The sequence below is a fragment of the Mobula birostris genome, chromosome 10 (genome assembly GCF_030028105.1).
Source record: "Mobula birostris isolate sMobBir1 chromosome 10, sMobBir1.hap1, whole genome shotgun sequence".
NCBI lineage: Eukaryota > Metazoa > Chordata > Chondrichthyes > Myliobatiformes > Myliobatidae > Mobula > Mobula birostris.
In genome coordinates, this window is record NC_092379.1 from 41,362,413 (window position 1) to 41,506,591 (window position 144,179).

The window sequence follows — 144,179 nt, forward strand, 5'->3', positions numbered from 1 at the left end:
GAGGTGGGATAGCTGCAATAGAGTAGCTCCTTAGCAGCTAGCCTGCTAGTTTAAATAACGTTAGTTATGATAATGAATGAATGACACCTGTTAAACTCACCTCAACATGTCTTTTACAGTCTTAACCCACCATGGGCAATAGAAAAGTCACTGTTGCAAGCAGTGCAGCAAGCAACACTGTCATTATTTTTGACACCTGTTAGGCAGGGGTACACTTTAGTGTAGTCTGGGGTGAAGTACGTTTTATATTTTCTTTTTGCTTTTTTTGGAACACTCTGCCATCCATCCATCCTCTCTCCCTGCGCCCCCTCTCCCCCCTCCCTACCCCTCCGACTCTCTCCCCCCTCCCCCATCTGTGTGTGTGTGTGTGTGTGTGTGTGTGTGAAAAAAAATCGATTTCCAGGATATTGTACATAATTTGCAGCCATCAGGGAGCCGCTGTCAATGTGCGGGTGACTCCTGCAACTTCCGGGAGAGGCGGGATGTCTGTGCATGTGAGCTCAATTTCAACATTTAAGAGAAGTTGGGATGGGTACCTGGGTGGCAGTGGTGTGGAGGGCTATTAACCCAGTGCAGGTTGCTGGGAGTAGGCAGCTTAAATGGTTTTCTATGAAATAGATCAGCCTGGGGCCTGTTCCTGTGTTGTATGACCTATGGAAGGCTATCTTAAGTATGAAAAAACAGTTCCAAGGGAAGCTAGAGACAGAATCGGATGCACCTTAGCTTTGGCAGAGTTTGCATGCTATTACTTCCTACAAGGTGAAACCTAACATCATAAATGGCTGAATTAAGATGAATGCCTTTTATGTACACTTTGAAAGGCAGAATAAAATAATACATGTGTAATTCCGTGCAGCATCTTATATCTGTCTCAGAGGCCGACATCTGAACAGCTTTCCAGAGGGTGAACCCTTACAAAGCTTCAGGCCCAATGGTACACCTGGCAAGGCACTGAAAACCTGTGCCACCCAACCGACCAGTTCTATAGGAAATGTATCTGATTGGCACTGAAAACCTGTGCCACACAACCAACCAGTTCTATAGGGAATGTATCTCATTGGTACTGAAAACCTGTGCCACACAACCAACCAGTTCTATAGGGAATGAATCTCATTGGTACTGAAAACCTGTGCCACCCAACCAACCAGTTCTATAGGAAATGTATCTGATTGGCACTGAAAACCTGTGCCACACAACCAACCAGTTCTATAGGGAATGAATCTCATTGGTACTGAAAACCTGTGCCACACAACCAACCAGTTCTATAGGGAATGAATCTCATTGGCACTGAAAACCTGTGCCACCCAACCAACCAGTTCTATAGGGAATGAATCTCATTGGCACTGCACTCACCCTTGCACCAGCTGGTCAACAACAATGCCTACGTCAGCCTACTGTTTATTGATTATAACTCAGTGTTCAACACCATCATTCCTTCATTACTGATCAACAAGCTTCAAAACCTGAGCTCCTGTACCTCCATCTGCAACTAGACCATCGACTTCCTGATCGGGAGATCAAAAATAACATCTCCTGCTCCAAGACAATCATCAAAGAATTATTGTAACTTATTTATTTTGTTTTCTGTATTGCAGCCACAAACAACAAATTTTTACAACATATGCCAGTGATAATAAACTTGATTCTGATTTTATAATGAAGGTCCACGAACAATGCATCATTATGCATTTTAAGCACTAGTTATTTTGAAATTTGTAGCAATTTACTGTCTTTGGGCTGTACTTTTGCAACTTTGCACTTTAAAATTGCTGCAAAGCAGCTAATTTCCTGTCATATGAGACAGCATTAATAGACCTGGTTATGGTGTCATTAGAGACTTTGCTCCAGGAGGTCATCATGCCCTTAACAATAAGTACTGTAGAACTGGTGAGTAAGGCAAACAGATTGAAATTACAAATGAGGCTAGTATGTGGATCCAGACAACACCAAGGAAACTCCAGTCCTTGTATCTATTCAAGAGACTGCAGAATGGATGAGCAAAATTACCATAGTACGATGGTAGAAAGAATACATTTTCCAAAATCCCACCTCTTTCTTCTTGAGGTTCCCCTCAACTGGAAGGAAGTAAACGTAACCCCACTACGTAACAAAGTTGGGAGAAGACAATTGCAGAGAAAATACTTAAAGTCTATCATTGAGTGAGTGGCAAGAGCACATTTGAAAAAGTAGGACTGATCAGAATTGGCGTGTAACTTGTTCAAGTTTGCTGAGAATTGATGAGGAAGACAGCTATGCTGCTCATTAGACTTTCAGAAGACCTTGAATAAAATGCCACAGAAGAAATCATAAAGCACATGGGATTGAAGGAAATATTCTTGTGTGGGTTGAGGATCAGTTAATAAACAGAAAATAATGACCAGGAATAAATAGGTCACTTTGAGATTGGGAGGTTGTTGACTAGTGTTGCAGGAGTTGATGTTGAGCTCTCATATTCAGTCAATACCAATGATCTTGTTGAGAGGGTTTACAGTAATATACAGTATCCATGTTTGCTAATGATACCAAGTTGGGGTCTGATGATGCAGAGAAGTTTTAAATGGATGTACACACAAAATGCTGAAGGGACTCAGCAGATCTATGGGAATAAATAAACAGCCGATGTTTTGGGCCAAGACCCTTTATCAGGGCTGGAGAGGAAGGGAAAGATGCCAGAATATGAAGGGAGGAGTAAGGGAAGGAAGACAAGTTTGAAGGTGATAGGTGTAGACAGGTGGGTGGAGGAGGGGTGAGGGAGAGAGGAAGTAACAAGCTTAGAGATGACAGGTGGAAAAGGTAAAGGACTGGAGAGTGGACCATGGGAGACAGGGAAGGAGGAAGGGCACCAGAGGGAGGTGATAAACAGGGAGGAGAGGTAGTAAGAGGCCAGAGTGGGGAATGGAAGGGGCAAAATTACCGGAAGTAATTCAAGTAAGAGAAATCAATGTTCATGCCATCAGCTTAAAGACTACTTAGTTGGAATACGAGGTGTTGCAGTGTGGGATAAGGGAACAATGAGGGTTGGTGGCAGTGGTTGGGAGATCTCCAGAGCCGGTGAGGTTGCTGGTGGTGTCAGAGACAATATCCTGATGGTCCCAAGTGAGGTCCTTTTCAAGGGGTCAGTAAGAGGAGGTGTCCAGAGAATTGACACCTGGTCCCAAGATTCACAAAGCTGAATGGTTGGGTAGGCCCATTGTTTCTGCCTGCTCTCGCATCCACATACCACAACTCCATTTTATCCCTCTTGTTTCAGTTGCGTCCCACCGACATCTGCAAGTCACCTTCCAGCTTCTTACATCATTCCCCCCTCCCCCATCCACTTGGCTTCACCTATCACCTTCAAGCTCGGTCTCCTTCTCCTCTCCCTACACTTTTATTCTGGCATCTTCTCCCTTCCTTACCAGTCCTGATGGAATGTCCCAGCCTGAAGCATCAACAGTTTATTCATTGTTGGAGCGTGGACGAAATCATCAGAGAGACAGAGTCACTGGTAGGTACAAAGCAGCCTCTGTATTCGACACAAGCTACAGCAGGCATCTTACGGACGGAGACACCTTCCGCAGAAAGGTCTGCTAGCCCAATGCGGGCTCAATATTTATATGCTAAACACAAAGGCAATCGCTACTTAAAAAGTTATAGACAATGCTTCCTTTTGAGGCTACATACAAAATATCACACCATCCTTTCCTTCCAACGCCAACATGTCTGGGTTGGTATCGACAGCCTTTAGGAATGTAAATTAAGTCTACGATACATTTATTTGGCATTTCCCATGCTAACATAGAAAACAATTAATATTTATAATGCATAGATAATACTGTCTTCAAAACTACAGCATCAGGTCAAACTACGGCGCCAGAAGCACAGCAAGTGCATTGTCAAGTAGAAGTCTGGTGGCCAAAGTCACTTAAATGTAAACAAATCATTACCCCCAAAAAATTCACTCTAACATTCATTTCCATAGATGATGCCTGACCTGCTGAGTTCCTCCAGCGTTTTGTGTGTGTTGTCCTGGATTTCCAGCATCTGCAGTATCTTTTGGGTTTTAAATGGATTCATGCAGGTTATGTGAATCTGCAAGGTCACAGCTGATGGAGTGTAATGTGGAAAAGTGCAAGAGGAAATTTGGTAGGGAAAATAGAAAAGTAGAGTAGTTAAATGATGAGAGACTGTAAGGAGTTGGTGCTCAGAGTGACCTGGGTACCAGTGTACGTGAATCACTGATGCCAAAATACAGCAAACAATTAGAAAGACAAATGGTTTGCTCGTCTTTATTGAAAGAAGAAGGAGTACAAGAATAATAACATTCAAGTACATTTATATAAATATCTGGTAAGATTGTGCCTGGAATATTGTAAAGAGATCTGGTCTCTCGAGCTAATAAAGGATATGAAAACAAACGAGACTGTAGATTCTGGGATCTGCCAGCAAAAACAAAACTCTGAAAGAACTTAGCTCATCAATTAGTATCTGCAGAGGAAGAATACAAGTTGATATTCCAGGCTGAGACCTTGCACCAGGAGTGGACTGGGTGTGAATAAATGATATACTGTACAGTGGATTCTGGTTAGTTATCCTATCAGTTAATCCAGACAGCCACTTATTTGGGACAACTCTAAATCAACATAAACTAATCAAAAAAATAGCCAGAATTTCCTCACTTATTTGGGACACTATGTCTCTTAACTGGAACGGGAGAGTATTGCCAAACAGTTTCTAACTAGTGTCAGTTGTGTGCACTTGTGTGTCATTAAATAGTACACCGTGCTTAGAGTGAACAGTTTTTAAATATCATCAGCTTGTGTTCAAAAAAGCAGTGGTTTATGTCAGGGATAGGTAGAGAGAAATAAGCAGTAAGACAATTCAGAACTGTTTTTCTCACTACAGTTTCAAGCAGTCAGGCTTGGAGATGCAAGAAATGGCTGGGAATGAAAATGAAACAATTTCACTGCTTCAACAAATTAGAAACCACGAAGAAAGTTAAGATATTGACAATCATCTTGAATGCTACAATGAAAATGAGGATTTGGAGAATGCAACAGTTTCTAACTAGCATCAGTTGTGTGCATGTGTCTGGCCATGTGACACTACAGCATGCTTAGAGCACATAGTTTTTAAATACCATCAATTGCGTATGCTTGTGCTATGGTATTCATTTGAGCCGACTGATGCCAAGTGACAAAGCAACAATTTTTGACATGACTTCAACACTGATTTTGTTCATTTACAGTCAATCAAAAAGAACAGAGCAGCGTACACTGTATGAACTCTGCTGTCGAGAACTATTAGGTGTTATCATAGTACTACAGTTATATTGGTAATATTCTAATTTGTTCTGTATTTATTTAAATACATAATTTGTTACTCAGTTGAACATAGTTAGCCTTTTTAAAACTATTTTCATGAAACTTTGGCTAATTGTGGCAGCCACTTCATTGGGCCAAAATGTACTGATCCTGATGTGTCCCCATTAACTGGAATCCACCATTCTGATAAATGGATGCAGGGTTAGTAAGGTAGAAGATCAGCCATGATTGCACTGATGGTAGGACATACATGAATAGGCAAAGTGACCTAATTCTGCTTCGATGTTTTTAATGATCTCAAAAGCACGGTCAAGATCAATGAGCCTACCTTCAAAAGTCATATTCCATTAACTGCACCAACAGCCTAATTGACTAGTAAATCACCAGTTTTGCATCAGACTATAAATCAGGCCTCATATGTAACATTAGAGTACATCACCTGTTCTATCCATGCACCAACATTTGACCCCCAAATCCAAATCTCACAGGTTACACAAACTGCTCGTTTCAACCAAGATAACCATGTCAACCAGGTGACACTTACCGACAAATTGTATTGCCCCTTGCAGAACAGGATGGTGTAGGGTCAGAAGCACTGGGTGCTTACTAAATGGGATAGGTGGACCACCACAGAATGAATGTATCATGACTGCATTTAGTATGCTGGGCACTGACCTACATGATTCACTGCCAATGGTCACGTCAACTGGATCTTGAGGAAATGCTATGACCTTCTAAAATATACCAGTGTTGCCTGCAAATTATGTGCATGCAGTAATTGTGCCCTGTACCCTAGTTCAGCTTGCAACTCCAGTGAAATTACTGCACATTCTCAGTAAATTTGAACAGTCTTAATATCTCTTACACAACAGAGGACAACTAACTGTGAGTTATTAAAAACAGCTCCAATCTGAGAGAAGCCAAATGCTAAAGAGTTGTCACCACATTAAAAGGCAATGCTGTTCTTTCCCTGTTGTTGTAATTGTAGCTGGTGATTTATTTCAGTGAGGACTTTGTGTAAGGCAACCTGCACCTCAACTAGGTATCTTACTGAAGTTCAGAGAGGAGAATGTTCCATAAAGATTCTGGGCGTAAACAAACTTCTGCAATGAGCCTTTCTCCACTTCCTCTCATGTCAGGATGAGTGGCTGTCCCAGCTCTGCTTGGCCCCTGTTATTAGTCACAGAATTGTACAACATAGGGACCTCGTACATTTGACCCATTGTGTCCGTTCTATCAAAGAGCTCATTTACACTAATCTGATTTCCTGTTATAATAATCAATTAACCTAGTAACTTGCACATCTTTTGAGTGTGCCTCAGTAGCAGCACAGCAAGTTCCTAATGGGAATGGATGCATCTGGTGGGATCTCAGAACGAATGTGTAGACTCCACAGACAACACTAGAGATCAGGAAGGAAGCTAATGTTTGTACCAGACCTCCAAGGTAATCAGTTTCTCTCTCTTTGATCCAATACCATTCCCTACTACCATAACACACATCAAAGTTGCTGGTGAACGCAGCAGGCCAGGCAGCATCTCTAGGAAGAGGTACAGTCGATGTTTCGGGCCAAGACCCTTCGTCAGGGTGAACTGAAAGAAGAGCTAGTAAGAGATTTGAAAGTGGGGAGATCCAGAGTGATTGGAGAAGACAGGAGGGGGAGGGATAGAGCCAAGAGCTGGACAGGTGATTGGCAAAAGGGATATGAGAGGATCAACTGTCCAGCTCTTGGCTCCATCCCTCCCCCTCCTGCCTTCTCCTATCATTTTGGATCTCCCCCTCCCCCTCTCAAATCTCTTACTAGCTCTTCTATCAGTTCATCCTGACGAAGGGCCTCGGCCCGATATGTCCAACTGATCAGTCCTATTTTTTTAAATGTGCTGTTGCCACTCACTCAATGATAGGCTTTAAGTATTTTCTCTGCAATTGTCTTCTCCCAACTTTGTTAAAGAGTGGGGTTACGTTTACTTCCTTCCAGTTGAGGGGAACCTCAAGAAGAAAGAGGTGGGATTTTGGAAAATGTATTCTTTATACCATCATACTATGGTAATTTTGCTCATCCATTCTGCAGTCTCTTGAATAGATACAAGGACTGGAGTTTTCTTGGTGCTGTCTGGATCCAGATACTAGCCTCATTTGTAATTTCAATCTGTTCGCCTTACTCACCAGTTCTACAGTACTTACTGTTAAGGGCATGATGACCTCCTGGAGCAAAGTCTCCAGTGAGACCATAACCAGGTCTATTAATACTGTCTCATATGACAGGAAATCAGCTGCTTTGCAGCAATTGTAAAGTGCAAAGTTGCAAAAGTACAGCCCAAAGACAGTAAATTGCTACAAGTTTCAAAATAAATAGTGTTTAAAATGCATAATGATGCGTTGTTCGTGGACCTTCATTATAAAATCAGAATCAAATTTATTATCACTGGCATATGTTGTGCAATTTGTTTTTTGTGGCTGCAATACAGAAAACAAAATAAATAAGTTACAATAAGCCTTTGATGATTGTCCTGGAGGAGGAGATGTTATTTTTGATCTCCCGATCAGGAAGTCGATGGTCTAGTTGCAGAGGGAGGTACAGGAGCTCAGGTTTTGAAGCTTGTTGATCAGTAATGAAGGAATGATGATGTTGAACACTGAGTTATAATCAATAAACAGTAGGCTGACGTAGGCATTGTTGTTGACCAGCTGGTGCAAGGGTGAGTGCAGTGCCAATGAGATACATTCCCTATAGAACTGGTTGGTTGGGTGGCACAGGTTTTCAGTGCCAATGAGATACATTCCCTGTAGAACTGGTTGGTTGGGTGGCACAGGTTTTCAGTGCCAATGAGATACATTCCCTGTAGAACTGGTTGGTTGGGTGGCACAGGTTTTCAGTGCCAATGAGATACATTCCCTATAGAACTGGTTGGTTGGGTGGCACAGGTTTTCAGTGCCAATCAGATACATTTCCTATAGAACTGGTTGGTTGGGTGGCACAGGTTTTCAGTACCAATGAGATACATTCCCTATAGAACTGGTTGGTTGGGTGGCACAGGTTTTCAGTACCAATGAGATTCATTCCCTATAGAACTGGTTGGTTGGGTGGCACAGGTTTTCAGTGCCAATGAGATTCATTCCCTATAGAACTGGTTGGTTGTGTGGCACAGGTTTTCAGTGCCAATCAGATACATTTCCTATAGAACTGGTTGGTTGGGTGGCACAGGTTTTCAGTGCCTTGCCAGGTGCACCATTGGGCCTGAAGCTTTGTAAGGGTTCACCCTCTGGAAAGCTGTTCAGATGTCGGCCTCTGAGACAGATATAAGATGCTGCACGGAATTACACATGTATTATTTTATTCTGCCTTTCAAAGTGTACATAAAAGGCATTCATCTTAATTCAGCCATTTATGATGTTAGGTTTCACCTTGTAGGAAGTAATAGCATGCAAACTCTGCCAAAGCTAAGGTGCATCCGATTCTGTCTCCAGCTTCCCTTGGAACTGTTTTTTCATACTTAAGATAGCCTTCCATAGGTCATACAACACAGGAACAGGCCCCAGGCTGATCTATTTCATAGAAAACCATTTAAGCTGCCTACTCCCAGCAACCTGCACTGGGTTAATAGCCCTCCACACCACTGCCACCCAGGTACCCATCCCAACTTCTCTTAAATGTTGAAATTGAGCTCACATGCACAGACATCCCGCCTCTCCCGGAAGTTGCAGGAGTCACCCGCACATTGACAGCGGCTCCCTGATGGCTGCAAATTATGTACAATATCCTGGAAATCGATTTTTTTTCACACACACACACACACACACACACACACAGATGGGGGAGGGGGGAGAGAGGCGGAGGGGTAGGGAGGGGGGAGAGGGGGCGCAGGGAGAGAGGATGGATGGATGGCAGAGTGTTCCAAAAAAAGAAAAAAGAAAATATAAAACGTACTTCACCCCAGACTACACTAAAGTGTACCCCTGCCTAACAGGTGTCAAAAATAATGACAGTGTTGCTCGCTGCACTGCTTGCAACAGTGACTTTTCTATTGCCCATGGTGGGTTAAGACTGTAAAAGACATGTTGAGGTGAGTTTAACAGGTGTCATTCATTCATTATCATAACTAACGTTATTTAAACTAGCCGGCTAGCTGCTAAGGAGCTACTCTATCGCAGCTATCCCACCTCTCCGGAAAGTTCCAGGAGTCTCTCGCAAATTGATGGTGCTACCTCCCTGAAATGAGTTTTTGCAGGGTGGGATGTCTGCGTGCACCACTTGCATTTGCAGCTCATTCCACACTCTCATGACCCTCTGAGTTTCCCCTCATGTTCCCCTTTAAGCTTTTCACCTTTCACCCTTAACCCATGACCTCTAGCTGTAGTCCCACCCAACCTCAGTGGAAAAAGTCTGCTTGCATTTCCCCATCTATAGTCCTGTGACCCGACTGGTGGTGTAGTGGCATCAGAGTCGGACTTGGGGACGAAAGGTCCCCAGTTCGAATCCAGCCGGCTCCCCTGCACACTGCTCCATGCTAGGTCACATACTTCTCCTTATTTAGTGTGTTTCCACTTCTCTCCAACAGCACTCCCTGCAAGAAAACACACCAATGAAGACCAGGATTCAGTGAGAACAACCTGATTACCCCACTGCTCTTAACTTGAGTGACCTTGAAACTGGAATCTTTCTTGTTGGAACAGCACAGGTCACACTAACACAGGACTTTGGCAGGTCAAGCACCATCTCTGGACAGGAATAAACAGACCCCTCATCAGGACAGACTGGAAAGGAAGGGGACAGAAGCTGGAATAAAGTGGTGCGGGGACAGGAAGGAGTACAAGCTGGAAGGTGATAGGCGAGACCAGGTGAGGGGGAAGGGGGAGGGGGGTGTGAGAGGCTGGAAGGTGATAGGTGGAAGAAGTAAAGGGCTGGAGAAGAGGTAATCTGATAGAGACCATGGAAGAAAGGGAAGGAGGAGGGGGGAACCAGAGGAAGTGAAGAGAAGGGTAAGAGGGGAGCCCGCATGAGGGCTGGAAACAGACAGAAGGAGGGAGTGGGGAAAGATTACTGGAAGTTGGAGAACTCGGTGTTTGTGCCATTAGGCTGGAGGCTACCCAGATCGAATATGAGATGTTGCTCCACCAATCTGAGTGTGGCCTCTTCAAGCAGTAGAGGAGACAACCAACACTCCAAAATGGGAATAGGAAGTTGAATTGAAATGGACAGCCACTGGGAGACCCTGCCTTTTGTGGCAGATAGAGTGAAGGTGCTCAAATATATGATACCCCAATCTACGCCGAATCTCACCAATGTAGAGGAGGCTGCACCAAGTTACAGCAGGTGACCCAGGCAGACCTGCTGGTGAACTATCGCCTCACACGGAAGGACAGTTTAAGGGTCTGAATAGTGGTGAGGGAGGTGGTCTAGGGGCAGTTCACAGGGATAAGTGGAGGAGGGAGATCAGTGGGGAGCGATGAGTGGACAAGCAGAAAGCGAGAGTGGGGGGGCAGGGAGAAGATGTGTTTAGTGGTAGGATCCCGTTGTAGATGGCAGAAGTTTTGGAGAGTGAAGTGCTGGACACAGAGGCTCGTGGGCTGGTAGGTAAGGACAAAGGGAACCCAGCATGCTGCAATGACAGTGTTTTCTCAAATGTTGCAAAGATGGACCAGTGGTAGTCATGGGATCCACATGCACAGGAGGAAATGCGATGCTACCAAGCCAACCAATCAGTTGTTGCTGTCTGCGTCACCGCAACGCGTGGTTACATTTTTGAGGAGATGCACGTCAGGCTACAGCGTAGGGTACGTGGTTACACCGTACCTGTGGCACTAATTCAATGCAGAAGTATAAATTGCCCTTAACTCCTTTCCCATGGCCTAAGGAACATTTAAGTGACACCCACCTGACATGGGAACACAAAAGAGGAAACTGACCAAAATAATTAAGAACCAGCAGGTAAAGATAGTAATATGCCTGAAGTCACTTTCAGATACGTTTTATAAAAACAAAACTGGTGTTTATAATGTAAAGAAACAATCTTTCACAAAGGTAAGGTCGAATTTGGAGTATTGTGTGCGGTTCTGTTTACCTACTTAAAGAAAAGATATCAGTAAGATTGAAAGAGCACACAGAAAATTTACAAGGATGTTGCCAGGACTTGGGGAACTGAGCTATAGGGAAAGGTTGAATAGGTTTGGACTTTATTCCCTGGTGTGTAGGGGAATGAGGGGAGATTTTATAGAGGTATCCAAGATTATGAGGGATGTAGATAGGATAAATGCAAGCAGGCTTTTCTCATGGTGGAAGGGTGAGACTAGAACTAGAGGTCATAGGTTAAAGGTGAAAGGTGAAATACTTAAGGGTGAACCTTCACTCAGAGGGTGGTGCAAATGTGGAATCAGCTGCCAGAGGAAGTGGTGGATAAGGGTTTGATTTCAACATTTGAGAGAAATTTGGATAAGTACATGGATAGGAGGGGTACAGAGGGCGAGGTTCAGGTGCAGGCAGCTGGGACTAAGTGGAATAATAGTTTGGTACGGACTGGACAGGACAAAGGACCTGATTCTGTGCTGTAGTGGCCGATGAGCCTAAAGGTTAATTATGACGGAACTGGAACTGACAGCTACACAGCAAAAGGTCCTGAGACACTCATAGCAGCAGCATCAAACACAATTTGACACCAGGCCGTGAAAGGAGATTTTCGAACAGGTGACCAGAGTTTGGTCGATGGGAAGTTTCATAGGAGCATCACAGAGGTGGGGAGAGAGGCAGAAAGGTTTTGGGAAGGGATTCCAGAGCTTGAGACACAGACAGATGAAGGCACAGTCATCAATAGCAGAGTGCTTAAAGTCATGGTTGAACAAGATGCTGGAATTGGAGGTGCAGAGATTGGGGGTGGGGTGATTTGTAGGTGTGGGAGAGGTTGCAGAAACAGACAGGATTGAAAGCAAGAGTCTTAAGATTGAAATGTTGTTTAACTAGGAGTTTAGGTCGTTTGGTGAGGACAGAAGAGATGGATGAAAGGTCTTGGTGCATGTTAGAACAAGGCAGCAGTGTTTTGGACGATTAAAAATTGTTAGTTGTTAAACAGGAGATTGGACAGGTGGTTTGACATTTTTTGGAAGGAGGTGCAGAGATAACAATGCAAGGTGGGAGTCTCAGAATGTGGGAACATCTGGAGAATTAGAATCCAGAGCTGGAACAGGGGAAGACAAGATTTGGGATACTTGGCCGGGAAAGGCTAAGTGGGCTAGGTGGGATGAAGCCATGGAAGGATTTGTAAATAAGTGCATGAATTTTGATATCAATTCCCTGTATTGCCAAGTCAATGGAAGTCAATGGGAGTAACTAAGGAGTATGGCATAGAAGCATTTGCAGCTCCTCAGTATGGCCATTTGCAAGGGTGCTACCAGACCTCTTCCTTAAAGCTGTGGATCAAAGTGCTCCCCTCTACCTTTTGGAAGAGGTAATGTGAGTACATCTCCTCCCACTTCATGGAATGGATTCTGAGTCGGAAGATGATCTTGGAGGGTTCTGAGACAAAGACTGAGGCCTGCTGGCTCTCCACTTCTCGGTGTTCCTCCCTAACATCCACACCCTTCACTGCAACAGGAGAAGATTCTGCAAGCATGTCAGAAGTTGACGCAAGTCCTGCTGACCCTGTCTTGGTTTCTGAATACCTTTTCATATGAAGGATCTCTTGATGATTTCAATGCATTTGTTCTATTATTCATCCAAATCAAACTGGCTTTATGCCAGGTAGATATATGCAGTTTAATTTGCGACATCCTTTCAATACTTTATACACAAAACATGCAGAAGAGGCTGTAGTCATTTCATTAGATGCGCAACATGCGTTTGACCAAGTGGAATGGCCATATATGATGTTTGCACTTAAGAAATTTGGATTTGGACCATCTTTCATTAAATGGATTGAGATAATTTATTCACACCCATCTGCTTCTATTATCACTAATCAGAATATTTCCTCCCCTTTTGCAATTCATCGTGGGACTCGTCAAGGCTGCCCCTTTCTCCATTTTTGTTTGCAGTTATCATTGAGCCACTGGCTGTTAGCATCCGACAGGACCCTTTGATAGCTCCTATTGATATGCATGGACATAAACATCACCTTTCGTTATACGCTGATGATGTCAAGCCAGCGAGCACTGTGAGGGTCATGGTTTTTGACTTCTCCAATGCGTTCAACACCATCCGCCCTGCTCTGCTGGGGGAGAAGCTGACAGCGATGCAGGTGGATGCTTCCCTGGTGTCATGGATTCTTGATTACCTGACTGGCAGACCACAGTACGTGTGCTTGCAACACTCTGTGTCCGACAGAGTGATCAGCAGCACTGGGGCTCCACAGGGGACTGTCTTGTCTCCCTTTCTCTTCACCATTTACACCTTGGACTTCAACTACTGCACAGAGTCTTGTCATCTTCTGAAGTTTTCTGATGACTCTGCCATAGTTGGATGCATCAGCAAGGGAGATGAGGCTGAGTACAGGGCTATGGTAGGAAACTTTGTCACATGGTGTGAGCAGAATTATCTGCAGCTTAATGTGAAAAGGACTAAGGAGCTGGTGGTAGACCTGAGGAGAGTTAAGGTAATGGTGACCCCTGTATCCATCCAGGGGGTCAATGTGGACATGGTGGAGGATTACAAATACCTGGGGATACGAATTGACAATAAACTGGACTGGTCAAAGAACACTGAAGCTGTCTACAAGAAGGGTCAGAGCCATCTCTATATCCTGAGGAGACTGAGGTCCTTGAACATCTGCCGGATGATGCTGAGGATGTTCTACGAGTCTGTGGTGGCCAGTGCTATCATATTTGCTGTTGTGTGCTGGGGCAGCAGGCTGAGGGTAGCAGACACCAACAGAATCAACAAATTCATCCGTAAGGTCAGTGATGTTGTGGGGACGGAACTGGACTCTCTCACAGTGGTGTCTGAAAGGAGGATGCTGTCTAAGTTGCATGCCATCTTGGACAATGTCTCCCATCCACTACATAATGTACTGGGTTTTCAGAGGAGTACATTCAGCCAGAGACTCATTCCACTGAGATCCAACACAGAGCGTCATAGGAAGTCATTCCTGCCTGTGGCCATCAAACTTCACAACTTCTCCCTTGGAGGTTCAGACACCCTGAGCCAAAAGGCTGGTCCTGGACTTATTTCATAATTTACTGGCATAATTCACATATTACTATTTAACTATTTATGGTTTTTTTACTATTTATTATTTATGGTGCAACTGTAACGAAAACCAATTTCCCCCGGGATCAATAAAGTATGACTATGACTATGAGTTTATCTCCAGCCCACAAACATCAATACCCGCCCTTCTGACTCTAATTAATCATTTTGGTAGTTTCTCAGGTTTCTCTATTAATTGGGATAAGCGTGAACTAATGCCAGTCACTGCAGTGGTTTAATACAGCATATTTACAGTCCATTCCCTTTAAAATAACTCATGATAATTTTTCCTATCTTGGTGTGACTAATACAAAAAACCCAGATGACCTTTTGCAAGTGAATTGGCGAAACAAAGGTGAGCAGGTTAAATGCAATATTGACTTTTGGAAAACCCTTCCGATTTCTTTGGTGGGGGGGGTTAATGCAATCAAGATAATTGTACTGTCACGATTTCTTCATCGTTTCCAGTCAATTCCATGATTTATTCCTCTGTCATATTTTAAGCAATTGGATTCAATTATTATACCCTTCATTTGGAATTATAAAGCCATTAGAATTACTAAAAAACACTTGTCAAAGCCCAGGGAAGCAGGTGGTTTTTCCCTACTGGACGTTAAAATGTATTACTGGGCTGCCCACCTATCCGTGCTTGCATGGTGGAAAAAAGGCCCACCCTCTACCTCAGCCTCGTGCCCAGCATGGTTACTCAGAGAGCGAGTGCTTTGTAAAAAGACTTCCTTACAAGCTCTCCTTATTTGCCCCACTGCAGTTAATAAGTCACATTTTAGTAACAGCTTCGTGGTTGGCAGCACTACAAGAATTTGGAAGCAGATTCAACTCCACGTTAAGGCCGCAAAAATTTATATTAACACTCCGATTTGTGACAATCATTCCTTTTTGCCTGGCCTGAATGATACTGTTTTTTTCTACCTGGAAACAGAGAGGCATCTGTAGTGTAGGTGACCTATATAGTAATGGAAGCTTTGCCTCATTTGCACAGTTACAAGCAGTTTATAATATCCCTGCATCTAGTTTTTTTTAGATATTTACAAATTCAGATTATGTTAGGAAATATATACCTAACTTCGAAGTTTTAGACAAACATGAGTCCCTGGAGGCAATAAATAAATTTGATCCTGTTACTCGTAGTGCGGTATCCTATCTTTGTCAGATTCTACAGAATGCAGCTCGGGTGAATACTGCAGGTCTTAAACAGGCATGGGTGGATGAACTGGGTATAGAACTGACAGAGGAGGTCTGGGATGAGTGTTTAAAGAGTATACATGATTGTTCGGTCAACGTCAGACACACACTTATACAGTTTAAAACAATACATAAACTTCATTGTTCCAAAGTAAAGTTGCACAGTTTCTACCCTGAAGTTTCACCAGTTTGTAATAGATGTAAATCTGTGAGCAGTAACTTGTCACGTTCATTCTGGTCATGTTGTAAGCTTTATGCATACTGGAAAAGTATTTTTCACTCTTTCTCTGCGGCTTATGGGAAGCGACGGGAACCAGACCCGCTCATAGCCATCCTTGGAGCAACAAGCTCCCTATCTTCAGCCAATAGGTATGAAAAAAAGGCTGTATTGTTTGACAGGGTGATTGCTAAGAAGTTAATCCTGCAAATGCTGAAAATGGACTCTGCGCCTACGTACGATCTGTGGCTGAGAGAACTGGCAAATACTGTACATTTGGAGAGACTGAGACTATGTAATGAGGACAGAGGGGACATCTTTGAAAGGATATGGGGCCCTGTATTGGACTTTCTCACGGGGTGAGGACTGAGGTTTTTTGGTGCGGTGCACCTCTGCTGTGTATGTTTACTTTAGCCTTCATATTTTTCTCCCTTTTGCTGCTCGATATTTAATTAGATTTTGTTAAGGTCGTGGTTTTTGTAGATGTGCTGTTTTTTGTACAATAAAAAAATTAAAAATAATATGAAAAAAAAGAATTTAAGAAATATGTTTTAGAACTTAAGGAAAATACTCAGATTTTAGGGTTGAAGCCCAGGGTGCAGAACTGCAACAACAAATAGAAGTACCCGACAAGAACAACTGTGAATTGGAAAGGAGATTGGGAAATGGAGGAAATTATTACAAGGATACAAAAAGAAAAGGAGTGTGTTACAAAGCGAATTATCTACATTTGGATTATAAAATGAAAACATGGAAGCAAATGAAGAAGAACTCCGAGGTCTCAGTAAACAACTGCAGGCTACGATCCAAGAAAAGGAAAACCTGAAAAAGCAGCAGACTTGGAAAAACAGCAATTTTAAAAGTATAACGTGCAATAATTACTATTCTTTAACAAGACGATTTTAGTCTTACAAGTGATGCAGATGAAATCAATGTAATTGAGGTAATGCAACTACATGAAAGCATGTGAGAAAATTAGGGAGGGATAGCAGTTTGTGGCATTATCTAATGAGCGCATTAAGCAGTCACCAGGAATTGCAACTACAGAGTGATGCTAATAGAGAACTGCAGGCTGAACTAGATTGTCTAAAGTAGAGAACTCCAGGACATATTTGGTTGGAACACCACGAGTCTAGCAGATGGCGGTAATGCACTGAAAAACTGGTTGCCAACTGCCATAAAACACAAAAGAAGAAGAAGTAGAGGTCCAACTACTGGTGAGTCAGTATCCTGGCAAAAACTACACCACGAAGACAAAAGAACACTCCAGGCAACTCCGCGAAAAGGTTATTGAAAAGCACAGGTCAGCAGATGGATACAAGAATATTTCTCAGTCGCAGAATATCCCTTGGAGTACAGTTAAGTCAATCATCAAGAAATGGAAAGGATATGGCACAGCTGTAAATCTGAAGGGAGTAGGCCGTTCTCGAAAACTGAGTGACCGTGCAAGAAGGGGAGTAGTGAGGGAGTACATGAAGAGACCTGTGACAACCCTGGAGAAGTTACAAGCTTCAGAGGCTGAGATGGGAAAGTCTGTGCATACAACGACTGTGCTTCAAAGTTGCAGTTTTATGGAAGAAGAAACGATGAATTATGAAAGGAATCTGGTGACTAACATCAAAGAAGACACTAAAAGCATTTTTAAGTATATAAAGGGCAAAAGAGAGTTAAGGGTAGCTATAGGACCAATAGAAAATGATGCTGGAGATATTGTAATGAGAGACGCAGAGATGGCAGAGTATTTTGCATCAGTTTTCACAGTGGAAGACATCTGCAGTATACCGGACACTCAAGTGTGTCAGGGAAGTGAAGTATGTGCAGTGAAAATTACGACTGAGAAGGTGTTCAGGAAGCTTAATGGTCTGAGGGTGGATAAATCTCCTGGACCTGATGGAATGCACCCTTGGTAGCTGGAGAGATTGCAGAGGCATTAGCAATGATTTTTCAAGAATCGATAGATTCTGGCATTGTACCGGATGACTGGAAAATTGCAAATGTTACTCTGCTATTTAAGAAGGGTCGGAGCAGCAGAAAGGAAACTACAGACCTGCTAGCCTGACATCAGTAGTTCGGAAGTTGTTGGAATCGATTGTTAGGGATGAGATTACGGAGTATCTGGAGGCACATGACAAGATAGGCCAGTGCCAGCATGGCTTCCTGAAAGGAAAATCCTGCCTGACAAATCTACCGCAAGATTTTGAGGAGATTACAAGCAGGGTAGACAAAGGAGATGCGGTAGACGTGGTGTATTTGGATTTCAAAAGGCCTTTGACAAAGTGCCCACAAGAGGCTGCTTAGCAAAATAAGCACCCATGGAATTACAGGGACGTTACTAGCATGGGTGGATCATTGGCTGATTGGCATAAAACAGAGTGGGAATAAAGGGATCCAATTCTGGCTGCCGCTTACCAGTGGAGTTCCACAGGGGTCGGTGTTGGGACTGCTGCTTTCTACGATGTATGTCAATAATTTGGACCATGGGATTAATGGATTTGTGGTTAATTTTGCCGATGATACCAAGATAAGTGAAGGAAATAGAGAGCCTGCAGAGAGACTTAGATAGTTCAGGAGAATGGGCAAAGAAATGGCAAGTGAAATACAATGTTGGAAAGTGTATGGTCGTGCACTTGGGTGGAAGAAATAAACAGGCAGACTATTACTTAGATAGGGAGATAATTCAAGATGCAGAGATGCAAAGGGACTTGGGAGTCCTTGAGCAGGATACCCTAAAGGTTAACCTCCAGGTTGAGTTGGTGGTTAAGGCAACGAATGCAATGTTGGTATTCATTTCTGGAGCTATAGAATATAAGAGCAGGGATGTGATGTTGAGGCTGTATAAGGCACTCGTGTGACCACACTTGGAGTATTGTGTGCAGCTTTGGGCTCCTTATTTTAGAAAGAATATACTGACATTGGAGAGGGTTGAGAGAAGAGTCACGAGAATGAGTCCAGGAATGAAAGGGTTACCGTATGAGGAACGTCTGGCAGCTCTTGGGCTGTATTCCCTGCAGTTCAGGAGAATGAGGGGAGGGGGATCTCATAGAAACATTCCAAATGTTAAGAGGCCTGAACAGATTAGATATGATAAAGTTATTTCCCACAGTCAGGGAGTCTAGGACAAGAGGGCACGAATTCAAGATTGAAGGACATCCATTTAGAACAGAGATGCAGAGAAATTTCTTTAGTCAGACGGTGGTAAATTTGTGGAATTTGTTGCCATGAGCGGCTGTGGAGGCCAAATCATTGGGTGTATTTAAGGCAGAGATCGATGGGTCCTTGATTAGCTAGGGTATGGGGAGGAGGCAAGGGGAATGGGAATGACCGGAAGAATTGGATGGCAGAGCAGACTCGATGGGCTGATGGGCCTACTTCTGCTCCTCCACCTTATGGTCTTATGATTAAGGGGAGGTTTCTCTGGTGAGGGGCACTAAGGTTGGGCTTGAGGCTTTTGTTAGGAAGAGATGAAGAGAGAAGACGCCAGAGAGAAGAGGTGAAGGGCCTGTTCCCCTGCTGTACTTGTCTCTCCACGTTGACTAAATCTTCAGTGACTAACTCTGATTTGTGTGCAAGACTTTGCTCTCTGAAACCAGGTGAACAGCACAGAAAGCTACCTCAAAAAGAAATTTAACAGAAGGAAAAAATGACAAGGAAATGAAACACATGACATGCTTTTTACGTGTTTCTGCTCTGCAAAAGTCTCAAGGAGGTAAATCCTGCACCTCTCTGGTGTGCAACACAAGGCAGCGTTTACCTTAATCCACACACATAAAAGTTGCTGGTGAACGCAGCACCTGCAGAATTCCTGTTGTTTGCATTTACCTTAATCCACTTTATTAGGGAAACCAGTCAAAACAACGATGTAATGTACAAATTAGGAGAAAGATGTCCACTGGTAACAGGTTAAACGTGCCTAACACAATCTCTAAAATCATTCAGAAAGCTAACAGACATTAAATTACATGATTTGCAATATTGAAATGGCATCCCAAATGTGACTAGACCACTGTAATGATACAATATTGTGTAGTTCTGGTCGGGAGGAGAAGCTCAGCTATTGAAAAATCTACTTTAACTAATACATACAGAAGCAATGGCTGCCTAACCAAACCATCAGGTAATCACAGCATCCACTGGCACTGCTGTTCAAGTCACTGGAATAATGAGGTCGGCATTGAAAGTCATTTCAATAACTGTCTGACGGGCACTCTTTCTTTTAATGTTAAAAATGATTTAAAGGGAAATGAAGGTAGGTCAAAACTTATAGCACATCATTCAGCAACCTGGGGACAATACAGTGCAAACATCCTTCCCCACATGAGGCCCCATTAAATGTGGGCCCCACCTTAGGACCCACCAATGTGGAACCCACCCCTTCACCAGGCCCCATCAAATGCAAAACCCTCTCCTACATCAGGGTCAGGACCCATCAACGTGGACCACTTCCCCAAGCCAAACCCATCCAACGTGGACCCCTCACTGGGCCCCTCCTCTGCCACCCCATCCGAGAACAGTTTCAGATTGGACAACATCTTCAGTTTTAATTTGAGCATTTGCCACTGGATGCTGGGAATACCAGGAAGGGGGGGAAGGGAGGGAAGGGGGGGAAGGGGGGGGGAGGAGGAGGAGGAGGAGGAGGAGGAGGAGGAGGAGGAGGAGGAGGAGGAGGAGGAGGAGGAGGAGATGATGATGATGATGGATACAAGTGACTGTCAAGAGAGCAGCAAAGCTAATAACCTCACATCGGGGTTCGGGTTCGGGTTCTAGTATGTCTTTTAAGTTTCTACCCCTTTTGAAGGCTGAGACTATGGTGTATTGTCCCAGTGTCCCTACCTTCCACTTTTAGTTCTTCAAAGTGTGTTTCAACTGTCTGTGAATATTCACTGCCATCCCACTGTATCTCGTTATCAAGGGTAGTTTCCGTGTTGTGTTGTCCTGTGTTGGGGGATTTGTGATACTTTTTAAAAAGTCAGATTTGATGTGTCTGAGTCTCTGTCTGCTGCAGCCCCTGTGTCTAAGTGCAGAGAAGAGGATAGTAGTGGCTTGGTGGAAGTCCTCTGCCCTGGTGCAGATGCGGTGAAACCGGGTGAGCTGTCCCTTGACAATGCCTCTGAAGGTGTGTTTGGGATGGTGGCTCCCTGTGTGTAGGAGGGTGTGTGTGTCTGTGGTTTTAAAGAATACTTTGGTGGCTAGTTTCTGGCTGCCATTTTCTGGTGCTAGTTTAAATACCGTAGTGTCCAGGAAGTCAACTTTCTCCCTATTTATTGTGGCCTTAACCTTAATCGATGGATGATGAGTGTTTAGGATTTGAATAAATTCCTCTAATTTTACCTCCGAGTGTGTCCACACTCCCCAGATGTCATCCAGGTATCTATAAAGACACATGGGTATCTTGGGGCACTTTGGATAAACTGTTTCCTCCCATTTTGCCATGTATATTTTGGCATAGGCTGGAGCAAACTTCTTTCCCATCGCTGTGCCCTTGACTTGTAAGTAGAATTCATTATTGAATTCAAAGTCATTTTTAGTTAGGCTGAGGTGAAGGAGTTCTATCAAGGCCTCGTCTGGTCTCTCTAGCTGAGGGTTCTCCCGAAGGGTATCGCTCACTGCCGGTATACCCCTGTCCGTTTCTATATTGGTGTACAGGCTTTCAATGTCCATGGTGAAGAGTACGGCCTCAGGGGACACTGACATGGAATTGACTATCCGGACAAAGTGGTACGTGTCCTTGATGTAGCTGGAGTGTTTCTGCGATAGTGGGTTAAGGAAGGCATCAATGTATTCTGCTATCCTGTATGACTCACTGCTGCAGTCCGACACGATGGGCCTGCCGGGTGGTATTTCTCCCGGAACAGTCCATGAGTCTGGGTTCCTGTGTATTTTGGGGAGGATATGGAACTTTCTTGCTCGTGGCTGTATCCCTGTCAGGTACTCCACCTGCTTCTTCCCCAGGTATCTAGTCCTTTCTAGTTCTCGCAGAATGTTCCTAATTTCTGTGTGTGTTTCCCAGTATATGGGTTCCTTTAGTTTAGTGCAGTGTTCGGTGTTGTTTAATTCTCTGTGTGCCTCAAATAGATATTGCTGTTTGTCCATGATAACTATGCTGCTCCCTTTATCTGCTGGTTTGATAACAATATCCATATTTTCCTTCAGCTCTTTCAGGGCTGTTCTCTCCTTCCTAGTTAAATTGGCCTTATCCTGTACTTCTCCCTCCCTCTCCATTATCTCATCCAGTGTGCTCTCGAATTGTAGGACCGCTTCTGACCTGTACCTCCTCTTGGGGCTCCAGTCTGAGCGAGGGGTGAAATGGGTCTTTCTACCTTCTGCCTCCGCAACAAAGTGGACGAGTACCAATCTCCTATCGAACTTATCCATGTCCTCCTCAATCTGCTCCTTATGGAGTTTTGCAGTTGGTACAAAAGTGAGGCCCCTGTTCAGAACTTTTTGCTGGGTTTCTGTAGGGATGAACGTACGGGAGAGGTTCACGATGGTCTCTCCCAGTCGTGGACCCTGCCTCTCTCGGCTTTGTCTCCACTCTAGTTTAAAGACTGCATCCACCTCTTGACTATGGTCAGGGCTGTGTTCTCTGTCCAATCGATGTGGTCTCTGTCTACCTTAAACTGCCTCGCCAGGACTGCAGGGATATAATTCTTAGTTCTAATAACCTCATTTAGTTGGCCCAGGGTTGCTTGTTCTGCCTCTGTCAAACAGTGGCTAAAGTTCAGTTCTGGCACCCAGATACTGGCATTGGGAAATTTAATATGGGCCATTCTTAATAGTTGCTGAAGCTGTTTAGTCGCTGTTGCTGGTTGATGTGATCTGTTGTTTATTCCAAAGGAAAGGATAACCTTCTTAGTTTCCAGTTGTGGCTTTAACTTTGTCAGGATAGCAGTGGCATGGGTGAATTTGGCTCCCGGAAAGCTGTCCAATTGAACATCCTTATTAGGGCATCTTTTGATCCTGGAAATGTTAGAGTCTCCTATAATTAGTATAGGTTTAAGGGGCCTTAGTTCCCAAGTTACATTTTTCTGTTTAGAGTGAGGATGCCTCCTTACTTGGCCCTCCTGGTTGTTGCAAATAGGGGTTACCTGTCCTCTTGTTTGTCCCACGTCCTCCGACTCTCGGGCTGTGTGGTTCCCTGGGGTGGAAGACTTGCTCGGTCCTCGTGTACTGGCTCCCCTTGTCGGTCTGCCCATCCACACTGGTGTGGGGTGGGGTGCTGATTCCCTGGAGTCTTGGGTCGGGGAGGCCGTGGGGGTGGCGGGCTGGGGTTCCCCTGCTCCTAGGTTGGATTGCGTCTTCTCCGAGGGGCTCATGGCTGGGGAGGGGCTCACCTGGCGTCTTCTCTGTTCCTGTGACTGGGGCAGTGGGGCCGCATCGGCGTCGAGTTAGTTAACTAGCTCCAGCGCCCTCCCGTGGACGATACCGGAACTCCCACTGCAGGCGTCGGCGCCGAGAGGGCTGACCAGCTCCAGCGCCCTCCCGTGGACGATACCGGAACTCCCACTGCAGGCGTCGGCGCCGAGAGGGCTGACCAGCTCCAGCGCCCTCCCGTGGACGATACCGGAACTCCCACTGCAGACGTCGGCGCCGAGAGGGCTGACCAGCTCCAGCGCCCTCCTGTGGACGGTGCCGGAACTCCCACTGCAGGCGTCGGCGCCGAGAGGGCTGACCAGCTCCAGCGCCCTCCCGTAGACGGTGCCGGAACTCCTACTGCAGGCGTCGGCGCCGAGAGGGCTGACCAGCTCCAGCGCCCTCCCGTGGACGATACCGGAACTCCCACTGCAGGCGTCGGCGCCGAGAGGGCTGACCAGCTCCAGCGCCCTCCCGTGGACGATACCGGAACTCCCACTGCAGGCGTCGGCGCCGAGAGGGCTGACCAGCTCCAGCGCCCTCCCGTGGACGGTGCCGGAACTCCCACTACATGCATCGTTCTCAGGACCTGTTGGCCTGAGACAGTCCCGCAGCGCAATTACCAGCCACAACTTCGTTTTACTCGGCGCCGACGGACGGGGTGCAGCGTGGGCGGTCTTTTTCCGGGGCTCGGGTGTGATACGAGTCCGGTCACGGCTGACCCAGAAGCCGTCCCTGAAGGTTCCCCTCTCCCCCTTGGAATGCGGTTTCCATTGTCCGTGGGGTCATTGTGGCCACGTCCGAATTGTGCGGCCCCTCGTGGGCCCGGTCTGCCGTTCTGGCACAGGTCTTGAGACCAGATCCCAAAAATATGCTTTTGGACAGCCTCCAATTTGATTTGAAAATTTCCTTTAAATTTCGTATGTTCCAGATTACGGTTTTGGTGATTGCTTCTGGTAAGCGATCAATCAGATCCGATTCAAGTTCCAATTCTTGCAGGCTACTTTGGTAGTGTCCAATTAAAATTTGTCGTGTTTCTTTAGCCCAAGCGTCCGCATTGGCAGCAATTTTATGAAGCGTTTCTTGGGAGGGGTTTGCCGGCTTTATGAATTTGGTCAGTCTATATGCCTGGGTAGTAATCCCCTTTGGTAGCCTGTTCATTTGTTCCAAAACTCTTAGGTGGTGCAGAGTCTGGATTATTTTATATATTAATCTAACCGTGGTGGAAAAGGAATCCCTGGGAAACCCGAGGTCTCTGCAGTTACCACGGTGGTCTGACGCGCCATGTGCTGACAAGCCCCCGGTCCTCTCTCTCCAATTTCTCCTCCACATCGTTAAAGTAAGACAATAATCACCAAACTTCCCATGAAGTCCGCTTAATTAATGTTCTTACCGCTTGCTCTGCGTCTCGGGTTCAGTGATTTCGACTCCAGCGAATTGCCTTTAATAAAGCGTGTTGCCTTTAATACTCTCCAATTTCTCCTCCACGTCATTAAAGTAAGATAATAATCAGAAAACCACAGATGAAGTCCAGTTAATTAATGTCCTTATCGCTTGCTTTTCATCTTGGGTTCAGTGATTTCGACTCCTGTGAATTGCCTTTAACAAAGCATATTGCCTTCAATAAAGCGTATTTCCCGACTGGGAGAGTCACCAATTTCGCCTCTTCTCTGTGGCTTCCTCATGGGGAATTCTGTAAAGACTGAGGTGGTCTCTCCTTTAAAATGTTCCACTCCACCCCCGGCCCCCTCCCACCTCTGTATTGTTTTACCAAACCTGTTTCTCCATTTCTGCTGCAGCCTCTGGCTGTTGCCCAGATCCCGGTCTGCCTTGTTTGTTAAGATTCTTAAAGGCAAACTATCCACTAATCGCGCTGCTCCTTTTTATTGTTCGACCCTCCCCATTCTTTTAGCTCCAAATTTTTCATTTCTATTCCTTTAATACCTAGTTAGAGTTGAGATTCGATTTCATCCTATTTCTCCTTTTAGGGTTACATTGTTTTATTGTGACTTTAGTGTTCAAACTGTGAGTTTACTGTTCTGTGGGTATAATGTGGTCGGAGCTTGTGGCTGATGTATGTTGGGGTTGGGGTTTAACCTCAGTCGTCTGTGCCAGTTTTCCCAGCTCCTTGGATTTACTTTGGCTTATGAGGACCAGGATGATGAGGGACGTGTCACTGCTGGTTAGGGTGCGAGTATGCGGGCAGTGGGCAAAATATCCCTCTAGTGTTTGTGGATCTCGTACTGGAGATGCAGTATCACTTTACCCTGCCACTTTGTTTTTAGCCCACGTTGTCATCATCTCGGTCCCCGACTGGGATCTTCCTCCTCTTTAACCTCCATTCTGGCGTTTAAGTTACAATGGAGTTATTGCCTATGGATAGTGTTTTGGATTTGGGGTTTTTTTATAGGGACTGGGTGCTGTGATCTGGGGGTTGTGCGGTAGCTAATTGAGGGGTGTGTGGGGAGGGACATGCCCGGGGGTAGAGTTAGGTAATGGGGGTTGAGGATTCATGGCGAAGGGAGGTGGGGTGGGATGGCAAATGGCATTGCGGGGGGGGGGGTCCCCTGCAGTAGGGGTGAGGGCTGAAATAGGATCCTAACTGCCGGTGATATTGGGTGAATTTGGCCCCCTGATGGGGTAAGGGCTTAGGTTTATGGGGGTGTGTAGCAGGGTTGGAGTTGTTAGGTTTAGGGGTAGGGTAAAGGACAGTTATATAAACCCTTTTATGTGGTGTGGTGTGGTTTGGGTTATTTGGGGTGCTGTCCAGTTTAGTTGGGGTGCAAGGTCCATTGGAAGTTATGGTTATGGTGAATGCTAGGGTTGGGGATGTTTGTGGGGTGGCATGGTTCTGGTGATGTGGGGGGAACCTGGCTCCCGGGTGAGGAGAGGGCTAGGGTTTATGGGGGTGTGCTGAAGGGTTGGAGGTGTTAGGCTGAGGTGTATGGCTGGGTAGTGAGGTCACGGGACTTTGCGGTGGTGGGAGGGTTAGGGTTAGAGCACCCAAACCGATGGTGTAGTCGGGTGAACTTGCCCCCCCCAGTGGAGAGGGGGCTCAGGTTTATGGGGGTGCGTAGGATGGGTGAAGTCATTATGTTTAGGGATACGGCCGAGGAATGTGTACGCAGGCCTACCCATGGGGGTGTGGGAAGAAGAGGAACATGGGGTCCATCGTTAAGTAGGCCCCTTTGTGGGGCTGTGGGCAGGGTCCACTTGGGCGCCGTCTGGTTTAGTTGGGGTGTGAGGCCCTTTTGGATGTTACGATCAGGTTGGGGGGTAGGGTTGAGGGGAAGTCCGCTGGGCGGTGGGAGGTATAACTGGTGGTGAAGGGTGAGTTTGGCCCCCTGGCGAGAAGAGGACCTGTGTTTATGGGGATGAAGATGTTAGGTTTCAGGGCAGGGCCATGTGCTGGGGATGCATTCTACCCCATGGGGGCAAGCTGGGAGGTTGGGGCAAGTGCTGTGTCTGGATCAAACTGGTCGTTACAAGTCTATTCTTCCTCATGGTTATCCCTGTAGAGTTATAATCTCTCACGTTATCCCTCTCTATTTGGGGAATTAGTTTCTGTTCTGGGGCCTAGTTTTTAGTCTCTATTTCCCAAGAAAGACGTACCTTTCCTATTTAATGGTCACCTGTCTTAATTTTGTTTCAGGGTGGGTGACTGAAGGGGCTCCTCCTCTTCCTCCCTCCCCTCATTTTCTCAATGTTTTTTTTATTATTAATTTTTTATTGCAACACCAACAAATTACATTCAATACAACCAGTTGCCAATTACATTTTGACTGTTAAACCCCGCCACCCCCCAACCTTCATCACCATCCCCCCTCCACCCCTCTCTCCCCTCCACCAATCAACTGAATAGTAGTACATACACAGACAAAGCATTCCTATTTTAACAAAAGATCTTTTAAGTTAGATATCAAATTTGTCCACATTAAGATTGTGTTTGGTCGTGCATCATTTACTCTTGCTGATGAAAGTTCCAGGTAAGAAATGTCCAAAAAGCTCCGAAGCCCGTGAGTATTTGAAATATCGTGGGGAGGTTTCCAACGCTGGACTACAATCTTCTTAGCTGCAGTCAGGCCTGCCAGCCAGATTTTGCGTGTTTTTTCCGTAAGGGAAAGGTGGGAGACATCATTTAGAAGATGTACAGCGGGGTCCATTGGTAATTGTACCCCCGTTAGTTCTGTAAGAGTACTGATAACCTTCCCCCACAAACCAAAATCCCCTGGACATTCCCATACAACATGTATAAAAGTGCCAATGGCTCCATGGGGCAAAATGAGCAATAAGAGTCAGGAACCAGTCCCATTTGATGTCTAATTCTCGGTGTTAAATATGCTCTATGACAAAAATTTCAAGTGTATATACCAATGATTTGGGTTTTTCGAAGCACCGGCAGCATTATCCCAAATCGCAACCCAGTCCAAGTCTTGTCCCAATTCAGATATGTCCCTATCCCAAGCTTTCATTCCCGATGTGGGCATATATTTCTGGGAGTTTAATTTATCATAGATATACAACACTATCTGTCCTGGAGGACTCTGTATCCAATTTAAAATGGGATGGTCCTTTAAATCTGACCCCCAGGGAACGCCGTAGGCTTTACAAGCTGATCTTACTTGAAAGTAGCAAAAAAGAGAATGTTTATCAATATTATATCGAGATACCAGTTCTTGAAAGCCAAGGATAGTACTTGCCCCATTAATATCTTGAAGAGTAGTAATACCTTTATCCACCCAAGTTCTGTTAGTGAATGGTTTCCCCCCAGATAGAAAACGATTATTGTTCCATAATGGAGATGATTTACACCATACACTTTTAAATTTTAGGAATTTTTCTGCTGCCCTAAACACTTGTAGCATATGGGTTAAAATTGGATCGTAATACAAATCACATTTTTTGGTAGACATACCTATAAGGAGAAAGTCCTTCAACCTTATTGGTGCTATTAGCTCCAGTTCTATATTTTTCCAGGACGAAACTTTATCCTCCTCCATCCAATAGCTAAGACTTTTTAATACAAATGCTCAGTGATGCAATTTAAAATTTGGACATGCCAATCCCCCATTCGACTTTTTGAATTGTAGAACTGACCATTTTATATTGGGTCGTTTACCATTCCAAACATAGCATCGTAGTAAGGAGTCCAGTTTTTGCCAATATCCTGCCGGAGGTGCAAGTGGGATCATTGAGCTGATAAAATTAATGCAGGGTAAGATGTTCATTTTAATGACCGAAATACGGGCCGGGACTGATGCTGGCAAGTGTCTCCATCTATTAATATCTTCCTCTTTTTTTTAGAATTAAAGAGTAATTTGTTTCAGCCACAGCTGATATGGAAATATTAACTTTAATACCCAAGTAGAGGACCTCATTTGTAACTTTAATCTGGGGAGGAAGAGACACCTTACTTTTATCCGTATTAATCAGCATCAGGTCTGATTTTAACAAATTAACTTTGTATCCTGAAAGAAATCCAAATTCCTCCAGTGTTTTTAAAACATAGGGGAGAGTTTGTCGAACATTCGCCATATAAACTAGCGTGTCATCCGCGTAAACTGATATTGAATGCAATGTTGTACCTATTGTAATAGGGGAGATCTGAGGAGAGTTTGTGCAAGCAGTTCAATAGATATATTAAAAATTAAAGGAGACAAAGGGTCCCCTTGTCGTGTGCCCCGTCCTATGTCAAATAATTCTGAGAAACCTCCTCCCACACATACCTGGGCTGAAGGATTAGCATACAGTGTTTGAATCATATTGATAAATTTATCGCCGAACTTAAATTCTTTTAGAACTCTCAAAAGGTATGGCCATTCAAGGCGATTGAACACTTTTTCAGCATCTAGAAATAGCAGGCCACAGGCAGCCGGGATTTTATGTGTTGCACTCAGTACGTGTAAGAGCCAGCGAATATTATCAGATGCGAGACACCCCCTGATAAAGCCCATTTGATTTGGGTTGATTATTTTCCCAACTACTGTCTCAAGTCTACTGGCTAAGACTTTGGAAAATATCTTGAGGTCGGCATTTATCAAGGAGATTGGACGGTAATTGGCACACTCCAAGGGGTCCTTACCGGGCTTAGGTATAACTGTGATCAGGGCTGTGTTTAATGCCGTTCCATCTCTTCCCGAGGGGCGTGTGGACTTTGCCCAGGGTCTTCTTCCATATCTCCCAGCACCGATGATTTCAGAACTCCTTTTGCTTCCTCTGCCGAGTTAAACGACATCTTCATGCCCTTGATAGTCACTTTCAAGATCGCTGGGTATATGAGGAACGAGTCGATCCCCTTCTGTCGAAGCTTAGCGCGGATCTCCTTGTATCCCTGCCGTTCCTGCATCGTGCCGGGGCTGTAGTCGGCGAAGAACTGTAGCTGGGTGCCATCAGGGAGAGTAGGTTTGGCTTTCCTCGCACCCTCCAGGATAGCCTGCCGGTCGGTGTACCCTAGAAGCCTAAAAACCATGGTCCGCGGTCTTGAGGAGTTGTTGGAAAAGATCCTATGTGCTCTATCGATCTCCAGTGGAGTGCTGTGGGAATTCTTGAGCGCTGGAATCCAATCAGGCAGCATCTTCTGGAGGTAACCTCTTGGATTGTTGCCCTCAGCGCCTGTCGGTAAGTCGACCGGCCGCACGTTGTTTCTCCTGGATCTGTCCTCCAAGTCGTTTAACTTCTTCCATATCTTAGACACCTCCGCAAAACTTCCTCTATTTTATTGAAGACCGTTAAATGTTTTAGCGTGAATGTCCGCTTGCTCCTTTAACGACCGGAGAATGTTGCCATTCTCTGCCATACGCTTCTGTATGAGGTCGTGAGCCTTTTCCAGCAACTCCCTTAGCACGTGGGCTACCATTTCTTGCAGCGACTCCATCTCCCTTACCATTGTTTGTTTAATTAGCATAACTATTTCTTCGGATGAATCGCTAGCTTGTTGTCGCCTGCTGGTATCTTGTTTCCTGGTTGAATTTGTATCTTTTTTTGAAGCCATGTCTTTAGTTAGATCTTTCTCCAACTCAGCCTTGTATTAAGACCGTCTATGAGCCCTGAAGAACTTGAAAAAGGAGGGTTGTATGTCAGCGCTCAGTGCCGTGCCGCCATCTTGCCTTGTGCCTCACTGGAAGTCAATGTTTTTAATTATTGGGTGCAGTGTTGGCCCTCCAGTGGGTATATTTTATATTGTGGGCTTAGCTTTTTAGGCCTCGTTTAGGCTGTTTGGGGAATACGTCTGTAGTCTTTCAATCCATATCCTCTCTGCTCTTTTTAAAATAATAAGAGGAATAGATAGAGTGGATAGCCAGTGCCTCTTTCCCAGGGCGCCACTGCTCAATACAAGAGGACATGGCTTTAAGGTAAGGGGTGGGAAGTTCAAGGGGGATATTAGAGGAAGGTTCTTTACTCAGAGAGTGGTTGGTGCGTGGAATGCACTGCCTGAGTCAGTGGTGGAGGCAGATACACTAGTGAAGTTTAAGAGACTACTAGACAGGTATATGGAGGAATCTAAGGTGGGGGCTTATATGGGAGGCAGGGTTTGAGGGTCAGCATAACATTGTGGGCCGAAGGGCCTGTACTGTGCTGTACTATTCTATGTTCTATGAACTTCTTTACTCAGAAAGTGGTAGCTGTGTGGAACGAGCTTCCAGCAGAAGTGTTTGAGTCAGGTTCAATGTTGTCGTTATTGGACAGCTATATGGACAGGAAAGGAATGGAGGGTTATGGGCTGAGTGCAGGTCGGTGGGACTAGGATTGGGGAAGAGTTCGGCATGGACTAGAAGGACCCAGATGGCCTGTTTCCGTGCTGTGATTGTTATATGGTTATATGGAAGGCATCAATGTATTCTGCTATCCTGTATGACTCACTGCTGCAGTCCGACACGATGGGCCTGCCGGGTGGTATTTCTCCAGGAACAGTCCATGAGTCTGGGTTCCTGTGTATTTTGGGGAGGATATAGAACTTTCTTGCTCGTGGCTGTATCCCTGTCAGGTACTCCACCTGCTTCTTCCTGAGGTATCTAGTCCTTCCTAGTTCTCGCAGAATGTTCCTAATTTCTGTGTGTTTCCCAGTATTTGGGTTCCTTTAGTTTAGTGTAGTGTTCGGTGTTGTTTAATTCTCTGTGTGCCTCAAATAGATATTGCTGTTTGTCCATGATAACTATGCTGCTCCCTTTATCTGCTGGTTTGATAACAATATCCATATTTTCCTTCAGCTCTTTCAGGGCTGTTCTCTCCTTCCTAGTTAAATCGGGCTTATCCTGTACTTCTCTCTCCCTCTCCATTATCTCATCCAGTGCGAGGGCGAGGGTGAGGGTGAGGGTTAGGGTATGCGGGCAGTGGGCAAAATATCCCTCTAGTGTTTGTGGATCTCATACTGGAGATGCAGTATCTCTTCACCCTGCCACTTTGAAAACGGAACACATGACATGCTTTTTACGTGTTTCTGCTCCGCAAAAGTCGCAAGGAGGTAAATCCTGCACCTCTCTGGTGTGCAACACGAAGCAGCGTTTACCTTAATCCACTTTATTAGGGAAAGCAGTCAAAACAACAAATTAGGAGAAAGACGTCCACTGGTAACAGGTTAAACGTGCCTAACACAATCTCTAAAATCATTCAAAAAACTAACAGACATTAAATTACGTGATTTGCAATATTGAAATGGCATCCCAAATGTGACTAGACCACTGGAATGATACAATATTGTGTAATTCTGGTCGGGAAGAGAAGCTTAGCTATTGAAAAATCTACTTTAACTAATACGTACAGAAGCAATGGCTGCCTAACCAAACCATCAGGTAATCACAGCATCCACTGGTACTGCTGTTCAAGTCACTGGAATAATGAGGTCGGCATTGAAAGTCATTTCAATAACTGTCTAACGGGCACTCTTTCTTTTAATGTTAAAAATGATTAAAATGGAAATTAAGGTAGGTCAAAACTTATAGCATATCATTCAGCAACCTGGGGACAATGCAGTGCAGACACATGAGGCCCCACCTTCGGACCCATCAATGTGGAACCCACCCCTTCACCAGGCCCCATCAAATGCGAAACCCTCTCCTACATCAGGGTCAGGACCCATTAATGTGGACCACTTCCCCAAGCCAAGGCCCATCCAACGTGGGCCCCTCACTGGGCCCCTCCTCTGCCACCCCATCCGAGAACAGTTTCAGATTGGACAACATCTTCAGTTTTAATTCGAGCATTTGCCACTGGATGCTGGGAATACAAGCGAAGGTGTTTTGGGAAAGGAGGAGGAGGCATACTGGATACAAGTGACTGTCGACAGAGCAGCAAAGCTAATAACCTCACATCCTTGTTAACAGTTAAACCCATCGGATACACAATGCCACTGGGTACACTACAGTCAATGAAAATAAATAGGGGGAGTAGACAGCTTGATATCTCAAGCTAAATTGAGACAGCAGAAAGACTGCAGAACTAGAATCTACAAGGCAGCTAAAATCCAGTGACACTACGTATGAGACGTTTACATTTCCAGGGGTAATTCTTTAAAGAGTGTTGTGTGTGTGGCCTGGCTGCACAACAATGCTATTAATAAAAATGCTGGAGACAGGAGCGAAGTTTCATGGTTCTTTACTAGTAGAAAATGATGCAGAACACACACATACGTATCAATGTGCGCCTAATAGCGCATGCAACGATGTGTTACTACAACATAAAGTAGTCCCCATATTATACAGTAGGCTGACCCGGCTGATGCTGTAGTGGCGTCACCCCGAGTTTGAATCCAGCCGGCTCCCATGCACGCTTTCCATCCATGCTGGGTTACGAGCTGGTGATCTCTTTGGAAACTCACCCGGCAGAAGGCAATGGCAAACCACTGCTGTAACTTGCCTCGTACGCGGTTCCCCACTCCGTCAGAGAGGCGTGGAGGGAAATCGTCCGGCAACTGGAGAAACTCCGGATGTGACGTAACTTTCCTTTTCCCTATACGGTACAAAGAGAGAGTGAAGAAGGTTTTCAAAGATGTCAGCGGCAGATCTCGTTGCAAGTCTGGAGGGCCGTTTCTTCACTCCTTTCTACGATAAGGCAAGCACTAGATAAGAAGGAAAACATGCAGATTAGATATTAAAAGGAGACAAAATGGGAACGTTTCTGAAGATAATCAGAACACGCATCTATCTGTAAGCTATGATGACAACTTGTGGGAATTCTAGCGATGGAGTATGTCATTTCTAAAATATTGCAAGTGAATTCATACAATTGCCAACTCTTAATTCCTGTTGCTTCAAGACCTATTCGGGGAGATGGGACTCGTCAGCTCATCTAGGAGAAGGAAAATTCTGATCTCAAACCTCTGCTGCCTTGCGGCTGTACCCACTCACAGGGAAGGCTTCGGGAGTAAACCCGGAGCTGGAGTCGCTAAGGCAGTCCTACGCTGAATGACAACTCCTGTGATGCTCCTGGTACCAAACTCAATCTGCCGTTCCTTTGGGTGCATGCAGACGGGGAGCTTGCTACATGGGGCAACAGCTTGCTCTCCATATCGTACTGCTACCTCCCTGAAATGAGTTTTTGCAGGGTGGGATGTCTGGCACTAGATTTTAACACCCGTTCCTAAACCCTAAAAATCACCTAATATAAACACAGAACTCTTTACTGAGGATTGTACTCAAAACTCTGGATTGGTTCTTAAAATATTCAGCTTACAGAAACAGGGAGGCAAGTAAGAGACAGAACTGAGAACTTCATGCTTGGCTCTATAACAAGGTTTATAATTCTGAACAATTAGTAAATCCCTTTAACTGGAAACAGTTCCAAATATCACAGCATTGTTCCAGCAGCTCGAATAACCCTCTTGCTGGTTCAGAGTTTTGAATCCATAATTTGTGTTTTATCCCCTTTAATGAACGTGCTGAGGACTGCATGTTTTTCCCCGACCCTCACTCGTTACACGTGCAGATTACAAAACACACATCTTTAGCTTAAAGAGCCTTTTCTACCATCAGTGCCCCCACAGCAGGAACCCAGCAGACACCCATCTTGTCTTGTGCTCATCTTCAGAGACCCAGTGACAGACTCTGGGACAATGCAGGCCACAACTGCTCGAAGGGAGAATGCTTATGCTCGTACCGAGCTGGGTCCAAAGCCACAACTTACCAGTCATGGCTTCCTGCGCAAAGTACTTTACGTCCATATCTTGGTCCTGACCCAATTTCTCCAGTATTGGTTTGAACTTGTTCTGTAAAGTGCTGTGATTTAAAAGCAATTTTTAGTACCTGTGACCTTCAAAAGAAGACAGCAGCACATTCACTTAAATCTAAAGCGATACTGGATATTACCCAGATTAAAATCTCCTCTTTCTGCCTCTCACGCAGGCTCCCACTACCACAACTGATCGTTTACTGGCCAGATAAGGGTCAGAGCTCAACTAGCAGACTATGGTCACAAACTGCAGCTGAGCTCATTTGGGTTAGTGGATGCAAAAGGAGAATAATTCGGATGCCGCATTTTTATGCCGTTGAAGAGAGGGGGCACTGAATGCATAAACTTCCTTTTAATGCAATCCGTCTGTTATTGCTTTCCACACAAATTCCAATCAAATCACAAACGCACAATTTCACAAAAATCGTTCACCGGACGGGTTGGCGGAGATACGTTGCTACCAAAGGAGGTGCAGGGTGCTCCTTCCCTCCGCAGACCTGCAGCTCACCCTTGGGCAAGGTGCAACACCTGCTTAAGACCCCCCACCTGATCAGGGTCACGCAATGCCGTGGGAGCAGATGGTGGACAGTCATGTGTGCAGCCGGTGCAGATCACAAGTCCTGGTTGTGCGACCACTGATGCCGGGCAGACAATCTCTGAAGAGCACTGATAATGGCTGGGGGGTGGGGGGGGGGGTCACCTCATCTTGTAAAAACACACACGGCCCAGAAGGCGTCAATGGCACAAACCAGTTCTGCAGGATAATTTGCCAAGAACAACCGTGGCCATGGAGAGACCACGATCGCCCACGTCACATGCTGATGAAGATGGTGGTGGCGTTAACTGAAATCTCACTGTGCGGTTTTCACTTCTAACCAGGATTTATCCATCAGTGGTTGAAGGAGAGAGGGAAAATGTATTAAAGAAGATTGGAGGAGCAAACTTTTCATGCAGGAGTTGGTAGCTGAGCTGCCAAAGGAGGTGGTGGTGGTGCAGGCCGGAACAAAAACCTGGACAGTCACTTGATAAACCTCTGGTTAGGTCACATTTGGAGTACTGAATTCAGCTCTGGTCTCCCCTCTAAAGGGCGTGGAAACTTTGAAGAAGGTACAGAAGATGTTTACAGGACGTTGCCTGTGATAAACCTCTGGTTAGGTCACATTTGGAGTACTGAATTCAGCTCTGGCCAGCTCTTTAAAGGGTGTGGAGACTTTGGAGAAGGTATAGAAGATGTTTACAGGACGTTGCCTGTGATAAATCTCTGCTTACGTCACATTTGGAGTACTGAATTCAGCTCTGGCCTCCCCTTTAAAGGGTGTGGATACTTTGGAGAAGGTACAGAAGATGTTTACAGGACGTTGCCTGTGATAAATCTCTGGTTAGGTCACATTTGGAGTACTGAATTCAGCTCTGGCCTCCCCTTTAAAGGATCTGAAAAAGGTACAGAAGACATGCTGGCTGGTACTGCAGATGTTACCGGAGAGGTTGCTTTCTCCAGGGTGATGGAGTCTGAGGGAGGGACGAGTTGACAGAAGTTTACAAAATTCTGAGGCAAAGGCAAACGGCTCACAGTTGAGATGTAAAAGCCAGAAGAGAACAGCTCAAAGATGTGCTGAGGATTTGAGTACCTGGAACACACCGACGGGTCTGGTGGAAGTGGATGCAGGTATGAAACAAGAACAAGTGTTTACGATCCAATGAAGGGTCACGGTCTGAAACAGCGACTGGTTATTCATTTCCATGGACGCTGCCTGATCTGCTGAGTTCCTCCAGCGTTTTGTGTGAGCATTGACGTATTTAAGACACTGTTAGACAGGCAAATGAACGTGCGGAGAATGGAGGATATCGGCCACGTGCGGGCAAAAGGACACGGTTCAATTAGGCGCTGCTTTATTTGTAAAGTCTGCAGGTGTTGGAAACCCAGAGCAACACACACAAAATGCTGGAGGACCTCAGCAGGTCAGGTAGCACCTATGGAAATGAATAAACAGGTGACGTTTCGGGCCCAGACCCTTTGTCCGGACTGAAAAGGAAGAATTAGTTTGGTACAACATTGTGGGCCAACGGGCCTGTTCTACAGGTTCAGTGAGCAAGACAGAGGGATGTGGAGTTAGTGTGGCTGAGTGGGTTTACAATAGCAAGGAGTGATTGTCAGTATAGATGCAATGGACAAGAGGTCATGCTTCTATACAGTACAACTGACTGTATCCAGAACCCAAAGGAATATTGCGCATTGCTTGGGAAAGCTGTAGTAAAATGAGGCCCTTGGAATACAAAGGCAGTGGAGAGACCTTAAACAGGTAATTTGGAGGGTAGAAACGGGCTACTAAATGTTCTTGGTGAGGATGTCCTTTCTTTAAAAAAAAGGGGAGAAGGCAGACGAGTGGGGTTGAGGGGAATAATAAATCAGCCATGATAGAATGGCCGTGCAGTATCGATGGGCCGAACGGCCTGGTTCTGCTCCTGTGTCTTATGGCCTTAACCTCTGGATAGAGAAGAAGATCGTTTAAGGGTACCAAAGGATCCAGGTCAAGCAGGAAAGTGAGGCAAACACCACAGGGGAGGGGGAGGCCCGAGGGTTAAGTTTATGCCCCTCCCCCATGCAGTACATGGAATGAGCTGCCAGAGGAACTGGTTGAGGCAGGCACATTAACAACTTCAATAAGCACAGGTACGCGGGCAGGAAAGGTTTAGAGCAAGGGTGCACAACTATTTTGGTGCCATGGATCATTACGCTAGGGGTCCATGAACCCCAGGTTGAGAACCTGGGACGATGGGACCGGCGGAGACGGTGGTCTTGGCCGGATTGGACCTGTGGGTACAAAAGACGGTGCGACTCCATCACTAAATGCCACCACAGTAGCGTCTCAATTTCCATTCCAAACTGGAGGTGAAACATTCTCCACAGGCCGGGTTATAAGCCCCAACTCAAATACTTACCTGGCATCTAAAACCGGTCCTATTTTCTGCAATGATTTAGCCACGTTGAAGCGAATGTTTGCCACCTGATCGCCTGCCATCTGGAGAACCGTCGGCAGCATGTGCTTTGCTGTGATTTCTTGGCCACAGGCTTCAGACAACACCTAAAAAAAAACAGCAGAAAATGCAAACGTTCATTCACAGCCCCGAACTTCACGAAGCAAGACTGAAGAAAAGATCATCGATCTGATTTGTGCGACGCTCAGAATGTATTTTGCCCCATGATAAAAAGGCATAGTCCACACTGGCACCAATGATCACCCGCAAGGAGAGAGATGAGGTCCTGCAACGGAGATTTACAGATCAATAGACAAGTTGTAAAGAAAAAGTGCTGGTATATTGTAATCGCTGGACTACCCCTTCTGCCATGTACGAGCGAGTTTAGAAACAGGAAGGCAGGACGGCTGAAATGTACAAAGTGTGGGTGCAGAGCAGACAGCATCACTGGGATCTCTTCCATGACAAGGTGACCCGAGCCAAGAGAGAACCAGGATTATAAGACGCAAGAGCGGAATTCGGCTACCGAGTCATATATGATGGCAGAATATAGCATTAGTGGTCAGACTCCTGGCACTGTGGAGGATCAGAGGAATCTTGTGGTCAGGGTCCATAGGACACTCAAAGCTGCTATGCGGTTGACTCTGCGGTTAAGGAGGCATACGGTGCATTGGCCTTCATCAATCGTGGGATTGAGTTTAAGACCCGAGAGGTAATGTTACAGCTATGTAGGGCCCTGGTCAGACCCCACTTGGAGTACTGTGCTCAATTCTAGTTGCCTCACTACAGGAATGACGTGGAAGCCATAGAAAGGGTGCAGAGGAGATTTACAAGGATGTTGCCTGGATTGTGGAGCATGCTTTATAAGAATAGGTTGAGTGAACTCGGCCTTTTCTCTTTGCAGCGTACGAGGATGAGAGGTGACCTGATAGAGGTGAACAAGATAATGAGAGGCATTGATTGTGTGGATTGTCAGAGGCTTTTTCCCAGGGCTGAAATGGCTAGAACGAGAGGGCATAGTTTTAAGGTGCTTGGGAGTGGGTACAGAGGAGATGTCAGTGGTTAATGAGGTGGAGGATAAATGCGTGGCTGACAGATTGGAGCAGGGGGCAGGGATTCAGATTTCTACATCATTGGGACCTCTCTTGGGGCAGGTGTGCCCTGTACAAAAAGGACGGGTTGCACTTCAATCTGAGGGGGACCAATATCCTGGCAGGGAGGTTTGCTAAGGCTGCTGGGGAGAGTTTAAACTAGAATGGTTGGGGGCTGGGAACCGAACTGAAGAGACTAGGGAAGAGGGGGTTGGCTCACAAACAGAGTAAGCTTGTAGACAGTGCGAGAGGGAGGATAGGCAGGTGATAGAGAAAGGATGCTCTCAGACCGAATGTTTGAGATACGTCTATTTTAACGCAAGGAGTGTTGTGAACAAAGCGGATGAGCTTAGAGCGTGGATCAGTACTTGGAGACATGATGTGGTGGCCATTAGAGACTAGGATGGCTCAGGGACAGGAATGGTTACTTCAACTGCTGGGTTTTAGATGTTTCAACAAGGACAGGGAGGGAGGCAAAAGAGGTGGGGGCGTGGCACTGTTGATCAGAGATAGTGTCACAGCTGCAGGAAAGGTGGACGCCATGGAGGGATTGTCTACGGAGTCTCTGTGGGTGGAGGTTAGGAACAGAAAGGGGTCAATAACTTTACTGGGTGTTTTTCATAGGCCGCCCAATAGTAACAGGGATATCGAGGAGCAGATAGGGAAACAGATCCTGGAAAGGTGTAATAATAACAGAGTTGTCATGATGGGAGGCTTTAATTTCCCAAATATCGATTGGTGGATCCCAAGAGCAAGGGGTTTAAGATGGGGTGGAATTTGTTAGGTGTGTTCAGGAAGGTTTCTTGACACAATATGTAGATAAGCCTATAAGAGAAGACGCTGTACTTGATCTGGTATTCGGAAATGAACCTGGTCAGGTGTCAGGTCTCTCAGTGGGAGAGCATTTTGGAGATAGTGATCATAATTCTATCTCCTTTACCACAGCACAAGGCTAATAGGAAGGAGCTTAAGAAGGAAATTAGGAGAGCCAGAAGAGGCCATGAGAAGGCCTTGGCAGGCAGGGTTAAGGAAAATCCCAAGGCATTCTACAAGTATGTGAAGAGCAAGAGGATAAGACGTGAAAGAATAGGACCTATCAAGTGTGACAGTGGGAAAGTATGTATGAAACCAGAGGAAATAGCAGAGGTACTTAATGAATACTTCCGTATTCACTATAGAAAAGGATCTTAGTGATTGTTGTGATGACTTGCAGCAGATTGAAAAGCTTGAGCATGTAGATATTAAGAAAGAGGATGTGCTGGAGCTTTTGGAAAGCATCAAGTTGGATAAATCGCTAGGACTGGATGAGATGTACCCCAGGCTACCGTGGGAGGCGAGGGAGGAGATTGTTGAGCCTCTGGTGATGATCTTTGAATCATCAATGGGGATGGGAGAGGTTCTAGAGGATTGGAGGGTTGCCGATATTGTTCCTTTATTCAAGAAAGGGAGTAGAGATAGCCCTGGAAGTTATAGACCAAAGAGTCCTACCTCAGTAAGTTGATGGAGAAGATCCTGAGAGGCAGGATTTATGAACATTTGGAGAGGTATAACATGATTAGGAATAGTCAGTATGGCTTTGTCAAGGGCAGGTCGTGCTTTACAAGCCTGATTTAATTTTTTGAGGATGTGACTAAACACAATGATGAAGGAAGAGCAGTAGACATAGTGTATATGGATTTCAGCAAGGCATTTAATAAGGTACCCCATGCAAGGCTTATTCAGAAAGTAAGGAGGCATGGAATCCAAGGGGACATTGTTTTGTGGATCAGAACTGGCTTGCCACAGAAGGCAAAGAGTGGTTGTAGGCAGGTCATATTCTGCATGGAGGTCGGCCTCAGTTATGTTCTGGGACCCTTACTCTTCGTGATTTTTATAAATGACCTGGATGAGGAAGTGGAAGTGGAGGGATGGCTTAGTAAGTTTGCTGAGACACAAAGGTTGGAGGTGTTGTGGGTAGTGTAGAGGGCTGTCAGAGGTTAGAGCGGGACATTGATAGAATGCAAAACTGGACTGAGAAGTGGCAGACGGAATTCAACCCAGATAAGTGTGAAGTGGTTCATTTTGGTAGGTCAAATATGATGGCAGAATATAGTATTAAAGGTAAAACTCTTGGCAGTGTGGAAGATTAGAGGGATCTTGGGGTCCGAGTCCATAGGACGCTCAAAGCTGCTGCGCAGGTTGACTCTGTGGTTAAGAAGGCATACGCTGTATTGGCCTTCATCAACCATGGAACTGAATTTAGAAGCCGAGAGGTAATGTTGCAGCTATATAGGACCCTGGTCAGACCCCACTTGTAGTACTGTGGTCGCCTCACTACAAGAAGAATGTGGAAGCCATAGACAGGGTGCAGAGGAGATTTACAAGGATGTTGCCTGGATTGGGGAGCATGACTTATGAGAATGGGTTGAGTGAACTCGGCCTTTTCTCCTTGGAACGATGGAGGATGAGAGGTTACCTGATACAGGTGTGTAAGATGATGAGAGGCATTGATCATGTGGATAGTCAGAGCCTTTTTCCCAGGTCTGAAATGGTTGCCACAAGAGGACACAGGTTTAAAGTGCTGGGGAGTAGGTACAGAGGAAATGTCAGGTGTATGTTTTTTACTCAGAGAGTGGTGAGTGTGTGGAATGGGCTACCGGCATCGGTGGTGGAGCCAGATATGATAGAGTCTTTTAAGAGACTTTTGGATAGGTACATGGAGCTTAGCAAAATAGGTGGCTACAGGTAAGCCGAGTAATTTCTAAGGTAGGGACATGTTCGGCACAACCTTGCGGGCTGAAGGGCCTGTATTGTGCTGTGGTTTTCTATGTTTCAATGCAAGTTTTTTTTATGCAGAGAGTGGTGAGTGTGTGGGATGGGCTGCCAGAGGCGGCGGTGGAGGCGGAAACGATCGGGTCTTTGAAGAGACACCTGAATGGATACATGGAGCTTAGAAAAATAGAGGGCTATAGGTAAGCGGAGTAATTTCTAAGGTAAGGACATGTTCGGCACAGCTTTGTGGGCCGAAGGGCCTGTATTGTGCTGTAGGTTTTCTTTGTTTCTATGAGTCTCCTCTGCCATTCCATCATGGCTGATTTATTTTTCCTCCCAACCCCATTCTTCTGCCTCCTCCCATATCTTTTCACGCCCTTAACAAATCAAGAATCTATCAACCTCCACTTTAGATATACTCAATGACTTGGCCTCCAAAGCCGTCTGTGACAATGAATTCCACCGATTCAGTACCCTCTGGCTAAAGAAATTCCTCCTCACTTCTGCTGTAAAGGGACGTCCTTCTATTCTGAGGCTGTGCCCTCTGGCCCCAGACTCTTGCGCTATTGGAAACCGCCTCTGTGCGTCCCTTTTATCCATATCTTTGCTCGAGCACTTTGGGAGGGTTCAAGCTGGTGAGGCAGCAGGGCTGGGACACAGGATACTAGTGTAGCAGGTGTTAACTCAGAATTCTATGTCAAACTCACTGAACAGGCAGGTCCGGTAAGCAGAGAAGGCAGAAATAAGTGGGAAAGCACGAGAGGGCTGGGAGGTTTAACCACATGTTTCCGAACATAGAAATTCACAGCACATTACAAGCCCTTCGGCCCACAATGTTGTGCCGACCAGGTAACCTACTCTAGAAACTGCTTAGAATTTCCCTAGCGCAGCAGTCCCCAACCACCGTGCTGCGGACCAGTACCAAGCCACAAAGCATGTGCTACCGGGCCGCGAGGAAACGACATGATTTGGCGATAGGAGTCGCTGCACCTTTCCTCATTCCCTCTCACCCACTGTTCAGCTTGAACACACGCGAGGTCATTACTCGCACATCATCCATGTCAGCACAGGAATAAGATCAGCTCGTCGAGCTTGCAAATGACGGCGGGCTGAAAAGTATGTTTGACATAACATCTCTGGCGACATTCTGGATCAAAGTCAAGGCTAAATATCCTGAGATAGCCATGAAAACACTGAAAACGGTGCTTCCATTTCCAACATATCTCTGCAATGAATGCAACGAAAACTAAATTGCGGAAAAGACTGGACATAAGGAACCCCCTTCGAGTATCGCTGACTCCCATCAGCCCGTGATAGGACCGTCTTGTTGCAGGGAAACAAGCCCAGGGCTCCCACTGAATCAGCGATATTGGTGTGTTGCAATGATTTTATATGCTCATGCGGGGAAAATACGTGCTGTGTGTTTAATATCCAAATGTTACTTAAAATGTTATGATGCTATTGATTTATAAGTGACTTGTAGAACCATACAACAATTACAGCACGGAAACAGGCCATCTCGGCCCTTCTAGTCCGTGCCGAACTCCACTCTCACCTAGTCCCACCGACCTGCACTCAGCCCATAACCCTCCATTCCTTTCCTGTCCATATACCTATCCAGTTTTTCTTTAAATATTTTCTTTTTCTTCCTTCTTGTCATAGGAAGCATGGAGAATATCTAGAGGGGACACAGGGGAGACTTGCCAGGAGGCTGCCTGCATTAGAGAGCGTGTCTTATGAGGAAAGGTTGAGTGAGTTGGGGCTTTTTCTGTTTGGGGTGAAGGAGGATGAGAAGTGTGGATAGAGTGGACAGCCAGAGACTTTTTCCCAAGGCAGAAATGGCCAATACCAGAGGCATAATTTTGAGATGATTGGAGGAAGGTACAGAGGTAAGATTTTTGTTTCACACACACAGAGTGGGTGGGTGTGTGGAATGCCCCGCCAGGCGTGATGGTAGAGGCAGATGCATTAGGGGCATTTGACAAATTCTTAGATAGGCACACAGATGATAGAAAAATGGAGGGCTATGTAGGAGGGAACGGTTAGATTGATCTCAGAGTAGGTTAAAAGATCAGCACAGCACTTTAACACAGTGCTTTAACGTTCTATGTTCTAGGTACAATTGCTCTGCCTAGTTTGCCAACTAACCAATTCACCATCATTAGCACTAACACTGCAAGACAAAGCTCACATTTTTATGTCATCTTCTAACCTTCTAGCCACATCCAAATCATTTGCAGGAGAGTTCCAGCACAGATTCCTGTGGTACGCCACGGGGTAATCACAAAAGCTGATCAGCAAATCAACTTTGAACCCAATTTGTGAAGTTACTTCGGATCCCTCGGTCTCTTGCTCATTTGGGGATTTTGTCAAAATATTTACCGAAGTCCCTGTAGACAACACCAACTGCATGAGAACACCCGTAACTCCAAGAAACTCAAACTGGCCGACAGAATCACCACTTGCACGCTGACCATTTCTGATGAAGCTCTGCCCAAGTGCAGCTGAATCCCGTCCCTCGAGACTTTTTACAACACCCTTTCTACCACTGATGTTAGATTCACAGCTCTGTAGTTACCAGTTGCTGCCTTCGTCGAAGAACGGCACCGTACTGCTGGGATCCAGTTACCTGGCACCTGTTCTGTGACAATTTAGGATTTTAAACAACCAGGATCCTTGAACACACACAAAATGCTGGAGGAACTCTGCAGGCCAGGCAGCATCGGTGGAAAAGAGTACAGTCGACATTTCCAGCCGAGACCTTTCGGCAGGAGTGGAGAAAAAAGATGAGTAGATTTAAAAGTTGTGGGGGGGGGGGTGGAACGTGAGTGGAGAAAGAAATACAAGGTGCTGGGTGAAACCAGGAGGGGGGAGGGATGAATTAAAGAGCTGAGCAGATATCACAGAGTGAGAGAAGGTTTCACTGACTCCCGTCGAAGGGAAGCAGAGATCACGGAGGGGGAGCAATGAGAGAGGGTTTCACTAAACTCTCAAAGAGACCTTGGGAGCTCAGCTCTTCCTTCCCATAACAGCCAAGGATACATTTCATCAGGCCTTGGAAACATATCCATATCCAACCCCACTAAAGACTCCTAATAACTCGGTTTCTTGCCCTGCTCGAGTTTTCCAGCCACATCCTTCTCTCACTCTGTTTCTCACGAAGTTTTCCTGGATCCCCCCTCCTTTGGGCCATTCCCTTTGAAATCGTTCGTGCTGATATCAGAGAAGTTGAGGTTCTGTACTGCTATAACCTGATAACTCGCACAACTGTGCTTTGCCTTTCTCCTTCGTATCCAGGACATCTTTGAGGAGCGATGCCTCAAAAAGGCGGCATCCATGGTGAAGGACCCCTGCCACCCAGGACATGCCCTCTTCTCACTGCTACCCTCAGGAAGGAGGCACAGAAGTCTGAAGGCACACACTCAGCGATTCCAGAACAGTCTCTTCCCCTCTGCCATTTCTGAATGGACACTGAACCCATGCTCTACTTCACTACTTTTTATTTCTGTTTCCGCACTATTATTTTATATATTTACTGTAATTCACAGTTTTCTCTATTATTATGTGTTGCACTGTGCTGCTGCCACAAAGACAGCAAATTTCACGACATTATGCCGGTGACGTTAAACCTGATTCTGATATCCTTGCTCCTGTACCTCATGCTGAATACTGGGAGAGCTGTCACATGTGACCACTCCTAGGGACTACCTGTACACTGTTACTTGAAGCTCTTTTTGCATATTCCTCCAAGGAATGTGTGGGCATCACAGGTTGAAGTGGTATTTAATTCCTTTGTGGTGGGCTGCAGCCCTTGAGGTGTGGGTGCACCCACAATGCAGTTAGGGTGGGTGATCCAGGATTCTGACCCAGTCAGAGTCAATGCCCTGGTTCAGATTTTTACTGCTATGCTGTAGGCATTTCATTTTAGCAGTTCTGTAAGAGCAATCTGTTCTGCTTTCAGCCTGTTTGGGTCTGAGCTCAGGAATGAGGTGTCATCCAATCAGGATGGTAGAATTGGGAGAAGGTGCTAGAGATTACTGGGCAGAGGGGTCTTTGTTTGGCCGGAGCTGGGAGAAGACAGGAGGAAAGATGGTGGACGATGAGGGTGCTTTCTGCAGATGAATGGCTTCAAGGAGGAAGGACCAATAATCCCGTGGGAAAGCCTCTTTGTTCAAGATGGATTTCCAGTGACCTTCGGAAGGTGCTGTGTGCTTTCACACAGACCGAGGGAGGGTCCAGCGCGCGATTTACAGAGAAGTTCAAGATTTGAGCTCCACTGTGCAGTTGTGACTTTTTAAGTAGAATGGGCCCTTTTTGCTTTTTTTCTCTTTCTTTCCTTTAATAACTCTTTGCTTAAGTTAACATTCTTAAATATACTCCTGAATAATTCTATGCAGTGTACAATCTGTTATTTTCTGCTGACAGGCGATTGCCAGGGGCAGTAAATCACACAGCATTCACACAAACCGGGGTTTGGGTAGGTGAGACATCCCAACCTCACGGATTTTGCGGGACAAAGTCACATACACCTTAGATGTACGAAGCCTGAAATTTCTCCCCGCAGAGTCCAGTGGCTGTTTGCGAGGGGCTAAAAGGCTGCATTTCCAGAGACGCCCAGTGAAAAGATGGTTTCAGAAGTAATGGCAATATATTTCCAAGTCCGGTTGGTGTGCAGCTTGCAGGTAATATTCCAATGTTTTGCTGTTCTTGGCTGTTTACATCAAGTTCAAGTTTAATTGTTATTCATAAATACCCATGAATACATCCAAACGAAACAGTGTTCTTTCAGGGTCAAGGTACAAAACACAGTACCAACAGTCATACACAGCACGTGGCACATATAGCAGTAAAATATAGTCACACAACAAATATAGTCCAAGTCCCTGAGTCCATGAATGTTGCAGCAGTCTGTAGTCGAACACATACATCCTGCCTTCTGCCAAGCAAACACTTTGGGGGAGAGGGACAGCACCAATGTTAGCTTAAACGCTGCGCTACACCACCTCCAGTGCCAGCTCTTGATGCCTCTCTCCTGGGTGGCTGCAAACAGGCTTGAGGCCACATCCGCTCACCCTGCAGGGGTGTCAGTCACCGCTGCTGCCAGCCCCTGTAGTCTGCAATAAATCAGAAGACCAGACTTGCAGCATTACACATTAACAATGCTCAACAGGGTTTTGCAATCACAAGAAAAGAGACTAAGACAATTGCTCGCTGCCAGTCTGCACGCCAACCACATTGCTGACTCTCTGACACAGGGAGCAGAACGATCTGCCCCAAGTCCAGCTTCTTCAGTTTCTACGCCGTTGGGGTAGGCCGCAGCACTCTTTAAGTGCTTAACTTCCAGCAGGGTCTTGAGATTGTAAAGAAATAAACAAAAGATAGTAACACGTTTGGCTGGCCCTGTAGAACCCGCTGCGCCCCAGCACACCGCCATCTTACCGGAAGTTCACCAGTAGAGGCTTGTGGATTAGTAAGGTGTGTCCCAGAATGTCCTCCTCCTCGATATTTCAGCAATAAATCAATATTACGGTGCCACGCCCACCACACCATTCACTGAGTGAATTGTTCAGCCATTCAACCCTCTCTATGACAGTAACAATATCACCCTCCTGTGAGCTCATTTGCTTTACTAGTAATGTTGCTTACACCTAAATAAATATAATCTTGCATTTCTTATCAGACTGAGGTTTGCTCTCCTTACTGGGCTTGCTTTGTTTCCCTTTGATATTTAACTCCACTGCCACCTCAACTGTAAATGTGGCCTGTGGCCCATCCCTATGAGTTTGAATCCCAGCGAGCACTCCCGCAGGCTGTTAGCCCTGTTTTGGTCCAGCCCGCGCAGGCATATCTTTCTGAGGTGTTCCTGCTGATCCAGAGGTCTAAATTTCAAAGTACATTGCTACCAAAGTATGAACTCCATATACAAGCAGGAGATTCGTCTTCTTGCAGGCAGCCATAAAACAAAGAAACACAAGAGAATCCATGGAAAAAGAAAGAATCCTACACAGCAAAGACCGTCAGACACGCAATGTGCCCAAAAAGAACAAATCGGGCAAACAAGAATAAAAAAATAGTAAACCAGTAAGAAACAGAACATGAACCGCAGGGTCGCCGAAATTAGGCCCACAGGCAGGGAGCCAGTTCAGATCAGTAGATGGCTGCAGGCCACAGCAAGGGAGTCAGTTCTGTGCTGAGAGAAGTGAAACCAGTCCAGGGGCCCAATGGTTGCAGTCCACAGCCAAGGAGCCAGTTCAGCATTTTATCTGAGCCAGGGTGTCAATGGTCGCAGGGCACAGCCAGCAAGTCAATTCAGTGCGGAGACAAGTGCTGACAGTGACAGTCGGTTCACTGCTGAGGTGTGTAAAGCCTCACAGAGAAGTTAGTCTTTCCCCCTGCGACTCTTTAAACTTTTTAACCTGGCTCGTTGTTGAAATCGACTGAACACCACTTCATTTTCCCCTCTCAGGCCACTCTCATCCAACCTGAAGTCCACTCCCAGCAATGGCCGCGGCCGCTGCACCTGCATTCTTGAGAGTCCAGCTTGCCAAATCCTTGAGGATACCGCAAAAACGCCAGGTCGTGCAGACCTCTCGACACCCTCCAGAACCTATCAAGCTCCACTTTAAATACACCCAATTACTTGGCCTCCCATCGCCGCCTGTGGCGATGAATTCTGTAGACTCACCACGCTTCGGCTAAAGAAATTCTTCATCTCCGTTCTAAAGGGATATCCCTCTGTTCCAAAGGCTGTGCCCTCCAGTCCGAGACTCACCCACTTTAGAAACATCCATTTTATCTGGGCATTTCAACTGAATCTCTCCATCACCTTGTCCAAACTCCAGCAAAGCCCAGGCCCATCAAATAAATCCAGGGAAAGAAGTTAATTCCGCAACTGGAATGACTGTGGGGGCCTTTAAGTACACTTGTAAATTGAAACTAGTTGCGTCAAAAAACTTACAATTCCCTCAGCCAGATAATGTATAATGTCCATTTCAAGGTACTCAGATCTCTAAGCAAAAGACAGAGCCATAGTCCACTACAGCACGGAAACAGAGCCTTGTGAAATAAAACTTGAAAGCTGTAAGCCATCTGGTGGGTCAACAGGTCATTAAATCAGTTGTCCTTCAGCTAACACCATCAGTCCATTTCCACAGGGACGGTTAGGAACTCTGCTCCATGAAATCATAAAAAGTCTCACCCTCAACTCAATTTTTACTCCAGACACCTTGAAGATTAAACACAAAACACCACTACACCTCAGCAAATAACGCAAGCACAGAAGCTCGTATCAAGCAGATGTCAATATTGGAAGGAGCAGCTTTGGCAAAGTGTTAATTGATTTTTTGCAGAATCTAAACATTCACAAAGAATATATTAAAAGAACATTTCAAACAAATCCATATTATTTTTGTTAAATTCTTTATTCTTTAGTGTGTGTTCTAACTGTACGTTTTATTCATGAAATATTTTAGCAGCTTGTGAAGTGTAATGGAAGTATTGTCAAAGTTATACTCACGTTATGCAGAACAGAGTGGTCATTCTGCAATGGTAGTCGGAGTCACTAGCCATGGGCAAATACATTGTCAAAGCTATACTCACGTTAATGCAGAAGAGGGTGGTCATTCTGTGAAGGTAGTTGGGGTCACTGGCCTTGGGCAAGTACATTGTCAAAGCTATCCTCACGTTAATGCAGAACAGGGTGGTCATTCTGTGATGGTAGTTGGGGTCACTGGCCATGGGCAAGTACATTGTCAAAGCTATACTCACGTTAATGCAGAACAGGGTGGTCATTCTGTGATGGTAGTTGGGGTCACTGGCCATGGGCAAGTACATTTTCAAAGCTATACTCACGTTAATGCAGAACAGGTTGGTCATTCTGTGAAGGTAGTTGGGGTCACTGGCCATGGGCAAGTACATTGTCAAAGCTATACTCACGTTAATGCAGAACAGGGTGGTCATTCTGTGATGGTAGTTAGGGTCACTGGCCATGGGCAAGTACATTGTCAAAGCTATATTCACGTTAATGCAGAACAGGGTGGTCATTCTGTGAAGGTAGTTGGGGTCACTGGCCATGGGCAAGTACATTGTCAAAGCTATACTCACGTTAATGCAGAAGAGGGTGGTCATTCTGTGATGGTAGTTGGGGTCACTGGCCATGGCAAGTACTTTCGGCACAATGGTGGATTCTGCCCAGTCTTTGCCAAACTTCTCCACCAACTTGGTCAAGTTGTTGGTCGCGGCCTCGCGAATGGCGTACACTGCAAGACAGCATTGACAGGTCAAGAAATGATCTGATCGCTGTTACTACTTGATTTTCAAATATGTACCTTGCTGATAAAATACAAAGTTCCGAAATGAAATGCTCGTACCACCTTCTTCAAAGTGTCAACCTGTTCCATACCAAGTTACACACAGTGGAGGAAATTATGCACTTGGAAAGTAGCATTTTAATATACTTATTTATCATTGATTATTTATTGAGATACAGCGTGGAACAGGCCCTTCTTGCCCTGCGAGCCACCCCCGATTAACCCTAGCCTAATTACAGGACAATTTACAATGTCCAGTTAACCTACCAACCAGTAGGTCTCTGGGAGGAAACAGGAGCACCCGGAGGAAACCCACGCAGTCAAGCTGAGAACGTATAAACTCCTCACAGGTGGCAGTGGGAATCGAACCCAATTGCAAAGTGTTGCGCTAACCAGACACCACTGTGTTGCCCCATTAGATACTTAAAAAATACTTCGAATAGATTACCATTATTTATTACTTAGTAGTCTGATTGGTCATTGTAAACTGTCCTGTGATGAGGCGAGGGTTAAATCGGCCGGTTGCTGGGCAGTGCGTCTTGTTGGGCCTGTTCCATGCTATTCTCGAATAATTAAATAAATAAATGTATCGGTCAAAGTCAAGTCTGTTTCTTGTTGCCATGTGTACAAGAGTACGACAAGATTGCTTGCAGCAGTAATAACTGGGGGGGAGGGGGGCGCCGGTGTTTGAACTATGATGGTATTGGACATTGGGCAGGAACCTGGGAGTAAAAACTGGGATGAACACACTCAGAAATACACAATTGAAATGTGGAAGTCATTTTGGGCTTCACTTGGATGAGGCTCTGCAGAGTTTTGTCCCACTGAGACAGGGAAAGAACAGAAGGGTGAAGGAGCCATGCTTGACAAGAGATGTGCAACAGCTAGTCTAGAAGCGTAGGATGCAAAGATCAGCCTGGGCTCCAGAGGGTTACAATGTGGCCAGGGAGGGAGTGAAGAATGGACTTCGGAGAACTAGGAGGGGCCACGAGAAGGACTTGGCGAGTTGGATTCAGAAGAACAAACTTGAAGAACAGGAGGATGGCCAGAGTGAGAGTCTGGGCCGGCCAGAGCTAAAAGAGGCAAAATGTTTGGAGTCAGTGGACTTTGGGGGAGATCCGCAATGAATACTTTTCTTTAGTAATCACCAGTGAGAGGGACCTTGATGCTTGCGAGAGCAGTGATATGCTGCAACATGTTGACATTGAGAAAGAGGATGTTCTGGAATTTTGAAAAGCCCTAGGATAGATAAGTCCCCGGGGCCAGATGTGATATACCCCAGGGTTACTACGAGAAGCAAGGGAAGAGATTGCTGCACCTTTAGTGACGATCTGGGCATCCTCACTGGCCAGTCCTCACCGGAGGAAGTACCAGATGATTGGAAGTTGGCAAATGTTATTTCCTTGTTCAGGAAAGAGAGTAGGGATGACCCTGGGAATTATAGACCAGTCAGTTTTACTTCACCAGTGGGCAAATTACAGGAGAAGATTCCTACAGACAGGATTTACAAGAAGCATAGTCTGATTCGGGAGAGTCAGCATGGCTTTGTGAGGGGCATGTCGTGTCTTGAGCCTGACCCAATCCTTTGAGGATGTGACAAAGCACGATGAAGGATTTTTGGTTAGGCACCTGGCAGGCTCACTCAGCATCATGGAAGCACCAGTAAGATGACATGGACAACTTTGAAGGGCTTTCGTTCAACAAAAGTAACGATTCATCAAGGCTATACTCACCGCGATCCACCAGCCACGTCATGCACAAGCAGTTCAACTTCTCATCAAAAAACTCCACTCCCTAAACAGGTTTTGACAGAAGAAAGAATGTTGATAAAATAACCCCTCGAATTTCTAGTAGAACATGCCAACTTGCCACATTTGCATTCTAGCCGTCTTCAACTTTCGCTACTTACCAGTACAGTTTGCTAACTCCTTTGAGCCAATGGTGAAGGGGTCACACAAGAAAGACTGGCAACATGCTCTAATAAACTGCACAAAACTAGATTGTGCCGTGGCAGAAGGCTACACAGAAGATACCCTATCTAAGGTACTTGCATCTAGTATTTTGACTATCCTTAATTAATTTCTTTGTGTCAATACCAGGACTATGATCCATGAAAAATAGGAAAAATCTTAAAAGTGTCCGATGGTTTAATGCAGACAGTAAGAACGTTACTAACCACTATCGGTGGCGTAGCAGTTGGCGTGACACTATTACAGCTTGGGAATTCTGATGTCACCTATAAGGAGCCAGTAAATTTTCCCTGCGGAACGTGCGGGTTTCCTCTCACAATCCAAAGACGCACCAGTTGGGAGGTTAATTCATCACTGTTACCTGTCCCTGTTTAGGCTAGGGTTGGATCAGAGATTGCTGGGCAGCACGGTTCAAAGGGCGGGAAGGGCCTTATTCCTCAGTGTACCTTTAAATAAATAACCCAGTGAATCCTATGCTACCACATCCACAGCAGGATGTTATTTCAACTTCACGATTTAAACGTAATTATGCATGTGCTGGATTATTTAGATTACAGATCCCACACTCCTGACCCGCACAGTATCTCTCTTCGACATGACAGTGCACCATTCTACATTCACGTCTCCCATGTGGTTAATACATTCCACTTTCTACATTCAGTCACTGAGAACAAGTTAGCCTTTGCATAATTCTCAGGTTACTTTGCTTCATATCCAGCACAGCTAATAATTCCCAGGGTAACCACGTGGCTGAGTCGTCCAACCACAAGCTCTGCCCGTGACTCTGACTCAGACCTTGACAACTCTTTACCATAGAAAGTACAGCACAGAAACAGGCCCTTTGGCCCTTCTTGGATGTGCCAAACCATTTTCTGCCTAGTCCCACTGACCTGCACAAGGACCATATCCCTCCATACACCTCCCATCCATGTATCTGTCCAATTTATTCTTAAATATTAAAAAAGAACCCATATTTACCACCTCGTCTGGCAGCTCATTCCATACTCTCACCACTGTCTGTGTGAAGAAGCCCCCACCAATGTTCCCTTTAAACATTACCCCCCCTCACCTTTAACCCATGTCCTCTGGTTTTTTTCTCCCCTTGCCTCAGTGGAAAAAGCCTGCTTGCATTCACTCTATCTATACCCATCATAATTTTATATACCTCTATCAAATCTCCCCTCGTTCTTCTACGCTCCAGGGAATAGTCCTAACCTATTCAACCTTTCTCTGTAACTGAGTTTCTCAAGTCCTGGCAACATCCTTGTAAACCTTCTCTGCACTCTTTCAACCTTATTTATATCCTTCCTGTAATTTGGTGACCAAAACTGAACACAATATTCCAGATTCGGCCGCACCAATGCCTTATACAACCTCATCATAACATTCCAGCTCTTAATAATTTGATTAATAAAGGCCAATGTACCAAAAGCTCTCTTTACGACCCTATCTACCTGTGACACTACTTTTAGGGAATTTTCTATCTGTATTCCCAGATCCCTCTGTTCCACTGCACTCCTCAGTGCCTTACTATTAACCCTGTATGTTCTACCTTGGTTTGTCCTTCCAACATGCAATACCTCACACTTGTCTGTATTAAACTCCATCTGCCATTTTTCAGCCCATTTTTCCAGCTGGTTCAAGTCCCTCTGCAGGCTCTGGAAACCTTCCTCACTGTCTACTACACCTCCAATCTTTGTGTCATCAGCAAATTTGCTGATCCAATTTACCACATTATCATCCAGATCATTGATATAGATGACAAATAACAATGGACCCAGCACTGATCCCTGTGGCACACCACTAGTCACAGGCCTCCACTCAGAGAAGTTATTCTCTACTACCACTCTTTGGCTTCTTCCATTGAGCCAATGTCTAATCCAATTTACCACCTCTCGATGTATACCTAGCAATTGAATTTTCCTAACTAACCTCCCATGCGGGACCTTGTCAAAGGCCTTACTGAAGAAAATCTACTTTGTGTTTGCACACCGAAACTGAGAGCGATTTGCTTCCTTAAAACCAAATACATACTAAATCCGGTATGATACAGGAGAGCTTAAGTAAGCTACAGAGAGTTATAAAATTAGTCAGCTCCATCGTGTGCTCCAGCCTCCATATTATCCAGGACATCTTCAAGGAGCGGTGCCTCAAAAAGACAGTGTCCATCATTAAGGGCCCCACCAGCCTCTTCTCATTGCTACTACCAGAAAGGAGGGACAATTTGTCTGAAGACACACACTCACTGATTCAGGAACAGCTTCCTCCCCTTTGCCATACGATTTTTGAGTGGACACCGAACCCATGAACACTACCTCACTACTCCTGCTAGTTACCGACACAGAGGAGGAATCTACAACAACCAGTTTACAACCAGCACGTCTTTGGGATGGAGGAGGAAATCGGAGCACCTGGCAGAAACAGAGATGAGGAGTGATTTCTTCAGCCAGAGGGTGGTGAATCTGTGGAATTTTTTTCCATGAACAACCGTGGAGGCCAAGATATTGGGTATAATTAAAATGGAGGCTGACAGGCTCTTCATTAATCAGGGTGTGAAAGGATATGTGGAGAAGGCAGGAGAATAGGGTTGAGAGGGATCACAAATCAGCCATGGTGGAATGTTGGAGCAGACTCAATGGGCTGAATGGACTAATTCTGCTCTCAAGGTCATTTGCTTCCAAACAATTGGTTTATTGATCATTACAGAATATCTCTCTGGTGCTTCCCTCTCCCTTCCCCTTTTCCCAATCAAAGATTCAAAGGTTCACTTATTTTTCTTCAAACATCTCTTTATTGCTTTTACAGAATGAAAAGTAAACACATTCGATCATCCATAGGTTTGAAAGTGCAACAAGGTTAAAGAAAAAGGGAAAAATAAAATACATCAGAAATAAAAGGAAAAACAACGCACAAAAAAAGCAAACACCCGGCCATTAAAAACAAGCTGTCAATTCAATTTGTTACTTTCATCATCCCAAATATTGTTCTCCAGAAACTTGTAGAAAATATCCCAAATTTCCCGACATTTGCCAAGTTTGTTTTTCTGTGATGTAGTTGATCTTTTCTAGAGCAAGATACGAAGTCACTCCTTTCAGCCATTGTGAAAGTCCACTGGTTGTGGGTTTCTTCCATGAATAGGCTATGCAACGTCTGGCTTTCAAAAAACAAATATTAAGCAGAGACCTTGCACTTTTGGAGGTTACAAAGTCCTTTGGATAAATGTTCAGAATACATAATTTAGGATCAAGGAGCACCTTTTTTCCAATAATCTGACTAATCAAATCCAGCACCTTCTTCCAGAAGCAGATTATCTGGGGGCACTCGCACATACAATGGAACAGAGACCCCTTTTAGTGATTACATTTAAAGCATGTGTCTGGAATGTTGGGGTTAAAGTGACGAAACCTGACTGGAGTAATGTACTGTCTGGTTATCCGCTTAGAATGAGTGTTCACTGACTGGGTTTGAACGAAGGAACAAGCTTCTGACCACTCTTTTTCTGACAGATTCTCATGCAAATCAGTTCTCCATGCTTGTAGCATGTTGTTTGATGACTCTTTGCATTTACTTGCAAACAATTTGTATGTAGCCCCCTGGTAAGCCTAGACTCGCTCAGCTCGCTTTCGTCTAGGGGGAGCAGCCTTCAGCCCCGCCAAACGGGGAGATCAGGTCTGTGTGGATGCTGTGTGATGTACCCCACACCGCCAATTAACAGACAGTACGCCATATGCGATTAAATGATTACACTTTATAAGTATTTCTTGGTGATGGGTTAGTAGAAACAAATAGAATAAAGGTGCCAAGTCAGTAACTATCAGTTCGGTGCACACTCGTTGGAGCTCTTACAGAACCGGGTCCCCCTTCCTCCAATCAACGTCCTCTGAACTCCGCCAACCCACGAATGGGACCACCCTCGGTGATCCACCAAACACTCCACACGAGTCTGTCCTCGCCTCCTATCCTCGCTGAAGACCCTGGGCCTCGGACTCCCGCTCGGGGTCCGTGCCGTTGCCCAGCTTACGGCATCTCTCTCCTCGCGTCTCCTCTCTCTGTCCCCATCACGCCTTCTGCCCAAAGCCCACGAGAAAGAATAGATTACAGACACACAAGAAAGAATACCATCTATCCCAATTGGTTAGCAAATGAATACAATTCCTGTATCAGTAATTATAACCCAAACAAGTTGCTATAGAGAACCACTGTCTCAGCAGTTAATAGTACAGAGAAGCCATTTTATTAGCCTTAGCAAGTAACATAAAAGAAGAAACCCTTACATGTATAATTCAGACACTTGTCCCCTAGCTTCAGATAATTTCAGAGTGATGTCTTCTAGGGTAAATAAAGGAGGGAGCTTCAAACTGTAACTTTGCCTGGACATAATAAAACTTTGCAACTAAAGGCATTTAAAAAAGTGTTTTGTTGGAATTCCATATGTGGCCTTGAGTTCTTCAAAAGACATAAATGAATTGCCATTATAAAGACCAGACACCTTAGCTATGCCTCGGGGCGGCCAAGTTTTAAAACTAGGATCCGCTCTGCCGGGCTGGAGCTATCATTACCAAAGATAGGAGTAAACTGGGATAACTGTGATGTCTCACCCATTTCCGCAAGAGCATCGTGCCAAATCATTATTGTATTTTTTAAGAAAGGGATTTTAGATTGTGTGACCAGGTTTTTCTTATTTGCTGAATACATATATAGTTCTAGAGGGATATTGATCAACTGGGATTCCATTGAGACCCAAGGAGGGGAGTGATCCTTAACAAAATAAAACATTCCTGCTCTAATTTGGGCCGCCCAGAAATACCATATAAGATTTGGTAGCTGTAAGCCACCTCTATCATACGGCAGATATAACAGGGAAAGCCTGAGTCTTGGACATCTATTATTCCAGATGAAATTAGAAAAACATTTCTTTAATAAATAAAAGAAAGAGTAAATAAGTACATAGGGATTGGATAATTATGTCTGCGGGCAGGAGCAAGCATGAACAAATTAGGATATAAACACCTGCAATGGTTGATACTTAGGCTTACATACAACATTTTGGACCAGTGGAAATGGTCCAGAAGGGTTATATGGAAACTATTATTACCATTTTTCTTAACAACTAATTCCATTACTTAGCCTAATTGGTTAGATTTACCACAGTACATAATTATCTATTTAAATGTTTATTTTCCTTTTATATCATCTCAATGTGTACTTAAGAATGTATAAATAATTGTAGTTTTATACATATAAAAAAATGGAAAAGGTTATATGTGTGAAAAAAGTACATGATATTTGTGAATTCCTTATCCAAATAAAAATAAAATTAAAAAAAAATAAATAAAAGAAAGATGATGGAGGAGAAAGTGGGATAGATTGGAAAAGGTACAGGAACTTCAGTAAAATTGACATTTTTAGAACGTTTATGCGTCCAATCAAATTTATGAGCAATTTCGTCCATCTGTTTGTAAGTTGAGTAACTGAGTCTGTGAGAGGGTTATAATTAGTTGGGATAATTTTACCAATAGTAGGAGTAATTTTAACACCCAAATAGGTAAACCCTGTTCTGACAAAATTACGTCATCCATGTACAGGGCTATGCGATGTTCTACATCTCCTATAGTTATTCCTGCTATGTTAGCCTGTTTTCAAATTGCCATAGCAAGTGGCGCAATGGCCAGGATAAACAGGAGGGGAGATCCCTGTCTTGTTCCCCGTTGGAGTTTAAAAGATGCCGAAAAAAGCAGGTTAGTTAAAACTTCAGCCTGTGGGTTAGAATACAGAAGCTGTATCTTAGAAATTTTCCCCCTATTCCACTCCACTCTGTCGAAGGCTTTCTCGGCATCCAATGACAGAATAGCGCTATCAGAGCTTCCAGATTTTTCATAAAGTATATTAAGCACTCTTTGAATGTTGTGGAAGCCCTGCCTTCCCTTACAAACCCATTTTGGTCAGGGTGGACCATTTTTGGCAAGAGTGGCTCCAGCCTCCTAACTAATCCCTTACAGAGAATTTTGAGATCATTGTTCAGATGTGAGATTGACCTATAAGATCCACAAAGGGATGGTGGTTTTCCAGGTTTTAACAGTAGTGTGATTGCTGCCATATTAAGAGAGGAGGGAAGGGATCCATTGTCAAATGACTCCTGATACATATCAAGCAGAGGTGGTATTAGTTTAGTCTTAAAGATTTTATATATTTCAATCGGAATTTCCATTGGGCCCAGGAGTTTTCCCTCCCTTCATGTTAGTTATAGCTGCAGACAATTCTTTAGCCTCTAAGTTAAACTCCAGTGAGGTCAAGGACGTTTCATCTCGGGGTATAAATTGTAACAAGTCGAGAAATTCCTTTTGTATTTGTGGAGCTGAATCTGAATATTCTGAGCTGTACAGATCTTGGTAAAATCTCAAAAAGATATTGTTTATTTCCTCTGCGACAACCGTTGTCACCCCCTCATCTGATTGTATGGAGTTTATTGCCCTTTCTGTTTGTGTCTGTTTGATGTGCAGGCCAAACGTTCACTTATTATCATGTACAACTCTGAGATTTGTCTTCCCCAGATAGCCATGAAACAAAGAAAAAACATGAAAGTCATTGAATGGCATCCTGATCATCAGCCCCCCCCCAAAACCACCCCTCCCTCCACACAGAAAATGGAACAGCAACAACCCCAGCCCACCCCCCACACAAAAACTAACAGAACATTTTATCCCGAAACACCCTCCCCTCGCACAACAAAATGAAAAGAAACAGACAATATAAAAACAGAATATAAAATCCCTAAGTCTGACAAAGTCCGCAGTCCTTAAACAGGGGTCTAAACCTGATTGTCTAAACCAGAGGTTTCCACCCCTACTTGGTTAATGGTCAATTAAAAAAAAGGTTGGGAGCCCCGAGTCTAAAGTAAGACTACCCATGTCAGTGGGCTACAAGTATAATTGTTACTATCGCACATTTGCTTCTGGTGCAAAAGGAAAGAAGATGTTCAAAGTTATTTCCGTCTTTAAACTAAAGTATCAATTTGATATGGGCAATCATTTCCATTCTGCAAATCATCCATATGGAAGCATTGCTAATAGACTATAAAAACATTTTAGAATAAACCACCCACCAGCAGCCCTGCAAGCAGAGGCATGTACTCGATTATCGCAAGGCGCACTCTCCATTTGGCATCTTCTGCTAATTCTACAATGGCTGGCAGGAGAGACTGTGCTAACTGGTGAATTCCAACAACTTCATTCACGCAGTCCAGATTGGAGATAATGTTCAAACGGACCTCAGGGCACTAGGAAGGAAAGGCAATTTTCTGAGTACAGCAAAGGTGAAAAACATTCATACTGCGAACGCTGTCTGACAAACACACTGGCGCTCCCCAGACTCTCTGCTTTCAAAGTATCATCTTGGACATTTATGAAATATTAATCCCACAAAAGAAATATGAATGCCACTTTCACACTTACAGTACTTAGGCACATGCACATCTAGCCAGGGTGCCAATGACTTTTGCACAGAACTGTACTTGCCAACGTGCAGTGGAGAGCAAGTTTGTAAATCTGGCGGGAGCACAGGATGTTGGGAATGGTGAGAGTGGAGCACCCACGGGAGGGGTATGAGAGAGGTGGCTGAGGTGGACTGCCAGGGGCAGGAGGTGTGGTGCGAGTGCAGACACACTCAGCCCTGAGAACACAAGCAAGGGCATTTGTTTCCAAACAATTGGTCTATTGGTCATTACAGAATGTCTCTCTGGTGCTTCCCGCTCCCTTCCCCCTTTTCCCAACCAAAGAGTCAAAGGTTTGTTTATGATCAAAGCACATATCCAAATACAACCCTGAAATTTGTCTTCTCCAGATAGCCACGAAGCAAAGAAAGAAGATGAAAGTCACTCAGAGAGAAGCATGAAACCTACACCTCCCCAGCCCTGGTACAAAAAATAATGGCATCCTGATCATCTGATCCCCAAAACTACCCCTCCCGCCACACACAAAATGGAATAGCAACAGCGACCCCCCCCAATCCATCCCCCGCACGAAAAACTAACAGAGCATTTTACCCCCAAACACCCTCCCCTCACACAACAAAACGAAAAGAATAAGGCGATGAAAAAAACAGAATATAAAAACCCTAAATCTGAAAAAGTCCACAGTCCATAAACACAAATGCAGAACCATGATATCATCCTACGCTATCACCGACATTCACCAAAAGAGGGGGACAGGGACACAACTCCCCTCTCCCTGCCCCCTTCCCACTCTCAGTCCACATCAGAGACCCATATCAGACATCTGCGAGGTTTATCATCACTCACAGATGTCAAGAAATTTGATTTTTTTTTGCGGCAGCAGCAGCACAGTGCAGTATATAAGAATTACTACAGGACCGTGCAAAACTCAGACACCCTAGCTATATACACCAGCCTAAGACTTTTGCACAGTACTATACATTATGGTCCAAGTTATGGTCACACGAGCAGTATGCCAGAAATTCGAGAGTCAGTTAGCAGAAGTGAGTGCAGTTGCTTTTATTAAGGAGAAGGTGCTTGGGAAGCTGAAAGTTTTGAAGGTAGTCAAGTCACCTGGACTAGATGGGCTACACCGCAGGGTTCTGAAAGAGGCAGCTGTAGAGATTGGGGAGGCATTAGTAATAATCTTTCAAGAGTCATTAGAATCTGGAATGGTTCCAGAGGACTGGAAATTTCCAAATGTCACTTCACTCTGAAGGGAGGGAGGCAAAAGACATGAAACTATAGGCCCTTCAGCCTGACTTCAGTGGTTGGCAAAATGTTGGGAGTCCATTATTAAGGACGAGGCTCCCAGTACTTGAAGGTGCATGGTTTCCTTAAGGGGAAATTACAGGCAGGATAGAGAAAGGAGGGTCAGTGGATGTTGTTTACTTGGAGTTTGACAAGATGCCGCACATGAGACTCCTTAACAAGTTAAGAGCCCATGGTATTACAGAAGATATCCTAGTAAAGATAGAAGATTGCCTGACTGACGGGAAGCAAAGAGTTGCAAATGAAAGGGGCCTTTTCTGGTTGACTGCAGGTGACCATTAGTGTTCCACAGGGGTCGGTATTGTGACCGTTTCTTTTCAAGCAGATGTCAATGATCTGGACAACGGAATTGATGGCTTGGTGGTCACATTTGTGGATGATACCAAGATAGGTGGAGGGGCAGAGAGTCTGTAGAAGGACTTGATAGATTGGGAGAATAGCAAGGCAGTGGCAGTTGGAATATACTGCACTGACCGAAAGTGTTTCTGGTAGGTAGGATTCCTCAGCCTTGGGCGGCAGCCCGCTTAGGAGAGGGAAAACCCTGATTTTAAACCTCCACTGCCTTGCAGTCATGCCCACCCATGGGAAAGGCTTTGGGGGTAAACCCCTAAGGCAGTTTGATGTTGTTTACAGCTTCACTCCGGCAACCTCTGCGATGACACTGGTGCCGAGCTGTATTGGCGCTTGCCCTTCCCTTCGACAACATGAGTGATGTGGAGAGGGGGAGCCTGCTGCATGGGAAGAGCCGGTCCTTCAAACCTTCCTGCCCAGGAGAGGACACAGTCCACCAGAGGCACAAACCCATCATCCCCGGGATCGAAGGGTGCCTACTACCAGAAACGTATGGCCATGCACTTTGGTAGAAGGAGTAAAGACGTGTACTATTTTCCAAATGGGCAGAAAATTCAGAAATCAGACGTGCAAAGGAAATTGGGAGACCTCGTGCAGGGTTCCCTAAACGTTATCTTGCAGGCTGAGTTGGTGGTACGGAAAGAAAATGGAATGTTGGCATTCATTTTGAGAGGACTAGAAAAGATATAAGGGTAATGCTGAAGCTTTATAAGGCATTGGTCAGAACGCAGTTGGGGGTATAGTGAGCAGCTTTGGGCCCTTTATCTAAGATGTGCTGATATTAGAGAGGGTTCACGAGTATGATCCTGGGAATGAAACATACAGGAGGAGTGCTTGACGGCTCCGGCTCTGTCCTCGATGGAGTTCAGACGGGAAGGAAGAGGGGTGAATCTCATTGAAACTTATGGAATATTAAGAGGCCTAGAACAGAGAGGAGGTTTCCTGTGACCAGAGGGCACAGCCTCAGAATAGAGGGACGTCCATTTAGAACAGAGCTGAGAGGAAATTTCTTCAGGAAAGGGCAGTGGATCTGTGGAATCCATCAACGCTGAAGGCTGTGGAGGACGAGTCATTGGGTATACCTAACGTGGAGGGTGACAGGTTCTTGATTAGTCAGGGTGTTAAAGGTTACGGGGGAGAAGGCAGGAGAATGGGGCCGAGAGGGTAATAAGCCAGCCATGATGGAATGGCTAAGCAGACACGATGGGCTGAGTGGCCTAATTCTGTTCCTGAGTCTTAATTTATTGTCCGTTCACTCTCCCTGAGTGCAGGCGAGCTCCTCGGGAGGGCCATGGGAGGAAACAACGGTCATTTTGTGAAAAGCTGCATTTCACAAAAGAAAAACACTTGAATTTCTGCGTTTGAGAAATCTTTCTGCACCTTTGGCATAAATAGATGCAAGATACTAATTACTATTAAATTATCCAACAGTTCAAATCATGATTCGGCAGGCTTTTTTCTTGATTTCATTTCAAACTAACAAATAATTCAAGGCTTGAATTAACAGCTGCCAATTTGAAGATGTACACTTTGAATCTGTCAGCTGTGCCTGGAAAATCGAGGCATTTCTGACATTTGGGGAATCTTTTCGGGTGTAGCACATGAAGGGAATCAAGTCTGCAGACATTGGAAATCCAGAGCAATTCACCCAAAACGCTGGAGGAACTCAGCAGCTCAGGCAGCATCTATGGGAATGAGTAAACAGTCGGTGTTTCAGGCCGAGGCCTTTTATCGGGACTGTAAAGGGAGGCAGAAGATGCTAGGATATAAAGGTGAGGAGAGGGGAAGGAGGCCAGCTGGAAGGTGTTAGGTGAAGACAGGTGGGTGGGAAAGGTCAATGGCTGGAGAAGAAAGAATCTGAGAGAGGAGAGGAGAAGAGAGTGGACCACAGGAGAGATGGAAGGAGGTGGGGACCCAGGGAGAAGTAATAGACAGGTGAGAAGTAAAAGCTCAGAGTGGGGAATTGAGGAAAGAGAGGAGAGGGGAGAGATTTTTTTTACATTTTTAAAAATAATCTTAATTCTGTAAAAATAATGAAAGAATGCAAATTTCCATATAAATTAAAAAATCCAGAATTTGCACATGCAACAGTTTTGTTTAAGTTCACGCCAAAATAAACAAGGAACTTGATGGATGGAGAAATAACAGCTCCATCACACCATTAACCGATTCATCTTTAATCCAATATGCACTCAGATTACAAACCAGCTCACATCACTGCTTCTAAAGAACGCACTGCACATTTGCTCTTATCTGAAGCTCTCAAACTAAAAGAACAGTTCGAGAGACTCCGGTGGAAGAAACAGTTGTTATTCCATTCATGATTCATAAAAGCATAAGAAATCGGAGCAGGAGTAGGCCATCCGGCCCATCAAGCCTGCCCCGCCATTCAGTAAGATCATGGCTGACCTGTCCATAAACTCAGCTTCATCTACCTGCCTTTTCCCCATAACCCTTAATTCCCCTACTATCTATCCTCTCCAGCCCTTTACCTTTCCCACCCATCACCTGCCTTCAACTCCCCTCCCCTACACACCAACCTTTCCCATCACCTGGTCTACCTATCACCTACCAGCTTGTACTCCCCCCATCCTCCCAACCTTCTTATTCTGGTGCCTTCCCCCTTCCTTTCCAGTCCTGACGAAGGGTGTCAGCCCAAGGGTTCATTCCCCTCCATAGATGCTGCCTGACCTGCTGAGTTCCTCCAGCATTGTGTGTGTGTGTATGTGTGTGTGCACGCGTGTGGCTGTGGATTGCCAGCATCTGCAGAATCTGTGATTATAACACTTTAGAATGCTGGACATCACCGCACAGCTTCAAGCAAACGGCAGTTACAATGTTTGTCAACAGGAAAGAAAGCAGATGAACATGGGCCAACTGCTGTCCCCTTCCAGGAATCGATATCAGTGAGAGTAAAAGCCTAGACACATCAGTCTGTGTTGCAACACGTCCCATTCTGGCACACTTATCCAGATACCTGTATCTTGTGGTGGAGCATGGACTGCTCGTCACCTTCAGCAGATGTACAAGTTCCAGAGACGACAACCAACTTTTTGATCGCCTGATGAACAATAAGCGACCTTTCCTCAGCACTCTGGACTTGACAACAGCTTCCAAACAGCACACAGAAGAAAGCTCTCCATTGGTGTTTGCCTGATTTCGGTAGGCTAATCAAATATTATCCACGATGGCCACCAGTCACGCAAGGGGTATGTTAAAGTTTGTACTTCATGATAAAATTACCTTATCTTTGAGCTGAGCCAAGACCAGGGGAAGCAGGTGCTCAACAGTGCTGTCCTTGCCCAGGATGGTGGACAAGCCCATAATAACAGAGGCCAGAGCTGACTTCACGTGTTGATTGGTGTCAGACACAAGTTCCTGGAAAAGAAACACAAAAAATGATCAAATGAAAACCCAGACAGGTATCTCAGTCAACACGCACAAAATGCTAGAGGAACTCAGCAGGCCAGGCAGCACCTACAGAAGCGTCGACTGTACTGTTCCCCATAGAAGCTGCCTGGCCTGCTGAGTCCCTTCAGCATTTTGTGTGTGTTGCTCGGATTTCCAGCATCTGCAGATTTTCTCTTGTTTGTCATTAGATATCTCAGTCATGATGCCATCCTGCTCCACGTTCTTATGATCCACCTGGTCAGTCATGGATCATTCTTAAATAATTTCTTTTACAGTTTGATATTCTAGCTTATATAAATCATGGAACAGAACCGGCCCCATAACCCACAATGTTATACTTAAATTCCTAATCAAGTGGGCAATCTAATCTACACGATGTCCATATTCTTCCGTTTTCCTCACATTCGTGTGCTTATCTAAACGTCATTAAAAGTCCCCGATATATCTGCCTCTACCATCACTCCATGCAGCCAACACCATGTTAAAAAACCAGCAACACACACAAGATGCTGGAGGAACTCAGCAGGCCAGGCAGCACCTATGGAGAAAAGGACAGTCGACATTTCAGTCCAAAACCCTTCGGCAGAACTCAGCCCTTTGGGAGAGGGGGAGGGAGCAGGAGAGGGGGATGGGGAGGGAGTGGGAGAGGGGGATGGGACAGGAGAGGAGAATGGGACGGGAGAGGGGGCAAGATGTGACTTGTGCTTGGACACTGAGCTTTTCCAGTTACAAGCAGTTCACACTGATAAATGGTGCCTGAATCCTCGTTTCAGACCCACCCAAAATACTGAGGGACTTTTTCCTGAAGTGAATGAGATGAGTTGCTACATTAATTTTAGATAGACTGTATAACCAGCCAAGAATTTGAGAAGGCATATTACCTTAACATACGGCAAGATGTGACATATTATGACAGTCTCCCTGCAATCTACTGGCAAGTTTTCACAGAAATCTGCAAGATAGAGTACTGCATGTTAGAGAGTTATTCTCAAACAAAACAATGGAGTCAGAGAAAAGTACAGCACAGAAATAGGCCCTTCAGCCCATCTATTCTGTGCCGATCCATTTAAATTGCCTACTCCCATCAACCTGCATCTGGACCATAGCCCTCAATACCACTACCATCTGCGTACCCATCCAAACTTCTCTTAAACGTTGAAATCGAGCTTGCACGCACCACTTGCGCTGGCAGCTCGTTCCACACTCTCACCACAATGATAAATCAATAAAGTTTAACAGATTAAGCAATTGCTGAAAAGCATCTGCCTTAATATTTGTATCTTCTCACAAGATAGTGGGAAGAGAAAACATACATTCTGAAGCACTATTTAAGTCGCACAAGGAAAAGCAAGGCCAGCACCTACAGTGTAAACATCAAGAGTCAGCACAGGTTCAATTTTGGTACATCTGTACATTTTCCCTGGAGTAAACCCCGAGGGAAAAATCCGGAGCCGGATTCTCCGAGGCAATCCTACGTTGAGTTCAACGCTGACTGGCAACTCCTGCGATGCCACTGGTACCAAACTGTATCGGTCTCTGCCGATCCTTTGGACTCATCAGATGCGTGGAGAGGGGGAGCCTGCTACATGGGCAACAGCTTACTCTCCATATCATACTGCCCTGGCTTACGTATCACGTAGACAGCTGCACGTAACATCCATGGTGGACCCTGACCAACGGAGGGCCTCGGGTTAGGCAGTCAGTGGTACAAACGTAAAGAACAGCATTCACTCTTTTTCACAATCTCACAACCTTTCAAGACTCTGCACAAGCAATGAAGTGCAATTTGTAAGGAGCAGCCACCATCGAAACATGAAGTCAAGTGGCACACAATTCCTTTCCATTTGCTGTCATCCAGTTCTGGGATCAGATCAGGATGCCAAAGGGGAGGCATGCTGGCATGCTGTTCTCACTTGGAGAAGTGTCACCTGGATATGTGGTACCACATTAAATAGAGTCATAGAAAAGCACAGCGCAGAAAAGGCCCTTTGGCCCCTCTCGTCCATTCTGAACAATTCAAACTGTCTACTCCCATCTGCTTGCACCAGGTCCATAACACCACCACCACCCCCATATTCCTACTATCCATGTACCTATTCAAACTTCTCTTAAATATTGAAATCAAAACTGCATGGACCACTTGTGCTGGCAGCTCGTTCCACTCTCATGACCCTCTGTGTGAAGAAGTTTCCCCTCATGTTCCCCTTAAGCTTGTCACCTTTCACCCTTAACCCATGACCTCTGGTTGTAGTCCAACCCAATTTCAGTGGAAAAAACCTGCTTGCATTTATCCCATCCATACGCCCCCATAATATTGTACCTCCATCAAATCTCCTCTCAGTCTTCTGCATTCTAAAGAATACAGTCCTAACCTATTCAATCTTTCCTTCCAAGTCAGGTCCTCCAGACCAGGAAACATCCTTGTAAATTTTCTCTGCATTCTTTCAACCTTGTTTACATCTTTCACAGGAGTTCAAAGTTCAGGGGTGTCCAGGGAAGGGGTCGCACCTCTGGTGAAGGGGCTTGTCGTGTCCATTCTGGGGCAGCTCACTCACCTTTGCTCCCCACCGGACACTCATCTCTCCCCTGTGGCTGCAAGCAGCCATTTGCACGTGACAGCAGTCTCATACTCCAGTGAGATTCGGACAAGCCAGTCCTAGCATGCAAAGTCAGCCTCAGCGGACTGGGCGGGTGCGATCTACAGTAAAGCCCAACGGCCAGGAAGGTGGCTCTGCATCGCACTGTGGAGAGCGAGGGGCATGAAAAGACACAGAAAGCGTCCTGGTCATCCACTGCAAACAAGAAGACCCCTGTTTCTTCTGGCGCTTGTTCATACCACTGGACCCGGACTTCTGAGGCCAAGAGAGTGGAACTGCCACAGTGCAAAGGCTTTTCCATTTTAAAAACTCTCCCGCACAGGTTTCCTGTCATTGTCAGACAAAATGTGCAACCACCATCCATACTATACACAACCTTGACATTTGTCTCCTAACAGGCAGCCACAAAGCAAAGGAACCCAACAGAACCCATTAAAGACAGAAAACCATCAATCACACAATGCGCAGGAAAAAAAGACAAATTGTGCAGACAAGAAAAGTAAGCAAATAATGTTCAGGACTGCACTGCAAAATGCCAGGTTGTACAGCTGGATCAAAGGCCTCGTCTCCACTAGGAAAGTTACAGGCACAGATTGCAGTGTCATTGCCCAGAACAAGAGTCTATTAATGAAGTAATTGATAGTTGTTTCTGCTGCCAGAAAGTTGTCACTGTGCTTCACCAACAACATCTTAAACCGGATGGAAAAGACAAGAATGAGAATTCCCAACCAACCTTTAACTTTGTTGGCCCCAGCTGCTCGCACTTCAGCCTCACAATCTTTCAACAGGTTTTGGAAAGCAGGAACCAGATCATTTTCCACAATTTCAGGACCCACGGTTTTCTGAAGCTTTAAAGGCAAGAGAAACCAAATGAGTAACAAAGATAGAGTGGGTTTCAATAGCAGCAATCTGTGCATTAACACGTGAACAGAGGAATCACAAAGACAACACCATCTTTCTTTTCCACGCTCGTGTCGCTGCTGCCATCAGGTAGAAGGTGCAGGAGCCTCAGGACCCTCACCACCAGGTTCAAGAACAGTTACTACCCCTCAATCATCAGGTAGAAGGTACAGGAGCCTCAGGACCCACACCTCCAGGTTCGAGAACAGCTATTACCCCTCAACTATCTGGTAGAAGCTGCAGGAGCCTCAGGACCCACACCACCAGGTTCAAGAACAGTTATTACCCCTCAACCATAAGGATCTTGAACTACAGGGGATCAGTACACTTAATCAATTGAGATGTTCCCACGAGCAATGATCTTACTTTAATTACTCTTTATCTTGTTATTTCATACTCTTGTTATTTATTGCTATTTATTTATATTTGCATTTGTACTTTATCTTTTATTGATCCTGTTTACAGTTACTATTCTATAGAAATTGCTGAGTATGTCCACAGGAAAATGAATCTCAGGGTTTTATGTGGTGACATGTATGTACTCTGAAAATATGAACTTCAAAATTAAAAATCTGAACTATACTTTAGCTACAGACTTCATTGCAAGATTAGTTTATACGTGATCTTGAGCATAGAAAGTGCCTTTTGTGATGGTCTGTCATTAGCAATGATAGCAGAACTTTATAAATACAATAAACTCTGTATCGTTCTAATGCAATTGTTTTCCAATAATGGGTTGGTGCCAATTTCACAAGTGCTCTGGCAACCTTTATCTTGTTCTGGCATATTTCCCCTTCCTTTCCAGTCCTGATGAAAGGTCTTGGCCCAAAACGTCAACTGTTTATTCACTTCCATAGATGCAGCCTGACCTGCTGAGTTCTTCCAGCATTTTTGTGTGTGTTACCTTATATGGAGCTTATTTTTGAACACGGGTTAGTTATCGTATAAAGACAGACAATATAACGTCTTTGCCTGTTCCAAGGGTAACAATCCTAAGATGACAAAATGGCTGTGTTTTCTGTGTGCTTTTGAACACTGGTCCATCTGTAATTTGCTTTAATTTTCGATCAGGTTTACAGTTTTTAATTATGTAATTTTATCATGGGTGGCAGGGTGGAAATACATCTCTACCAAGAGACCTGTAAGGCGTTCCTTCCCTCCGCTAGCCTGCAGGTCACCCTTGGGCAAGGTGTAGCACCTGCTTAGCCAACCCCACCCCCCCAATCAGGGTCACGTGAAGCCATGGGGTAAGAGGAAAGAAACCCAGAGAAATGTTGCCATTGTGTTCACATGTTTATCAATGAGTGGATACCCCATGCTCTGGTAAAGAAATAAATGAGTGGGGAGAAAAAGGGAATGGTCAGATAAATGGTGTCCATTTAGAAGCAGCATTCTTTAGTGTTACCCAGGTAAAACAGCTGTAATGATCTATCCTTGATAAAATATCCACAGATAAACCAGCTGCTTCAGTACAGATTTTACACTCATACAGAACAGAAAGATTTAATCTCAATGCTTTGGGGTGGGACCAGATTTTCCTGGCCTAAAGAGACGGAATTTTAAATTTTTAAAGAAAGGCAAAGTTGAGAAAATATTGTCGTTGATGGCTCTGAATCCGAAAGTATGGTACACAGACAACAACGTGAGCAATTGTAATCAGCTAATTTCTCAGGTCAAAAGAAACAACTAAATAATGTTATTTAATCATTAAATAATGCTTCTTAATTGTTAAATAATGTTAACCTGATTGTTAATGTTTGCAATTAACCTATGTAGGCAATGTGCCTTTATTTTGAGGACTTGTATTACATTGTGGTGAGAAAAGCACGGAGATTTCAGTTGATCCGAGTGTTTTCCCAGGCTGGGAAAGCCTAAGACTAAAGGGCATAGATTTAATTGGAGACACAGAACGCAACAAGCTGTTCCGGCCCTTCAAACTGCACCGCCAGTAACCCACCAACTTGTGCAACAATCTACAATGACTCTTTAACCTACTAACCGGAATGCTTTTGGACTGTGCGAGGAAACCGGAGCACCAGGAGGAAGCCTGAGGCAACAAGTTTTATACTGAGAACAAAGACCATCTGGTTCAAAAAACATAAACACACAGGAGATTCTGCAGATGCTGGAAACTTAACACAAAATACTGGAGGAACTCAGCAGGCCAGGCAGCATCTATGGAAATGAAATAAACAGTCGATGTTTCGGGCCAAGACTGCTCTTCAGGGCTATAAATCTGCCGATGACACAACTATTGTTGGCAGAATTTCAGATGGTGACAAGGGGCCGAAGAGGAGTGAGATAGATCAGCTGGTTGAGTGGTGTGGCAACAATCTGGCACTTTGTCAGTCAGACCAAGGAACTGATTGTGGACCACAGGAGGGTGAAGTTGAATCACCACCTCCCTACACCATACCTGGTTTGTGTGAAGTCAGCAGTGGGAAGGAACCAGCGAAGTCCAGTCCATCAAAATTTTAATTAAATTAATTAATTAATGCCCTACATCACAAAATTTACCACAATGACAGTAAAACCAATGATTGTGGACGTCAGGAAGGGGAAGTCAAGGGAACATACGTCAGTCCTAATCAAGGGGACTGTGGAAAGGGTGAGTAATTTCAAGTTCCTGAGTGTCAAAGTCTCTGAGGATCGTCCTGGCTTTTCAACCTTCCGGCTCATTTTTAAACAGAACTGAAGTTCCCCTTAACTTCCTCCAGTCAAAAGTGAAAAATATCAGTGTCATCAACCTGTGCACGTGCTGAATCCCCAGATCCCTGGCACTATGCCAACAAGTTTGTTTTAAACCCCTGTCACAGGATTATCCTTCAGATACACTGAAAAAGATCTGAGCTCAATTCAGACCAACTTTGTTCTATTTCAGGTCCATGTTTAAAAACAGGCTAATTAAATGAATCTGGAAAGAAATCTCAGCACCTTTTGGCATGTCAGTCAATTATATTAAAAATACGCAGGTGCTTGATTTAATGATTTTTTAAAACTATATTAGAGGAACTAATCGTGTTTTCATGACTTTTGACAGAATCAGAAGGGATTCCAACTGGAACAGAAAACTTAAAGACTAGTTTTAAAACATAAATGCACCATACCATCATACCAAAGAAATGCACTTTGTGCTTTAGCAATAACACGTACTTCAGAAAATTTGTCTGCCACCACATAGCGAACACGCCAGGATTCATCGTCCACTGCCTGCCGGAGGGTCGGCATCACCAACGCTTCCAGGTCTTCCTGGGGCAGCAGCTGGGCTATGCTCACACAAGCCTCAACTGCCAACAGCCTCACCGAATCCTGTGAAAAAGATGTTCAAACCGGGTTTGAGCTGGTTCTTCATTAAAAAACAAAATTAATTTCCTGAAGTTAACATTAGGAAGAACTAATCTCATCAAAAAAATCATAAAAATAAATACTGACAATATAACAATTGTTTCCCAGATGATATCCGTTCAGATCACCTAGAAAGTAGCAACAGGTTTCATTACTTTGCAATGTGTGCTGGAATCTTCCCAGGATACAAGTACTGGAATGGAAATTTGGAGTGTATCAACATGCAACCTTTGATGGAAGCATTCCTTGGATTAGTATATTAGCAAATGTCATGACAGTGCAAAAATTTATTGATAAATCAATTTTCTTTCTCCTGCTCTTGAAGCACCATTCTCTGCTGAGTGAATCTCCAAGCTAATCACCCAAGTGGTCACTTTTCACCGTAGGATGTAGGAGCTGAATTAGGCCATTTGGCACATCGAGTCTCCTCTGACATTTCATCATGGTTGATCCATTTCACCTTCAGCCCAATCTCCTGCCTTCTCCCCATATCTCTTCATCGAAACAGGGAAATCTACAGCACTTTACAGGCTATCCAGCCCCAAAGTTGTGCCGACCAAGTAACCTACTCGAGAAACTGCCTAGAATTTCCCTACCGCATAGCCCTCTATTTTCCGAAGCTCCATGTACCTATCTAAGAGTCTCTTAAAAAACCCTGTATCCATCTCTACCACCTTTGTTGTCAGTGCATTCCACACACCCACCACTCTCTAGGTGAGAAACTTACCTCTGATGTCCCCCTTATACCTACTTTCAAGCACCTTAAAACTATGCCCCCTCATGTTAGCCATTTCAGCCCTGGGAAAAAGTCTCCGGCTATCCACACGATTAATACCTCTTATCATCTTACACGCTTCAACCAGGTCACTTCTCATGCCCTGACTAATCAAGAATCTATCAACCTCTCTGCCCTGAATATACCCAATGACTTCTCCTCTGTGACAATGAATTCCACAGATTCTCTGGATAAGGAAATCCTTCCTCATCTCCATTCTAAATGGACAAACCTCTGCTCTGAGATTGCTTCCTCTGGTCTTAGGCTGTCCCACCATAAAAAACATCCTCCCCATATCCACTCTAGAGGCCTTTTAGTATTTGACAGGTTACAATGAGATCCCTCCCCCTCATTCTTCTGAATTCAAATGACTACAGGAACAGAGCCATCGAATGCTCCTTGAACGACAAGCCTTTCAATCCTGGACCTTTCAATCACTTTCGTGACCCTCCGTTGAACCCACTCCTGTCTTGGCAAACCCTTTGTTAGATAAGGGGCCCAAAACTACCTTCAATATTCCAAGTGAAGCCTTATAAAATGTGAACATTACATCCTTGTTTTGATACGCTAGCCATCATTGGTGGGGTCTGAACCTGGAGCAAGTGTGAACATCTCCTTGGCTACAGATGTGAAGGTTTATTTCCAGGAGTCACTGGACAGTAACCAGAAGAGAAGCTTACTCAACACCAAGGAGCACACGTCCAACCGTTAACCAGAAGCTAGGTGAGGGTCAAAGTGTCCATCCCAGCTCCCCTTCAGCGTACCATTTCTGTACGACTCTGGCTCCTTAGTACACGAGGATACTGCGGACTGCGTCAAGCCTTTTGCCCGGGATACTTTAGGTTGGAGGAATATGAAAGGACACACACTGATTAAACAGTTCGCTCTTCAGGCAAAAGCCTCAAGATAACCACCTTCTTGGAGGAGCATCTCCAGCTGGAGTACTGGAATGGTGTAATCATGCCAATAGATTGACAGGCACTGCTTCCATCTGCTGTGGACAAAGGAAGTTTATAAAGCAGGGGCTCCCAACCTGGGGCCCCTCGGTTGATGGTAGGGGGTCGATGGCGTAAAAGAGGGTTGTGAACCCCGGTTACAAAGGTGAACAGATGGTGCAGACTACAACAACAGAAACTTTGCAAGCAGGAAGTGGCATTAACAAGGCGTAGCATATTGAGTACATGGACGTATTAACCGGATGCAACTCAGTTCTTTGCCACGGACACACCATCCGTACTAATCTTTCCCACCTCCAGCTCATCCATACAGTAAAATGCAAGCGGTAATGTGGGGTGGGGGGGGGGGAATTGCTCCAGTGAGCGGAATGACAGACAGCCTGTTACCGGAACGAGCCAAGTGCTCTCCGTTATTTCACACACTGCCATGACGTGTGGGATACAGAGGCTCCTCAGTACAAGCAATTGATACACATGTGACATAAAGCCAAGGTGACAGCAGCAGCTTCAGCAAGATAAATCATGACAAGCCATGGGGAATAAGATCACCTTTCTTCACTATAATCCACGCTTCCCTCATCCACGTCACCTGCATTCCCACCCCACAAGCCTTTCCAGCGCAGCAGTGTCTGTAGCCCCCACCACCCACAATAGACTCCTAGACTAATCTCAATCCTCCGCTATCTGCAAGGGGCCTCTGCCACTAATCACACCCCACTTTCCCCACCCCACCCTTCAGGGTTCCACGCCACTCATTCATCCTTGTCGCTCTCCCCGAAAGCAAGACAAGGTCTACACTCGCCCATTTGCCTCCGTTCAGGGCTGCAAACAGTTCTTGCAGGCGAAGCGGTGCTTTCCTCTCGGGGCTATTCGCTGTATCTGGAGCTCCTGCCGTGGCCTCCTCGACATCGGAGGACCAACACAGATGGGGTTGGGGGGGCGGCTTCTTCAACGAGCACCTTCTCTGGTTCCGCTGCGACAGCCGGGGTATCCCAATGGCCACCCACTTCAATTCGACTTCCTGCTGCCACCCCAGTATCTGCTCTACAACTACATACCTGCTCATCAGAAGCCAGGGAAGTGAAGAGGGGTATAATGTCACTTTTCAAAAACTCCAGCTCCACAACCTTTGCAAATTCACCCAACTTTGATGCTGCTGCCTGGCGGACCACTGGTGTGTCATCTGAGCACAAGCTGTGGAAAAGTCTGCAGAAAAAATAAAATTAAAGGTCACATAGGAGTAGTCGCCCATTGATGCAGAACTTAACAATTCGCAAGCAGAAATACAAGCACTAAAAATTGACATTTTTGCAATTAATGTTTCTAAATCAGAAGCTACTAAAATATTTTGCTAAACCCATCATCATTATGTGCTGTGTCATATGCTATGGGTGGTCACGGTCTTTCCATGACCCTGATTGTTCTCCGTAAAGTTTTCTACAGAAGTGGTTTGTCATTTCCGCCTTCTGGGCAGTGTGTGTCTTTACAAGGTGGGTGACCCCCAGCCCATTATCAATGCACTTCAGAAACTGTCTACCTGGCGTCAGGTGTCGCATAACCGGGACTTGTGATCTGCACCGGCTGCTCATCCACCACCTGACCCCATGGCTTCACCTGACCCTGATCGGGGCGGGGGCGGTCGGGAGGGGTCGATGGTATCGAAGCAGGAGCTACACCTTGCCCAAGGGTGGCCTGCAGACCAGCAGAAGGAAGCCTTACACCTCCTTTGGTAGAGACGCATCTCCACCACACCACCCAAAAATCCAATATTTGTGGTATTCAGATTTTATCCTGAGAAATACTTCAAGATAGCAACAGAATATAGAAATTTACTGCACATTACAGACCCTTCAGCCCACAATGTTGTGCTGACCACGTAACCTACTCTAGAAGCTGCCTAGAATTTCCCCACCATACAGCCCTCTCTTTTTCTGAAACAACTGACTGTATCTGAAAGTTTACACAAATGACGCCACAAAAAATTTTAATTCAGGGAGTAAAGCGGCTGGAAGTGAACCCCAGATGTGGGACTCCTGCACTTGGAGCAGAACAGAGCCATTGGTTGTGGACTGCAGGGGCACACAGTTACCAAAGCAACCTTCTCGTCCGACAAAACTCAAACACCTCCGAACAAGTGAAATCCTCTGCGCGCCAGATTAATCAAAATGGCCCTGAAGCAGAGCAACAGGCTTGACAAGACACGGCTCTCAAAAAGAGCACGCCTTTGTAAATGACAAGGCCACTTCAACCCCACAGCCGAGAGTAAGCGATGAGCACCACTCGACTATGATGCACCTCGGCTTTTGCTCCTTCCTCACTAAAAACACACAAAAAACCTTCAGTTTATGTCATTAAAAACAAAAATGCCACACTTTCTGTGCTATTTTGGGGCTGATTATTCTCTAAACTAGAAACTTCTACCCACTCAGTTAAAACAAGGTCCCGTCCACCATGGTGGTAGCATGTTATCGCCAATAAAACCAAATTATACCGAAATTGGGTGGCAGGAAGGAAATACGTCCCTGCCAAAGGAGGTGTAAGGCACTCCTTCCCTCCACTAGCCTGCAGGTCACCCTAGGGCAAGGTGTAGCACCCGCTTAGCCTCCCCGATCAGGACTACGTGAAGCCGTGGGAGCAGGTGGTGGACGGTTGTATGAGCAGCAGGTGCAGATGTCAACTCCTGACACTGACACCAGGCAGACAGTCTCGGAAGCGTATTGATAATGGGCTGGGGGTCACCCGTCTTGTAAAGACACACGCTGCCCAGAAAGAAGGCAATGGCAAACCACTTGTGTAGAAAACTTCGCCAAGAACAATCCTGTCCACGGAAAGACCCACGATCGCCCACACCATACAACTCGGTACATAATGAGCGATACTACAGGATGTAGATTTTCTACAATAATACTGTAATATTCCTAGCCAACTTCAATCATGTTCATCTCCAGCATTCCAAGGGAGGAAAGTACTTACTGACGCAGCTCGGTCTTTACACAGCTGGATACCCGAGGGTAGCAGACACTGAAAAGGCTGCATGCCGAAGTCCTGGACGTGAACCAGTCACCACAAGTCAGGCGCTTGACCAGTGGCACAAAGTGGACTTCTAGGTCTGCAGGAGAGTGCTCGTGGGAGATGGCTCGCAGTGAATCGATGGCTTTATTTCGTACTACCGATTTTTCCACCGTTGCCAGGTTCTCCAAGGGAGGCTGATTAGTGGGAAAGAATTAAACTGAAACACATCTTCTTTTTACTCTACTTCTAAGAAACACAATATTTAGAAACAATCTTTAAGATAAATTCTTACATTGCTGAGAATTAGGAATTCTCATAAAGAAAATGAGACAGAGAAACATTTAAAGGCAGAAGAATATAGAGCCGTGCTGGAGGACAAAACACAAACTACCAAAAACTGTATAAATCAAAGGACATATTTTCTCAATCACAGAAATTCCCAAGGTTCCTAACCAGAAAACTCTGTACTAATATTAAATGGAAATTACACTGACACATTCCTAATTACCAGTAATTACTATTTCATCTTCAAATTAAGTACCAATAATTGTTCATCCTATGAGGTTTTAATATGCAAATAAACATGAAGCTGCCTGTCAGAATAATTTTGCCAAAGTTTGAGGGAAGTCCATGGTCATCCACTTTGTTAGAAGAAATAAAAGTGTAAACTACTTTCTAAATTGGGAGAAAATTCAAGAATCCGAGGTGCAAAGGGACTTGGGAGTCCTCGTGCAGCATTCACTAAAGGTTAACTTGCAGGCTGAGGAAGGCAAATGCAATGTTAGCAGTCATTTCGAGAGGACTAGAATATAAAAGCAGGGATGTAATGTTAAGGTTTTATAATGTATTGGTGAGGTATCATTTAGAGTATTATGAGGAGATTTGGGCCCCTCATCTAAGAAAGGAGGTGCTGACAGTGTGCAGAGTTTCAAGGAGATTCACAAAAATAATACTGGGAATGAAAGGCTTGTCACGTGAGGAGCCTTTGATGGCTCTGGGCCTGTACTCGCTGGAGTTCAGAAGAATGAGAAGAGACCTCATTGAAACCTATCAAATGTTGGAAGGTCTGAATAGAGTGGATGTGGAGAGGATGTTTCCTATGGCAGGGGAGTCTAAGGCTAGAGGGCACAGCCCCAGAATAGAGGGATATGCTTTTAGAATGAAAATGATGAGGAATTTCTTTAGCCAGAGGGTGGTGAGTATGTGGAATTCTGTGCCACAGGTGGCTGTGGAGATCAAGTCATTGGGTATATTTAAGGCAGAGATTGATAGGTTCTTGATAGGTTCATGGCATCAAAGGTTACTGGGAGAAGACTGGGGAGTGGGGCAGAGGAGGCGAAAAAAGGATCAGCCATGATTGAAAGACAAATTGATAAGACTCTTGATTAATCGCAGCATGGAAGGATACAGGGAGAAGGCAGGAGATTGGGGCTGAGAGGGGAAAATGGATCGATGGGCCAAATAGCCTAACTCTGCACCTATATCTTATATAACTATTCAAACAACAACTGTGCCCACGTTTCAGTTTAGAATTGCAGGCATCACAGGGGCTCCGAGAAAACGTTTCTGAATTGCTATTTTCTATAATACAAAGCCACGCCATCTCAGCGTTCTTCAAGAAACACTGCTAAAAGTTTGTGATATTTTATATACAGCCCCCACCCACACATGAGCAAATTGGATTCCTTACGTAAATGCTTTAAGAATTCTCTGCCTGTACTCGCAGGTAATTTTACACAAAAAGAAAACAGTTTTGAAAGGAGTATCAATACAAAAGAACGTACACACTCTATACGCAACATACTGACGCTGGAATGTCTAATTTGAAACCACTGCAATCAATAAAGTAAAACATGGAATAGTAAAGTACAGAAACAGGCCATTCGGCCCACAATGTTGTGCTGAACCAGCTAAAAAGAAAATCAAAAACCACCAAGAACTAATCCCTCCTACCTACACAATGTCCATCTCCCTCCATCTTTTTCATACCCATGCGCCTATCCAAAAGTCTCTGAAAAGTCTCTACCATCATACCAGTCAATGTATTCCAGGCATCCACCACTCTGATGGTAAAAAAAACTTACCCCTCACATCCCCCTTGAACCTACCTACCCACTCTCACCTTTAATGCATACCTCTGGTATTAGACATTTAAATCCTGGGAAACAGATACTCCTCTTTACTTAATCTATGCACATGCTCCTCATAATCTTACAAACCTCTAGCAGATCTCCCCTCGGCCTCCAGCGCTTCAGAGAAAACAACATAAGTTTATCCAGCTCTCATGATCACACGTCCTCTAAACCAGGCAACATTCTGGCGAACCTCTTCCGCATCGACCCCAAAGCCCCAACATCTTTCCTATAGTGGGACAATCAGAACTGCATGCAATACTCCAGACGTGGCCCACCCAGAGTCTGATAAAGTTGCAGCACTTCCTCTAAAGCAGGCAGCATCCTGGTTAAACCTCATTGATCGAGCTACTTTGGTGGTTTCATAAATTGATTTCATTGTTTTAATTCTGAATTGTCCTATGATGAACTGATCACTGAAAATCATTTCAATTTGATCTATGCCCTGTAATAGCCTGAGGCCCTCGTTATTTAATTTCAGAATCTTGTTCCCCATTACGGGTATTTAAAAACAATACAAGTATGTTATTTTAAATAAATATTTAATGCATAGGACCATTGCATCTGGGCATTAAAATCTGTGTTTTGTTTCCCCCAGTTGGGCTCATGTTGAACGTATATTTGGTCAATACAGAGCAGAGGTTTCAGTGTTCGGGGGACGGTATCAGTCCGTGTATGTTTTCCAACAGGCTGCGTGGGTGAACCTGGATCAGGGGTAGAGTAACTACACTTCACTGTAGCAATTCTCAATGATACACCCCTCCAATATTTCAACCAGGTCCTGAAGAAGGGTCTCGGCCAGAAACATCGACCGCTTACTCTTTTCCACAGACGCTGCCTGAGCTGCTGAGTTCCTCCAGCGTTTTGTGAGAGTTGATTTGGATTTCCAGCATCTGCAGACTTTCTCGTGCCTACAAATATGTTGGGGTGGCACAAAGCCTCATCTGCCTCAAAGATTTTATTGCAAACAATAAAAGCAGAGAGGGTTCTGTATGTGTCCGTTTACCCCTCATTCATGCAACCCATCATAACAAAGAAAGATTACAGGGCCATTGCCGGGTTTGGAGGACTTGAGTTATATGGAAAGATTGAATATGTTAGGACTTCTTTTTATCTTGGAACATAGAAGATTGCAAAGAGATATGACAGGAGGAGACAAGATTACGAGGGGTTTAGATAGGGTAAATGCAAGCAGTCATTGTCCACTGAGGTTGGATGAGACTGCAGCTAGAGGTCATGGGTTAAGGGTGAAAGGTGAAATGTTTAAGGGGAACATGTGCTGAACTTTTCTATGACTCATTATAAAGTCACTTACTTTATCATTGCCTGTGGAACCCTGCTGCTTTGAGAATCATCTTCTGGAAATTAACCTTTATTAAGACAGTAATACCACTTCAATGGCATTAACCGCGTGTCTGTCTTGTGCAGTGCTTTGTAAATGTACGACCGCTCTTACCAGCAAACAGTGAACATACTCCGGTCCGCCAACGAGCACCGTGAAGCTCCCTAGTTGCTCCGCTAATGCCAGCAGTGCCTCGTCTTCATCGAAAATGGTGTCTGCATCTAGACGAGAAATCAGTGGCAAGGTGACTCTGAGAGGCGATTGTTCAAACCGAAGCAGCCCAACCACACGCAGCTTTGTACCTACCAGTCAGAAGTGGGAGCAGCTCATTCCGGGTATGCTCTACCCCCAAGGCCAAGGCAATTGTGGACAGTTGCTTTATGTTGTTCAACCGTGACTGGGGAAAGGAAAGAAATGAAATTGATCAATGCCATCCAACCCGGAACAGAATTCTGGAAAAAAAAAGATATTACTGGCCACTCCACTGGGCACCGCACAACATTATTCTCGTCAGCACAAGTCCCAAGCCCAGTCATTAAATGGTTTCTCTTTCTACAGATGCCGAGCCTCTGCTTTGGTCATCCATTTCCATGAATACAGGACCATAATTCACTGAAAGTGGTGCCATGGGTAGATATGGTCATGAAGAAAGCTTCTGGCACCTTGGGCTTCATAAATCAAGGTAAGTTTGGATGTTATGTTGAAATTCTATAAGACAGTAGTAAGACCTAATTTGGAGTGTCATGTGCACTTTCAGCTGCCTACCCACAGGAAAGATGTCAGTAAAGTTGAAAGAGTACAGAGAAGGTTTAGAAGGATGGTGCCAGGACTGGAGGACCTAAGTTATGAGGGAAGATTGAATAGGTTAGGCCCTTATTGCTTGGAACATAGAAGATTGAGAGGAGATTTGACAGAGGTATGAAGGATCTAGGGTAAATGCAAGCAGATTTTTGCCACTTAGGTTGGGTGGGACTACAACCAGAGGCCATGGTTTAAGAGTGAAAGGTGAGAGGTTTAAGGGGAACATGAGGGGGGAATTTCTTCACTCAGAAGGTGGTGAGAGTGTGGAATGAGCTACATACTTTTCAAAAACTTGTGAACGTCAGAAGCAATATAGCAATGCAAAGGGCCTTAAGAATAAGTTGAGGGTGATATGAAGGATCTTCCAGCAATGGAACAGAAACAAAAAGAATAAAGCTAGATCAAGTCCTTTGAATAACCATATACTTAATTTCCTCAACAGTTTTCCAAATTAAACAATGAATATTGTGGATAGCAAATTGATTTTGGAGTAGTATATACAGACAACTTTCTTATTGCCCTAATCAAAGACTGGCAGGACAGTCAAGGTAAGAAGGTATAACAATAATCTTACCTCTAGTTTTTTACTGAGTCTGGCCTCCTGTGCCTTCAATCTCTCCTCCTGATACTTTTCATGCACTTCCTTCAATTTGTCTACACTAGATCTCTTGGCAGATGCTGTCCCTGTTAGGGATGCAATCAAATCAAAGTTATAATAGGTAGTAGCTTCCAATTCAACCAATTCTTTATCATTCAAAATATACACCTCAGCAGGGAGAAATCAACTAACAATTTTACTTAGTTTCTATTCATTTATCGCTACCTGAAGCTTAAGTTTCCAATTAAAATCTATCTGATTCAACGCAGTAATAGCTGCCAGAATTAATTGGAAACTCTCACATACCATTTTGTTTTGTTTATCACACATGTACTGAGAGCCCCAGTCTTAGAACACATACCAACTAACACATGTAGGGTTCTTGGTAATGTTAACTGCTAAGGCTAATGAAATGGCGTCTCTGTAATGCTAACTGCTGATGTAATAGTTTCTCTGTAGCTGCGATATTTGGGTTTTAACTACAGATAACAGGGAACTAACCAAATGAGAGACACATTATTCTATCTTGTTTGTCTGGGAACCGAGCTTTTGTGGTTTTTCGGTCGAGGCGAGTGAGGAGGTAGAACGAGTGCGGGGAGTGCTCGGTGATCACCGGACGGAGTCTACGGGAATTCAAGGGTCCAGCGGTTGGCAACGTTTCGGCGGAGGTCATTGAGGAGGAACACCGGAGGCGTGAGCTCCAAAGATTTTTGTGCACAAACTGTTAACTTTAACAAGAGTGGCGTCTTTGTCTTTTATATTTGGTTTCTCTACTAACCACACAACAAAATAAGGGTTATAAAGGCCATGTGTCAGTTTGCCATCACCGTGAAGGCCGACGAAAAGGAAAGGGCGGATTGAGCAGTGGATCATTTGGGGGCTTCTGATGATGCCCTACCTCCAGTTTACTGTAACCTGACTGCTCTGAAGAGCAAGCAGCTGCCGGAATTGAGTTCTGGAGGAGTGGCAGCTGCTCAGTGAGGTGATCCGGGCACTGGCACTATCTGGTATGTATTTGGAAAGGGGGATATGGCGCAGGCGGAGAAGACAAAACCAGCTTCAGTACCTCCATTACTGAGAGAATAGCCTCGTTTGAAGTTAAAGAACCAAATTTTATACCGGTCATGTCAGCCCCGGACCGACCTCGGCCTTGCCAGCTGGTTCTGCCTGAGAAGTATCGGAGCATTGCGTTGAGTTCACTTCATGATGATCCTGGACATTTGGGGGTGGACAAGACCTATGGTTTTTCTGGCCCTGAATGAAGTTGGAGGTTGAAGAGTACTGCAAGTCGTGCATTCGCTGCATACGCTGGAAGACACTGCCTGTGCAGGCAGCTCCTCTGTCATACCTGCAGAGTGCAGGGCTCCTGGACCTGGTGTGTATGGATTTCCTGTCTATAGAACCCGATGCCAGCAACACGGACCACTACACTGGATATGCTCAGGCTTTTCCTATCAAGGACCAGAAGGCGACTACGGTGGCAAAAGTGTTATGGGAGAAGTATTTCATGCATTATGGCCTTCCCCAGGCGGATACATAGTGACCAGGGATGGGACTTCGAGAGTAGACTCATCTACGAGTTACTGGGCATGCTGGGAGTTGAGAAATTGAGGACCATGCCCTATCACCTGCAGGGCAATCCCCAGCCTGAGAGGTTTAAGCTTGGGACCCTGGAGATCAGCAAGGAGAGCAGGTGGAGTTAACATATCGGGCATCTGGTTCACTGTACCCGAAATGAAGCTACTGCGTGCACGCCATATGCAGGAAGCCAAGGCGTTACTAGTGAAGGCTTGAAACATGGATTGTCCCATATAACTGCTGAAAAGGCATGTTTAATTGGGGCCCATGCAACTGTCCGAGGCTTCACCTTTAGTTTGGAGAAAGTGGGAGAAACCTAAGTCAAACTTGAGAGTAAGAACTAGTTCTACCAGGTGAGGAAAGATGGTGATGAAGGGGAACTGATGAGGTCTGTTGTCTAGAAAGAAGCAGAACATTAAGGACTTCCTGGAAGGGGATGAAAATGTATAAACACTAAACCCATAGTGAAAATAAAGTGATCTGGGCCAAGTAACTGAAAGTGATTGAAGTGATGGAGAGATTGCAGACCAGATAATGTTCTAAGTGTCGGTTGCCAGAAAAACATTGGCAAGAACTGGAGGAAGAACACTTCCTACTTCTTTTTAAAATTAGGACTACATTATCTGTTACATTGATAAAACCAGACAGGCTTCCGGTTACCATTGCATCTCTATTGGTAGAGTAATCCTTCAATACCGTACCATATGAATAGCCTGGATTGTGGGAGCCCAGGTCGGTCTTACAAGAGATAATGTTAAGCCTGGAAAATTGTAGCTATGGAGGAAAGATTGGATAAGCTTGGGTTGTTTTCTAGTCTTGAGATGTATAAAATTGGGAGGATCAAATGGCAGAAATGAGAAGGGCTTATTTCCTGAACAGGGGGATTAAAAAAAAACTGAGGTCCATCGTAACTGCTAGTAGTATTAAAAGTATTTTCACTCAGAGGATGGTAGAGGGATCTGAAATACTTCCCCTCATATTTAAAAAGTAAATGAATATCTGAAGCGCTGTGATCAACTGGGCTACAGAGCCTGAGGTAGGACGTGGAATTAGAATGGGTAGCTCTTTTCTTGACCATCACAGATGCAATTCCCAACATATTTATTTTTATGGTTCTATGAGCTTGGCTTAGGAAATAGGCAGGTAGGTTTTATTTTTAGAAACACAATTTAGTTGTTCAACTAATTTTTAAAAGTGTTTATACTTGTAAACTTTCAACTTAAAAAACTTTCTTTTATCAAGTGTTTTTGGAATGTGTCATCTCAGGTGTTTACAGAGAGAACATTTTGAGATGCAGACGTACCCTTTTTAACAAAGCAACTCAATGACACATTAGATCCTTCACCCTCAGGAAGCGATTTCCAGCTCTTTTCAGATTCAGCCCTGAAAACAAAAAGTAGAAAACTAATTTTGAGCTTAAGAGCTTGGCAGATAAATATCATATTGTCTTTGGAATTTTGCAGTGACGAAGGATCGCAGATCGACATTGCAGACTGCTTTTCTTTTCACAAATTCTGCCTGATTCCGTGCGTGTTACAGCAAGCCACTCACAACATTTCTGAGCCAAATCCCACAGACTCAGGAGCACAGCAAATATCATAGATTATCATTAAACTGCAGAATAGAATGAATTATGTCACTGGATGGAACAATCAGCTCTTGAAAGAAAACCTGCTAGAAATTTAGTAAACTTTTTGAAAACAGAAATCAAAATATCACAGATGCTGGAAATGTAAAGAGAATGACAAAATATTCAGCAGGTGAAGCAGTGTCTAAAAAGAGAGAAACAAAATTACTGAAATAATATTTCAAAAGTCACTGTCATTGTTTCATGCTCCACCTCCTCAGTAGAAAATACTGTACTACTCTTTAAAGAAGTCTGCTAAATAAATGAACAACAGTCACGTGCAACCTAATTTAAAAATAAGTACTTTCAATAGGGGAGAAGGCATCCCATTATGTTTAACTTATAAAACAGTGATACTACCAATATTCTGAGAAGTCCTTTTCCAACTAAGGCTGTATTGCCCAGTGACATTACCTTTGTAGAGAAAGTGGTTTAGCCTTGGGCTTCTCAGCAGCAATGGAGGAAGGGGTTTTGATTTGTGGTTTGGTGGAACTGGACACTTTGCTTAGTTTTGCTGGAGTCCTTTTAATCGATTCGTCACAGGACTGGTAATACAAGAGAAAGAAAACGGTGAAATGTTCAAAGGTTCATTTTATTGTCAAAGTATGCACGTACAACTCTGATACTTGTCTTCTCCAGATAGCCCTGAAATACAGAAAGACCATGAGAGTTGATGAAAGAAAAGACACCAACTCTCCCCACCATCAGTACGACAAAGAAAAGAAACAATAACAATCCCCGACCCCCTCGCCTGCAAAACAGACCAGTGACAGTAACATCGAAACCCCCAACCCCACCTTACACACAAAATATTTACAGCTCACCCACCCACCAACCAGCCACAATTAACAAAACACCAAAACCTGAAGGAAACCAATATGAAGTACAGTCCAAAATTCACATATGTCTCAGGATATTGGAAACAGCTTTCCATCGGCATACGAAGACAGTGGCTGCAAACTCAACAAATCAGCAAAAGCATTTTCAACTTAATCAATCCAATTTTAGTTGGTAAATTAATCAAGGCTGACAACTGAAAATATTCAGAGGATGGCAAATCAATTTGGCTAAATGCTGTAAAAAATAAATTGTAAAGACTGCAACAATCCAGATTTCCCCAAACTTTCAGAAAGCATTGCCTCCTGCTGCTTTAACATAGCAGATACAAAGCAGGAGAATAGCAGCAACTGGGGAAAGACAACCGAACGCACTATTGAATGCTGCATACTTTTCAAAGACTTTTGAAAGTCAGAAGCAATATAGCAATGCAAAGGGCCTTAAGAATGAGTTGAGGGTGATATAAAGGATTTTCCAGCAATGGAACAGAAACAAAAAGAATAAAGGTAGATCAAGTCCTTTGAATAATCATGCACTTAATTTCCTCAAACACCAGGAAATCTGCAGATGCTAGGATTTCAAGCAACACACATAAACATTCACCAGCAACTTTGATGTGTGTTACTGAATTTCCTCAACAATTTTCCAAATTAAAAAATGAATATTGTGGATAGCAAATTGATTTTGGGGTAGTATATACATACAACGTTCTTATTGCCCTAATCAAAGACTGGCAGGGCAGTCAAGGTGAGTACGACGACAATCTTACCCTTAGTTCGTTAATGAGACTGACCTCCTGTGCCTTCAATCTCTCCTTCCGAAGCTTCTGCCCTTTCTTCAATTTGTTTACAATAGGTTTATGTTTCCTCAGATCATCTTTAGGTGCATGAATCCTGCCCTCGATATCACTCTGCTCAGATGCTTTCTCTGTTCAGGATGCAATCAAATCAAAGTTATAATAGGTAATAGCTTCCAATTCAACCAATTATTTATCATTCAAAATACATACCTCAGCGGGGTGAAATCAACTAACAATTTTACTCAGTTTCTATTCATTTATTGCTACTTGAAGCTTAAATTTCGAATTAAAATCCACCTGATTCAATGCATTAATAGCTGCCAGAATTAAATGGAAACTCTCACATACGATTTTGTTTTGTTTATCACACATGTCCTGAGATCCCCAGTGGCAGGAAATGCATTTTGATTTTGACACTGTCCTCCTGGTACCATTCTCCCGTAAATATAATCAAAAGCTGTCACTGTACAGTGCAATCAGATCCATAACTCACTAAATGCACTCTTAAAGCTCAGAATACTACTAACACACAGCTGAGCAAGGCAATAGACTCTTAAATGTCTTCTTAATTGGCCCAGTAAGCCAATGGATGAAGGGCAAACAGGGAAGGAAAGAAATACTGATATCCCCCAAAATACCAATTACGCACATAAAGCCCCAACCTCGTCGGACACCGACCGGCCAGAGTCACGGCCTCGTTGGAGACGTGGCTCACACTCTCAACAGCAAATACAGTTGTGGACTCATTGAGATCATAAGCAGGGAAACATCAGGAAACAATTTAAATATAAAATCAGATTTTTAAAAAAATCGAAGCTAATGGTGAGCATTGCATCAATAGGCAGAGAAACACTTGCTGCAAAATAGATTACATGCAACATTTCACTAACCAAAGCTAGAACTCACTGACCACTGCTTTTAAACCTTTTCCTTTGTGTGGTACAAATCTTGCCAGTGTAGTTTTCATGTTGATTTCCAGAGTTCAATTTGATTCGGGCTATTTAATCCCACACCCTGTCAAATACAGCCTCATTAAAGGCAGTCACTCAAATCACCTGTAAATACTGCACTAACTCTGACCCTGGAAAGTCAAAATGGGCATGGGGGAACAGATTACTGAAGAGCAAATGTCCCTTAAGAGCACAGTTGGTGACACCTCCCATTACTTTTATGATTGGACAGTAATTAGCCAGATCGGATATACTCTGTTTTTGGTGGATAGAACGTAACTAGGGACATGTAGTTGCCACTGACAGACCTGTACTGGATATGCTTGGCTTGCTAGGCATTTAGTTCTGAAGTGCAACTTTAAGCACGACACATCGGAGGTTGTCCATTTTCATTATTATTGCTGTTCCTGCTACTCGCTCATTCTTTGATTTGGCTGAAAACTACCATTATAACAGTGAGGACTTTGGGAGGAAGCACAGATGCATCATTCACTCAGTTCTTCGAGTTGAATATAGTTTCACAAAGTTCATTCCAGGCTCTGGTTTAATTGAAGGTGGGGATCTTCACTGGAGAAGTGTCCTCATGTTAGCTAACCTATCACCATCACGACTGTGTGATCCAGGGTGGCAGAACTTTGATCAGATCCATTGGTTGGGGAACTGCTGAACTCTTCATTGAAGATGAGAAAATCTGCAGATATAGGAAATCCAAAGTAATACCCAGAAAATGCTGAAGGAACTCTGCAGGCTAGGCAACAGCTACGGAAGAGAGTTAACAGTCGTGGAACAGTCCATGTTTCGAACCTAAACGGGCATCACTCCACAACCCTTCCTACGCTACAAAGATAACTGCATTGGTCCTGCTTCCAGCACCCATGCTGAGCTCATCAATTTCCTCAACTTTCTCCAATTTCCACACTGCCCTCAACTGGCCCACTTCTGACACCTCTCACCCCTTTCTCGATCCCGTCTCCATCTTTGGAGACAGTTTATCTGCTGATACTCTTTACAAACCCACTGACTCTCACAGCTCTCTGGACAAGACATCTTCCCACCCTATCACTTGCAAAAATGCCATTCCCTGGCCTCAGTTCCTCCATTTCCACTGCATCTGCTCCCAGAATGAAGCTTTTCATTCCAGAACAACTGAGATATCCTCCTTCTTCAAAGAAAAGGGCTTCCTTTCCTCCACTATCAACGTAGCCCTCAACCACATTGCACAAATCACCCTGAACCCTTCCACCTGCCGCCACACGAAGGATAGGGTTCCTCTTGTCCTCACCTATCACCACACAAGCCTCTGCATCCCGCACGTAACTCTCTGCAACTTCTGCTATCTCCAAAGGGAGCCCACCACCAAGCACATCTTTCCGTAGGAATCACTCCTTACACGACTCCCTTGTCCACTCATCCCTCCCCACTGATTTCCCTCCTGGCACTTATCCTTGCAAGCAGAACAAGGGCCACACCTGCCCCTACACCTCCTTCCTCACTACCATTCAGGGCTTCAAACAGCCCTTCCACGCCAGGCGACACTTCACCCGTGAGTCTGTTGGGATCACCTATAGTATCTAGTGTTGCCTCCTATATATTGATCAGACCAGACTGGGAGACATTTGTCAAGCAGCTTCGCTCCATCTGCCACAAAAAGCGGGATTTTCCGGTGGCCAGCCATTCCAACTCTACTTTCCATTCCATTATGTCAGTCCATGGTCTCCTGTCACTGTGAGGCCACCCTCAGGTTGGAGCGGCAAAGAGCTTATTTTTTGTTTGGGTGATCTCCAACCTGATGGCACAAACGTCAATTTCTCAAACTTCCAGTAACTGCCTCCTCCTCCTCTCCATTCGTTTCCCTCTCTCACCTCATCTCCTTACCTGCCCATCACCTCCCACTGGGGCTCCTCCTCCTTCCCTTCTTCAATGGTCCTCTGTCCTCTCCTATCAAATACCCCCTACTCTAACCCTTTACCCCTTTCACCAATCAACTTCCCAGCTCTTTACTTTAACCGCTCCATCTCTCCCAGTATCACCTATCACCTGCCAACTTGTATCTCTTCCTTCCTTTCCCCCACCTTCTTTTTCTGACTCCTTCTTCCTTCCGTTCCAGTCGTGAAGGTTTTCGGCCTGAAACATCGATTGTTTACTCTTTTCCTTTAATGCTGTCTGGCCTGCTGAGTTCCTCCAGCATTGTGTGTGATGCATCTGTTTACTGCATGCTGCTTTTGCCATTTAACAAGCTGATGGTTCTGTGTAGCAGCTCTATTCAGTTCAGATCCACCCAATGCAACTTGTAAAACTTCTTTCTATACTCACCACTGAACTGGCATTGGTCCCTAGCTTGATAGTAATGGTCAAAAGGAGTGATAGACCAGGCCTCGAGATTACAGTTTGCAGCTGAATACAATTCTGCTGATATGGACAATTGCAACCCTTCATGAGCAACTAGATTTGCTGAGACTCTCCCATCAGTACTGAGCTGTAATGTTAGCTGTGCTTACATGGAATTCTGTGAGTACCTACCGAGTATAAATACTGAAAAGCTCACACATAGCTGTCAGAAACTTCATACCTGATTGTGTCATGGATACAGATTCGTCAGACGAGCTGCAGGATCCTTGGCATGACTGTAAACTAGGGCTGGTGTTAGTCTTTCTATCAGCTTCGTTTGATGAAGGGGCACTGTCTTCTGAGGAAGCAGACTGCACAAGGGCAAGAGAATGGAAATAGATTAGTTCCCGAGCTGTTAGTATTTTCTGATTTGATAAAATAAAGATTAGATGGGCAGGAAGCTTGCAAACATTTAACATCCAGCAACTTAAATTCTGTACATCCATCCACTGGATTGCCCCCTCCCTGCCCTTTCAATGCATCCCATTATATCCTTCCATATATTTCACTAACCTGCTGCAACCTATTAGCCCAAACCCTCAAAGTTTAATGTTCATCTCAAACATGTTACCCTTGAAAGAATCACACAAGAAATTCCCAGCCTTTTCTTTGTGCCCAGTGATCTCATTTAGACCCTGCCATAGTCTACTGGCATCCCTTTGGTTAACCTGGGCTTCCAACTCGGCTCGATATTGCCTCTTGGCGCCCCTAATGGCTTTCCGGAGTTCACGCCTGGATTCTGTGTAGCCACTGGTATCCCCGGACCTAAAAGCCGCAGCTCTAGCCTTTAAAAGGGATTTGACCTCATAATTCATCCATGGTTTCCGGTTAGGGAATACCCGGATCGTCTTGTGAGACACACAGTTCTCCGTGCATTTCCAAAGAAGTCTGTGACAGCTGAGGCATACTCATTGAGGTTAGCTGCCGAGTCCTTGAATACCTGGTCCATTTCCGAATCCTCCCTCCCCTTTCTAGACCTTTCTGTCTCTATCTCTAGAGACAGCTTATCTACTGATGCCTACTATAAGCCGACAGACTCTCACAGCTATCTGGTCTATTCCTCTTCTCACCCTGTCTCTTGAAAAAATACCATCCCCTTCTCGCAAGTCCTCCATCTCCGCCGCATCTGCTTTCAGGATGAGGCTTTTCATTCCAGGACGAAGGAGATGTCCTCCTTTTTTAAAGAAAGGAGCTTCCCTTCCTCCACCATCAACTCTGCTCTCAAACGCATCTCTGCCATTTCACGCACATCTGCTCTCACCCCGTCCTCCCACCACCCCACTAGGGATAGGGTTCCCCTTGTCTTCACCTACCACCCCACCAGCCTCCAGGTCCAACAAATAATTCTCTGTAACTTCCGCCAGCTCCAACGAGATCCCACCACTAAGCACATCTTTCCCTCCCCCTCCGCTTTCCACAGGGATGGCTCCCTACGCGACTCCCTTGTCCATTCGTCCCCACCATCCCACCCCACCGATCTCCCTCCTGGCACTTATCCTTGCAAGCGGAACAAGTGCTACACACGCCCTTACACTTCCTCCCTTACCACCATTCAGGGCCCCAGACAGTCCTTCCAGGTGAGGCGACACTTCACCTGTGAGTCGGCTGGGGTGGTATACTGCGTCTCGTGCTCCCAATGCAGCCTTCTATATATTGGTGAGACCCGACGCAGACTGGGAGATCGTTTCGCTGAACACCTACGCTCTGTCCACCAGAGAAAGCAGGATTTCCCAGTGGCCACACATTTTAATTCCACGTCCCATTCCCATTCCGATATGTCTATCCATGGCCTCCTCTACTGTAAAGATGAAGCCATACTCAGGTTGGAGGAGCAACACCTTATATTCCGACTGGGTAGCCTCCAACCTGATAGCATGAACAGTGACTTCCCTAACTTCCGTTAATGCTCCACCTCCCCCTCGTACCCCATCCATTATTGCCCATCCTCTGGGCTTCCCCCCTCCCCCTTTCTTTCTCCCTAGGCCTCCTGTCCCATGATCCTCTCATATCCCTTTTGCCAATCAGCTGTCCAGCTCTTGGCTCCATCCTTCCCCCTCCTGTCTTCTCCTATCATTTCGGATCTCCCCCTCCCCCTCCCACTTTCAAATCTCTTACTAGCTCTTCCTTCAGTTAGTCCTGACGAAGGGTCTCGGCCCAAAATGTCGACTGCACCTCTTCCTATAGATGCTGCCTGGCCTGCTGCGTACACCAGCAATTTTTATGTGTGTTAATTAATTAGGTGCTGATTGCATCGTCTCTGATCTGGGCCGACATTTACATGCCAGGCAGCACCTAATTAATTAGCTTGTTTATTTTGGCTTTTTTCTGGGTGCGTTCCGGCTATCGCTGCACCACTGCATGCTTCGCGGATCAGTAGCGGTCCGCGGCCCAGAGGTTGGGGACCACTGATGTACAGCGTAGTTTCACTTAGCAGAGTCAAGAAGACAGCCAGCACGCTGGAACATTCACACATCTTTCTATCAGACAGTTCTTTGTAAGCACTCAAAACATCCTGCAAACCTGCCCTGAACCTACGTGCCCTTTCAAAGTTAAAGTCATACTTTTCTGCAATCATTGCAGCATTGTCAATTGTAGCGAAAATCTCACGCAGTTCAAAGCTATGGCAGCTTAATGCTGAGATGCTGAGTGTAGTTCCCGGGGAAGAAGCTTGGCTTTTCGCCACTCTCGCAGCTCGGGGTGCGCGCTGCCTCTATAACGGCTCGCTTCACAACAAACGCTGAACGCTATTTCACTTTTCGCTGCTCAGGGTGCGCGCTGCCTCTATAACCGCTCGCTTCACAACAAACGCTGAACGCTATTTTCGCCACTCTCTCTGCTCGGGGTGCGCGCTGCCTCTATAACGGCTCGCTTCACAAGAAACGCTGAACCCTATTTTCACCACTCTCGCTGTTCAGGGTGCGCGCTGCCTCTATAACGGCTCGCTTCACAAGAAACGCTGAACGCTATTTTCACCACTCTCGCTGCTCGGGGTGCATGCTGCATTTTTTTGTAATAGTGAAAACACCTTCTTGTCAGCGAAAACCGGTAACTAATTTGGTCTTTCACAACAGCGAGGAGTCGTAAAGTGAACGTTCCAAAAAACGGGGGCCAGCTGGACACTGAACACTTGCTGACAAGTTTGGAATTACCTGAGATCTTTCCTCTTTATCCTGCCTGAGCAAGCATCTGGTCCATCTCAACCCCATTTTGTTCGGGAGTTATCACCTCTTTAGCTCTCTATTATTTCCTAGCTGAAGACTGAGACACAACAGTTTGTGCTTCTTATCTGATATCAAAATATTTCTCATGGTTTCTGATTTGGCCACTGTGATGTCATCAGCTATTGTGATGTCATCAGCCACTGATGACATCAGCCATTGTGATGTCATGACCCACTGTGATGACATCAGCCACTGCTTAAAACTAATTAAAACATGCTATCCCAAATATTTGAAGCACTTCATTATTTGAACCTTCCCATCATTGATTATAATCATTGGCCACAAATTTCAGTTGGGGTGGGTCTTGTGATTTATTGAATGAAACAGTTGTGTCTGACAGACTTTTTGTTCCAATGTACACAGAAAAGAAAACGACACAGAATTACATTCGTGATCCCAGTGCATTAATATTCACCTCTTTGGGCAAGTTAGGATTAAAAAAAAGAAATCACTCTAAATTGTTCTCCGAGGCAAAAGAATAATAAGGGGAAAGTTGACATTTGTCCATACAATTGGCTTTAATTGATTCCTAATCTAAATTACCTTCCCACCAATGGTTAGCCAAATAGCCTCACACCTCCTCCCTGCAGGAAGCAAAGAATCTTTAAAATATAGAAATGGTCTTTGAGGAAAACAAATCCTGGCACTTCTAGAAGAATTGCCAACTGAAGAAAACTCAATTCTACCATTGACTTGTTTCCAAAATGCATCAGGCTTGTTTAGATGTTCCTTTGCAAACTTCTGATGCTGAAATTTGTGGTAACGATGCAGGAAAAGTTTTCTTCTGATGACTCTTCCATGAAGGTCATATTTCTTCAGTATCGCTGCACAGTAGAACAGTGCACCACCACTCCAGAGTCTGCTAAATCTTCCTGAAGGTCTTTTGCAGTCAAACAGGGGTTTTCATTTGCCTTTCTGGCAATCCTATGAGTAGCTCTCTTGGAAAGTTTTCTTGGTCTTACAGACCTCAACTTGACCTCCACCGTTCCTGCTAACTGCCATTTCTTAATTACGTTACGAACTGAGGAAACGGCTATCTGAAAATGCTTTGCTATCATCTGATAGCCTTCTCCTGCTTTGTGGACATCATTTATTTTAATTTTCAGAGTGCTAGGCAGCTGCTTAGAGGAGCCCATGGCTGCTGTTTGTTGGGACAAGGTTTGAGGAGTCAGGGTATTTATAAAGCTTTAAAATTTGCATCACCTGGTCTTTCCTAATGATGACTGTGAACAAGCCATAACCCTAACAAGCTAATTAAGGTCTGGAACCTTGGTAAAAGTTATCTGAGAACTCAAATCTTTTGGGGTGCCTAAACTTTTCAATGGTGCTCCTTTCCTTTTTTTCACTCAAAAATTGTACAAAACCAAAATAATACACTAATCTTGCTCAATATGTTGAAAAGAATGTTTCATCTTCAACATTATGATTTTTGGAGATCAGTTCATCTTCTACTCACTTAACTATTCACAGTAACAGAAATTTTGACCGGGGTGCCCAAACGTTTTCCTGCCACTGTATGTCAATTTAGGCAGCTGCAGGTACCATGATGTTTACCTCTGCATAGACTGCAAGTCAACGTTATATTTTTTTTCAATATTACTGGTATTGTGAAAATGGTATTCTTCATCATCCACTTCAAGGTTCAACATGTGTGTTTAGAGATGCTCTTCTGCACACCACTGTTGTAACGTGAGGTGATTTGAGTTACTGTCACCTTCCTGTCAGCTTGTACCAGTCAGTTGTCGTTTTGGGCCAAGATGCTTCATCAGGACTAGAAAAAAAAAGATGAGATCAGAGTAAGAAGGTGGGGAAGACGTACAAGGTTGTGGGTGATAGGTGAAACCAGGAGATGGGGAGTGGTGAGGTAAAGAGCTGAGAAATTGGTGAAAGAGATAAAGTGCTGGAGAAGGGGGAATCTGATAGGAGAGGACAGAAGGCCATGGAAGAAAGGGAAGGGGGAAGAGCACCAGAGGGAGGTGATGGGCAGGTAAGGAGATAAGGTGAGGGAGCAAAATGTGAATGGAGAATGGTGAAGTGGGGGGGTCATTACCGGAAGCAGGAGAAATTGATGTTGACGCCATCAGGTTGGAGGCTACCCAGACGGAATAAGGAGTTGTTCCTCCAACCCGAGTGTGGCCTCATCGCAGCAGTAGAGGTGGCCATGGACCAACATGTTGGAATGGGAATGGGAGGTAGAATTAAAATTGGTGGCCACCAGGAGAAGTGCCACAGCTGCCCCTGGATCTCCTCCCTCACTACCATTCGGGGCCCAAACAGTCCTTCCAGGTGAGGCAACATTTCACCTGTGAGACCCGGCCCAGATTGGGAGACCACTTTGACGAGCACCTACAGTCCATTCAGCAGAAGAAACCAGGACCTCTTGGTGGCCACCAATTGACTTGGATGAGGAAGTGGAGGATTAGGTTAGTAAATTTGCTGATGACACAATGGTTGGCGGGGTTGTGGATAGTGTGGATAGCGGGACATTGATAGGATGCAAAACTGGGCTGAGAAGTGATAGATGAAGTTCAACACAAATAAGTGAGAGGTGGTTCATTTTGGTAGGTCAAATATGATGACAGAATATAGTATGAATGGTAAGGCTCTTAGCAATACGGTGACCTTTTATCCAATATTTTCATTTAATTATTTATTACTCTTTCAGTCTTTTTTTCAAAGTTTTAGATTTCATCAGAAAGTCTTTCTTTCTTTCTTGATCGTATCCTGAAAATGGACTGCCCAGTCCTCTTTTTTTTTGTTTCTTTAGTGTAGTGGGTTCTTTTTCCTTTTCATTTAAAACCCAATGTTTTTTCCTTTCTCTTCATAAACTGCTAAGACAATTGTTATTTTCATTTTTTATTATATATTTTATACTAGTTTAACAATATCTATGATTTTGACAATGTCTATCTTAATCTTGGATTATATTGTTACCGATATATATATTTGAATGAATTCTCCTCTTGATTTGTATTTAAGCTTTTTTTAAATCAATGAAAAGATTAATGAAGAAAAAGACTCTTGGCAGTGTGGGGGATCAGAGGGATCTTGGGGTCCGAGTCCATAGGATGCTCAAAGCTGCTGTGCAGGTTGGCTCTGTGGTTAAGAAAGCATACAGTGTATTGACCTTCATCAACCGTGGGATTGAGTTTAGAGCCGAGGGGTAATGTTGCAGCTATATAGGACCCTGGTCACACCCCACTTGGAGTACTCTGCTCAGTTCTGGTCGCCTCACTATAGGAAGGATGTGGAAAGCATAGAAAGGGTGCAGAGGAGATTTATAAGGATGTTCCCTGGACTGGAGAGCATGCCTTATGAGAATAGGTTAAGTGAACTCGGCCTTTTCTTCTTGGAGCGACGGAGGATGAGAGGTGACCTGACAGAGGTGTATAAGATGATGAGAGGCATTGATCGTTTGGATAGTCAGAAGCTTTTTCCCAGCTAGCATGAGAGGGCACAGTTTTAAGGTGCTTGGAAGTAGGTACAGAGGAGATGTCAGGGCTAAGCTTTTTATGCAGAGAGTGGTGAGTGCGTGGAATGAGCTGCTGGCGATGGTGGTGGAGGTGTTCTAAGAGTAAAGTTAAGAGTAAATTGCTAAGTTCTAAGAGTAAACCTAGCAATTATCAGCCTGTGAGTTTGACGTCAGTGGTGGGTAAGTTAATGGAAAATATTCTTAGAGATGGTATATATAATTATCTGGATAGACAGGGTAGCTGTTTAGGAACAGTCAACATGGATTTGTGCATGGAAGGTCATGTTTGACAGATCTTATTGAATTTTTTGAAGAGGTTACTTGAAAAGTTGACAAGGGTAAAGTGGTGGATGTTGTCTATATGGACTTCAGTAAGACCTTTGACAAAGTTCCACACGGAAGGTTAGTTAGGAAGGTTCAATCGTTAGGTATAATATTTAAGTAGAAAAATGGATTTAACAGTGGCTGGATTGGAGATGTCAGAGAGCAGTGGTGGATAACTGTTTGTCAGGTTGGAGGCCGGTGACTAGTGGTGTGCTTCAGGGATCTGTACTGGGTCCAATGTTGTTTGTCATATACATTAATGATCTGGATGATAGAGTGGTAAATTGGATTAGTAAGTATGCAGATGATACTAAGATAGTTGGCATTTTGGATAATGAAGTGGGTTTTCAAAGCTTGCAGACAATTTGGGCCAGTTAGAAGAGTGGGCTGAAAGATGGCAGATGGAGTTTAATGCTGATAAGTGTGAGGTGCTACATTTTGGTAGGACTAATCAAAATAGGACATACATGGTAAATGGTAAGGCATTGAAGAATGCAGTAGAACAGCGTGGTCTAGGAATAATAGTGCATAGTTCCCTGAAGGTGGAATCTCATGTGGATAGGATGGTGAAGAAAGCTTTTGGTATGCTGGCCTTTATAAATCAGAGCACTGAATATAGGAGATGGGATGTAATGTTGAAATTGTACAAGGCATTGGTGAGGCCAAATTTGGAGTCTTGTGTACAGTTGTGGTCACCAAATTATAGGAAGGATGTCAACAAAATAGAGAGAGTACAGAGGAGATTTACCAGAATGTCACCTGGGTTTCAGCACCTAAGTTACAGAGAAAGGTTGAACAAGTTAGGTCTTTATTGTTTGGAGCGTAGAAGTTTGACCGGGGACTTGATAGAGGCATTTAAAATTATGAGGGGGATAGATAGAGTTGACTTGGATAGGCTTTTTCCGTTGAGAGTAGGGGAGACTCAAACAAGAGGACATGAGTTGAGAGTTAAGGGGCAAAAGTTTAGGGGTAACAAGAGTGGGAACTTCTTTACTCAGGGAGTGGTAACTGTGTGGAATGAGCTTCCAGTAGAAGTGGTAGAGGCAGGTACAATTTTGTCATTAAAAAAAAGTTTGATAGGTATATGGACAGGAAAGGAATGAGGGTTATGGGCTAAGTGCAGGTAGATGGGACTAGGTGAGAGTAAGCATTCGGCACGGACTAGAAGGGCCACGATGGCCTGTTTCCGTGCTGTAATTGTTATATGGTTATATGGAAAGCAGGAGATTGCGGCTGAGAGGAAAAATGGATCACCCATGATGAAATGGCAGAGTAGACTTGATGGGCCAAGTGGCCTAATTCTGATCTGCATCTTATGCTCTTAACCACATTCTCTACTACCCCTTTATAATCCCTCCTCAATCCTATCGCCCTCTTTCTGATCCCACACCAGTTCCCCACTACCCACAACACAATTGTGTCGCGTTCTGGTTGCCTCAGGATTGGAAAGGTGCAGAGGAGGTTTGTAAACGTAACTTTGCTGGATCAAATAACAACAGTACAAAAAGATCGTTACTTATCTTTCCACCCGTTTAGTTCTTCGAGCTCAGCCGGTGAGTGAATTTGGACCTGACATCAGGGAGAGAACCTTTCTGATCTCCCCAGCAGTTCAACTAATTCACTGCCTGATGTCAGAATTGTCAGAGGTTATAAGGCCACCGATACAAAAGAACAATCAATTTGATAAGCATTCCAGCCAAGTCAATGGACTATGGATACAAAGAACAATCAGCTTGATAACCATTCCGGCCAAGTCAATGGACTATTGATACAAATGAACAATCAGTTTGATAACCATTCTCTTGGTTGACGTGCTAAGTCGTCTTAGGTGGGACGAATCATTTAATCTACGAGATGTAGATGATTTCAGCTGAGCTGACATCTTGTAGATGATTTACAGCTCAGCTCAAAGCAACCTCTCAGCTAAGTCAAGATTGGGAATTAAATATCCAAGGATATCAGGTTATACGGTATGATAGGCAGGAAGGTAAGGGAGGTGGGGTAGCGCTGTAAGGATGAGATCAGTGCGACAGTGAGAGACGATATAAGATCTAAGGAGCAGAACGTTGAGTCCATCTAGGTAGAGATTAGGAACAGTAATGGAAAAAAAATCCCTAGTGGGAGTTGTCGATCAGCCACCAAATAATCACATTACAGTGGCACAGGCAGTAAACAGAAATATCTCAGGCACGGGAGAATGGAACAGCAGTTATCATGGGAGACTAACTTGCACAGAGATTGGGTGAATCAAATTGGTCGAGACAGTCTTGTGGAGGACTTCATTGAACGCATAAATGATGGCTTTCTTGAACAGCGTGTTACTTAACCTGCAAGAGAATGTGTTATCTTAGATCTGGTCCTGTGCAATGAGAAAGGTAAGATTAGTGATCTTGTAGTTAGGGATCCTCTCGGAAAGAGTGATCACAGTATGACTGAGTTTCCCATACAAATGGAGGGTGCAAAAGTAGTCTGGGAACACAGGCTATATGGTGGGACTATTGAGGAGCAGTGGAAGACTTTCAAAGAGATTTTTCACGGTGCTCAACAAAAGTATATTCCAGTTAAAAGCACGGACAGTAAGGGTGGGGAGAGCCAGTCTTGGATAACTGAGGAAATTAAAGAAGGCGTCAAACTAAAAGCGTGTGAATAGAAAGCCTCCAAGAGTAGTGGGAAACTGGAAGACTGGGAAAATTTCAAACAGCAACAAAGACCCATCAAGCAATTAATAAAGAAAGGGAATAAGGAAAGAAAATAAACTAAAATTCTCTGGACTGTGGGCAGGTTCTGGTGGATTAGAAGACGGCGAATGTCACGCCACAGTTCAAAAAATGATGTAGGCTAATGCAGGTAACTACAGGTCAGTTAGTTTAACATCTGTAGTTGGAAAATGCTTGAAGCTATCATTAAAGAAGAAATAGCGAGGCATCTGGCAAGAAATGGATCCATCAGGCAGATGCAGCATGGATTCAGCAAGGGCAGATCCTGTTTGACAAACTTACTGGAGTTCTTTGAGGATATAACGAGCACAGTGGATAGAGGGGAACAGATGGACGTTATTTACTTGGATTTCTGGAAGGTGTTTGATAAGGTACTGCATAAAAGACTTATCCATAAGATAAGGATGCAAAGAGTTGGGGTGATGTATTAGCATGGATACAGGATTGGTTAACTGAAAGAAAGCAGAGTTCGGATGCATGGGTGTTACTCTGGTTGGCAATCAGTGGTGAGCAGTGGTGCCATATGGGTCGGTGCTGGGCCCGCAACTGTTCACAATATATATTAACCATCTCAAAGAGGGAACCAAGTGTAGTGTATCGCTTAAGTTTGCTGATGATACCAAATTGAGTGGAAAAGTAAATTGTGCAGAAGATACAGAGAGATACATATCGATAGGTTAAGTGAGTGGGCAAGGGTCTGGCAGATGGGGTACAATGTTGGTAAATGTGAGGTCATCCACTTTGTTAGGAAAAATAGAAGAGCAGATTATTATTTAAACGGTGAAAATTTCCAGCATACTGCTGTGCTGAGGGACTTGGGAGTACTTGTGCATGAATCACAAAAGGTTAGTTTGCAGGTGCAGCAGGCTATCACAAAAGCAAATGGAATACAGTATTGGCATTCATTACTAGAGGGACTGAATTGAAGAGCGGGGAAGTTATGCTGCAACTGTACAGGGTACTGGTGAGGCTGCACCTGGAGTACTGCATGCAGTTCGGGTCTCCATACTTGAGGAAGGATAGACTGGCTTTGGAGGCAGTTTGATGGTCAGGTTGGGATTGGTGCGGGGAGAGTAGAGGGCAGTGCATTCAGTGGAGGAGTGGAGGAGTGATGAATTCGATGTCCCGTCGGCAATTCGAGATGAGAAGATCCAGAGCAGGCAGAGAACCAGAGCGGGGAGTCCAAGGAGAGGAGGAGGTGAGTGAGGGTAATTTCAGAGATGTGAGAGCGGATCGTTTACACAGAGAGTGGTGGGTGCCTGCGGTGGTGGTAGAGATAGATGCATTAGAGATTTTTAAGAGACGTTTAGATAGGCACATGAATGTGAGGAAGATGGGAGGATATGGACATTGTGTAGGCAGGAGAGATGAGCTTAGTTAGCTATTTGATTACTAATTTAATTGTTCTGGCACAACATTGAGGGCCGAAGGGCCTGTTCCTGTACTATACTGTTGTATGTTCTATTAAAGGACTCCTGCCCTCAGCTGCAGGGATATCTTTGAAGGAACGTCGGAGGGTCACGCCAACGGGTCTTTTCACTGCTTTAGCCTTCAGCACAAGCAGGGCTTTGGTTCGGAGGTTGGGAACGTGAGCTGGATTTCAAGTTAACAACCAAACCTGTTGGCAGATGTTTGCCCTGGCCAGACAGCTTGGTGTCAGTGTGAGTGAGAGAGAGGATTCCAGTCTTTCTGCATGTAAGGATGTAATGCTGAGGCTTTATAAGGCAGTAGTGAGGCCTCACCTGGAGTCTTGTGTGCATTTTTGGGCCCCTTATCTCAGAAAGGATGGACTGACATTGGATGTTTGAATAGGCAGCTCAGGCAACGCATCACCAAATAATTAGATAGGGCGTCAAAGGTTAAAGGGAAAATGGGTTTGAGAGGGAAATGGATCAGCCATGATGAAACAGCGGAGCAGACTCGATAGTCTGAAAGGCCTAACTCTACTCCAATGTCTTCAGTTCTTCCGGTCTTTCATATGGAGGCTGTCCTCCAGTCCGCTGAAGGAGTCTGTTAATGAGCTAGGCCTGGAGGTTCTGCATTGGTCGGAATGGACCATGGATGTTGTGTCCTAGCTGTCTACATGATGTGAAAGCCAGGGAAGTACAACACGGAGAGCAAGTTGTTGCCCACACAGCAGGCTAGCTCTCTCCACGCAGCAGATGAATGCAAAGGAATGGCAGAGGTCGATAGTTTGGCATCAGCCCAAAGCAACTTGTTTTAAGGCGTCAGTAACCCACCTAGGTGCCTTCTCCTGTCAGTAGAAACGGTTCCACCAATCTTAGTAGCTCAGCCAGACGTGAAGGCCAGGAGCTGGACTTGGTTGTCAGAAGCCTGCCCTGCCGTGCGATGTAATCATGTCTGCTCTATGCTGACCACAATTCTTTTTTTCCTGTACTGGTTTACGTATTAATAAACAGCCAGTAGGTGGAGATTGTGTCTCTCTCAGTCCATCAGGGTCAAGCATATTTTGCTTCCAACCCACAACACACACACCAAGTGCTGGAGGAACTCAGCAGGTCAGGCAGCAACTCTGGTGAGGAATAATGAGTCGATGTTTCAAACCGAGACCCCCTCATCAGGACTGGAAAGGAACTGGGAAGAAGCCAGAATAAGACTGGGAGGTGTTGGGAGCATGGAGGGAAGGACTTCAAGCTGGCAGGTGATAGGTGAGACCAGGTATGGGGGAAGATGGATAAAGTTAGAAGCTGGAAGTGTTTAGGTCAGGGGTTCCCAATATCCTAAAACCACAAGATATGGGAGCAGAATTAGGCCATTAGTCTGCTCTGCATTTCATCATGGCTGATCCATTTTCCCTCTCAGCCCCAATCTCCTGCCTTCTCCCTTTATCCCTTCATGACCTGACCAACCTCTGCCTTAAATATACAAAAATACTCGGCCTTCACAGCTGACTGTGGCAATAAATGCCACAGATTCACCACTCTCTGGCTAAAGAACTTTCTTCTCATCTTCCTATTCATCTCTAAAAGGACACCTCACTATTATGAGGCTGTCCTCTGGTCTTAGACTCCCTACCATAAGAAACATCCTCTCCACATTCACTCTGAGACCCCTTGCTTAATTGTACTGGTCCATGGCAAGTAAAAGGTTGGGAACCCCTGGTAGAGGTGGAAGAGTTAAAGGGCTGAAGGAGGAGGAATCTGATGGGAGAGGAGAGTGGGCCATGGGAGAAGGGGCATTAGGAAGGGAAGAGGGTGAAGATGGGAAGGTCTTCATTGAGTTCACAACATCCAATCTGCTCTGGTACCACAGTATTTATGTGGGCTGTCCTGCTGAGACTCTGGACAATGTTGGCCCCTCCAGGACATTGACAGTTGGGTAATTCAGTGACGAAAGGGCTGACGAACACAGAGGTGTGTATTGGCGATGTAATACGGCTGTCTGAAGCCAGCTTGATAGTGAACCTTGGAAAAAATGAGTTCGGCCACACGAAGGTCACTTACCTGGGAATTGTGGTGACACAGGGGCAGCTGGCGGCGATGCAAGCTACGGTGCAGGCTATCGCTGACATCCCAACCCCGACAGACAAGAGGACCCTCAGAAGGCTCTTGGAGATGGTGGGGTACTGTAGGAAGTTTTGCAGTAACTCTGCGGTTACCACCCCTCCCCCTCCGACTAAGCCCTTGCGAGAGAAAACTAAGTCGGAATGGGACGACCCTTGTTATTGTGGTCCGGGACGAAACCCAATGAGAGGTACATTGATCGCAATTCATCAGTGTTTTTGGCCACTATGAAGTTTGCTAAGTTGGAGCCTGGTAAGAGGGATTATTAATAACACATATAAAAGGAACAGAAAATGTGATGGCTGACTGTCTGTCAGGTGTTGACAACTTCAAACTCGCTGTATTAGCCAAATAGCTGATAAAGATGTATATCTGTGTGTACCAAATAATGTATTCATGTTTGTAATTTTTACCCCCGGTAAAAATCCTTAAAGGGGGGAAGTGTGACAAGAATACACATAGATTAAGATGTAGCTGTCCTGTGCTGGCACCAGTGGGATCAGTAGTTGGTCTGCCACCTGTCTTCAGGAGAGAGAGAGATAAGGAAAACAATGGAGCAGCATTGGGAGATGTGTAATGAAGGGACGGGAGAGAGAGTAACAGAAGGAGAGAGCTGTCAAGATCGGCTCCCCCTTTGAACCCTGAACTGTTTGAAGTGATGGACAGGCGATACCCCAGCAGGGGGATAAAAAGGGACAGGTTCACTAAGGCAGCACACACACGACACCCGAGGTAACGAGACCCTGGAAGCGGTGCGTCTCTCACAAGTCGGTGGGAAGTTTTGGAAGGCCGGTTGCGGGACCAGGCCATAGACGCACAGGGTGGAAAGGCATGATCGGCGGGAACCTGGTGTGTGTCCACCCTTGCCTGGGTGCCGGGTTCACCGCAGAGAAACGATCGTATCTCGAAACGGAGGGGGTCACGGTCAGTGACCTCAGATGACATCACAAAGGGCTCGCCCGAAAGCTGACTGCGAAGGTCTGTGTGTGGAAGCCCTTTTGAATATTCATTCATTTTGCTCTCTCTCTCCTTCCCTCCACTGTCTGCGAACTGAACTGAACTAAACTGAACTGAACTTTGCGTCACTTTGAAACTGGGCATTTACCCCTAGACAACGATAGAGCTTGATTGATCCTGTTATCTTAATTCTGTGTACATGCATGTTTATCATTGCTGAACTGTTGCATTCATTATCCTTTTGATTAGAGTACTGTGTTGCTTGTTTCTTTAATAAAACTTTCTTAGTTCTAGTAATCCAGACTCCAACTGAGTGATCCATTTCTGCTGGTTTGGCAACCCAGTTACGGGGTACGTAACAAAGACCAGTGGTCCCCAATCACTGGGCTGTGGACCGGTACCGGGCCGCAAAGCATGTGCTACCGGGCCGCGAGGAAACGATATGATTTGGCGATATGAGTCAGCTTCACCTTTCCTCATCCCCCCTCACCCACTGCTGAGCTTGAACACACACGAGGTCATTACCCGCGCGTCATCCATGTCAGCACAGGAAGAAGATCAACTCCTCGAGCTTGCAAATGAAGGCGGACTTAAAAGTATGTTTGACATAACATCTCTGCCGGCATTCTGGATCAAAGTCAAGGCTAAATATCCTGAGATAGCCACAAAAGCACTGAAAACGGTGCTTCCATTTCTAACATATCTCTGCAATGAATGCAACAAAAACTAAATTGCAGAATAGACTGGACATAGGGAACCCACTTCGAGTATCGCTGTCTCCCATCACCCCTCGATATGACCGTGTTGTTGAAGGGAACAAGTTTTCAGCCCAGGGCTCCCACTGATTCAGCGATATTTGTGTGTTGCAATTAATTTATACGCGGGGAAATATGTGCTGTGTGTTTAATATCCAAATGTTACTTAAAATGTTATGATGCTATTGACTTATAAGTGACTTATATAACCATATAACAATTACAGCAAGGAAACAGACCATCTCTGCCCTTCTAATCTGTGCTGAACGCTACTCTCACCTAGTCCCACCGACCTGCACTCAGCCTATAACCCTCCATTCCTTTCCTGTCCATATACCTATCCAATTTAAGGTTAAATGATCATATCGAACCTGCCTCTACCACTTCCACTGGAAGTTCGTTCAATACTTACTTCAATCTCCCCTGTCCTCCCCTATAATTGACTTATTCATGCAAGGAAGATATGCGCTGTGTGCTTAATATTAAATTTGTTAGATAAACCCTTTTAGAAATGAAATTCAGTGTATTAGCCACTTATCACCTATATTCCGGTCGTGATTAACACCCCGCCCCCGTACAGAATCGCCAAAAACGATTTGTAGAAAAAAAATCGGCACGTACACGCATGCGCAAGTCACGCATGCGCACTGGTGCCCACGCAAGTCTTCATGGTCATTGTAGCCTATCTCGAGGTAAACACAACGTATTCGTTGGTAACCCTACACCCCACCCCTCCACCAGGTCGGCCAGTCCGCAAGAATATTGTCAATAAGAAACCGGTCCGCGTTGCAAACTAGGTTGGGGACCCCTGCTGTACAGTTGTGTTGTTAGCAGAACCGCAGATATTACATTTATTTTTCTGATCTTCGACATGAAAATATATTAAGAATGCATGGATTACTGATTCCTTCAGTATCTCTTCTGGCCACTGCCTGCCACTTGAAAACATACTTATTCTTACTCAAATCCTACAATTCCTAGCCGTTTGTCTACTTGCACATGCAGAGGAGTTGTTAGGCTGGAAGATAGACAAGTATGGAGAGGGAGGAGTTCAAATCAAGATTTTGTTTTTATAAGTTTTTAAAGAGTAAAGTCCTGTCAGAATATGTTAACCTGGGTCTCATTAATTCTGATCCATGTTTATGCCAATAAAATTAGAATTTGAACTTGGACATTGCACCTTCGGCTCTCTAAAATCTCACATGGTCGAATAAAGCAGTTGAAAGCAGCTATAAGTGTACGAAATGCAAACGAGACCAATCACTATTGTCAATTGTTTTAGCCTGCAAAGTCGATCACGTTCGAAAGGACTATCGGTTCCCTTTTCATGAAATGAAACATGGTCATAATGCTTTTGATGTGAGGTCAATTCATCTGAGAAGCCAGGTTAACCCTCAACACATTTCCCAATACCAAAAGTAATGGGTTCACAGTGAGGGATAAACTTGGACAACGATCTGAGATCTCTTAAGTTTGGAAGAAGGCAAATGTAAAAAGAAAATACAAACGCTTCGAAAATGTCAGCAGTCTTTCAGATAGAAATCACCTATGTAATTAGATTAGTTAGTGGGAAGTCAGAAGATTCGGCAGTTTCTGAGAAATAGCAGACGGCAGCTGAAAAGCCATAGGGAGAGAAAAGTTGAAATGTGAAGGAATCTACTCAATGACACAAAGAGGATGTCAACAGTATTTTGTTTTTGTCAGATATACAAAGATTACAAGGAAAGCGAGAGTAGATATCAAATTCCCGAAAATGACACTGGAACGGTAGTAATGAGGGACGAGAAAATGGCGGAAGAACTGATTAAGTACTTTGCAGTATCTTCACTGTAGAGGACACTAGCAGCACACCGTATGGTCGGAAGTGTCAGAGGGAATACGTGAACGTAGTTGCTATTATTAGGAAGAAGGTGCCCAGGAAGTTGTAAGGTCTGAAGGCAAGTAAGTTACCTGGACCAGATGGACTACACCCCAAGGTTCAGAGGAGGTACCTGAATAGTTTGTGGAGTAATAATAATCTTTCAAGAATCACTACATTCTGGTATAGTTGCAGAGAAATGCAGAATTGCAAATGTCACTGCACTCTTCAAGAAGTGAGCGAGGGGGAAGAGAGGAAATTATAGGCTAGTTACCTTGACCTCAGTGGTTGGGAAAACTTTGGAGTCGCTTGTTCAGGAAGAGGTTTCAGGGTACCAGAGGCATGGTAAAATAGACATGGGTTTCTTTATGGGAAATCTTGCCAGGCAAATCTTATGGAATTATTTGGCGAAATACCAAGTAGGACAGGCAAAGCAGAAACGGTGGATGTTGTGGATTTGATTTTCAGAAGGCCTTTGACAAGGTGCCGCACATGAGGCTGCTAAGCAATTAAGAACCCATGGTACTACAGAGAAGATTCTAGCATGGGTAGAACATTGGCAGATTGACAAGAGGCAAAGAGTGTGAATAAGCAAAACCTCTTCCGATTGGTTGCCGATGACTGGTGGTGTTGCACAGTGGTCAATGTTAGAACCACTTATTTTTACGTTCTACTTCAATGATTTGAAGTGATGGTTTTGTGGCCAATTTTGCAGATGACACAAAGATAAGTGGACGGGCAAGTAGTGTTGAGGAAGCAAAGGGGCTGCAGGAAGACTTAGACAAATTAGGAGAATAGGCAAAGAAGTGGCAGATGGAATACAGTGTCGGGAAGAACATGATCATGAACTGTGGTAAAAGGAATAAAAGCGTAGACTAAAAGGGGAGAAAATTCAAAAATCCGAGGTGAAAAGGGACTTGGAAGACCTCGTGCAGGACTCCCTAACGGTCTTGCTGGTTGAGTCTGTGATTAGGAATGTAAATACAATTTTAGCATTCATTCTGAGAGGACAAAAAGAGAAAAAAGAAACATATCACGCTGGGAATTTATAAGGGACTGGTGACACCACACTTGGGAGTCCCGTGAGCAGTCTTGGGGCCATTATCAAAGAAAGAATGTACTGCCGTTTGACTGGTTTCCAAGAAGGTTCAGGAAAACGCAAAAATGATTCCGGAAATGACAGGCTCGCCATATTAGTGCCGTTTGACGTCTCTGGTCATGTAGTCGCTGGAATTTCAAGGATTAGACGGGGGTGGTGTGGTTAGTGTAATTTCATTGAAAGCTATCGAATGTTGAAAGGCACAGATGGACTGGGATTGGAAAGGATGTTGCCTCTATCTGGGATAGTCTAGCACCGACGTGCACAGGTTCAGAATAGAGGGACGTGCATTTACAACGGAGATGAGGGGGTTTTCCTTTAGCCTCAGAGTTGTGAATATGTTGAATTCATTAGCACAACACAGGCGACTGTGGAGGCCAGGTCATTCGGTGTAGATAAGGCGGAAGTTGCTAGGTTCCTGTTCAGTCAAATGCTGAAAAGTTACAGGAGAGGGCAAGAGAATGGAATTGAGAAGAAAAGCGATAAGCAATGATCAAATGGCAGAGCAGTGGCCCAATTCAGCTCCTATGTCTTTTGCTTTTATGGTCTTAAGGTAACGAAAGAACAAAAAAAAAACAATTTCTACAGCTAAAAAATGCTGAGGAAGGATATCCCTAATAAAAAGAGATTACCTTTGGTATATTTAACAGGTCCGTTAATACCTGACGAGAGAGAAAGAGAGCTATCGCTTCATTCCGATGGTGTTTCATTAGAGCTGAGGGGGGAAGGCTGGCCAGAAACAGGGGGAATTATTGAAATCATGCATGGTTCTATCATAGAACATAGAACATTACATCCTTATATAAAGACCCTTCAGCCCACAATGTTGTGCTGAACTATTTAAACTGACAATCAAATGACTAACCGATCTGTTCTGCCTACAGAATGTGAATATCCTTCTATTTCCCTCACATTCATGTGCCTGTTGAAATGTTGCTTAAAAATCCCTAAGGTGTCGGACTGTACCATCAACCCAGAAAGCTCATTCCAGGCACCACCCAGTCTCCGTGTAAAATATTGCCCCTCACATCTCCTTTGAGATTACACTTCTATCCGAATGCAGGCCCTAGGAAAGAGATAGTCTGTCTACTCTATCTATGCATCCAATGATCTTATAACCTCCATTGCGCGTGCCTTCTGATCTAGATAGCATCTTGGTAAACTTCTTTTGCACCCTTTCCAAAGCCTCGACATCTTTTCCGTAATGGGGCAACCAGAAATGTATGGAATATCCAGATGTGGCCCGACAGTCGCAGCATAACCTCTTGACTTTTGAACTCAATGCCTCGACTAATAAAAGCAAGTGTTCCGTAAGCCTCCTGAACCACACTGTCAAGCTGTGTAGCTACTTTCCGGTATCTACGGACTTCGACCCCAAGATCCCTCTGCTCATCAAGATTGCTAAGATTGCCCTTGACAGTATTATCTCTTTCCATTTGGACTACCAAGGTACAGGATTTGTCCCGGTTAACCTCCATCTGCCATTTCTCCACCCATACGTACAATTGATCTATTACTCTCTGTATTTTTTTGCCAGTCAACTACACTATCCACAACAGCACCAATAAAGATAGAGAGGGAGATAAAAGGAGAGGTGTGTTGTCAAATCAGCGACAATGTCACAGTTGCTCTCAGTGAGGAAACATTAGAGGGTTTATCCACTCAGACTACTAGACTAGACATTAATGTTAACGAAGGTGCAAACACTCAGGTGGCTTTGTACTACCCGCTTCCTATTAGCGAACTAGAGTTTGAGCATATAGATACTGAGATATGCACAGGTAAATATGGGGAAGATCGAAAAGCAACACGTTTGTTGCTGTGGGTGACTTTAGCATCTCCAATATTAACTGCAACATCCTCAGTGCAAGGACTTCACGCTTGGCGGAATTCATTACGTACATCCACGAGGGTTGCATATATCAACATATCGACAGTCCATGAACCGGGTAGAGGGGAGGGGTGAGGTAGGATCTGCTGTAGGGAAATGAACCTAGCCAGGTGACTGTTAATTCAGTGGGAAAACATATAAGGATCTGGGAATCCTTAGTTTAAGCAATGCATTAAAATGCTGGAGTAACAGAGCGGGTGAGGCAGCATTAAAAGTGGGAAATGTACAGTCAAGGCTTAGGGCTGCGACGAATCTCGACTGTTAGTTTCCAGATGAAAACAGGCCTGGAACCAATCCCTAAGGAACTCCATTATGCATCGACCTCCAGTCTGAAACGTAAACTCACACCATTGTCCTCTGCTTCCTACCATCAATCTAATTTTGTATCCAACCAGCTGAATCTTCCTGGAAGCCTTTCGATCTACTTTTCCATAACAACTTTTACGGGCTTCACTATTTCAAAGGTATCACTAAATCACTGAAACTCACTTCTCTATAGGTCTGCTCTCCTCAAAAGCTGAAATCTCTGTTCAAAAAACAAAGTGGATTTCACAGATGACGAATCATATTTTACTAATCTGCACAATTATCTTTGCTCTATCTAGCTTGAAGGTTCAGTCATAGTCATACTTTATTGATCCCGAGGGAAATTGGTTTTCGTTACACTTGCACCATAAATGATTAAATAGTAGTAAAACCATAAATAATTAAATAGTAATATGTAAATTATGCCAGGAAATAAGTACAGGACTAGCCTATTGGCTCAGGGTGTCTGACCCTCCAAGGGAGGAGTCGTAAAGTTTGATGGCCACAGGCAGGAATGACTTCCTATGACGCTCAGTGTTGCATCTCGGTGGAATGAGTCTCTGGCTGAATGTACTCCTGTGCCCAGCCAGTCCATTATGTAGTGGATGGGAGATATTGTCCAAGATGGCATGCAAGTTGGACAGCATCCTCTTTTCAGACACCACCGTCAGAGAGTCCAGTTTCTTCCCCACAACATCACTGGCCTTATGAATGAGTTTGTTGATTTTGTTGGGTTTGTTGAGTTTGTTAACCTGTACATGCGATAGGTTTGTTGTTGTGCCCGAAGTGATTAGCTGTATCTCCGTAGATTAGTTGTCTGTTAATAAAGGACGATCAAAATGCTCTTATCTTTGTTCCGGCTTCCAGAGAATGGAGTGTTGGGGCAGAATTTCTCTTTGTTCCAACGAGGATATATAAAGATATTTTTCGAATGGAGAGGTTATATAATAATATGATTTTGTAAAAAAAAAGTACGTGATGTATTTCTGCCGATTTGTAAGGAGTTGTGAAACGCAGACATTGATGCATATTGCAGTAAATTAATACAGCCATTTCTTCTACCATAAAAAAATCAACCATATGCTTTATGGCATTTACTGCCTTTTATTCGCCTTGTAGCTCTTTCTCGCCTTGAACTATCATTCACGGCCTCTGTAGTACGAAATAGATCATCAGTTAGTCAAATGAAATATTTGTCCGACAAATATTAGGGATGGCTGCTGTCATTACATTATTAGAGAAATATATCCAACTTGGCCATTTCACAACAATTTCATTCTAATATTTTTATCCCTGTATTTGCAGAAGTGATTTTGTGATCGAAGATAAAAGTTTCTGGTTCACATTTAACACAAGACAAGTTATATTTAAAACAATGTTGCACATTCGTGGTTGAATTAGCTTCATCCATTATTTCATACATTTACCTATTATATTTACTAGATATTGTACCGTGGTTTTCAGCTGTTCCCTGAACTTTCTCTGAGTGACTGCAGAGATAAATGTGTTTGTGCAGCAACTTAATAGTTGGAGCATATTGACAGTTTCAATAAATATAGACTTGGGATCACTGTAACCGCTAACTTGATGGTCATTGGAAATTCTCTCATATAGGAACTGTAACAAATGTGTCATCCACAATAGTATGGAACTGCCTGAAACGGCGAAGAGTAACACAATAGACTTCCTCCTGCTCTCCATCCCTGCGTCAGTCTGATTGTTCCCACTGTTTTGGACTTGGAGTGTCTTCCGGGCTCTACTAGCTTCTAAAATGTGTCTGACAGTGAGGAGATTGAGCAAAAGGATCAAAAGGAATGGGAAACAAGGAGTGAAGAGGTGGTCGAACCAATCATAAACGCCCCACAATAGAGAAGTATAACGGACAGCTTTCAGTTTGCAATACCATGGTACATTGTTAATTATATAGCTGGGTTCATGAATGAAGTAGCATGGAATATTGATAAAACAACTAAGTAAACAAACAGTTGCTATGACCACAGATGCCGTTTTGTCGGTGCAATACTTCGCCTTCAGTTTCTGGCAACAAATGACGACAAAACGGTCAGAGGTGGAAGCGACGGTTAACCAAACAGAACTGACCCTGGCTGCATAGGTTATTGCAATAATGGCACTACACACTGGGGTGATGGAGAAGAAACTTCCTGGGAAATAAATGCCACAAATGCGGTTGATAATCACAGCGGTAATAATGAGGAGCAAATCCGTTACTGCCATGGAGACCAAATAGCGAGTGATGCATTTAGAGAGGCCACACTTCCCGCGGGACAGGATCAGAATCGCCACCAAATTAGCTTTAGGGAAAAGAAAGGGAGACACGGATGTTTATACCATAGACTGTCAACAGCAGCAGTACATAGACAAGAAAAATATACATTTTAGAACTCTGACACGTAAAACGCTCATGGTAATATGAAAATGGAAAAGTTTAAGTTAAATAAGTTAGGTTAGAGAACGCATATGCATGAACCGGCATTCTCATAGGAAAAGTCATAAATACGAGTCGCTTCAACACTCGAGCCCACTCAGTCGAAATCATTGCTTATTATCCACATTTTTGTCATTTTCCTGCTCGCCTCTATATTCGTAATACGCAGTAAAAACACCGGTGTGTGTTTCCGATGATTCAATGACTGAGCCTGCATGCTGCGCTGAATTAATTCAGCATATTTATTTCCATACTGGTTATAAATGACCTCATGATATTTGGAGATTATGTTCCTGGTTTCGAAACACCTCGCCCTTCCCGGCCCCGACTAATAGCATCTTACACTGCCAAAGTACACTTGCTTTTTTTTCCAGAGCTACTCATTTATTAGGTAGGGAAACCAAGACGATGAATAAAACTCCAGTTAAGGTCTGAGGGAGGCCTCGCATAATTTGAACAAATCAGAGTTCGTCCGGTACTAGAACTTTCTTGTAATGTCTGCTTATACAAGGATCGCCCTTCCCGATGACATGACTTGTGTTCCAGGACAACGAGGTTCCAATTAACTGAAAAAAGACCAATCTTTGGGAAACTAAAACAACATGTTTTGGAATTAGATCACTTCAAATTTATCTATATTATATTCTATCTTCTATTTACTTTTAGAATTATTCAGAGATGTAATTTACTGACACATTTACCTTGCAAGCTTTCCGAGAATTGATGTTGAGCAGTGAGGAATTCAATTGGGAATTACACAAATCTGAGATCTTACTATATATAGTTTTCCACAGAAATCTTACATCAGTTTAAAAAAATCCGGTTTTATTATATCCTACTGATGTATAGCCTCGTCGCTAGCACAGTTTAATAATAGGTCTTTAGTTTTCGTTGCTGTGTGAAAGTCCGAGACACCGAGTAACGCAGGCTTACCCGTTTTCCAGTAGCAAAATATGAAAATCCAGAAATTTTAGTCCTGGGAAAAAGCCCCTGATCATCCACACGATCAATGACACTCATCATCTTATACACCTCTATCAGTCCACCTCTCATCCTCCATCGCTCCCAGGAGAAAAGGCCAAGTTCACTCAACCTATTCTCATAAGGTACGCCTTCCAATCCAGGCAACATCCTTGGAAACCTCCTCTACATACCCTCTATAGTACCGACATCTTTCCTGCGGTGAGGTAACCAGAACTGAGCACAATACTCTAAGTGAGGTCTGATGAAGGTCTTACATACCTGTAGCATTATCTCACGTCTCTAACTCATTCCCACGGTTGATGAATGCCAACATACCACAGGCCTTCTTAACAATACTGTCAAAGTGAGCAGCAGCTTTGAGTGTCCTATGTGACCGCAAGATCTCTCAGATAGAAACATAGAAAATAGGTGCAGGAGTAGGCCATTCGGCCCTTCGAGCCTGCACCGCCATTTATTATGATCATGGCTGATCATCCAACTCAGAACCCTGCACCAGCCTTCCCTCCATACCTCCTGATCCCCGTAGCCACAAGGGCCATATCTAACTCCCTCTTAAATATAGCCGTTGAACTGGCCTCAACTGTTTCCTGTGGCAGAGAATTCCACAGATTCACCACTCTCTGTGTGAAGAAGTTTTTCCTAATCTCAGTCCTAAAAGGCTTCCCCTTTATCCTCAAACTGTGACCCCTCGTTCTGGACTTCCCCAACATCGGGAACAATCTTCCTGCATCTAGCCTGTCCAATCCCTTTAGGATTTTATAGGTTTCAATTAGATCCCCCCTCAATCTTCTAAATTCCAACGAGTACAAGCCTAGTTCATCCGGTCTTTCTTCATATGAAAGTCCTGCCATCCCAGGAGTCAATCTGGTGAACCTTCTTTGTACTCCCTCTATGGCAAGGATGTCTTTCCTCAGATTAGGGGACCAAAACTGCACACAATACTCCAGGTGTGGTCTCACCAAGGCCATGTACAACTGCAGTAGTACCTCCCTGCTCCTGTACTCAAACCCTCTCGCTATAAGTGCCAGCATACCATCTGCCTTTTTCACTGCCTGCTGTACCTGCATGCCCACTTTCAATGACTGGTGTATAATGACACCCAGGTCTCATTGCACCTCCCCTTTTCCTAATCAGCCACCATTCAGATAATAATCTGTTTTCCTATTTTTGCCACCAAAGTGGATAACTTCACATTTATCCACATTAAATTGCATCTGTCATGAATTTGCCCACTCACCCAACCTATCCAAGTCACCCTGCATCCCCTTAGCATCCTCCTCACAGCTAACACTGCCGCTCAGCTTCGTGTCATCCGCAAACTTGGAGATGCTGCATTTAATTCCCTCATCCAAGTCATTAATATATGTTGTAAACAACTGGGGTCCCAGCACTGAGCCTTGCAGTACCCCACTAGTCACTGCCTGCCATTCTGAAAAGGTCCCGTTTATTCCCACTCTTTGCTTCCTGTCTGCTAACTAATTCTCTATCCACATCAATACCTTACCCCCAATACCGTGTGCTTTAAGTTTGCACGCTAATCTCCTGTGTGGGACCTTGTCAAAAGCCTTTTGAAAATACAAATATACCACATCCACTGGTTCTCCCCTATCCACTCTACTAGTTACGTCCTCAAAAAATTCTATGAGATTCGTCAGACATGATTTTCCTTTCACAAATCCATGCTGACTTTGTCCGATGATTTCACCGCTTTCCAAATGTGCTGTTATCACATCTTTGATAACTGATTCCAGCAGTTTCCCCACCACCGATGTTAGGCTAACCAGTCTATAATTCCCCGGTTTCTCTCTCCCTCCTTTTTTAAAAAGTGGGGTTACATTAGCCACCCTTCAATCCTCAGGAACCAGTCCAGAATCTAATGAGTTTTGAAAAATTATCACTAATGCATCCACTATTTCTTGGCCTACTTCCTTAAGCACTCTGGGATGCAGACCATCTGGCCCTGGGGATTTATCTGCCTTTAATCCTTTCAATTTACCTAACACCACTTCCCTACTAACAGGTATTTCACTCAGTTCCTCCATCTTACTGGTCCCTCTGTCCCCTACTATTTCTGGAAGATTATTTAATAATCAACATTGCCAAGAGTCTTACCATTACTATTATATTCTGTCTTCAATTTTGGCCTACGAAAATGAACCACTTCACACATCTGGGTTGAAGTCCATCTGCCACTTCACAGCCCAGTTCTGCATCCTATCGATGTCCCGTTGTAACCATTGCCAATCCTCCTGACTATCGACAACACCCCCAACCTTCGTGTCATCAGCAAACCTACCAACCCACCTTTCTACTTCTTCATCGAAGTCATATATAAAAACCACAAAGAGGACACAAAAATCACAAATCTCAGGGCTTCATGACTGTCCGCTTTTCAATACGCCAAGGACACAGCCTGGAAGAATAGCGTGCCTTCAGGGTGCCGGAATTTCATAGCTCTGGAGGCAGGCAGATGTGAGGTCGGTGTCACCGCCTAATGTGCTGTGGAAGATCGAAAGCAGAGAGCTGGCTGCTGTCTATGTGACCAGAGACCAGACTTCCTTGGACACAGAACTCGGGGAAAAAATGACGCAAAACACCTTTAACACCATAAATCTGTGAGTCATTTTGTTATGTTTCCCCTCTCTCAGTGAAATTGGGACACCTGCTATTCCCTTATTAGGGAGAGACAGAGAGCCTGTGACTTCGCGAATTACAGGGCGAAGGAGAAGTCTTCGGGGGTACTGAAATTCTGTGTCTTTATTACTGCTTTGCTGCACGTTTGACTGCTCCGTGAAGGGAGCAGATGCTTTTTTTATGCTAGCGATTGCGTTGCTTTGCTGCTGCTTATGCGTGGGTGGGGGAAGTTCGGGGACTTTGAAGTTCTAACATTTAAATATCATTCACTCTTTGGGACAATGCTCTGTTTTCGTGCATGCTTGTGAAGAAAAAAATTTTCATGATGTACGTATATTGTATACATGTCATGGTCCGGTCCATGAAGGTCGCATTCCAGTTCACAGTCCGGTCCATGGTTCCTTATTCCAGGTTTTCCAGTTTTCCCTTGTCCTGTTGTGTGCCTCAATCCAGGCACATGATTCCCATTTTTGGTTGGCTACATAAACAGCTCCTGGGTTCAGCTTCAGTTGCTTGACTGTTCCTTCCCCATCCTTCTGTAGCCTCGCCTGCTACCTTCGCCTGCAACACCGTCATGTTCAACCGCCAGGGCAAGACTGGGGCCTTGCTGTGACTAGATAAAGAACTATCTTTCTTTGTTTGGAACTGTCTCTTTGTGTCCAAGCCTTCGCTAGGTAGGTCTGGCTGTTTGCCGCTACCTTGTGTTGGGAACCATCTCTTCGTGCTCTTGCCTCCGCTGGGTAGATCCAGCTGTTTGCCGCTGCCTTGTGTTGGGAACCATCTCTTCGTGCTCTCGCCTCCGCTGGGTAGATCCAGCCGTTTCCCACTACCTTGAGCTCTGCGTTCCTGTTCTCCCTCGACCAAGGCTGAGTTCTTGTTCTCCCTCGAACAAGGATCTGCATTCCTGTTCTCCCTCGAAAATAGCACCGAATGGCTGGCACACCATTCCTAAGTTGGAAAAAATAGCTCCTAATTTTAGCCAAATCCAAAACACTTCTTTATGAAGCTTGGATGTGGGCTATGTGCGGGATATATTACACGGGAGGGTATCTTTGTACAATTTCATTGCCAGGGAACTACACGAAAGATGCAGTGTTATCACTTTTAGTAGCAATAATTTAAAGGCAGGTTGTTAAATAAACAGCGAAAGATTATGTAATGAAAATGCAAACAGCCTTTGGTATCCTTGCGCACTGGGTTAAGAATGATATCGGCCAAATGTGGACAAATTTGCAAAGGTAAATAGGTATCTTGGTTGGTATGGTCCGGTTTGGCCAAAAGGCCCGTATCTCTGCTGTATAGCACTATGACTCTAGTCAGTGACAACGGATATACAGAACTAGAAGGCGAATAAGGATGAAAATGCTAAGTCCAAATGACGAGAAAATTTGAGTCCAGAAGTAGGGATAGAGGTTTTCATAAGTACACCATGATTACAGTGTTTACTGCAGGTCTCCCTGTCTGAGAAAAGTGTTCAAAATCGGGATTATAGCAAAGGTTCGCCAGGTTTATTCCTGGGCTGACAAGACTGATGTCCGTCAAGGGATTGATTCGATTCGATTCGATTCATATTCGCAAAAGAACGAGAGAGGGGTCTCGTGGAAATCTCGTTATATATAATCACGAAAGCGGGGCTTTTCACCCACCTCGTCAGAAAGTGATGACAATCTGTCCAGATAGCCTGCATTTCTTCTGCACAAGACTCACATTCCTGCATGTCTTTCCTGTAACCTGCCCATGAGCTTTCCAAATGTTCTACTTCGTTTCTTCATCCACCATAGTCTCTGCATTCTCGTTCGAGACAGCCATTACCGTCTATCAGGAAAACCCTGGTCATCGACTTTCAATTAAAATCCTCCTCCTCCCATCTGTAGCAACGAATACCGCAGATTCGCTGCCTCTAGGTTAAAGGAATTTCTCGTCTTTCCTGTTTTAAATGGATATTCCTCTGTTCTTTTCGAAGCACAGTAGCATAGCGGTTAGCGTAACTCTCTTACAGCAACAGCCACCGGGATTCTACCTTCTCCAGGAGGCCGTGTTTCCTTCCGATTATCTGGGATGCCCCGCCCGCCCCCCGCTTAACCAGGGGTACACAAAAACGATAGGAGGTTGGATCTGCACCCGGGTTCGGGGGACAGAAGGGAATGTTGTCTGACTCACGAGGGTCCCCCTTTCTACTGGTCAACCCTCCCTTTTGGCCGAAGGGAACAGGTAGCACGGAAGTGGCGGGACTGGCCGCAATAGAGACATTTCCCCGCTCTCAATTTCCGGAGTCGCTCTGTGAGAGAAAGGCGGTTCCGTCCCAGCTGCATGGGTTCCTCTCCTGGGTGGTGGAAACGGCTGGACTGGGAGCTATTCCAGGAGAGGGAGGGGAAGAGAGGCTAGGGCTGGTGGGAGACGGTAAAGAGTGTCGTGGAGTTGCTAAAGGGAGTGGACGACCAGTTCTCTCCCTATGGCGTTCTCGAAGACAATTGTCCAACCGGGTGGCTAGGGAGATCAAACAATCCAGGCTGTTGGTGTCATCCCTTGCCGCCAACTCGTCTTTCACCATGTCGCTGAGGCCTTTCTAAAATACCCCTTGGAGTGCCTCATCATTCCACCCCGAGTCAGCCACTAACATCCGGAAATCCACGGAATAGGCGGCAACACTGTGTGAGCGCTGACGGAGAGTGAGTAGTCGCTTAGCGGCATCTTTACCACGGACAGGGTGGTGAAAGCTCCTTCTCATTTCTGTGATAAAGGTGGGGAATGAAGAGCAGTTAGCCGGTTGATTATCCCAGATAGCTGTAGCCCACACTAAGGCACTTCCCCGCTACAACCCATATAACCCATCTTTGACTTGTCTGTGGAGTACTTGGATGACTGCTGTTCGAACACCAAGGAGCATTGCAGAAGGACGGCCCGGCACTTCCCCAAATCCGCAGCATAGTGTTCTGGTTCAGGTATGTGTGGCTCTCTTGGCGGTGGTGTTACCGACACGTAGGGGGTTGCCACTTCCAGCTGTCTGGGCTGGGCTGACAGAGTTCCAGGAGTGGATCGGGTAAGATGAACGGATACTCGGTCCACCTGGTCACTGATCTTCTTTACGTCAGCAGACAGGGAACGGAGGTTCTCCATGACATCCCAGAGAAGTTGATCGTGCAGATCCAGTTGGGAGCCCTGGCTGGCGAGGGCTTGTTGCAGGGTATTCGTGTCCGCTGGGTCCATAGTGGCCAGATGGTTCTGTTGCAAGGAGCGACTACGGCGAACCCAAGTGCAGGACACAGGCACGGAGATTAAGGTAGGATGCTTACACGGGCGTAAACGCCGAACAGCAAACAGCAGGGATCTTGACACGGAGCCCTGATATGGAGCCTTGACTCAGAGAGACGGAGTTTCATAGATAAACCTTGAAATTGCAGCTAACTTAGAACAAACAGTTCTAAGCGGTCGGGAAACGTTAGTTATCACACAGGAAAAAGACCACGATCTGGTAACTCGGTTTTGTAACGCCGGGGGGTTCTTATACTGCAGGTCCTGATGGAAACCAGGTGTGTCATCATGAAAGAAAATTAGAAGTAATTGGGAAATTAACGGTCAGAACCATGGCACAATTAAAGGAAATTAGAGGAAACTAGGGAATAAACAATCCGGACCGTGACAATATAACATTCCTCACGTTCATCTTCAATCACTGCATTTACTTGTTTCATTTTATTCCTATTTCTGCAACAGTGTGAAAAGTAGTATGATTACTCTTATTGCATGCATATTTTTCCGTACGCTGAACACTTTTTTGCCTGGTGCTGCTGTCCGCAGCAATCACAAGACGTCTTGCTCTCTGTCAGTTTCGTTGCCTTTTTAATATTTCTTCTAATATGTTCGCGCTTTTTTACAGTATCTACGCTGCAGCTTTCAATGAAAAGGTGTTCAGCCTGTGTCGTTACGGTTTCCGAAGCTTTGCAAAATATCAAAGCTTTTTCCAAATCCAGGTCTTGCTCTCTTAACAGCCTTTCTCTCAGACCATTATCCCGAATGCCACAAACAATTCTGTCTCCAATGAGAGAGTCTTCCAGTTCTGCAAACGCACATGATTTACTTCGGCGTTTCAACTTCGTAACATATCGATCTATTTTCTGCTTACACGTGAAAATCTTGAACACCTCATACGTCACATTACGCTTCGGTATACAAAATGCTTCCAATTTGTCCATTATCAACTTTAAATTGAAATTAATTTCATCTTCAGAAATAGAATGATTATATTTCAATTGCGTCGTCACCTATTACGTGGAGTAGAATCGCCGCTTTCATGTTTTCTGGTTTTCTATCGGCTCTGATCGCCGATAAATAGATTTCAAAATGTTGCTTATATTTCCTCCAGTTTTCAGCTGCATTCCTAGTCAGCTGAAGTGTCGGTGGGGATTGTAGATGTTCCATTTTTAAAGCTGTTAGCAAACCTCGAAAACAGTTCGTGCGGTTTTCTTTTGGATCATCTTCGACTCTCCCGTACTAGCGAACGTATTATTCTTCCAGACCGACTTCTGACACCATGTTGTGTTCTTTATACGCATCGTGGTTTAACAATAACAAAACATATTCTGGAAGAATAGAACTCGAACTTCTATTTACTACAGCAATTGCAACCACGTTTACCATAGAAGTTTCTCGATGATTTCTCCGAACACTGTTCAATCACGTTCTGACACGTGATATCACCACACGAGACACCGAGTGCTGCGAGCAGGGGAACTGGGTCACGCCATCCTGATCCCCGGCCAGGACACAGGAGAAAGGTCCATGGGATTCGGTGCAATCTGTGAGCTGAGCCGGGATCGGAGCCCATTATAATCTGCCCAGTGCAGGTGGAACTATGGTGGCTTTATGGCTGCAGGAGGTTCAGCAGGGTGACGAGCCCCACCACTCGTTTGGCGTTGAGGATGCCAAGCACCATCAGGCCAGCAATCAGCCGAGACTGCCGCCCATTTCTCCACTCCCAACACCTCCAGGGCCTGAGGGCGACGGCAGTGCCAACCTGCTGTTCGACGAACGCTTCCCTGTGCTGGCGACCAGCCGCCAGGAGAATTACAGCGAGGAAGTAGCAGCCGGTAGCCCCGGTATCGAGGACCTGCTCTCTCAGCTTCGGCAAAAGGATAACGATCTCATCCTGGCGGCTAAGCTCGGCAAAGCCTTGCTGGAGAAGAACCAAGAGCTTACCGATCAGTACGAGATAATGCAGAGAGAGGTCACTGACAAACTAGAGGAAAGATAATGTGGCAAATATAAGGGAATCCTTTCATCCTGCTCACCTCCCCTCTCCAAGCGTCTTTGACCCTGTTTCACATCGCATTCGTATTTCTGCCCAATTTGGTAGGGTCATTAACCATCGGCACCCCAACTTGTCATCCTTCCTATTCGTAACCACTACTATGTCATTGGACTCCACCGCTTCCCACACCATTGCATCCCATTTTTACGCTAATATATTGCGTCCACTACATTAACATCTCGCAGACTCGCCCTAACGCTGCGCTGACGCCTGAGTTCTGATGATCTGACGTCATTACATTGGCCGGGAACCGAATCCAAGACCCTCAAACACTGGTAATATATTTGGAAATGCGCTCGTGTCCACGCTTTAATGTTCCGTGATTAATCTCGAAAATGCTATTGAGACGTGTCGAATATATCAATTTAATAGCAATAATATTACATAGTAAGGATAAGAAAAGTAGTTCGCCCCCTTTCATCTTGAGGTACAGGGTCAGTCCTGGTTTCGGTGTGCATTGATCGTTGCAAGGGCTTTTAAAGGCGGTAACTCAGGAAAATGTTGTTGCCGTGGTTAGACTACGAATGTAGCGTTTGTCCTTGCTGTTCGGCGCCTTCCCGAGGTTGGCAATGTCTGTTCTGAAATAGTATCTGTCTACCTGTTGCAGATACCTGAAACTACATGAGGCCCCGCTCCATCTTCTCACTTTCAGTCAAACAAGCGAAGTGGGCATGTCTTACTCATTCAAGCTTGGTTCAACGCTCAAACCGAATCAGTGTGCGGGATGTGCGCTATTTATATACAGCATGGTGGGGAAATGATTAGCAGCAAAATATTTCTTGTATGCAAATTAATATTTTGTCTTAGGTTTTCTTAAAGAATTTTAAAGATAATGAAGGAGAGTCAAAGTAGACAAGTTGTGGCGAAGGCTGGAATGGTGGTTGGAAGGGAGGAGAATGGTATTATGGTAGTAGAGCAAACACGAGGAATTCTGCAGATGCTGGAAATTCAAGCAACACACATCAAAGTTGCTGGTGAACGCAGCAGGCTAGGCAGCATCTCTAGGAAGAGGTACAGTTGACATATCGGGCCGAGGCCCTTCGTCAGGATGAACTGATAGAAGAGCTAGTAAGAGATTTGAGAGGGGGAGGGGGAGATCCAAAATGATAGGAGAAGGCAGGAGGGGGAGGGATGGAGCCAAGAGCTGGACAGTTGATCTTCTCATATCCTTTTTGCCAATCAACTGTCCAGCTCTTGGCTCTATCCCAACCCCTCCTGTCTACTCCGATCATTTTGGATCTCCCCCTCCCACTCCCACTCCCCAACCCACTTTCAAATTTCTTACTAGCTCTCCTTTCAGTTCGTCCTGATGAAGGGTCTTGGCCCGAAACGTCGACTGTACCTCTTCCTAGAGATGCTGCCTGTCCTGCTGCGTTCACCAGCAACTTTGATGTGTGTTATGGTAGGAGGGAATGGTACAGGATCAAACAGAGAGAAACTGATTACCTTGGAGGTCTGGTACAAACATTAGCTTCCTTCCTGATCTCTAGTGTTGTCTGTGGAGGCTACACATTCATTCTGAGATCCCACCAGATGCATCCATTCCCATTAGGAACTTGCTGTGCTGCTACTGAGGCACACTCAAAAGATGTGTGAGTTACTAGGTTAATTGATTATTATAACAGGAAATCAGATTAGTGTAAATGAGCTCTTTGACAGAACGGACACAATGGGTCAAATGTACAAGGTCCCTATGTTGTACAATACTGTGACTAATAACAGGGACCAAGCAGAGCTGGGACAGCCACTCATCCTGACATGAGGGGAAGTGGAGAAAGGCTCATTGCAGAAGTTTGTTTACGCCCAGAATCTTTATGGAACATTCTCTTCTCTGAACTTCAGTAAGATACCAAGTTGAGGTGCAGGTTGCCTTACACAAAGTCCTCACTGAAATAAATCACCAGCTACAATTACAACAACAGGGAAAGAACAGCATTGCCTTTTAATGTGCTGACAAATCTTTAGCGTTTGGCTTCTCTCAGATTGGAGCTGTTTTTAATAACTCACAGTTAGTTGTCCTCTGCTGTGGAAGAGATATTAAGACTTTTCAAATTTACTGAGAATGTGCAGGAATTTCACTGGAGTTGCAAGCTGAACTAGGGTACAGGGCACAATTACTGCATGCACATAATTTGCAGGCAACACTGGTATATTTTAGAAGGTCATATCATTTCCTCAAGTTCCAGTTGACGTGACCATTGGCAGTGAATCATGTAGGTCAGTGCCCAGCATACTAAATGCAGTCATGATACTTTCATTCTGTGGTGGTCCACCTATCCCATTTAGTAAGCACCCAGTGCTTCTGACCCTGCACCATCCTGTTCTGCAAGGGGCAATACAATTTGTCGGTAAGTGTCACCCGGTTGACATGGCTATCTTGGTTGAAACGAGCAGTTTGTGTAACCTGTGAGATTTGGATTTGGGGGTCAATTGTTGGTGCATGGATAGAACAGGTGATGTACTCTAATGTTACATATGAGGCCTGATTTATAGTCTGATGCAAAACTGGTGATTTAATAGTCAATTAGGCTGTTGGTGCAGTTAATGGAATATGACTTTTGAAGGTAGGCTCATTGATCTTGACCGTGCTTTTGAGATCATTAAAAACATCGAAGCAGAAGTAGGTCACTTTGCCTCTTCATGTATGCCCTACCAATCAGTGCAATCATGGCTGATCTTCTACCTTACTAACCCTGCATCCATTTATCAGAATGGTGGATTCCAGTTAATGGGGACACATCAGGATCAGTACATTTTGGCCCAATTAAGTGGCTGCCACAATTAGCCAAATTTTCATGAAAATAGTTTTGAAAGGGCAAACTATGTTCAACTGAGCAACAAATTATGTATTTAAATAAATACAGAACAAATTAGAATATTACCAATATAACTGTAGTACTATGATAACACCTAATAGTTCTCGACAGCAGAGTTCATACAGTGTACGCTGCTCTGTTCTTTTTGATTGACTGTAAATGAACAAAATCAGTGTTGAAGTCGTGTCAAAAATTGTTGCTTTGTCATTTGGCATCAGTAGGCTCAAATGAATACCATAGCACAAGCATACGCAATTGATGCTATTTAAAAACTATTTGCTCTAAGCATGCTGTAGTGTCACATGGCCAGACACAAGCACACAACTGATGCTAGTTAGAAACTGTTGCATTCTCCAAATCCTCATTTTCATTGTAGCATTCAAGATGATTATCAATATCTTAACTTCCTTCGTGGTTTCTAATTTGTTGAAGCAGTGAAATTGTTTCATTTTCATTCCCAGCCATTTCTTGCATCTCCAAGCCTGACTGCTTGAAACTGCAGTGAGAAAAACAGTTCTGAATTGTCTTACTGCTTATTTCTCGCTACCTATCCCTGACATGATCCACTGCTTTTTTGAACACAAGCTGATGATATTTAAAAACTGTTCACTCTAAGCACGGTGGAGTATTTAATGGCACACAAGTGCACACAACTGACGCTAGTTAGAAACTGTTTGGCAATACTCTCCCGTCCCAGTTCAGAGGCATTGTGTCCCAAATAAGTGAGGAAATTCTGGCTATTTTTTTGATTAGTTTATGTTGATTTAGAGTTGTCCCAAATAAGTGGCTGTCTGGATTAACCGATAGAATAACTAACCAGAATCCACTGTACAGTATATCATTTATTCACACCCAGTCCACCCCTGGTGCAAGGTCTCAGCCTGGAATATCAACTTGTATTCTTCCTCTGCAGATACTAATTGATGAGCTAAGTTCTTTCAGAGTTTAGTTTTTGCTGGCAGATCCCAGAATCTACAGTCTCGTTTGTTTTCATATCCTTTATTAGCTCGAGAGACCAGATCTCTTTACAATATTCCAGGCACAATCTTACCAGATATTTATATAATTGCACTTGAATGTTATTATTCTTGTACTCCTTCTTCTTTCAATAAAGACGAGCAAACCATTTGTCTTTCTAATTGTTTGCTGTATTTTGGCATCAGTGATTCACGTACACTGGTACCCAGGTCACTCTGAGCACCAACTCCTTACAGTCTCTCATCATTTAACTACTCTACTTTTCTATTTTCTCTACCAAATTTCCTCTTGCACTTTTCCACATTACACTCTATCAGCTGTGACCTTGCAGATTCACATAACCTGCATGAATCCATTTGAAACACAAAAGATACTGCAGATGCTGGAAATCCAGGACAACTCACACAAAACGCTGGAGGAACTCAGCAGGTCAGGCATCATCTATGGAAATGAATGTTAAAGTGAATTTTTTGAGGGTAATGATTTGTTTACATTTAAGTGACTTTGGCCACCAGACTTCTACTTGACAATGCACTTCCTGTGCTTCTGGCGCCGTAGTTTGACCTGATGCTGTAGTTTTGAAGACAGTATTATCTATGCATTATAAATATTAATTGTCTTCTATGTTAGCATGGGAAATGCCAAATAAATGTATCGTAGACTTAATTTGCATTCCTAAAGGCTGTCGACATTTTGGCGTTGGAAGGAAAGGATGGTGTGATATTTTGCATGTAGCCTCAAAAGGAAGCATTGTCTTTAACTTTTTAAGTAGTGATTGCCTTTGTGTTTAGCATATAAATATTGAGCCCGCATTGGGCTAGCAGACCTTTCTGCGGAAGGTGTCTCCGTCCTTAAGATGCCTGCTGTAGCTTGTGTCGAAAAAAGAGGCTGCTTTGTACCTACCAGTGACTCTGTCTCTCTGGTGATTTCGTCCACGCTACAACAATGAATAAACTGTTGATGCTTCAGGCTGGGACATTCCATCAGGACTGGTAAGGAAGGGGGAAGATGCCAGAATAAAAGTGTAGGGAGAGGAGAAGGAGACCGAGCTTGAAGGTGATAGGTGAAGCCAAGTGGATGGGGGAGGGGGGAATGATGTAAGAAGCTGGAAGGTGACTTGCAGATGTAGGCGGGATGCAACTGAAACAAGAGGGATAAAATGGAGTTGTGGTATGTGGATGTGAGAGCAGGCAGAAACAATGGGCCTACCCAACCATTCAGCTTTGTGAATCTTGGGACCAAGTGTCAATTCTCTGGACACCTCCTCTTACTGACCCCTTGAAAAGGACCTCACTTGGGACCATCAGGATATTGTCTCTGACACCACCAGCAACCTCATGGACTCTGGAGATCTCCCATCCACTGCCACCAACCTCATTGTTCCCTTATCCCACACTGCAACACCTCGTATTCCAACTAAGTAGTCTTTAAGCTGATGGCATGAACATTGATTTCTCTTACTTGAATTACTTCTGGAAATTTTGCCCCTTCCATTCCCCACTCTGGCCTCTTACTACCTCTCCTCCCTGTTTATCACCTCCCTCTGGTGCCCTTCCTCCTTCCCTGTCTCCCATGGTCCACTCTCCAGTCCTTTACCTTTTCCACCTGTCATCTCTAAGCTTGTTACTTCCTCTCTCCCTCACCCCTCCCCCACCTGCCTGTCTACACCTATCACCTTCAAACTTGTCTTCCTTCCCTTACCCCTCCCTCCATATTCTGGCATCTTTCCCTTCCTCTCCAGCTCTGATAAAGGGTCTTGGCCCAAAACATCGGCTGATTATTTATTCCCATAGATCTGCTGAGTTCCTCCAGCATTTTGTGTGTACATCCCTTTAAAACTTCTCTGCATCATCATTACAAGCCATACAGACCCCAACTTGGTATCATTAGCAAACATGGATACTATATATTATTGTAAACCCTCTCAACAAGATCATTGATATTGACTGAATATTAGAGCTCAACATCAACTCCTGCAACACTAGTCAACAACCTCCCAATCTCAAAGTGACCTATTTATTCCTAGTCATTATTTTCTGTTTGTTAACTGATCCTCAACCCACACAAGAATATTTCCTTCAATCCCATGTGCTTTATGATTTCTTCTGTGGCACTTTATTCAAGGTCTGAAAGTCTAATGAGCAGCATAGCTGTCTTCCTCATCAATTCTCAGCAAACTTGAACAAGTTACACGCCAATTCTGATCAGTCCTACTTTTTCAAATGTGCTCTTGCCACTCACTCAATGATAGGCTTTAAGTATTTTCTCTGCAATTTTCTTCTCCCAACTTTGTTACGTAGTGGGGTTACGTTTACTTCCTTCCAGTTGAGGGGAACCTCAAGAAGAAAGAGGTGGGATTTTGGAAAATGTATTCTTTCTACCATCGTACTATGGTAATTTTGCTCATCCATTCTGCAGTCTCTTGAATAGATACAAGGACTGGAGTTTTCTTGGTGCTGTCTGGATCCAGATACTAGCCTCATTTGTAATTTCAATCTGTTCGCCTTACTCACCAGTTCTACAGTACTTATTGTTAAGGGCATGATGACCTCCTGGAGCAAAGTCTCCAGTGAGACCATAACCAGGTCTATTAATACTGTCTCATATGACAGGAAATTAGCTGCTTTGCAGCAATTGTAAAGTGCAAAGTTGCAAAAGTACAGCCCAAAGACAGTAAATTGCTACAAGTTTCAAAATAAATAGTGTTTAAAATGCATAATGATGCGTTGTTCGTGGACCTTCATTATAAAATCAGAATCAAATTTATTATCACTGGCATATGTTGTGCAATTTGTTTTTTGTGGCTGCAATACAGAAAACAAAATAACTAAGTTACAATAAGTCTTTGATGATTGTCTTGGAGGAGGAGATGTTATTTTTGATCTCCCGATCAGGAAGTCGATGGTCTAGTTGCACAGGGAGGTACAGGAGCTCAGGTTTTGAAGCTTGTTGATCAGTAATGAAGGAATGATGGTGTTGACCACTGAGTTATAATCAATAAACAGTAGGCTGACGTAGGCATTGTTGTTGACCAGCTGGTGCGAGGGTGAGTGCAGTGCCAATGAGATACATTCCCTATAGAACTGGTTGGTTGGGTGGCACAGGTTTTCAGTGCCAATGAGATACATTCCCTGTAGAACTGGTTGGTTTGGTGGCACAGGTTTTCAGTACCAATGAGATACATTCCCTATAGAACTGGTTGGTTGGGTGGCACAGGTTTTCAGTGCCAATCAGATACATTCCCTTTTGAACCGGTTGGTTGGGTGGCACAGGTTTTCAGTGCCTTGCCAGGTGCACCATTGGGCCTGAAGCTTTGTAAGAGTTCACCCTCTGGAAAGCTGTTCAGATGTCGGCCTCTGAGACAGATATAAGATGCTGCACGGAATTACACATGTATAATTTTATTCTGCGTTTCAAAGTGTACATAAAAGGCATTCATCTTAATTCAGCCATTTATGATGTTAGGTTTCACCTTGTATTTAGTAATAGCATGCAAACTCTGCCAAAGCTAAGGTGCATCCGATTCTGTCTCCAGCTTCCCTTGGATCTGTTTTTTCATACTTAAGATAGCCTTCCATAGGTCATACAACACAGGAACAGGCCCCAGGCTGATCTATTTCATAGAAAACCATTTAAGCTGCCTACTCCCAGCAACCTGCACTGGGTTAATAGCCCTCCACACCACTGCCACCCAGGTACCCATCCCAACTTCTCTTAAATGTTGAAATTGAGCTCACATGCACAGACATCCCGCCTCTCGCGGAAGTTGCAGGAGTCACCCGCACATTGACAGCGGCTCCCTGATGGCTGCAAATTATGTACAATATCCTGGAAATGGATTTTTTTCACACACACACACACACACACACACACAAATGGGGGAGGGAGGAGAGAGGCAGAGGGGTAGGGAGGGGGGAGAGGGGGCGCAGGGAGAGAGGATGGATGGATGGCAGAGTGTTCCAAAAAAAGAAAAAAGAAAATATAAAACGTACTTCACCCCAGACTACACTAAAGTGTACCCCTGCCTAACAGGTGTCAAAAATAATGACAGTGTTGCTCGCTGCACTGCTTGCAACAGTGACTTTTCTATTGCCCATGGTGGGTTAAGACTGTAAAAGACATGTTGAGGTGAGTTTAACAGGTGTCATTCATTCATTATCATAACTAACGTTATTTAAACTAGCCGGCTATCTGCTAAGGAGCTGCTCTATTGCAGCTATCCCACCTCTCCGGAAAGTTCCAGGAGTCTCTCGCAAATTGATGGTGCTACCTCCCTGAAATGAGTTTTTGCAGGGCGGGATGTCTGCGTGCACCACTTGCATTTGCAGCTCATTCCACACACTCATGACCCTCTGAGTTTCCCCTCATGTTCCCCTTTAAGCTTGTCACCTTTCACGCTTAACCCACGACCTCTAGTTGTAGTCCCACCCAACCTCAGTGGAAAAAGCCTGCTTGCATTTCCCCATCTATACTCCTTCTGTGACCCGACTGGTGGTGTAGTGGCATCAGAGTCGGACTTGGGGACGAAAGGTCCCCAGCTCGAATCCAGCCGGCTCCCCTGCACACTGCTCCATGCTAGGTCACATACTTCTCCTTATTTAGTGTGTTTCCACTTCTCTCCAACAGCACTCCCTGCAAGAAAACACACCAATGAAGACCAGGATTCAGTGAGAACAACCTGATTACCCCACTGCTCTTAACTTGAGTGACCTTGAAACTGGAATCTTTCTTGTTGGAACAGCACAGGTCACACTAACACAGGACTTTGGCAGGTCAAGCACCATCTCTGGACAGGAATAAACAGACCCCTCATCAGGACAGACTGGAAAGGAAGGGGACAGAAGCTGGAATAAAGTGGTGCGGCGAGAGGAAGGAGTACAAGCTGGAAAGATATAGGCGAGACCAGGTGAGGGGGAAGGGGGCGGGGGGTGTGAGAGGCTGGGAGGTGATAGGTGGAAGAAGTAAAGGGCTGGACAAGAAGTAATCTGATAGAGACCATGGAAGAAAGGGAAGGAGGAGGGGGGAACCAGAGGAAGTGAAGAGAAGGGTAAGAGGGGAGCCCGCATGAGGGCTGGAAACAGAGAGAAGGAGGGAGTGGGGAAAGATTACTGGAAGTTGGAGAACTCGGTGTTTGTGCCATTAGGCTGGAGGCTACCCAGATCGAATATGAGATGTTGCTCCACCAATCTGAGTGTGGCCTCTTCAAGCAGTAGAGGAGACAACCAACACTCCAAAATGGGAATAGGAAGTTGAATTGAAATGGACAGCCACTGGGAGACCCTGCCTTTTGTGGCAGATAGAGTGAAGGTGCTCAAATATATGATACCCCAATCTACGCCGAATCTCACCAATGTAGAGGAGGCTGCACCAAGTTACAGCAGGTGACCCAGGCAGACCTGCTGGTGAACTATCGCCTCACACGGAAGGACTGTTTAAGGGTCTGAATAGTGGTGAGGGAGGTGGTCTAGGGGCAGTTCACAGGGATAAGTGGAGGAGGGAGATCAGTGGGGAGCGATGAGTGGACAAGCAGAAAGCGAGAGTGGGGGGTGGGCAGGGAGAAGATGTGTTTAGTGGTAGGATCCCGTTGTAGATGGCAGAAGTTTTGGAGAGTGAAGTGCTGGACACAGAGGCTCGTGGGCTGGTAGGTAAGGACAAAGGGAACCCAGCATGCTGCAATGACAGTGTTTTCTCAAATGTTGCAAAGATGGACCAGTGGTAGTCATGGGATCCACTGCAAAGGCCCATGGATACAGCAGTAAATGCAAGAAACTTCAAACAAAAGACCGGAGATATTGGAGAAGCCATGGAATTTGTTTTCATAGTTCACAGTTGCAGCAGAAAGACTGGAGAGGTGCATGATGGAAACAAGTCTAAAGACAGATAGGAGCTGATTGGGTAAATATGATCAGTACTATTTTCTTGTATGGGGTGGGGGGCAAAACACTGAGACAGATTAGTTGAGCCAATTGGACTGTTTTGGAATTCAACTCCCATATAATACTATGGTACCAAAGACATTTCCACATCAACAAGTGCTAATAAGAACAATCTGTGCACTCAGCAGAGAGACAGGTGAATAGTTGCCACAAAGAAACAGCCGATCGAAGCCAGATGCAAGACGTCATCTGACTGACTTGGCCTCCACTTGTCCCTTCTCCACCCGCCCCACCGTTAAGGCTGATTTATGCTTCTGCGTCGGCTCTAACCTGTAGCCGATGCCGTAGCCTACGCAAGTGGTCTATGCCCTTGTGAGCATTTATACTTCTGCACTGGTGTGTCCGCGTCGCTCTGCAATTCACCGCCAAAATGCTAGTTGGCGATGGGGTTTCTATGCCACTGTGTTGAGTTTCTTCGTGTACTTCAAGCAGTGGCGACTGAAACTGAGCGCATCATGTTGCAGTTGGAGCTAATAAATGTTGAACAAGAGTTACTTTTATTGAAGTTACTGCAACGTAGAAAGGAGGGAAGACGCAGGAGGAGATGGTGTGTACGAGCATTGAATGGATTGAGGCAGAAGGAGGGTGAATTTTCTGTGCTTGTCCGGCCACTGAGAGACAAGAAGCAACCAGAAATGCACAGGAGGAAATGCGATGCTACCAAGCCAACCAATCAGTTGTTGCTGTCTGCGTCACCGCAACGCGTGGTTACATTTTTGGGGAGATGCACGTCAGGCTACAGCGTAGGGTACGTGGTTACGCCGTACCTATGGCACTAATTCAATGCAGAAGTATAAATTGCCCATAACTCCTTTCCCATGGCCTAGGGAACATTTAAGTGACACCCACCTGACTTGGGAACACAAAAGAGGAAACCGACCAAAATAATTAAGAACCAGCAGGTAAAGATAGTAATATGCCTGAAGTCATTTTCAGATACGTTTGATAAAAACAAAACTGGTGTTTATAATGTAAAGAAACAATCTTTCACAAAGGTAAGGTCGAATTTGGAGTATTGTGTGCGGTTCTGTTTACCTACTTAAAGAAAAGATATCAGTAAGATTGAAAGAGCACACAGAAAATTTACAAGTACGTTGCCAGGACTTGGGGAACTGAGCTATAGGGAAAGGTTGAATAGGTTTGGACTTTATTCCCTGGTGTGTAGGGGAATGAGGGGAGATTTTATAGAGGTATCCAAGATTATGAGGGATGTAGATAGGATAAATGCAAGCAGGCTTTTCTCATGGTGGAAGGGTGAGACTAGAACTAGAGGTCATAGGTTAAAGGTGAAAGGTGAAATACTTAAGGGTGAACCTTCACTCAGAGGGTGGTGCAAATGTGGAATCAGCTGCCAGAGGAAGTGGTGGATAAGGGTTTGATTTCAACATTTGAGAGAAATTTGGATAAGTACATGGATAGGAGGGGTACAGAGGGCGAGGTTCAGGTGCAGGCAGCTGGGACTAAGTGGAATAATAGTTTGGTACGGACTGGACAGGACAAAGGACCTGATTCTGTGCTGTAGTGGCCGATGAGCCTAAAGGTTAATTATGACGGAACTGGAACTGACAGCTACACAGCAAAAGGTCCTGAGACACTCATAGCAGCAGCATCAAACACAATTTGACACCAGGCCGTGAAAGGAGATTTTCGAACAGGTGACCAGCGTTTGGTCGATGGGAAGTTTCATAGGAGCATCACAGAGGTGGGGAGAGAGGCAGAAAGGTTTTGGGAAGGGATTCCAGAGCTTGAGACACAGACAGCTGAAGGCACAGTCATCAATAGCAGAGTGCTTAAAGTCATGGTTGAACAAGATGCTGGAATTGGAGGTGCAGAGATTGGGGGTGGGGTGATTTGTAGGTGTGGGAGAGGTTGCAGAAACAGACGGGATTGAAAGCAAGAGTCTTAAGATTGAAATGTTGTTTAACTAGGAGTTTAGGTTGTTTGGTGAGGACAGAAGAGATGGATGAAAGGTCTTGGTGCATGTTAGAACAAGGCAGCAGTGTTTTGGACGATTAAAAATTGTTAGTTGTTAAACAGGAGATTGGACAGGTGGTTTGACATTTTTTGGAAGGAGGTGCAGAGATAACAATGCAAGGTGGGAGTCTCAGAGTGTGGGAACATCTGGAGAATTAGAATCCAGAGCTGGAACAGGGGAAGACAAGATTTGGGATACTTGGCTGGGAAAGGCTAAGTGGGCTAGGTGGGATGAAGCCATGGAAGGATTTGTAAATAAGTGCATGAATTTTGATATCAATCCCCTGTATTGCCAAGTCAATGGAAGTCAATGGGAGTAACTAAGGAGTATGGCATAGAAGCATTTGCAGCTCCTCAGTATGGCCATTTGCAAGGGTGCTACCGGACCTCTTCCTTAAAGCTGTGGATCAAAGTGCTCCCCTCTACCTTTTGGAAGAGGTAATGTGAGTACATCTCATCCCACTTCATGGAATGGATTCTGAGTCGGAAGATGATCTTGGAGGGTTCTGAGACAAAGACTGAGGCCTGCTGGCTCTCCACTTCTCGGTGTTCCTCCCTAACATCCACACCCTTGACTGCAACAGGAGAAGATTCTGCAAGCATGTCAGAAGTTGACGCAAGTCCTGCTGACCCTGTCTTGGTTTCTGAATACCTTTTCATATGAAGGATCTCTTGATGATTTCAATGCATTTGTTCTATTATTCATCCAAATCAAACTGGCTTTATGCCAGGTAGATATATGCAGTTTAATTTGCGACATCCTTTCAATACTTTATACACAAAACATGCAGAAGAGGCTGTAGTCATTTCATTAGATGCGCAACATGCGTTTGACCAAGTGGAATGGCCATATATGATGTTTGCACTTAAGAAATTTGGATTTGGACCATCTTTCATTAAATGGATTGAGATAATTTATTCACACCCATCTGCTTCTATTATCACTAATCAGAATATTTCCTCCCCTTTTGCAATTCATCGTGGGACTCGTCAAGGCTGCCCCTTTCTCCATTTTTGTTTGCAGTTATCATTGAGCCACTGGCTGTTAGCATCCGACAGGACCCTTTGATAGCTCCTTTTGATATGCATGGACATAAACATCACCTTTCGTTATACGCTGATGATGTCAAGCCAGCGAGCACTGTGAGGGTCATGGTTTTTGACTTCTCCAATGCGTTCAACACCATCCGCCCTGCTCTGCTGGGGGAGAAGCTGACAGCGATGCAGGTGGATGCTTCCCTGGTGTCATGGATTCTTGATTACCTGACTGGCAGACCACAGTACGTGTGCTTGCAACACTGTGTGTCCGACAGAGTGATCAGCAGCACTGGGGCTCCACAGGGGACTGTCTTGTCTCCCTTTCTCTTCACCATTTACACCTCGGACTTCAACTACTGCACAGAGTCTTGTCATCTTCTGAAGTTTTCTGATGACTCTGCCATAGTTGGATGCATCAGCAAGGGAGATGAGGCTGAGTACAGGGCTATGGTAGGAAACTTTGTCACATGGTGTGCGCAGAATTATCTGCAGCTTAATGTGAAAAGGACTAAGGAGCTGGTGGTAGACCTGAGGAGAGTTAAGGTAATGGTGACCCCTGTATCCATCCAGGGGGTCAATGTGGACATGGTGGAGGATTACAAATACCTGGGGATACGAATTGACAATAAACTGGACTGGTCAAAGAACACTGAAGCTGTCTACAAGAAGGGTCAGAGCCATCTCTATATCCTGAGGAGACTGAGGTCCTTGAACATCTGCCGGATGATGCTGAGGATGTTCTACGAGTCTGTGGTGGCCAGTGCTATCATATTTGCTGTTGTGTGCTGGGGCAGCAGGCTGAGGGTAGCAGACACCAACAGAATCAACAAATTCATCCGTAAGGTCAGTGATGTTGTGGGGACGGAACTGGACTCTCTCACAGTGGTGTCTGAAAGGAGGATGCTGTCTAAGTTGCATGCCATCTTGGACAATGTCTCCCATCCACTACATAATGTACTGGGTTTTCAGAGGAGTACATTCAGCCAGAGACTCATTCCACTGAGATCCAACACAGAGCGTCATAGGAAGCCATTCCTGCCTGTGGCCATCAAACTTCACAACTTCTCCCTTGGAGGTTCAGACACCCTGAGCCAAAAGGCTGGTCCTGGACTTATTTCATAATTTACTGGCATAATTTACATATTACTATTTAACTATTTATGGTTTTTTTACTATTTATTATTTATGGTGCAACTGTAACGAAAACCATTTTCCCCCGGGATCAATAAAGTATGACTATGAGTATGAGTATATCTCCAGCCCACAAACATCAATACCCGCCCTTCTGACTCTAATTAATCATTTTGGTAGTTTCTCAGGTTTCTCTGTTAATTGGGATAAGCGTGAACTAATGCCAGTCACTGCAGTGGTTTAATACAGCATATTTACAGTCCATTCCCTTTAAAATAATTCATGATAATTTTTCCTATCTTGGTGTGACTAATACAAAAAACCCAGATGACCTTTTGCAAGTGAATTGGCGAAACAAAGGTGAGCAGGTTAAATGCAATATTGACTTTTGGAAAACCCTTCCGATTTCTTTGGTGGGGGGGGGGTTAATGCAATCAAGGTAATTGTACTGCCACGATTTCTTCATCGTTTCCAGTCAATTCCATGTTTTATTCCTCTGTCATATTTTAAGCAATTGGATTCAATTATTATACCCTTCATTTGGAATTATAAAGCTATTAGAATTACTAAAAAACACTTGTCAAAGCCCAGGGAAGCAGGTGGTTTTGCCCTGCTGGACGTTAAAATGTATTACTGGGCTGCCCACCTATCCATGCTTGCATGGTGGAAAAAAGGCCCACCCTCTACCTCAGACTCGTGCCCAGCATGGTTACTCAGAGAGCGAGTGCTTTGTAAAAAGACTTCCTTACAAGCTCTCCTTATTTGCCCCACTGCAGTTAATAAGTCACATTTTAGTAACAGCTTCGTGGTTGGCAGCACTACAAGAATTTGGAAGCAGGTTCAACTCCACGTTAAGGCCGCAAAAATTTATATTAACACTCTGATTTGTGACAATCATTCCTTTTTGCCTGGCCTGAATGATACTGTTTTTTTCTACCTGGAAACAGAGAGGCATCTGTAGTGTAGGTGACCTATATAGTAATGGAAGCTTTGCCTCATTTGCACAGTTACAAGCAGTTTATAATATCCCTGCATCTAGTTTTTTTTAGATATTTACAAATTCAGATTATGTTAGGAAATATATACCTAACTTCGAAGTTTTAGACAAACATGAGTCCCTGGAGGCAATAAATAAATTTGATCCTGTTACTCGTAGTGCGGTATCCTATCTTTGTCAGATTCTACAGAATGCAGCTCGGGTGAATACTGCAGGTCTTAAACAGGCATGGGTGGATGAACTGGGTACAGAACTGACAGAGGAGGTCTGGGATGAGTGTTTAAAGAGTATACATGATTGTTCGGTCAACGTCAGACACAGACTTATACAGTTTAAAACAATACATAAACTTCATTGTTCCAAAGTAAAGTTGCACAGTTTCTACCCTGAAGTTTCACCAGTTTGTAATAGATGTAAATCTGTGAGCAGTAACTTGTCACGTTCATTCTGGTCATGTTGTAAGCTTTATGCATACTGGAAAAGTATTTTTCACTCTTTCTCTGCGGCTTATGGGAAGCGACGGGAACCAGACCCGCTCATAGCCATCCTTGGAGCAACAAGCTCCCTATCTTCAGCCAATAGGTATGAAAAAAACGCTGTATTGTTTGACAGGGTGATTGCTAAGAAGTTAATCCTGCAAATGCCGAAAATGGACTCTGTGCCTACGTACGATCTGTGGCTGAGAGAACTGGCAAATACTGTACATTTGGAGAGACTGAGACTATGTAATGAGGACAGAGGGGACATCTTTGAAAGGATATGGGGCCCTGTATTGGACTTTCTCACGGGGTGAGGACTGAGGTTTTTTGGTGCGGTGCACCTCTGCTGTGTATGTTTACTTTAGCCTTCATATTTTTCTCCCTTTTGCTGCTCGATATTTAATTAGATTTTGTTAAGGTCGTGGTTTTTGTAAATGTGCTTTTTTTTGTACAATAAAAAAAATTAAAAATAATATGAAAAAAAAGAATTTAAGAAATATGTTTTAGAACTTAAGGAAAATACTCAGATTTTATGGTTGAAGCCCAGGGTGCAGAACTGCAACAACAAATAGAAGTAGTCGACAAGAACAACTGTGAATTGGAAAGGAGATTGGAAAATGGAGGAAATTATTACAAGGATACAAAAAGAAAAGGAGTGTGTTGCAAAGCGAATTATCTACATTTGGATTATAACATGAAAACATGGAAGCAAATGAAGAAGAACTCCGAGGTCTCAGTAAACAACTGCAGGCTACGATCCAAGAAAAGGAAAACCTGAAAAAGCAGCAGACTTGGAAAAACAGCAATTTTAAAAGTATCACGTGCAATAGTTACTATTCTTTAACAAGACGATTTTAGTCTTACAAGTGATGCAGATGAAATCAATGTAATTGAGGTAATGCAACTACATGAAAGCATGTGAGAAAATTAGGGAGGGATAGCAGTTTGTGGCATTATCTAATGAGCACATTAAGCAGTCACCAGGAATTGCAACTACAGAGTGATGCTAATAGAGAACTGCAGGCTGAACTAGATTGTCTAAAGTAGAGAACTCCAGGACATATTTGGTTGGAACACCACGAGTCTAGCAGATGGCGGTAATGCACTGAAAAACTGGTTGCCAACCGCCATAAAACACAAAAGAAGAAGTAGTAGAGGTCCAACTGCTGGTGAGTCAGTATCCTGGCAAAAACTACACCACGAAGACAAAAGAACACTCCAGGCAACTCCGCGAAAAGGTTATTGAAAAGCACAGGTCAGCAGATGGATACAAGAATATTTCTCAGTCGCAGAATATCCCTTGGAGTACAGTTAAGTCAATCATCAAGAAATGGAAAGGATATGGCGCAGCTGTAAATCTGAAGGGAGTAGGCCGTTCTCGAAAACTGAGTGACCGTGCAAGAAGGGGAGTAGTGAGGGAGTACATGAAGAGACCTGTGACAACCCTGGAGAAGTTACAAGCTTCAGAGGCTGAGACGGGAAAGTCTGTGCATACAACGACTGTGCTTCAAAGTTGCAGTTTTATGGAAGAAGAAACGATGAATTATGAAAGGAATCTGGTGACTAACATCAAAGAAGACACTAAAAGCATTTTTAAGTATATAAAGGGCAAAAGAGAGTTAAGGGTAGCTATAGGACCAATAGAAAATGATGCTGGAGATATTGTAATGAGAGACGCAGAGATGGCAGAGTATTTTGCATCAGTCTTCACAGTGGAAGACATCTGCAGTATACCGGACACTCAAGTGTGTCAGGGAAGTGAAGTATGTGCAGTGAAAATTACGACTGAGAAGGTGTTCAGGAAGCTTAATGGTCTGAGGGTGGATAAATCTCCTGGACCTGATGGAATGCACCCTTGGTAGCTGGAGAGATTGCAGAGGCATTAGCAATGATCTTTCAAGAATCGATAGATTCTGGCATTGGACCGGATGACTGGAAAATTGCAAATGTTACTCTGCTATTTAAGAAGGGTCGGAGCAGCAGAAAGGAAACTACAGACCTGCTAGCCTGACATCAGTAGTTCGGAAGTTGTTGGAATCGATTGTTAGGGATGAGATTACGGAGTATCTGGAGGCACATGACAAGATAGGCCAGTGCCAGCATGGCTTCCTGAAAGGAAAATCCTGCCTGACAAATCTACCGCAAGATTTTGAGGAGATTACAAGCAGGGTAGACAAAGGAGATGCAGTAGACGTGGTGTATTTGGATTTCAAAAGGCCTTTGACAAAGTGCCCACAAGAGGCTGCTTAGCAAAATAAGCACCCATGGAATTACAGGGACGTTACTAGCATGGGTGGATCATTGGCTGATCGGCATAAAACAGAGTGGGAATAAAGGGATCCAATTCTGGCTGCCGCTTACCAGTGGAGTTCCACAGGGGTCGGTGTTGGGACTGCTGCTTTCTACGATGTATGTCAATAATTTGGACCATGGGATTAATGGATTTGTGGTTAATTTTGCCGATGATACCAAGATTGGTGAAGGAAATAGAGAGCCTGCAGAGAGACTTAGATAGTTCAGGAGAATGGGCAAAGAAATGGCAAGTGAAATACAATGTTGGAAAGTGTATGGTCGTGCACTTGGGTGGAAGAAATAAACAGGCAGACTATTACTTAGATAGGGAGATAATTCAAGATGCAGAGATGCAAAGGGTCTTGGGAGTCCTTGAGCAGGATACCCGAAAGGTTAACCTCCAGGTTGAGTTGGTGGTGAAGGCAACGAATGCAATGTTGGTATTCATTTCTGGAGGTATAGAATATAAGAGCAGGGATGTGATGTTGAGGCTGTATAAGGCACTCGTGTGACCACACTTGGAGTATTGTGTGCAGCTTTGGGCTTCTTATTTTAGAAAGAATATACTGACATTGGAGAGGGTTGAGAGAAGATTCATGAGAATGATTCCAGGAATGAAAGGGTTACCATAAGAGGAACGTCTGGCAGCTCTTGGGCTGTATTCCCTGCAGTTCAGGAGAATGAGGGAAGGGGGATCTCATAGAAACATTCCAAATGTTAAGAGGCCTGAACAGATTAGATATGATAAAGTTATTTCCCACGGTCAGGGAGTCTAGGACAAGAGGGCACGAATTCAAGATTGAAGGACATCCATTTAGAACAGAGATGCAGAGAAATTTCTTTAGTCAGACGGTGGTAAATTTGTGGAATTTGTTGCCATGAGCGGCTGTGGAGGCCAAATCATTGGGTGTATTTAAGGCAGAGATCGATGGGTCCTTGATTAGCAAGGGTATGGGGAAGAGGCAAGGGGAATGGGAATGACCGGAAGAATTGGATGGCAGAGCAGACTCGATGGGTTGATGGGCCTACTTCTGCTCCTCCACCTTATGGTCTTATGATTAAGGGGAGGTTTCTCTGGTGAGGAGCACTAAGGTTGGGCTTGAGGCTTTTGTTAGGAAGAGATGAAGAGAGAAGACGCCAGAGAGAAGAGGTGAAGGGCCTGTTCCCCTGCTGTACTTGTCTCTCCACGTTGACTAAATCTTCAGTGACTAACTCTGATTTGTGTGCAAGACTTTGCTCTCTGAAACCAGGTGAACAGCACAGAAAGCTACCTCAAAAAGAAATTTAACAGAAGGAAAAAATGACAAGGAAATGAAACGCATGACATGCTTTTTACGTGTTTCTGCTCTGCAAAAGTCTCAAGGAGGTAAATCCTGCACCTCTCTGGTGTGCAACACAAGGCAGCGTTTACCTTAATCCACACACATAAAAGTTGCTGGTGAACGCAGCACCTGCAGAATTCCTGTTGTTTGCATTTACCTTAATCCACTTTATTAGGGAAACCAGTCAAAACAACGATGTAATGTACAAATTAGGAGAAAGATGTCCACTGGTAACAGGTTAAACGTGCCTAACACAATCTCTAAAATCATTCAGAAAGCTAACAGACATTAAATTACGTGATTTGCAATATTGAAATGGCATCCCAAATGTGACTAGACCACTGGAATGATACAATATTGTGTAGTTCTGTTCGGGAGGAGAAGCTCAGCTATTGAAAAATCTACTTTAACTAATACGTACAGAAGCAATGGCTGCCTAACCAAACCATCAGGTAATCACAGCATCCACTGGCACTGCTGTTCAAGTCACTGGAATAATGAGGTCGGCATTGAAAGTCATTTCAATAACTGTCTAACGGGCACTCTTTCTTTTAATGTTAAAAATGATTTAAAGGGAAATGAAGGTAGGTCAAAACTTATAGCACATCATTCAGCAACCTGGGGACAATACAGTGCAAACATCCTTCCCCACATGAGGCCCCATTAAATGTGGGCCCCACCTTAGGACCCACCAATGTGGACTCCACCCCTTCACCAGGCCCCATCAAATGCAAAACCCTCTCCTACATCAGGGTCAGGACCCATCAATGTGGACCACTTACCCAAGCCAAACCCATCCAACGTGGACCCCTCACTGGGCCCCTCCTCTGCCACCCCATCCGAGAACAGTTTCAGATTGGACAACATCTTCAGTTTTAATTTGAGCATTTGCCACTGGATGCTGGGAAGGGGAGGAAGGGGAGGAAGGGGAGGAAGGGGAGGAAGGGGAGGAAGGGGAGGAAGGGGAGGAAGGGGAGGAAGGGGAGGAAGGGGAGGAGGAGGAGGAAGGGGAGGAGGAGGAGGAGGAGGAAGGGGAGGAGGAGGAGGAGGAGGAGGAAGGGGGGAGGAGGAGGAGGAAGGGGGGAGGAGGAGGAAGGGGGGGAGGAGGAGGAGGAAGGGGGGAGGAGGAAGGGGGAGGAGGAGGAGGAAGGGGGAGGAGGAGGAAGGGGGAGGAGGAGGAAGGGGTAGGAGGAGGAAGGGGGGAGGAGGAGGAAGGGGGAGGAGGAGGAAGGGGGGAGGAGGAGGAAGGGGGGGGAGGAGGAGGAGGAAGGGGGGGAGGAGGAGGAGGAAGGGGGGGAGGAGGAGGAGGAAGGGGGGAGGAGGAGGAGGAAGGGGGGGAGGAGGAGGAGGAAGGGGGAGGAGGAGGAAGGGGGGAGGAGGAGGAAGGGGGAGGAGGAGGAAGGGGGGGAGGAGGAGGAAGGGGGGAGGAGGAGGAGGAAGGGGGGGAGGAGGAGGAGGAAGGGGGGGAGGAGGAGGAGGAGGAGATGATGATGATGATGGATACAAGTGACTGTCAAGAGAGCAGCAAAGCTAATAACCTCACATTGGGGTTCGGGTTCGGGTTCTAGTATGTCTTTTAAGTTTCTACCCCTTTTGAAGGCTGAGACTATGGTGTATTGTCCCAGTGTCCCTACCTTCCACTTTTAGTTCTTCAAAGTGTGTTTTAACTGTCTGTGAATATTCACTGCCATCCCACTGTATCTCGTTATCAAGGGTAGTTTCCGTGTTGTGTTGTCCTGTGTTGGGGATTTGTGATACTTTTTAAAAAGTCAGATTTGATGTGTCTGAGTCTCTGTCTGCTGCAGCCCCTGTGTCTAAGTGCAGAGAAGAGGATAGTAGTGGTTTGGTGGAAGTCCTCTGCCCTGGTGCAAATGCAGTGAAACCGGGTCAGTTGTCCCTTGACAATGCCTCTGAAGGTGTGTTTGGGATGGTGGCTCCCTGTGTGTAGGAGGGTGTGTGTGTCTGTGGTTTTAAAGAATACTTTGGTGGCTAGTTTCTGGCTGCCATTTTCTGGTGCTAGTTTAAATACCGTAGTGTCCAGGAAGTCAACTTTCTCCCTATTTATTGCGGCCTTAACCTTAATCGATGGATGATGAGTGTTTAGGATTTGAATGAATTCCTCTAATTTTACCTCCGAGTGTGTCCACACTCCCCAGATGTCATCCAGGTATCTATAAAGACACATGGGTATCTTGGGGCACTTTGGATAAACTGTTTCCTCCCATTTTGCCATGTATATTTTGGCATAGGCTGGAGCAAACTTCTTTCCCATCGCTGTGCCCTTGACTTGTAAGTAGAATTCATTATTGAATTCAAAGTCATTTTTAGTTAGGCTGAGGTGAAGGAGTTCTATCAAGGCCTCGTCTGGTCTCTCTAGCTGAGGGTTCTCCCGAAGGATATCGCTCACTGCCGGTATACCCCTGTCCATTTCTATATTGGTGTACAGGCTTTCCATGTCCATGGTGAAGAGTACGGCCTCAGGGGACACTGACATGGAATTGACTATCCGGACAAAGTGGTACGTGTCCTTGATGTAGCTGGAGTGTTTCTGCGATAGTGGGTTAAGGAAGGCATCAATGTATTCTGCTATCCTGTATGACTCACTGCTGCAGTCCGACACGATGGGCCTGCCGGGTGGTATTTCTCCCGGAACAGTCCATGAGTCTGGGTTCCTGTGTATTTTGGGGAGGATATGGAACTTTCTTGCTCGTGGCTGTATCCCTGTCAGGTACTCCACCTGCTTCTTCCCCAGGTATCTAGTCCTTTCTAGTTCTCGCAGAATGTTCCTAATTTCTGTGTGTGTTTCCCAGTATATGGGTTCCTTTAGTTTAGTGCAGTGTTCGGTGTTGTTTAATTCTCTGTGGGCCTCAAATAGATATTGCTGTTTGTCCATGATAACTATGCTGCTCCCTTTATCTGCTGGTTTGATAACAATATCCATATTTTCCTTCAGCTCTTTCAGGGCTGTTCTCTCCTTCCTAGTTAAATTGGCCTTATCCTGTACTTCTCCCTCCCTCTCCATTATCTCATCCAGTGTGCTCTCGAATTGTAGGACCGCTTCTGACCTGTACCTCCTCTTGGGGCTCCAGTCTGAGCGAGGGGTGAAATGGGTCTTTCTACCTTCTGCCTCCGCAACAAAGTGGACGAGTACCAATCTCCTATCGAACTTATCCATGTCCTCCTCAATCTGCTCCTTATGGAGTTTTGCAGTTGGTACAAAAGTGAGGCCCCTGTTCAGAACTTTTTGCTGGGTTTCTGTAGGGATGAACGTACGGGAGAGGTTCACGATGGTCTCTCCCAGTCGTGGACCCTGCCTCTCTCGGCTTTGTCTCCACTCTAGTTTAAAGACTGCATCCACCTCTTGACTATGGTCAGGGCTGTGTTCTCTGTCCAATCGATGTGGTCTCTGTCTACCTTAAACTGCCTCGCCAGGACTGCAGGGATATAATTCTTAGTTCTAATAACCTCATTTAGTTGGCCCAGGGTTGCTTGTTCTGCCTCTGTCAAACAGTGGCTAAAGTTCAGTTCTGGCACCCAGATACTGGCATTGGGAAATTTAATATGGGCCATTCTTAATAGTTGCTGAAGCTGTTTAGTCGCTGTTGCTGGTTGATGTGATCTGTTGTTTATTCCAAAGGAAAGGATAACCTTCTTAGTTTCCAGTTGTGGCTTTAACTTTGTCAGGATAGCAGTGGCATGGGTGAATTTGGCTCCCGGAAAGCTGTCCAATTGAACATCCTTATTAGGGCATCTTTTGATCCTGGAAATGTTAGAGTCCCCTATAATTAGTATAGGTTTAAGGGGCCTTAGTTCCCAAGTTACATTTTTCTGTTTAGAGTGAGGATGCCTCCTTACTTGGCCCTCCTGGTTGTTGCAAATAGGGGTTACCTGTCCTCTTGTTTGTCCCACGTCCTCCGACTCTCGGGCTGTGTGGTTCCCTGGGGTGGAAGACTTGCTCGGTCCTCGTGTACTGGCTCCCCTTGTCTGTCTGCCCATCCGCACTGGTGTGGGGTGGGGTGCTGATTCCCTGGAGTCTTGGGTCGGGGAGGCCGTGGGGGTGGCGGGCTGGGGCTCCCCTGCTCCTAGGTTGGATTGCGTCTTCTCCGAGGGGCTCATGGCTGGGGAGGGGCTCACCTGGCGTCTTCTCTGTTCCTGTGACTGGGGCAGTGGGGCCGCATCGGCGTCGAGTTAGTTAACTAGCTCCAGCGCCCTCCCGTGGACGATACCGGAACTCCTACTGCAGGCGTCGGCGCCGAGAGGGCTGACCAGCTCCAGCGCCCTCCCGTGGACGATAACGGAACTCCCACTGCAGGCGTCGGCGCCGAGAGGGCTGACCAGCTCCAGCGCCCTCCCGTGGACGATACCGGAACTCCCACTGCAGGCGTCGGCGCCGAGAGGGCTGACCAGCTCCAGCGCCCTCCCGTGGACGATACCGGAACTCCCACTGCAGGCGTCGGCGCCGGGAGGGCTGACCAGCTCCAGCGCCCTCCTGTGGACGGTGCCGGAACTCCCACTACACGCGTCGTTCTCAGGACCTGTTGGCCTGAGACAGTCCCGCAGCGCAATTACCGGCCACAACTTCGTTTTACTCGGCGCCGACGGACGGGGTGCAGCGTGGGCGGTCTTTTTCCGGGGCTCGGGTGTGATACGAGTCCGGTCACGGCTGACCCAGAAGCCGTCCCTGAAGGTTCCCCTCTCCCCCTTGAAATGCGGTTTCCATTGTCCGTGAGACAACCTAATGCACTACTGAATGCTACATACTTTTCAAAGACTTGTGAACGTCAGAAGCAATATAGCAATGCAAAGGGCCTTAAGAATAAGTTGAGGGTGATATGAAGGATCTTCCAGCAATGGAACAGAAACAAAAAGAATAAAGCTAGATCAAGTCCTTTGAATAACCATATACTTAATTTCTTCAACAATTTTCCAAATTAAACAATGAATATTGTGGATAGCAAATTGATTTTGGAGTAGTATATACATAGAACTTTCTTATTTCCCTAATCAAAGACTGGCAGGACAGTCAAGGTAAGAAGGTATAACAATAATCTT

General features: G+C 44.8%; 1 protein-coding gene across 1 annotated transcript; it reads right to left on the reverse strand.

Moving 5' to 3' along the window:
- Window positions 1–29,363: 29,363 nt before the first annotated feature.
- LOC140203620 (serine/threonine-protein phosphatase 2A 65 kDa regulatory subunit A beta isoform-like) lies at window positions 29,364–117,547 on the reverse strand. The gene is made up of 18 exons (XM_072269668.1): window positions 117,475–117,547; window positions 116,854–116,971; window positions 115,555–115,769; window positions 85,301–85,458; window positions 79,397–79,487; window positions 79,205–79,305; window positions 75,578–75,810; window positions 73,663–73,810; window positions 70,682–70,837; window positions 67,362–67,476; window positions 64,913–64,983; window positions 63,864–63,998; window positions 58,611–58,784; window positions 51,272–51,332; window positions 49,333–49,487; window positions 37,352–37,494; window positions 34,367–34,458; window positions 29,364–29,698 (listed from the first exon to the last, which is right to left on the reverse strand). The coding sequence occupies exons 1-18, from the start codon at window positions 117,545–117,547 to the stop codon at window positions 29,364–29,366; spliced, it is 2,574 nt and encodes an 857-aa protein (XP_072125769.1).
- Window positions 117,548–144,179: the final 26,632 nt, after the last annotated feature.

Bases quoted from the DNA above. Each gene is read 5' to 3' on its own strand.
- LOC140203620 (XM_072269668.1), bottom strand. From the start codon at position 117,547: ATGCCGCTAAGCGACTACTCACTCTCCGTCAGCGCTCACACAGTGTTG. The intron at 64,984-67,361 runs GTTGGTTGGGAA...TCTATCTTGCAG, and splicing joins TGGGGCCAACAAAGTTAAAG to ATTTCTGTGAAAACTTGCCA. The intron at 49,488-51,271 runs GTGAGTATAGCC...GCTGTCTTGCAG, and splicing joins GACGTGGCTGGTGGATCGCG to TGTACGCCATTCGCGAGGCC.